This window comes from Vipera ursinii, assembly GCF_947247035.1.
Source record: "Vipera ursinii genome assembly, chromosome: 1".
NCBI lineage: Eukaryota > Metazoa > Chordata > Lepidosauria > Squamata > Viperidae > Vipera > Vipera ursinii.
This window is the reverse complement of record NC_139512.1, coordinates 174,987,334-175,131,512: the sequence shown is the minus strand read 5'-3', so window position 1 is coordinate 175,131,512 and position 144,179 is coordinate 174,987,334. Positions and strand designations below refer to the sequence as shown.

At 39.7% G+C, this 144,179-nt stretch overlaps 4 protein-coding genes across 10 annotated transcripts in view; 1 reads left to right on the top strand and 3 right to left on the bottom strand.

Annotated features, from left to right (window-relative positions):
• Positions 1 to 15,849, bottom strand: part of CASP10 (caspase 10) — a 44,163-nt gene extending 28,314 nt beyond the window's left edge. The window contains exon 1 of the mRNA XM_083353544.1: positions 15,767 to 15,849. The gene's annotated coding sequence lies outside the window, so the exon portion shown is untranslated. The remainder of the gene's footprint in view (positions 1 to 15,766) is intronic.
• Positions 15,850 to 31,672: 15,823 nt separating this feature from the next.
• On the bottom strand, positions 31,673 to 60,443 carry CFLAR (CASP8 and FADD like apoptosis regulator). 5 transcript variants are annotated; one of them, XM_083353579.1, is made up of 12 exons: positions 60,375 to 60,443; positions 51,929 to 52,392; positions 51,279 to 51,378; positions 50,136 to 50,271; positions 47,347 to 47,420; positions 45,777 to 45,822; positions 45,198 to 45,238; positions 43,702 to 43,777; positions 41,745 to 42,222; positions 40,939 to 41,016; positions 34,897 to 34,964; positions 31,673 to 34,785 (listed from the first exon to the last, which is right to left on the bottom strand). In XM_083353579.1, exons 2-12 carry the CDS (start codon positions 52,222 to 52,224, stop codon positions 34,706 to 34,708), a joined length of 1,473 nt encoding a protein of 490 aa, XP_083209705.1. In that variant the 5' UTR covers positions 52,225 to 52,392; positions 60,375 to 60,443; the 3' UTR covers positions 31,673 to 34,705. The 5 variants fall into 5 exon arrangements, with proteins under 5 accessions (XP_083209705.1, XP_083209706.1, XP_083209709.1 ...); XM_083353580.1 differs by having other exon boundaries at positions 45,198 to 45,235; XM_083353583.1 differs by having other exon boundaries at positions 31,673 to 35,719.
• A 6,002-nt stretch (positions 60,444 to 66,445) lies between these two features.
• NDUFB3 (NADH:ubiquinone oxidoreductase subunit B3) lies at positions 66,446 to 75,300 on the bottom strand. 2 transcript variants are annotated; one of them, XM_083358973.1, is made up of 3 exons: positions 72,948 to 72,985; positions 69,426 to 69,551; positions 66,446 to 66,701 (listed from the first exon to the last, which is right to left on the bottom strand). In XM_083358973.1, the coding sequence occupies exons 1-3, from the start codon at positions 72,968 to 72,970 to the stop codon at positions 66,545 to 66,547; spliced, it is 306 nt and encodes a 101-aa protein (XP_083215099.1). In that variant the 5' UTR covers positions 72,971 to 72,985; the 3' UTR covers positions 66,446 to 66,544. The 2 variants fall into 2 exon arrangements, with proteins under 2 accessions (XP_083215099.1, XP_083215100.1); XM_083358974.1 differs by lacking the exon at positions 72,948 to 72,985 and adding an exon at positions 75,167 to 75,300 and having other exon boundaries at positions 66,448 to 66,701.
• A 251-nt stretch (positions 75,301 to 75,551) lies between these two features.
• HYCC2 (hyccin PI4KA lipid kinase complex subunit 2) lies at positions 75,552 to 132,092 on the top strand. Of its 2 annotated transcripts, XM_083350745.1 has the most exons (14): positions 75,552 to 75,648; positions 100,929 to 101,091; positions 101,882 to 101,981; positions 104,626 to 104,704; positions 105,057 to 105,158; positions 110,742 to 110,921; positions 111,588 to 111,668; positions 111,868 to 111,983; positions 115,378 to 115,473; positions 120,280 to 120,396; positions 121,800 to 121,887; positions 124,967 to 125,126; positions 126,616 to 126,783; positions 131,319 to 132,092. In XM_083350745.1, the coding sequence occupies exons 4-14, from the start codon at positions 104,648 to 104,650 to the stop codon at positions 131,915 to 131,917; spliced, it is 1,764 nt and encodes a 587-aa protein (XP_083206871.1). In that variant the 5' UTR covers positions 75,552 to 75,648; positions 100,929 to 101,091; positions 101,882 to 101,981; positions 104,626 to 104,647; the 3' UTR covers positions 131,918 to 132,092. The 2 variants fall into 2 exon arrangements, with proteins under 2 accessions (XP_083206871.1, XP_083206872.1); XM_083350746.1 differs by lacking the exons at positions 75,552 to 75,648; positions 100,929 to 101,091; positions 126,616 to 126,783 and having other exon boundaries at positions 101,641 to 101,981.
• Positions 132,093 to 144,179: the final 12,087 nt, after the last annotated feature.

Here is a 144,179-nt window from a genome sequence, read left to right as displayed (position 1 = left end):
CACCCAAACTCAAAGGACAGGAAACATAATATGATTAACCCGCCACTACCAAAAGGGCACAAGTACGTGACACAGGAAACACAAAACCTCAAACAGGAAACAACCTCAAGAGCCCCAGAAGGTATAAAAAACCCAGCCACATGTGGTCAGCTGCCCCAGAGCCTCATGTTCAATAAACTCCAACCTTTTTTCTAAAACAGTCGCCATTTTGTTATTCCCGGCAAAAATCTGATGAAGATTTTTCTTTCAACAATCATTCACAAGGAGTGCAGCTTCACTTAAGATCAGTTGTAAACCTCCATTCACAACAAACAGCTGCTCTCTACCTTTTTTTTTTTTTTTGGTTAAATTTCTATTTTTCCCCCCACCCTGATCCATTCTCAAATTTCCTGCAGGTCCTGATACAAGAGTTTGGGACAAGTAGAGGGATATAAAAATAAGAACTGAATCACATCACACTTTAATCCAAATTCTAAATGGCACTGCTTCAGGTGGGGGAGAGGGGATAATAATAGGACATGTTCTGGAACACAGTAAATTACAAGCTAAGTATCATCTAAGATTAGTCCTTCAGGAGGATTTTACACCAATGTATTTCCAAAGGTCTATCCCACCTTATCTCCCGAGAGAAGGAGAAAGAAAGGGAGAAAAATAGAGGGAGAGAGAGAAAGGGAGAGGGAAAGAGAAGGAGAGAAAGAAAGAAAGAAAGGGAGAGAGAGACAAGGAGAAAGGAAGAGGGAGGGAAATAGAGGGAGAGAGAGAAAGGGAGAAATAGAGGGAAAGAAAAATAGGGAGAGAAAGGGAGAGAGCGAAGGAGAAAGAAAGGGAGGGAAATGGAGATAGAAAGAGAGAGAGAGGGAAAGAGAAAAATAGGGAGAGAGAGAAAAAGAGGGACAGAGAGGAGAGAGAAAGAAAGAGGGAGGGGGAGAGAGGGAGAGAAAGAGAAGGGGAGAGAGAGAAATTAAATTAGTAACATGATTGTTAAGTGAATCTGGTTTCCCCACTAACTTTGCTTGTCAGAAGGTTGCAAAAGGCAATCACATGACCCTGGAACAATGTGACCATCATAAATATGAATCGATTGCCAAGCATCCGAATGTAAATCACATGAACCTGAGGATGCTGCAACGGTCGTAAGTGTGAAAAATGGTCATAAGTCACTTTTTTCAGTGCCGTCGTAACTGAACAGTCACTGGGCGACTGGTGGTACTCAGACATTGCCTTGTCCTAAAAGTGGTGCAATGGATGAAAAGGTTGAAAAGCCCTGTTTGGTTCAGAATATTTTTTTTCTTGTTTTCCTGCTCTAAAAACTGGGTGTGTCTTATGGTCAGGTGCGTCTTATGGTCCGAAAAATAGGGTAGTTCTTGCCTTGCTCAGCAGTGCAGGTTGATCCCTTTGCATCGTCCCACCCTTCCTTTCCTCACACAGCCTGTTACTTGACCACAAAGAGCTGCTGCCCAGCACATTAGATTACAATAAATTACTGGTTGACCTCTACCTTCTGGAGTGTTCAGTTTCTAATTTTATGGCCTGTATCAATCAGATTATTGAATGGTGTCTGAAATGCAGCCATCTAACACAGAAATCCAAGCCACATGGAGTGGAGCCTTAAGAGCCAGACTAGAGTTTACAGATGCTCATTTTTCATAAACTAAATCCTTGGCCAGGAGGCAGAATCATGCATCTCCTTCCTTGTGATCAGAGTTACTGATAAAACACACTATGCAAATACACAGATCTGGGTCAGTAAAGAATCCATATAGATAGTCTGACAGTATTTCTTATTTCTTTGAATCCACAGGTGTTATGTATTCACATATTAATAATGTTGTATATATGTTAAACAGGGCTGAGGTAAAAGCCGCGGCAGCTTTTGACAGCTGTCAAAAGCTGCCGGACAGAACTACCAGGCGCCAACCGACTGACAGCTCTCGGCTGTCAAAATCACCTGGTAACAGCACGCGCTACCGATGACAGCTCCAAGCTGTCAAAACCAGCCGACTCCGATTGGTGGAAGCAAACGGCGTGGGAACCCGGCTCAGCCCTGATTGGTTAACCTATTGACAGCTGCCAGTATAAATAGGAGCCATGTTCTTCTGTTGTTTTGCCTGGTTCGTAAATAAAGTTAAGTTGCTCAACTTGCTGTCTCGCCTGCTTCTTCGCTAAAGCACTGGCGACGAAGGTGGGATGCCTGCTTGCATAGCTGAAGTCACCGCCTAAGGGGAAAAGAGATTTTTCCCTTTAGCCTGAGCTAGTCACTTGCTGAAGTCACTCGGGAGCCTAACTCCCATACAACGCAAGCAGCTGCACCCACGACTAGACAGACAGCATGACGAACCACGGCCACATTCGAGAGTTCAACACCCGCCACCCAGAATGCTGGGAATCTCATCTGGGCCAGGTAGAAGGATACCTGGTGGTAAAGAAGATTACGGACGACCGGGCGAGGGCAGCCACCCTCCTCTGGCTCAGCGGGCCCGCTGTCTACGATGCCGCTGTGGGACTCTTCAGTCCAGAACCAATCGCCACAATCTCCTACGCTGATCTCACCGAGGGGCTGAGTAAACACTTCATGCCCACCAAGTCAGAGCTCTTCTGGAGGGTAAATTTCGCCCGAAGAGTACAGCTCCCTGACGAGCCCGCCAATGACTTTATAACCCGGGTCAGACACGCCGCACGGCGATGTCGGTTCCCGGACTTAGAGGACCGAATCCGGGACCAAATCGTCATAGGGCTTAAAGATGAGCGGCTGAGGAGGAAGCTGATCGCCAAGCCCGAACTGACACTGGCTGAAGTGGCGAGGGAAGTCATTGCCTACGAGGATAGCCACGGTGACAACCAACGTTCCCCTGACAGCGGGCCCAGCGGGTCCGTGCACCAGGAGGACGGTGGTTTCAGCGGTCCAGAAGATGATGACGTCTCCATGGACATCGATGCTGTACAGCGGTGGTTCGAAAAGCTCAGGCTGCAACGCAACAACAGAGGGGGCCCTGCCAACAACCAGAGGGGCGCTAACTACCAGCCAAACAGGGCTAAATGTGCCAGCTGCGGCGGAAGCCACCCGAGAGCAGCGTGCCGGTTCCGCAGTGCCAAGTGCCATGGATGCGGAAAGACAGGTCACCTCAAAGCCGTGTGCCGCAGCCGGAGCCGAGAAAATCTGCATGAACTGGAGGTGACGTCCGCAGGTATGAACCAACACACACCCAGGGTCAGGCACAATTCCAAACCCCTAGTGCTAAACGTGAAGGGAAGGGCGAGGGAACACACAGTCCACAGCACCCTTAAGCCCAAAGTCAAGGTGGACGTACTGATTCATGGAATTCCCTGTGAGATGGAAGTGGACTCTGGGTCCTCCGTCTCACTCATTTCTTGGCAAACTTACAGGGACATTTGTAACCGCAGTAGAAAACGGCCCGCCCTTCGCCCCACCAAACTCCGCCTAGCGGATTTTCAAAAAACGCCCATTAAACTCCGGGGAAAGGCTTCCGTCCCAGCGGAGTTCAAACAATTTAAAGGACCCCTCACTATACTAGTGACCCAGGAAAACAGGACCAGCCTGCTAGGACTGGACTGGTTTGAGGAGCTAGGGATAGCGTTGACAGGCGTCAACGCCATTCAGCTGTCAAACTTAGAATCCGTCTGCCTTCAATTCGCGGACGTCTTTGACAGCTCGCTAGGAAAATACACAGGGCCGCCTGTATCATTAAAACTAAACCCAAATGTAATGCCTGTCAGAATCAAGGCAAGAAGAGTTCCCTTCACCTTAAGAGAAAAAATAGAAACTGAACTAGACCAATTAACTAACTTAGGAGTCCTAGAACCAGTAGAAGGGGCAGAGTAGGAGACACCCATAGTGACCCCAATTAAGCCAAATGGCCAAATAAGATTATGTGCTGATTATAAAGCGACACTAAACCGCGCATTAAATGCCCATGCCTACCCGGTCCCGGCTGTCAAAGACATCCTCGCGGCCATTAAGTCAGGCGCCATTTTTGCTAAGTTAGACTTGGCGCAGGCGTATTTACAGCTGCCTGTCACCCCTGACACCGTATTAGCTCAGACAATCGGCACCCACAAAGGAGCATTTAAAATTAACCGCCTTCAATTCGGCATCTCTGCAGCCCCAGGGATCTTCCAAGAAATCATGGAAAAAACACTTAAAGGGATCCCTGGGGTCTGTCCATATTTCGACGACATCCTAATTGCAGGGAAATCAGAAAACGACTTAGCTGACAAATTAACAAAGGTGCTCCTTAGATTCAGGGAGGCTGGCCTTAAATTAAAACGAGACAAATGCTCCATTGGGGTGCCCTCAACAGAGTTTTTAGGATTTAAAATTGACGCAAAGGGAATTCACCCCACTGAAACAAAAATTAAAGCCATTAAAACAGCACCAACCCCTAAAAATAAACAGGAACTACAAGCCTTCCTAGGGTTAGTTAATTTTTATCATACCTTCCTGCCTCATAAAGCCTCCATCGCTGAACCCCTCCACAGGCTATTAGATAAAGGCAAACCCTGGAACTGGTCACCTCAGCACGATAAAAGTTTTAATCTACTAAAAAAATTACTGACTAGCAATGCTACGGTGGCACTGTTCAACGAACAGTTACCCCTATGTCTGGCTTGCGATGCCTCTCCCTACGGCATTGGAGCAGTCCTAAGCCACCTAACTAAGGAAGGTACGCAAACCCCTGTAGCGTTCTATTCCAGAACACTGTCAAAACCTGAGCGAAATTACGCTCAAATTGATAAAGAGGCTTTAGCTATAGTTGCTAGCGTAAAAAAGTTTCATGACTACCTATATGGCCGTCCATTTACCATTTTTACGGACCATAAGCCCCTATTAGGAATCTTTACAGTAAACAAACTAACGCCCCAAATATTATCTCCCCGCATCCTGAGATGGTCTACCTTTTTGTCAGCCTATTCATTCACCTTAGAATATAAACCAGGGAAAAATATGGGCCATGCTGACGGGCTTAGCAGACTGCCCCAACCAATCATCGACCCAGACCCAGCACCAGCTGGAAAGATACTGGCTATCTCAGAACTCCCTGAATGCCCATTATCGGTTAAAGACATCTCTGCAGCCACTGCTGCAGACAAAACACTAGGCAGAGTTTTAGGCTATGTCACGGCTGGCTGGCAATCCACACCGCCAGACCCAGAATTCCAACCTTATATTTTGAAACAAAAAGAATTATCCACCCATCAGGGATGTTTATTATGGGGCAGCAGGGTAATCATACCTGAGAAGCACAGACTAAAGGTGTTAGAAAGCCTCCATGAAGGTCACCCAGGAACCGTCAAAATGAAGGCTCTGGCCAGAAGCTACGTCTGGTGGCCAGGATTAGACAAACAGATAGAAGCGCATGTAGCCGGCTGCTATCCCTGTCAACTTGTCAGAGCAGCCCAGCCCCAGGCTCTCATACACAGATGGGAAACTACAAAAACACCCTGGTCACGTATCCACATAGACTATGCAGGTCCATTCCAAGGACAAACATTCTTAATAGTCGTGGATAGCTATTCGAGATGGCTCGAGGTGGCCCCAGTGACAAGCTCAACTTCGGCAGCCACAATACAGGTTTTAAGGGGGTTGTTTGCCACACATGGGCTTCCGGATGTAATAGTCTCTGATAACGGCCCCCAATTTACTTCCTACGAATTCCAGAGTTTCACAACGGCGAACTCTATTAGGCACACCACCACGGCTCCGTTTCACCCATCCACCAACGGCTTGGCAGAGGTGATGGTGAAGTCAACTAAAGAGGCACTGCGGAAAATCATCACCGGCAACTGGCACCGCAGACTTGCTCAATTCCTTTTGGCACAACACACCACCCCCTGCACAACTACAGGGAAGTCTCCAGCAGAACTCCGCTGGGGCAAGAGACTAACTACTAGATTGGACCGTTTACATCCCGACAGATCCCCTCCAAACCCAGAACTTCCCCTACAGTACAGAACTCTCAGCAGAGGGCAAGCTGTCTGGGCAAGGAACTATGGAGGGGGCAACAAATGGACACAGGGGGTTGTCATTGAACAAACAGGTCCCCTATCATACGTCATAGACACAGGGCACAATTCCCACATCCGCAGACACATCGACCAACTTCAGCGTCGCAGCCCACAAAATACAGGGGAAAGGGGGAACGACGAAATGCAGGCAGAAGCCCCGCCGCAAACATTATCACACCAACCCCCCCCCGATCAAATTGCACCACAAGACCCCGCACAAAACGACTCTGAAACGACGGAGCCATGCCCCATGCCCCCCGAGCCAGATCCCGATACGCCTGGGGAAAAGGAACGACCAGCTGAGACAACCCCCGGCACTCCGAAAGAATAAAAAGACCCCCCGCCTACTTGGAAGACTTCGAATGGGGAAACCCAAAAAAGAAACAGTTGGGGAAACATCAACTCAATCAGAGGGAGGGGTAAGGGGTGTTATGTATTCACATATTAATAATGTTGTATATATGTTAAACAGGGCTGAGGTAAAAGCCGCGGCAGCTTTTGACAGCTGTCAAAAGCTGCCGGACAGAACTACGCAGGCGCCAACCGACTGACAGCTCTCGGCTGTCAAAATCACCTGGTAACAGCACGCGCTACCGATGACAGCTCCGAGCTGTCAAAACCAGCCGACTCCGATTGGCGGAAGCAAACGGCGCGGGAACCCGGCTCAGCCCTGATTGGTTAACCTATTGACAGCTGCCAGTATAAATAGGAGCCATGTTCTTCTGTTGTTTTGCCTGGTTCGTAAATAAAGTTAAGTTGCTCAACTTGCTGTCTCGCCTGCTTCTTCGCTAAAGCAACAACTAATCTTTGAATTGGACAGCATATCACATACCTGTGTCTGTTATTATTACAGAGTTATAAAATAGACTGCTGTCACTAAATAATTATAGGAGATTCTAGATCTATCAGCCCAGTTCATCGCAGGTCTGAACTCCCATGCAGTGAAAAGGAGAGGGGTTGCAACTTCTGTTTGTAGTTATCCACGTTTCTGCACACTGAGATAATCGGCCATCGTACAAATACAGAGCCTATCATGCTTTTATATTTATATATGGAACAAAATGTATGTTAAGAATTGAATATATAATTGTTTAATTATATAAATAAATATATAAATAAAATTATATAAATAAATAACAAGATGAGAGTTTTTAGAAAAAAAGCCCTGGACAGAATGATTGTAAAGGACAAGCCAACGCACTCCTGAGAAACGACAGTTATATGTTAAACTTTCAGGGAACATAAAAAGATTGGCAGTACAAAGATGAAGTGAGGACAGCTAAGGCTCAAAATGAACTAAGGCTTGCAACAAAAGTCAAAAATAACAAAAAAAGCTTCTTTCAACATGTAAAAAACAAGAAAAAGTTAAGGAAATGATTGGTTCATTAGTGGGAGAAAGTGGCAAGAAGGTGACAAGCAACAGGGAGAAAGCAAAACTACTCAACTCCTTTTTTGCATCCACATTTTACACAAAGGGAAAAAAACTGTCCAACCTATCAAAAACAGTACTGTAAAAAACAGATTAGAAACACAAGTTAAAATAGGCAAGAAAATGGTAAGTGAGCACATTTCCACCCCAGACAAATTCAAATCACCAGGACCACCCCAAGGTTCTGAAGGAACTGGCAGATGTGATCTCAGAACCACTGAACTATATATCTTTCAAACATCCTGGAGCACTGGGGAACTACCAGAGGACTGGAAAAGAGCTGTAGTTGTTCCCATCTTCAAAAAAGGAGAAAAAAAAGGTTCCAGGAAACTACAGACCTATCAGCCTGACCTCAATACCTGAGAAGACCTTGAAAAAGATAATCAAGCAACAAATCAGCGAACACCTATAGGCAAACCAAGTAATTACCAAAAGCCAACATGGGTTTGTCAAAAACAGATCATGCCAGACAAATCTTATTGTATTCTTTGATCAGGTGACAAAATTAGTGGACCAGAGGAATCCTGTGGATTTAATTTACTTGTACTTCAGTAAGGCATTTAATAGACCACAACCTACTACTTGATAAGATAGAAAAATGTGGGTTGGATAGCATCACCATCAGATGGATTCGTAGCTGGCTGACTGGCCGTACTCAGCGTGTGGTCCTCAATGGAACTGAATCTACATGGAGGGAAGTGTGTAGTGGGGTGCCCCAGGGCTCTGTTCTGGGCCCAGTGCTCTTCAACTTCATCAATTATTTGGATGAGGGAATATATGGGGAATTCATCAAATTTGCAGACACCAAGCTGGCAGGAATAGCCAACACTCCAGAAGGAACCTTGGTGGAGCAGTAGGCTAATGCCTCCTTAAGTAACACCAGCTGCCTGCAATTAGTGTAGGTTCGCATCCCACCAGGCTCAAGGTTGACTCAACCTTCCATCCTTCCGAGGTAGGTAAAATGAGGACCCAGATTGTTGAGGGCAATAAGCTGACTTTGTAATAATGCCACTGGGGGGGGCAGCGAAAGCCCTAATAAGCAGGGATATACATAGAATGAAGGCTATTGCTAAGCACATTGGTTTGTGCTTAAAATTGTAAGCCGCCCTGAGCGGGATATAAATGGGATTAAAAAAAATAAGATAGGTTTAAGATACAGAAGGATTTTGACAGACTTAAACATTGGGCACTATCTAACAAAATGAAATTCAAAATAAGGTTCTACATTTAGGCAAGAAAAACCAAATGCGCAGGTATAGTATAGGTCAGGGCTTTTGAACCTTTTCCCCCAATGTACCACTTTTAGGATATGGCAACACCTGAGGACCACCAGTTGCCTAGCGAGGTCTCAAAAACTTGATGACCAAAAAAAGGAAAAAAGTGATGACATACAGGTAGTCCTCGACAGTTTGCTTAATGATTGTTTGAAGTTACAATGGCATTGAAAAAAGTGCCCCCCAAGCCACAGCTGAGCAAGACACCTGCCTGCCTGGCAGCACTCTTCCTCCTGTCTGAGGTTTTCATTGTCATGAGCATTTCTGTTGAGGATTGGCAGCAGGGGTGGGGTGGGGGGTGTTTGGTTTTTATTCCCCCCATCTGCTGGGTGGTTCCAGCAGGTTTTGGTCACTTAAACACGACCCTGTGACACTGTGACCGTCATACATATGAATCAGTTGCCAAGCATCTGAATGTAAATCACGAGACTCTGGGGATGCTGCAACATTCCAGCTGATGTTGTGCATATCTTAGAAACAGAAACCAATGGAAATAAACTAATATAGAGGGGTATGTTTTTCAAAAGAAACAATGCTCTTCAATTTAGCTCACCTGTATTTTGACAACATCTGAGGGTGCTTGGCCAAACTGGCTTCCATGGCTGCTCTTCCAGTCCCCAGGAACTTCCTTAACAAATAAAATCTTTTCAGCCTGTATAATACCGTATTTTCCGGCGTATAAGACGACCCCCGACTTTTAAGATGATTTTCAAGGTTTTTCGTCTTATACGCTGGAAAATACTTACATGCCAGTTGCCAAGTGTCCGACACAAGCCCGATTCAGCCCCGTCTGATGCAGATGGTGCAAAGCCTCCCTTTTGAAGCCCAAAGGGGCTTTTCCTTCCACCCACCCATTTGAGAGCACATTTGCAGACGGAGCAGCCGCGTGTCTGGAGCCAAGCCCCGCCCAGGAGGCGGTCAGCCAGGTGGGCTCGGAAGACGCGCTGGAGAGCCGGGCTTGGGGCGGCCATGCCAAGGCCGGCTGGCGAGGGCCGCTGCGTGGTCTGCGGGCGAGAGGGGCGCCAGGCCCGCCAGAAGTCCCCAGAAGTTCCTGGAACGGGCTGGCAGGCACGCTCTTCCCCGGCCCGCCGGAAGTCCCCGGAAGTTCCCCAAACTTGGAACGGCCTGGCAGCGGGCGGGCGCTCCCTCCCCAGGGGGGATGCAGGGGAGAATGTAGTTTCCTCCCCTCATTTTTGGAGGTTTTCTTGCTTTAGGGATCTTTCCCAGGGACTTAGTTGCAAAATAAAGGAGAGAAGATCAAATACTCTCACCAATTCCAAGCACATTGTTCACCATTGTTCTGGCTAGTACTCTTGGACTTTGGCTGCAAGTAGCTTGGGCTACACCCTGGCATGCGGCTACCTTTCTCCTGTCAAATCAGAGGGCTTCCCCCGAATCGAAACAGAACAACCGCTGACGTTCTGTGATCAATAGGGTGCCCTTCTTCCTTTGCCGCCTCTCAGGGGCAACATCAGATCCATTTAGGGTCCCCTGGCAGGACGAAAACAGCCATGGGATGTGGAGCTTCGCAAGCCCATGACCATGCAAAAACCGGAAGTCTGGAAAATACATGTTTGCATATAAACAGGCTATCTGAGCAATCTTTGGGCATTTCCACAGAGAACTGGAAGTGTCACCTGAAGTTCTGGGGAACCGACATTGTGAACATTACTGAAAAGGATGGGCTGACTTAGTTCTTATACAGCAGCTTCCTCTGTTCCTAACTTCATTGCAACCTTCATATATATATGAGTCAATTGCCAAGTGTCTGAATTTTGATCAGGTGACCATGAAGATACTACACTGGTTGTCAGTGTGAAAAATGCTCATAACTCACTTTTTCAGTGCTGTTGTAATTTCAAATGGTATGCCTCTAGCAGTCACACAGATACTTCTTACACAGAAACACTACAGAAGACCAAATACATACATTCCCCTCCTTCCTTCTAGCAGAAACCGGGACAGAGAATCTATCAGACTGGAGATAGTGTTCTGAGGAGCTCAGAAGGCAAAAGAGGGCAATCAGGAAGACAGGAAGGAAGGAAAGAAGGAAGGAAGGAAGGAAGGAAGGAAGGAAGGAAGGAAGGAAGGAAGGAAGGAAGGGAGTCAAGATAAGTCCTTATATGAGTTTAAAAAATCACCAAACAGCCACTCGCCAAGAGCTTCTCAACAGAATGCCCACTAGTAATTTCTACCTGCTGATCATTTATTTACAACATCATCTTCTATGCCTTTTCTTATCAAATGTAAGGTCAACTACTTGGGGGTAAAGGAAGTGAGAGAAGATGGTCTCTAACCTTGGTATTTTCAAAATATAAATTTCTAGCCATTTCAATTATTCAAACTACTCCACATTCATTACATCATTTTGCTTCAGCCCACTCTTGTAACTAACTAAAATCCACTACTTAGCCCAAAATTTGCACTGCTAAGCAAGTCAGTTGTTTGCCCAATTTTATGAGCTTTCTTGCCAACAATCCCTGAGGTTAAGCTAGAAACATGCTTGTTAAATGAATCTGGCTTTCACATTGTCCTTGCTTGTCACAACAGGTCATGGCACACACCATGCCAGGCACAGCAACCATCATAAATACATGCCAGTTGCCAGATCAGGATTTTACAAATTTAGAATAGCAACGTCATGGTTTCGATAGATGAAACCAATTAAAATAACTTCAAGGCAAAAATTTCTTCCTTAAAAAACATTTTATTCAGGAAACAAAGTATCAGCACTTACATAGTTGAACCCAAGACTAAAATTCCCTCCCCCTTGCTACAAAGTAACAAGTTGCCATTCCCATCCCAAAAAGGCTGTCATAAATCACATTCACCAATTATTCTAAAACACAGGCTCTCCTCCCAACTTTTCAACCCACCAAAACTTTTTCTAACATTGACCTTGATTTTCACACAGTTGCAATTGTTATGGCTAACTGAAGTAGCTGAACCATTATTTCCCTCCTCTCTTCTCTATCTGAAAATACTAAACAACAGTAAAAAGCATAATGAAAGCAAAAGGTAAAATGGCTACGGTTTCTCAGTTGTCAGAGTGATGACAAGCAACTTAAATCACTGACATAACTAGACAATTGTTTTAGACAAATTCTTAATGATCTCTGAATAAAATGTTGTGAGGAATTCTCCTGTTCCGGCTCTTCCAGCCGCAGCGCAGAGAACAAATAGAACATGAAGAGAGGTTTAATCACGGAGATTAAAGTTGAATGACAATTCAGCACAAATCCCTGGCTAGCTAGGCAGAATGGTCCTCAAGCATGAGTTCTTATACCTTTTCATGGTTTCCAAAATTGTCATTTCTGATTGGTGAGTTTAAATTTGTCTTTTCTGATTTGTTGGTCAGTGTCTATTGTTGGGTTAATGTATTTCTCAATTGTCTAAGTTGTTAACATTTGCTGCAGGAGGGATCCCAAGTGTTAATTATTTTATTGTTCTGTACCTTTTGGTGTTTCTATTTTAATTCTATCAATCCTAATTGCTGTTAATGTTAATGTTAATGTTCTGCATTCCCTGTAGCCATGTGTGTTAAGTGTTTGTTTATTTAGCCTCAGGCTGCCGCTGAGTCAGACTAGTTCAGCATTTCCCAACCTTAGGAACTTGAAGATGCATGGACTTCAACTCCCAGAATTCCCCAGCCAGCATAGCTGGCTGGGGAATTCTGGGAGTTGAAGTCCACGCATCTTCAAGTTCCTAAGGTTGGGAAATGCTGAACTAGTTTGTATTGGGTTCTTCCTGTATTTGCCAAGATATTTTTTCTTTGAGGTGAGGAGGGGGGTGTCCTGCTTTTATCAAAAAAGGACACATACCTCATTAAATATCACCTCTGTAAGATTCCACAGTACTTCATCAATCAAGCAATCATTTATTTTTATTCCACGTTTATCATTTTTACAAATAACTGAAGGCAGCAAGCATATATAATACTCTTTCCTCCTCCCATTTTCTCCATAACAACCACCCTGTGAGGTGGGTTGGCTGAGGGAGAGAGTAAACTGGCCCAAAGTCACCCAGCTGGCTTTCATGCCTGAGGCAGGATGAAAAATCCCATGAGTAACATTTCTAAATGTCATAATCAATAATAAACTGACTTATGTACATAGTACTATTTGAGCTTGGAAAAGAGGAAGAAGCCTCATTTTTATAGGAAAAGATTCATAATCAAGATCTGAAAGAAATCAACAAAGATACCAAGATTGCAATTCTATGCTTCCAAGCATGGAAACAAACCCACCAACTTTAGAGTAAAAGTGCATAGGATTACACTGCCAGGATTTAAACATCACAACGTCTGCAATCTGATACTGAAAATAGTAAAATATATTCACCAATCACCAAAACCATATTATTCCAATAAATATTAAGACTGATTTAAACATACCCAGAGACTAAGGTTGCTTTTTTATAATCCATAATCACTGTTTATCTTTGTTCAGATTTAGTTTTCAAGGCTGGAATGAATCCCTGTGAAATCAAGAATATACATAAAAGAGAGAAAACATAAAACTAGGCTTCTACCCCTTGCAGCCACATAGGAAATTCCAGTTTGCACTGAGGAGGGACTGAAGGGACTGAAGCCTTGACAGTCAGTACAGGAATTCCAAGCAAACCAGATAGGGCAGTTTTATCCTTTCATAATTTTTGCAAATCAATGATTAGCTACAAAATCTGCATTCTTTTAAATAACAATAAATTTCTAATAATGAGTACTCTAGAAAGATTCAGAAAGTATGCATGCTGTGTGGAATCATGTGTAAAGCAGCCAACTGGAAGGAAGATAAGAGTGCACGGGGTTGAGAAAGAAACATATAAAGCAAGGACTGAAAATTGTGGTCTCCATATTGTGCAGTTAATTGTGCGCATGTTTTATCCTTTCATAGGGATTTAGTGAAAATAAAAAATAAGTTTACTATTTCAGCAGCTACAGGTTGAACCAGCAATATGACATAAAGTACAATCGGTGACTAATTTCAAATCCCGTACATGCCATATCCTATTTTGTCCCAAATAGGTCAACATTATGCAGTCACTGAGCATAATTATACTGTATCTCTCTCAGTATTTTCAGTTTCCTTTCTAAAAAAAAATGACTAAACTTTTATAAACTGGGGAATTTCCGGAGTTTCAGCTGACAGCTGCAGTGTGCAGGAAGGACTCAGTTCTGTGTATTGCAACAGAAAGAGAGCATAAGGCTATTTTTTAGTTCGGGATCCAGAAAACACATGGGGTCTCCATTTTTACAATATTTTACAATTCTTCTTAATACATTCCGTTTAAATTCAACTTAAAATATATACTTTTAGAACCTAGCTGTGGTTGTTTCCCTTTTAAAGTAAGGTGGTTCTGGAAGAAGATTGACTTTCCATTTCTTGCAAGGTACATCCGCAAATAAAAAGGGATGTATTTCCTGCATTAACTCTGTAAATTAGGTATTCTCAAAGTGGGGGGTGGGGGGTGGGTCAAAGGATGGGAAGAGTTGCCAGGAGGCTACTTTCTGTGAGCAGGTTTACCAGTTTAACACAAAATCACAGAGGCCTTTTTATTTTTGTATGCCACCTTTCCTTTCAGAGGGAACAATCAAGGTTGGAGAGTTCAAAAATTTAAGGAAAAACTGATCTTCACTTTGCAGACAGAATTACAAATGGGAAGGATAGAGATTATTGGGGAGAGATCATCAAAAGCAGCCAATTTCAAGAGAAATTGACTTAAGGCAAAGAAATACCCTTTTACTTCCCCTCTGACTAGTGAAAGAAAGTGGCTGTCTTCAAAATGAAATTCAGATTTCAGAAGGATACAAAAATTAGCAGGTTCATCCTTCCATTAAAATGTGATTTTACACTTTTTCTTCAATTTCCAATTATTGCTTTTTCTTCAATTTCCAATGGTGGTTTTATTTTATAAAGCCCTGATAATGTGAGGTGTTCAGGCAATAAGTCTTGTCCGACTCTTTGTGACCCTATGGACATAGCATGCCAGGCCTCTTCACCCCGTTACCCAAAGATTGCCCAAATTCATCTTCATTGCATTGATGACACTATCTAATCAGAGGGGGTGGGTACTGTAACAGAAATTCAGGTTATCATTTAAAAAGATTACGGTATTTGCAGAGTTTGAGAAATCTTCCATTCCTTGAATTTATCACTGAACATCACACTTTTTAAGAGGTTTTCTCAAGGAAATCCACAAATTCCAGTAAATAAAAAGAACTACTTCCTTTTTAAGAGTCACAAAGAAATAATGGAACATAACAATGGCTAAAAGAGAAGGCTTCAGATGACACGTGTCAGGAAAGTCCAGGACTAGAGCTCCAAATTATTAGGCTAACAAGAACACCTTGTTATTAAAGTGAAAGTTATTATTTTAATCATAGTGGATAACTTAATCAAGGATGCCATCAGAAGCAGAAAAACGGAACAGAAACGGAGTCTCATCTTGAGGTCAAACAAAACAAGTCACCGGACCCTGCATTATTCTCTCTGCCTTCTGAAGACTAAGTCAGAATCCACGCCTAGCATTTCTGCAACAAAAGCGCCCCGCGCGTTCGTCTAAACGCCTCTCCGCCACTACGGATTAACGCGGCCATAACTTTTGTTTAAGCGCGTGGAGAAAGAAGGCTGTCTTTTTTCCGCCGCTTCTCGCAAGCAAAGGCAATCTTGGGAACTTTACTCCATTAGTAAGCTCCCTGCCTTCAGCGGGGCCCGCTCGGCCAACCGCGGACGGCTAGCCTGAACGCGACTCTCACGCGTGGCTCGCTCGGGATGGCCTTCTGATTGAATTCAGCGGCGCTTACTTCGCAGAAACCGGCACTGCATTGGGAAGGTCAAGCGCCCCTTTCCTTTGCAGACCCGGATGATTCGTGACACGGGTCTCCTGAAGCAGAGTCGGAACTAGCCCGGGTTTTTGTTGCACAGGCGCCTCGGGAGAACATGGCCGCCTCTTCGGCTTCTCTTCTCCGAAAACTATAGCCAACGCCTCGGTCCACGGACGCCCCGTTCCCCAACTCGGCTTCTCAGCCGGCTCTACTCACAGCTCGAGCGCCCTCTTCGCCCCGCTCTGCGTCTCCTCGATACGGCAGGCGCCCTTTGGGAAACCAAGCGGCCTTTGAGTAACCAAACGTCACTTACTGAAGGTGACGTTAAGCTTGGGAGCCGCCCAGCCCCCAGATAACTCGGCGTGCATTCGAGGGACGAGAGAAAGACCAGCAAAACATTACTCTTTTTTTTTTTTGGAACGGGAGGAGATATACTGAAATTATATTTGTAATTACAATTCGTGTTGATGTATGTTGCTGGTAGTTTATCTGAGTTCTATAACCAGAATACATGAATATGCTCCTTTTTACCTCTGATAGTTTTAGTACTTTCATTTTTGGAGGGGGGTGGATAAGACTAAGCGGAAGTTATCATTACAGCTCCCCTTGGCTGTGATGCCCTAAAGCAGGGGTCGGCAACCTCGGCTCTTTTATGACTCGTGGACTTCAACTCCCAGAATTCCTGAGCCAGCATAGCTGGCTCAGGAATTCTGGGAGTTGAAGTCCACGAGTCATAAAAGAGCCGAGGTTGCCGATCCCTGCTCTAAAGGAAAGCTTTTTCTCCACAAGATGTATCTCCTTGCTTGCGCGGATGTCCTGCTTTTTCTATCATGCATCCATGGAAGTTAACAACCTACAGTACTCTGAACTTGTATCACAAACAAACTTAATTTAAAAAGACAAATATTTAAAAGAAACAAAAATAAAAGTCATAACTTAAACGTTCTCTGGTCATACTGGTAGAGATAGGTCCCATTTAATTCTGTGATTAATTTTTTATTCATTTGTAAGGTTTTACGCTTAGCCTCACAATTTCCCCAGCATTACTCAGGAATTTAAAAGAGCCAAAAGAAACTCCTGAGCCGAGGTTTCAGCAAGCAAACAACTTTTATTTTGATCAAAATAGAGTTGGGTGGCCATATCTCTCTTTGTGGCTGGTAGAGAGATGAAGGCAACAACCAGGAAAGATGTCTTCCACCTTTTATACCTTTCCAGAACAAAGAGATCCGGTCTTGGTACTAGGAACCAAAAGGTACAGAAAAATAATTCCTAGATGATGATTTATACACAACAACCCAGGCTCCACCATAACTCCTTTTCCCCCTCCCCTCACCATGCTCTTTTCATGTAAGCAATCACCTGTACCTAAAGCATGAAACATTTGCTTTTATACAACTAATTTCCCAATATAAAGCACCTACAAGGCTGCTTGCACATAAACAAAGATGATTACAAAGTGTCACTACTAATATCAATATTACTAACATCAACCTTAAGCATAATAAAATCCCTTCACATTTTAGGTATTTTGTTATAAAATATTTGCATTTACATTACATTATAGACCACGGTACTTTTTACATTAAGCAGTCTTCTAACTTTCCTTTATGTAATAATGAGTACACATTTTCTCAGTTATAAAATTGGCATAAAATTCTGCCAATTCCATAAAATAACAGTTCCCCAACTTCTTTTTTTAAAACATTTTAATTTTTAGACTTTTATTAGGGAGAATGGTGACCAAATGTGACCTTGTAGAATTATCCTGAAGTGAAAAAAAAGAGACAAGACACAAAAAACTGTATGAAACATGAATAAATGCAGTTAGAATATATTCCATAATGTAGGCAGATTTATACCTGGAATTACTGTATATAAAATACAGTAGTGTATCATGTAGTACTATCAAGTTATTTTTCAAGAAAAAGATTATACACTTCCATTGTTATTTTTTGTGATAATTATTTCGGATGGCGTAGCTTTTGATGCATGGTAAACTGAAGAGGACAGAAAGGCCTGGAGGAACGTTGTCCGTGGTGTCACGATGGGTCAGAAACGACTTCACAACTAACAACAACAAACTGAAGCAAAAGATTGTGAACTCTCTGAAAAAGTTTGTTTTTTGATTATAATATACAACATATTTCAGAAAAAAGCTAGCATAAGTACAGGTCTTCGACTTACAATATTTCATTTAGTGACTGTTACAACAGCACTGACAAAAAGTGATTTATGACCGTTTTTCACACAACTGTTCAGCATCCTCTTGGTCACATGATCAAATTTTGAATGCTTGGCAACTGGTTCATATTTATGACAGTTGCAGTGTCCAGGAGTCATGTGATCACTTTCTGACATGCAAAGCCAATGGGGAAGCCAAATTCACTTAATAACCCTGTTACTAACTTAACAATTGTGGCAAGTAGATTGTAAAATGTTTCATTTAGCAACATACATTTTGGGCTCAACTGTAGTTGTAAATCGAGGACTGCCTGTAGGAATTCTGATTAAAAAAGGAAAACGAAAAACTAGCTTCCACCTGTTTTATTTTGCTTCTCTTTAGCAGTTTTAAAGGTGAAAGCCTTGTTATTATTTCAATATTGTTCAAAAACAGGTTTGGGTTTAAAAAGGTAAAGGTAAAGGTTCCCCCGCACATGCGTGCTAGTCGTTTCCGACTCTAGGGGCCGGTGCTCATCTCCGTTTCATAGCCGAAGAGCCAGCGCTTGTCCGAGGACGTCTCCGTGGTCATGTGGCCGGCATGACTAGACGCCAAAGGCGCACAGAACGCTGTTACCTTCCCACCGTAGTGGTCCCTATTTTTCTACTTGCATTTTTACGTGCTTTCGAACTGCTAGGTGGGCAGAAGCTGGGACGAGTAACAGGCGCTCACTCTGCTACGCGGCACTCGGGATTCGACCCACCAAACTGCCGACCTTCCGATCGACAAGCTCAGCGTCCTAACCCACTGAGCCACCGCGTTTGGGTTTATGTTCACCCAATTCTCACCACTATGCTACTGTTCACACAAATTGGAAATCCTTACAGAAGCAAGTTATAAGACTTGGTAAGGGAATCCTACTGTGGAAGTACTGTGGTAAATTTTAATACTTTATATCTTTGCTTGTAAAGAAAAAAACAGATTGTTGAGAAAAGTTAAGAAAATCAACTCCTGTTCTTATGTTCTGGATTTATAAATATATATAGAAGTTTTGATGATTGTGTGTGTGTGTGTTTTTTAAAAAATGCCATTGACTTCAAGATGGCAGTTCTTTAGTATGGCTAATTTATTTTTCTTCAAGGCTTTAACAAATGCCAAGATAATATACACTATGCTTATTATCAACTACCACTACCTGAAATAGCCAACAACTAGACAAAGCATTAAATACAGAATTACAAAATATATCTCTTTCTATCATACAAAACATTATTTTGTGATTTGCACTAAATAATAATTTCAGTTACCTGTGTGCAGCTAGTTCTTGCTTGTTATTTTGCATTTTTCTTTGGGCTGTGGAGAAGACTGCGCCAACAATGGCAAACATTTATTCTTGAGAAAGGTAAGTATTAATGAGATTAAGTTGGCTAATGTCGTTTCCTCAGAAGAAGATGGCAGATCACCCATGTGTTTGAGGAAAGCAGATTTGATCTCAGATGACAGCACATACTTCTGCTAATTAATACAATCCTGCAATACTATCAACCAGTCTGGTAGTGATGATGCCAAATGCCAAGTCTTAAAACTTGGAAGGAATTTGAAAAGAACTGAACAAAGATGATCCCTATGTTTTTTAGAAAGAGATATTAGGACAAGGAATTTGAAAGGAATGAAACACATCCGCTTTAATGCTACCAGAGGTTCTGATTCTTTGTCAAACATCTAGCTTCTCTTGAATTCTTGGACCCCTGGACTTATTAGATAGCTTATCTTGTAATCATGTCCAGCTCTCACTTCTAAGATTGCCCTTTCTGATTCACTAGTTTTAACTTTATATCAGCTTACCTTGTAGCTATGGTTATCTATTTCCTTGCCTCTCTATTGAATTTGACTTTTAATAGGAGATTGACTTTCACAAGAAATCACTTAGTCTTGCCAGAACAGCATGTATGAACACACCCTTACCGAAGCCATGTTAGTTCCTTTTCAAAACATTTTTTTCTTTATTATCCAATTGTTGTATGTTTCATAATACTTTTACTATTTTATGCAGAACAATTAATAAAGCTGACTGGCCTATATCCTGTGTCCTCTCTTAAAGCTCTTTTTTTTAAAGTGAAATTGTTTTGGTTATTTTCAGACTCTGAGGGATAGATGTTAACCTTAAAAAATCAGTATTTTTATTAAGTTTGGCATATTTCATCAATTTATCTCTAGTTTCAGCATTTGGCAACAGTAACTCTAGCAACTAATGGGATTTTTTTTCCAAAATAACAATTGCATATAGTACCATAGTAAAAATCTATAGAAATAGTTTTGATAAGATCAGGTTAATCAATAAAGAGTTACAAAATGGCTTTAAGAAGCTTATCAATCAGGTCAGTTTAGATATTTGGGACTTTAAACTTTAGTTCAGAAAATATTATCTGCCATAAATTAGAATGGATACTGTACAGGAAGTCCTTGACTTACGAGCACAACTGAGCCCAAAATTTCCATTGCTAAGCAAAGTAGCGGTTAAGTGAGTCTTGTCCCATTTATAAACTTTTTGCCACAGTTGTTAAGTGAATCATGTGATTGTTAAGCAAGTCTGGCTTCCCCCTTTGGCTTTGCTTGTCAAAAGCCATCTGGAAAGGTTACAGATGTTGATCACCTGTAACAGTTACAAATATATGCTAGTTGCCAAGTGCCCAAACTTTTATTATGTGACCATGGGGCAAGTGTGAAAACCAGTCATAAAGTCATTTGTTTTAGTGCTATTGTAACCTTGAATGGTCACTAAACAAGTGGTTGCAAGTCAAGAATTACCTGTGCTATATAATGGCAACACCTAATATAAATCTGCTTAAAATAATCTTGATCCAGGTGCCTGATAGATCTGGGTGCTGTTCTGAATATGCCTGATTTGTTGTCCTTTTTCCTGTTTGCCTTCAGTGGCTCCATTTTGCCAATGCCCCAATAAGGGTAATCCCATCAGGGTGAGCAGCTCTGTCACTAAGCATCAGAGTCATAAAATGAAGTCACATGACTGTGCCTAACCTATGGTGTCATTTGTTCAGTTTCTGCTGTGATTATTAAGCCTCTTCTATCCTATCCCCTAAGGGACGCGGTGGCTCAGTGGGTTAGGACGCTGAGCTTGTCAATCAGAAGGTCGGCAGTTTGGCGGATCAAATCCCGAGTGCCGTGTAACAGAGTGAGCGCCTGTTACTCGTCCCAGCTTCTGCCAACCTAGCAGTTCAAAAGCACGTAAAAATGCAAGTAGAAAAATAGGGACCACTACGGTGGGAAGGTAACAGCGTTCTGTGCGCCTTTGGCGTCTAGTCATGCCGACCATATGACCACAGAGACGTCCTCGGACAAACGCTGGCTCTTCGGCTTTGAAATGAGCACCGGCCCCTAGAGTTGGAAATGACTAGCATGCATGTGTGGGGGAACCTTTACCTTTACCTTTATCCTATCCCTTTCTCTCCCTCAGGCTTACCTCCTAAAAGCCTCTCCCATTCTCCTCTATTATCTCCTTTCCCAGGCTTATCTTCTCCAACCTAGGCCTCAGCAGACTCCAGTCCTCCCTGCCCTCTCCTGATTCCTCCCCCAGGCATCTCCCCTACTGTCTCTTCAGCTCACCCTTTCTAACCTTAAATGAGCCCCTTTAACATTTCTTTCTACATTGATTGCTTCCTGGGAGTTGTTGTCTTATAATTGCTATAATAAGATGAAGAATATAGTAGAATAGATATATGAAGCTACATTGCTTATACAAATATTCCTTTAATAAATTGACTCTTGGGTAAGCAAATGACCACCTACATGTAAAAACACCCTTCCCACAATATTTATTACTTCTGCTTCAATTTCACAACTTATACAGTGTCTTTGTCTTCTTAATCTTCTATGTGGGGGCCTCCAATCTTCCTGGATTATTTACATCTGCATTTCTACAGAGCTGGTTTCTGCTTGGGGGAGGGAGACTTGGGACTATTAAGAAAAACTGGGCATGCTTTTCTGCCTCTTTAAGATCCTTTGGGGAAATATAATATTCAGCCCTTTTAATATTTCCTTCTCTGGGGGGGCTGACTTCCCACAAATCCCCCTTGTGCCATAAGTGTGAAAGGAATAAAAGTATTATTCAGAAATTTCTAATAAGTCTAAAGGTTGAAGCAGAAGCCAACTGAAGATCAGAAATAATATTTTATCTAAGTATTGACAAGTACAAATGTGAAAAGCAGAAGTTACAAATTGTAAAGGGAAATATCAAAACAACTATAGGAGACGGACTGTGGTAACAAAAAATTAAATGGTGAAAGATAGGATATGAAATGAAATGAACCTTTATTGTCAAAGTACAACTATGTGTACATTTATTTATTTTTATTTATTTCAATCCCATTTATATCCCGCCCTTCTCCGAAGACTCAGGGCGGCTTACAATTTAAGCACAAACCAATGTGCTTAGCAATAGCCTTCATTCTATGTATATGCCTGCTTATAAGGGCTTTCGCCCCCCCCCAAGCGGAATTATTACAAAGTCAGCTTATTGCCCCCAACAATCTGGGTCCTCATTTTACCTACCTCGGAAGGATGGAAGGCTGAGTCAACCTTGAGCCTGGTGGGATGCGAACCTGCACTAATTGCAGGCAGCTGGTGTTACTTAAGGAGGCATTAGCCCACTGCTCCACCAAGCTATGAGATTAGCTGAGCCTCCCTTTGTGCTCCCACCCCCCAACACACAGTGACAACAAACCCTCCATCTTACTACACCATTTGAACCAACTACACCACACACCGGCCTCCCAAGTCAATTCTACATAAAATTCACAAAAGTTATTTCTCATTCAAAAGCCTAACAGCCCACGGATAAAAGCTGTTTTTCAGCCTGTTGGTGCAGCTGGCTATACTCCTATATCTCCTACCCGATGGTAGGAGAGTAAAGAGATACCGTCCAGGGTGTGAGTCATCCCTGAGAATTTTCCTCACTCTTCCAAGGCAACGAGCCCTGGCGATGTCATCCAGTGGTGTCAGGGGACAGCCCACAATGTCTTGTGCTGTACTCACCACCCTCTGTAATACTTTCCTATCCGTGGCTGTCAGACCAGCATACCAAACCACAATACCATACGAGAGGACACTCTCTATAGTAGACTGGTAAAAGAGGGTCATTAGCCATTGTTCTACCCTGTTCTTCTGCAAGACCCTGAGAAAGTGAAGCCTCTGTTGGGCCTTTCTAGCCACCTGGGTTGTATTAACTTTCCAGGTCAGATCTTCACAGAGGTAGACTCCCAGAAATTTAAAGGAGGAAACTCTCTCCACACAGTCCTCCCCGATGTAAAGTGGGGCAGGTTCCTCCTTTTTTCTCCAGAAGTCTAGCACCATCTCTTTCGTCTTGCCGATGCTCAGGTGCAAGTTGTTGTTACTACACCATATGGATAGTTTTTGTACCTCCGCCCTGTATGTTGTCTCATCCCCACCTGTAATGAGACCCACCACAGTTGTATCATCTGCGAACTTAATTATTGCAGTGGATGGGTCAGAAGATACACAGTCATATGTGTATAAAGAGTACAGGTAGGGGCTAAGCATACAGCCCTGTGGTGAGCCGGTGCAAAGCTTCAGGGGGGTGGACAAAGCAAACCCAACCCTCACTGTTTGTAACCGGTCCCTAAGAAAGTCTTGAATCCAATCTCAGATGGCGGGGGAGAATTTCAAGTCAGTCAGCTTCTCGATGAGAATGCTCGGCAAAATGGTGTTGAAAGCCAAGCTATAGTCAACAAAAAGCATCCTGACATAACTTCCAGGTTTCTCAAGATGACTTGCTACAGAGTGTAAAGCAGTAGCTATGGAATCGTCTGTCGACTTATTTCCCCTATAGGCAAATTGATGTTTATCAAAATCCAGTGGGAGGCGTGTCCTGAGATGTTGGAGAACCAATCTTTTGAAGCATTTCATGACTACAGACATTAATGCAATAGGTCTGTAGTCGTTCAGGTACTCAACTGCGGTTTTCTTGGGGACCGGGACAATGGTAACTGCTTTCAAGCATGATGGTACACATGCCGTTTGCAAGGAGATGTTAAAAATCCTTGTCAGGATTCCTGCTAATTGGTCGGCACAATTCCTAACCACTGTCCCCAGCACCCCATCTCGGCCTGTGGCTTTGCTGGGATTCACAGCCTTCAATACAGCTCTCACTTTGTGTTCACACAGGGTGAGTGGCTGATAATCAGAAGGCCAGCCAGCAGAGATTACGGGATCTGGTCTTTTAACCTCGTAGCGAGCGAAGAAGATATTCAGCTCTTCAGCCAACGAGGCATCGGTGTTAACCATGCTCCTCGTACTACCCTTGTAGTTGGTTAAGTGCTGCAGTCCCTGCCATACTTGCCTCGGATCGTTGTCTGCTAAGTGGTTCTCCACCTTATGTTTATATTGTTGTTTCGCCATCCTAATGCCTCTTCTGAGATTTGCCCTGGCCTCTCTGTATGTGTCCCTGTCCCCTGCCTTAAAGGCAGAATCCCGGGCTCTCAGGAGTGTTCATATCTCTGCAGTCATCCAGGGTTTACAGTTCCCGTAAACTCTAATGCACTTATCTGTTGTTACACTATCAGTGCATGTTCTAATATAAGAGAGTACGGCATCTGTATATGCATTCAGATCTTGTTCTTCGAATACACTCCAGTCAGTGGTTTCAAAGCAGTCCTGCAACTGGCTGAGAGCACCCACTGGCCAGGTTTTGACCCTTTTTGTTACTGCCTGAGTTCTTTTCCTGAGAGGGACATACTTTGGGCACAACAGGAGTGAAAGATGGTCAGATGTACCCAGGTGGGGGAGAGGGAAAGCTCTGTATGCCTGTTTCAGATTGGAATACACGTGGTCTAAAGTGTTCTTCCCTCTGGTGGAAACTTGCACATATTGTACAAACTTGGGAAGAACTGTCTTCAGACAAGCTTGATTGAAGTCCCCAGCCATGACAAGAGCGCCCTCTGGGTGAGTTTGCTGCTGCCTGGTGATGACGTCATACAGCTTGGAAAGTGCCATGCTGACATTGGCATTAGGTGGAACATAAACAGCTGTAATAATTATATGAACAAAGGGGCTTCCTGGAACATGGGAAGGACAGTGGTTTTAGGTGGTCCGGAAAGTTTATCAGATGATTAGGGAAGGGGTGTTGAGTGCAATAGGGGAGGGGGGGAATCTGCACACTCCCTGGTCTAGAATTCACATAGACTACACTGGGCCCTTTCAGGGACAGCATTTCCTCATAGTGGTGGACAGCCACTCCAAATGTCTGGAAGTAATTCCAGTAGCTAACATGACTACTGCTAGGACCATCCAAGTGCTGAGAAAACTCTTTACCAGATGTCTTAGTTTCGGACATCTGAAACTAAGACATCTTAGTTTCACTGCTGCTGAATTTCAGGCCTTTCTCAGAGCAAATCTTATCAGACATGCAAGGTCTGCCCCTTTTCACCCGTCCACTAATGGTCAAGCTGAACGTATGGTGAGGACAATGAAGGAATCACTCAAGCACATTGTAACAGGTGACTGGCATCACACATTGGCAGATTTTCTACTCTGCCAGCATTCTACGCCCTGCACTGCTACAGGCAAAAGTCCTGCAGAACTACGTTGGGGGAGGTGACTGATCACTAAACTGGACAGGTTGCATCCAGATAGAGTGGCAGCAGAGGCCTCTCGACCAAACCCCCCTAGGGGGCTGCAAATGGGTGATTGCGTATGGGCCAGAAACTATGGACATGGGAATCTGTGGGTTCCTGGTAAAATTACCAAATCACCTGGGCCCCTGTCTTATGAAGTGGGGCTGGAGGGAGGGCGAGTTGTCAGACACCACATTGATCAACTCAGAAAACGGTTTCCAGAACGGCCACTAAGCGAGGACTGCATCATAAGTCTCCTTCTTATCTTGCTGATTACATTGTAAAATAAAGAACTATAATGTTGTATGTACTGTAACTTGTCACTGTACTGAAAAAAAACTGGAGCTATGATGTTAATTGACTAGTGTACTGTCAATGAAAGCCTATTCATTCAGATGCTATGAAGTTTAACTGTCTAGTGTGCTGTCAATGAAAGCTTATTCATTCAGATGCTATAATGTTAACCCTTGTAACTTGTATTGTTTTTATTTAAGGTTGCTATGATGTTTAATCTTGTTAATTGTATTAAGGCCAACTATTGCTATGATGTTGTCTGATCTAAGAGGGGAGGGGTGTTATGTATTGGGCTCAATTGTAATACCATGAGGTTAGCTGGAGCAGCTAACGGCTCTCCAGCAACCCAGACTCCAGGTCTCCAGTGCTGCTATTGGCTGTCCCTAGGCGGCAATGGTTGTTTTAAACCTATTGGCTGCTGCCTAGTGGCTAGGCTATAAATGGCTGCTAGTTGCAGCCCAATTCTCAGTTCAGATTTTGCAAGCAATAAACCATGAGCTTTCCTGAACTCACTTGCCTTGTCTTCTTTCCTGCGTGAAGAACCCACGACATAACACTAACAGTCCTGACGTTTTGCGGATTCTACATCACCATTACCAGATCCTCATGCCAAATAGCAAATCATGTCTTCAGGTCCTTTCAGAAGGCCAGTAAAGTTGGGATCAGTCTGACATAAGATGACTAATCCATATGTTTATGCATCTTGTTGAAAATTAGATTAATAATTACAGTTATACAAGAAAAAAAATTTTTTCCATCATTTTTGTGTTAAAACGTTCAGAAGAATCTCAATTAACGTATTTTAATAAATTTCAGAAATGGGAGGTTTATGATAATTAAAGAAAGAATAGAAAAACAGCAAGATTATATTATACCATTTAGTTTTATTTTATTTTTTTCATATTTGATTGCTTCTTTAAAATAAGATTTGACTTATGGTTGATCTTTTCATTTCCTGGGATATGGTAAAAAGCTTGATGAGAGTAAAATTGTTTTTGCTCTCTAGACTTCCTTTCACATAAAATGAAAAGCCAATCAGTAGCATTTCCATGGACAAAAGGGGAGTTTCAGATATAAGGTATTTCATTGAGCTTATTTATCTGTCATACATATGGTGTTAGACATACAATTTAATGTTACTGCTACATGTACATACCATTTGCCCCCATTTCAGAAAAACGTTAGTTCTGCTTGGTAATAACTGATTTTAAAGGTTTTTTTGTTGTCCCCAAAACTGGGTCTTAGCTTGGTGTTGAACGCAATTGATCACCAAACCCAAGATATAGACAGACTTTTATTTTGGTACCAAGAGATAAAAGTGGCCTTGGCTTTGAAAGCTACTAGGGCCCCCGATTACAGTTTTACAGCAGTTTTTATATTCAAAGGTATTCATATACAACCTTTGCCCTCCCCCCAATAATACGTGCATAACATATAATATTGATTGGAGCCTTGGTGGAGCAGTGGGCTAATGCCTCCTTAAGTAACACCAGCTGCCTGCAATTAGTACAGGTTCGCATCCCACCAGGCTCAAGGTTGACTCAGCCTTCCATCCTTCCGAGGTAGGTAAAATGAGGACCCAGATTGTTGGGGGCAATTAAGCTGACTTTGTAATAATGCCGCTTGGGTGTGTGTGTGAAAGCCCTAATAAGCAGGCATATACATAGAATGAAGGCTACTGCTAAGCTTGTAAGCCGCCCTGAGTCTTCGGAGAAGGGCGGGATATAAATGGAATTAAAATAAAAATAATAATAAAAAAAGATTCGTTACCTGGATTGCAGCCCCCAAAACTCTCTAGCTTGCTATGCAAAATAGCTAAATGTCATGCCACCTATTGCCCTCCTCAGGTCATGGGTATCTTGCAAAGCTTCTAGCTTCCTGTCCCAGCTATGCGGTTTTAGGTTTTCTTGTGAGACTCAACATCCTGGCTAAGTGGTTGAACTTGTGAATTTGTCTTGCTTCATTGTCCCTGCAGTCCCCTCACCCCCGCAGCCTTCCTCACACTGTTCAACTGTTAGCAAGCTTGTGCTGCAAATCCCTCGGTGAGCAGAAAGGAAAAAAGTGGTTAAAGAAAAAGTTGTTTAAGCCTGTGCGCAGCACAGCAGTTGAGGGGTTCTGGACTCCGTGCCCTCCAGCTCAGTTTCTTCCTGTTAGGGGACCCTAAATGGGCAAGAAGCTGCCCTGGAGAGGCGGCAATGAAGGAAGGAAGTACTGTGGACCGCAGAGAGATGGCAGTTGACCCCGTCGGTCCATGAGAAGCCTTCCAGAAACCAACAGGAGAAAGGCTAGCTTAACTTCAGAGTCTAACTCAAGCTGCAAGCAACCTAAGTCAAAAGCACCATTTTAAGTTGATCGTAAACAGCATGCTTGAATCTGGGTAAGAACATCATTTTTCTCTATCCTACCTATCAATCTTCCTAAAGGGGAGGGGGGAAAAACTCCCAAGAAGCAAAAAAACCTCCGAAGGAGGGGTTTTTTGCCCCACCCTTTTGCTAACAGAAGTGGGGAATTGAACCTTTTATGGAGGACTAGAATTTGAAAAATGAACCAGTGTTGACACCTACTGGTGGATGAGGGTTATGACAGCTATGGTTTGCATGTAAGACTTGGTAAAATCTGGAAAAAAACTAATCTCTACTTGTGATCTTCAAAGCTTTAACAACAGAGAACAGCTGTGACAAAAAAGAAAATAATCTGGCCTGTAGATAAAGTGAGACTTACAAACTCTAATAGCTAATAATGCTATAAAAATTATCAAAATTAAGTGTTATAAAGAAGTGTCTACTGTGATGAGCAGCTTGCTGGGTAAGTGACTGTGCCTTATAAGCTAGTGCTAGTGCATAACGTCTGCTAGACCTGCCTTTTGCCTGTCCATATTTAGGCACCCACAACTTTTGACAGCAAGCTGTTCCACTGGTTGATTATTCTCACTGTCAAGGAAATTTCTCCTTAGTTCTAGTTGGATCTTTCTTTGACTAGTTTCCATTCATTGTTTCTTTTCTTGCCTTTGGGTGCTTTGGAAAATAGGTTGACCCCCTCTTCTTTGTAGCAGACTTTTGGATATTGGAACACTGCTATCATGTCACCCAGGTCCTGTTTTTCAATAAACTAGCCATTCCTAATTCCTGCAACTGTTCTTCATATGTTTTAGTCTTCAGGCCCCTAATCATCGTTGTTGCTGTTCTCTGCACTTTTTTCAAAGTCTCCACATCTTTTTTATAAGGTGGTGACCAAAATTGGATGCAATTAGATTCAGCATAAAACTAACATAGAAAGGTTATAAATCTTCCTATGTTAGATTTCAGTACCCCACCTGATATCTAGTTCAACATATTGGCAGGTAATTTAATGGTGCATGTTTTTTTCATTTAGGCATCATTGTGGTAAGAAATAAAGTGAACTATATCAGACACTGGTAGCTATATACAGGTAGTCATTGACAACTGAGCCCAAAATTTGTGTTGCTAAGTGAGAAATTTGTGAGCTTTGCCCAATTTTACAACTTTTCTTGCCACATTTGTTAAGTGAAAAACAGCTGTAGTTAAATGAATCTGGCTTCCCCATTGTCTTTGCTTGTCAGAAGGTTGCAAAAGGTGATCACATGCAACCATCATAAATATGAACCAGTTGTCAAGCATCCAAATGTAAATCATGTGACCATGGGGATGCTGCAATGGTCGTAAGTGTGAAAAATGGTCATAAGTCATTTTTCAATGCCGTTGTAATTTTAGTCACTAAATGAACTGTTATAGGTCGAGGAGTACCTGTATATACATATATAGCCACACACATATGGGTGAGGGGAAAAATTGATAGGATGTATGAATCCATTATTTGCTGGTTGGAGTTGGTGGGGTTTCTTAAAAGTAAAATAGATGTATTAAGCCTACTAAAGGCTTAACATACTGTATGTTTGTTAAGTATTGGTCATAAAGTGTTAAGAGTTAACACTTTGTTAAGTGTTGGTCATACTTCTTTTGTGAGGACTCTGACTAATTTCTAAAGGGCCAAGATAGGAGCACCAAAAGCAGATGATGATATTTTCCATTTACCTTAGTGTTAAATTAATTTAGAGCCTGTTTTCAACGATTGTTCCACTTGTAATCTTTTAGACTCATTCTAAGTGTAAGTTTATCTAACACTTACTTCTGCAAAAAGTCAGAGCACTTACATAGCAAAACTTTATAATTTGCTTCAGTTTAAATATTGGATTGACTGGTGGTTAAGTATAAAAGTAAAATAAACAATAGATTTGAGAAGTCAATATTAACAGAACATTCTTTTATTGTTTAATTTCCTTTCTAGTCTTTCTCCATGTATATTTTTCATACTTGTAATTTATTTAATAGATGATTTATAACTGCTCACCTGCAAATAAAGGTTCTTGAATTTAAATTCAAACTATATTTATGAAACCTTTGTACCATCTTTTGTATGAATCCATTACACCATTCCCAGATTTACTATTAGAAGATTTTTTTCCCATGATACAATTCAGTTTTGTCTGACCAACTTTTCTTGGTACCGCATTTGGAAAGAGACTATGGACTGCACTGTGAATATGTCAATACAGGCACTCTTTTGCTGTTCCCCCTTTCTGCCCCAGGACCATTTAAAAATGTAACGCCAGCTAATATGTTGGGCAGCAGGATATGGACTTTCAGAGATAAAATTACATAACTGAGACACTAAAGTTGTTCCCTTTTAATATACTATTTCAAAGGTAATAAAAGAAGTCTTTTATGAAAATGCTTGGATCAGAACGTGGTGTGGTAGAGGAATGGCTATCAGAATTCAAGGTGAGAATTTTAAAAGGTGAATATGTTTTAATAACTTCTATGTTTGGCTGCTAGATCTGAAGAAATTTTGTGTGATGTCACTGTCAGTGACTCTCCCCCCACTTCTTCCTTTGCGATAGCTTGCTGAGGATTTATAGATATGTTTTCTTTCCTAGCTTGCAGTGGTGGTCCAGAGTACATATAACACTAAGCCAAAATATGGATTGCTTTGTTTTTGCTTTTTGCTTAGTGTGATGTATGAATCTCATTGATGTAATTTGGGTCACTGCAGCTTGCTCAATGAACCATGATAAGAAAATTCAAACCAATCTTGATATGAAACATGTTCTTCTTGCTTCTTTTTTTTCCTTAGGCATTACCTGAAATGCAGATTTCCAATTATGCAGCAATGCTTCATCGGAAGAAAATATTAGTGCCAGCTCTTTATAAAGTTGTTCAAGATCCAAATAATAATAATTATTATTATTTAGATTTATATACCGCCCTTTCCCGAAGGACTCAGGGCGGTTTACAGGATATTTAAAAGAAAATCAATACAAAAGTTAAAACAATTAAAAAGATTAAATGAAACCCTGAGAGAAAATAAAAACCCCAGTTAAAATTAAAAATTAAATGAACGGAGATTGGGGGCAGTCCTAAGCTCCGCGGGCAGCTGGTTCCACAGGGCAGGCGCACCCACTGAGAAGGCCCTACCCCTGGGTGTTACCCGCTGGCAATCTTTAACCAGCGGCACCCTGAGAAGACCCTCCCTGTGGGAGCGCACTGGACGAAGGGAGCTTGATGCTGGCAGGTGTTACCTCAGATATCCTGGACCCTCGCCATTTAGGGCTTTATAGGTCATCACCAGCACCTTGTATCTCACCCGAAGGGCAACCGGAAGCCAATGCAGCTCGCGGAGTAGAGGTGTTACATGGGAGTATTGGGAGACCCCCATCACGACTCGTGCAGCCGCATTCTGCACCAGCTGAAGCCTCCGAGTGGTCCTCAAGGGCAGCCCCATGTAGAGACCGTTGCAGTAGTCTAAATGGGAGGTCACGAGCGCATGAGTGACTGTGCGTAGGGCATCTCGGTCCAGGTAGGGTCGCAACTGGCGCACCAGGCGAACCTGGGCAAAAGCCCCCCTGGTCACGGCTCCTATATGATCTTCAAAATTGAGCCGTGAATCCACGAGGACGCCCAAGTTGCGAGCCCTATCAACGGGGGGTAATAATGAGGTATGAAACAAATCAAATCACTGTTTAAAAAGGCAACAATATGTACATTAATACAGTTCATATAGGAACTCCTTGTTTCTTTAACAAATTAGTGTGAATAACAGTTTGCTTCCATCCATTCTCTGTTGTTCTATTTCACTTGTCTTCACTAGGAGAATGTCTTCCCGTTAAACACTACATATTTGAAATATTTAGTTGCACTCAAATTTGCTGCTTGAATAAGATGGAGTAAAATATTAAACTTTGCATTGTAGAAAGTTTGTTGCAGATGGGACTATTGTGCTGGAGCTGATTATTAAATATTCTGGATCTTTGAGAGCAGAGCTGAGCAACAAATGCTGGCATGCTGATCAGCCGTTTGACAGCTAGCTGCATGACAGTTGCAATGGAGCCATCAGAGTTACTTGTTGTTAAACATTTACCAGTTTACTGCTGTCTGGAACAAAGACTTTATGTCAATGCTGCTAACATCAGATGTTTTTGCATTGACAACAGATAAAAATGTAGCCATTTTTTCCCTTTCGCTTTTAGAGTTAGATGGTGCTGGGAGGGGGTGTGTGAATGAGAGTCCAGCTAGACATAACTAAACTTAGCGTGAGAATCAAAGTTATTGAGCCAGAGCTGATAAAGAATTGGCGGGCTTCAAGCTAATTGGGGAATGTGATTTATGACTGTTAATTGCAGGAGGGAATTGTGCTTTGATACTATGTGCCTAGGGGAGGGGAATTCAGTTTTTGGCTTCCATTATGTAAATGCTGATATCATGCTACTTGAATAAAAGATCCTTTAAGGTAAGCAGTGCCTCGAAGTTCTTTTGAAGAGTTTCATCTGTCGGAACCACGACACTTTACTTGTATGTTCAGGATAAATAAGAATGATTTATCTTTGGTTTCTTTGTTGGTTATTTGAAAGAGAGCCTATGGGGTAAAGAGTTTAGGGTGGTGAAGTAGGATCAGAAAGTTCCAGATTTCTAGTCCATGCTAAGCCACGGAAACTCACTGCATGTTTAGCTAGTTGTGTTTGTAAGTGTTAAATAGAATATGAAGCAAGAGTTTAAATATTCTTTCCAAGGGATGTTTGGAAATAAGAAAGAAAAATGATGTGATTGGATGGAAATTTGTCATTAGATTATGGAGCCTGCAAGAATATTATTTCAGAATAGCAGTGGAAAATATGCTCATGGTCTTTGGCCTGTTTTTAAGGGCAAAATGCAACTTCCTAAGCATGTTTTCCCGATGCTTGGAAAAATGAAGTGTAATTCTCTTGATCAAGGATTCTCAAAGAGTCAAGCATGACCTCTTGGGTGTTGTATGCAACCTGGGAAGAGGGAGGGTATCATTCCTATCCTGCCTGGATACATGTGGTCCTGACTGAGCTTCTGGCCCCGGACCAGTGCTTAAAATATTATCAGCAACATATTGTCTGGGTTTCAATGTCTAGTTTACTAATACATATTAAATTCCTTTCTCTCTACCTCGTTTTTCTAGCCAATTATAAAAAGTATCCCATGTTCTAAAATAAACTGAATCTTCTTTCTTTTTCATTTTCAATGTCAATCTATCCATTTCTGCACATTCTAAGATTTTTTTTAAATTAACACTTCCTCCGATGGTAGATTTCCATTTTTCCAATATTGAGCAAATACAATTCTTGCTGCAGTTATTATGTGTAAAATTAAATCTATATACTCTTTCTCATAATTACCTACAATTATACCTAACAAAAATAATTCTGGCTTAAAATCTATATGTTTTTTCATCATTTTCTCCAACCATGTATGTATTCTTAATCAAAATCTTTTAGCTTTAGAGCATGTCCACCAAAGATGGTAATAGGTGCCTATTTTTGTTTACATTTCCAACAATTATTTGATACATCTTTAAACATTTTTTTGCTAATCTCACATCTATAAAACATTTTATATAAATTTTCTTGGTACGCTACCACTTTTGTTATTTTCAAATTTCTTTCCCACAGGCTTTGCCATTTTTCTAGTTCGATGACTATGGCATTTTCCCTTGTAATACCACAGAAGATAGAGAATTAACCCAGGAAAAACCTCTTTAATCAGAATCGCTTGAATGTTCAGTTTTCTGCACATCCCAGAAAACTTGAAGCTTGTCCAGATAAGAGCAGTCAATAGGGTGAAAGAATTGAAAATCAAGTCCTTAGAATAGTGGTTCCCAACCTTTTCTATACCCCGCATCCCTGGAACACTTCTGATATATTCTTGCACCCCTTATAAAAATACCTGGTTTGAAGATGATGAAAGCGAATATATACTCAATTTGAGCAACAAACTTATTTAAACAAATTTTGAATGACGTGAACTGAAAAAATAAGAAAAAGTTATATAAATTCAAATACATGCAGTCAATTTGAATTTAATGACTTTTTTTTTGCTCCTGTTTCTTTATGATTTTGTCAAAACGTGGTACTTTGTTGCTGATGGTGATCTGCAGGTCTGCTTGTGAGTTCTGGCGATTTCTCGATTTGGTTTTGATTGACAAAAGAGAACTGAATCCTGCCTCACATAAATATGTTGTCCAAAATGGGATAAGGACACCCAGTGCCTTTTCACAAAGTCTTGAAAACCTATCTATTGCTGAACACCAATACTCCTCCAAAGTGTTGCTTTCAAATTTCATTTTAAGATCTGACTTGTCCGCAAATCAAGATCTTCCTTCAGGTTATCATCATCTTGACATTTTCTCCAAATTGTAGGAATATGGATCATTCTTCAGAAATCTTCGAGTCTCCAGCAGCAAAATATCCAACAAACGATTCTGACAGCATTTCCAAATGAGCCACGATTTCTTTATGCACAATTGGAGTCATAGATCCATGATCATCGACCATTTTTTCAAGTGATGGAAAATTTGAAAAATTACTTCTTTCCACCTGTTGATGGCAAAGAAGATTTTCTTTGAAATCATTCAACTTTTCGTAACATGTCAATCTAAATTCTAAATGGCACTGATTCAACTGTGTGTGGGGCAGGATAATGGAACATCTTCTGGAACACAGTAAATCATCTGAGATTAGTCCTTCAGGAGGATTTGATACTGATGTGCTTCCAAAGCTCTATCCCACCTTCTCAAAAACAGGGCCTGGAGAGTTCTTAAGTGGGATAAATTCATCATTTTCTATATAAACATTCATCAAACATGAAGTTTGTAATTTATAATTGAAGGTAGATCATGGCAAAGGTTGGCCAACAATGTCCCTTATCCATTTCCTTTGGGGATTTCCAGACTTCCCTTTGTAACTTGTTTGGCTTTTGCCTGGGCGGAGTCAAGGCTGGAAAAGGAAGGACGCAAACAGTGAGATCCAGGAAAATGGAGCCTCTTCTCTGGCTTACTAAGACACCAACTCACTTGCTACCTCAATTCTGGCTCCCAAAAAATTCACTGGAATTGCAAAGTTTAAAATGCACCAAAACTTCCGAATTCATTCATTAGAAGTAGCCACAATACTAAAACATGCAGGGAATGCTCAGAACCGATGGATCTTCTGCGATCAAGTGCTCGGAGAACTCCTGTCTGGGCACAATAGAGCAACTTTCTCTTTAAAAAGCTCACAAAATTCTGGTGCTGAGTTTACATTTTGAATTTCCGGCTTGGAGCCCTCCAGGCTTGACACAGCTTTGATCCTCTCCTCACAGCGACTTGGCGGGAAATGAGCTCCTTGGTGGCCGGGAATGCACCCCTGTGAATGTTTTATCCCCGACTTGGTAACTAGGTTTAAAATAGTTATAGTGAGGCTAGACGTCGTTCCCTGCCCTTCCCTCTTTCACAGCAGGTACGTTTTTAAAGAGGGTGTAAATATAAAGGAGGAAGCTGCCTGATGTCTTTTTTTTTCATCTTCCGGATAGTTGCATCAGATACATTAAATGGCTAAAGGAGTCCACTTGCGGTCTTAAGAGGTGAGGGGCGTGGAAAAGAGATAGTTGGGTGACCCAAGGGGGGGGAGGGAGAGACCCTCATGTGGCCGAGAGCTGCTACTGCTGGGCGGGGGGAGGGCAGCAACGTCGATCCTCTCATTTTGCTTGCAAACTGGAAAAGATGGGGGGGCAGGGCAGAAATCAAGACATCATAGTGTGGGGGCCCTACTCCCACTCCTGATTTCTGAGTGCTTTTTTTTTTGAAAAATTCCCCAGAGAGCCGTTTTCCCTCCCCAATATACAACTGATTAAACATAAAAGTCACATGTAAAATCCGTGTGACTTTTCCAAATTAAAATATTTTATACAATTTAGCCCGAGATTAGATCCTGATGCAATTTTTATGGTACTGAATTAGGAACAAATATGACCGAGGTGATAATTAGGTGCTAACCCATTAGGTGCCAAAACTAAACTTTCTTTCTGCTCTCGAATCTCTATCCCTTTTAAAAACCTTACCTTGACTCCAGGCTGAAGAGTTGAGGAATGAAGGGAGCAAAAAATTAATATCTTTCTGCAGCTTTCCCCCCTGAACTAAAGGGGGGGGGAAGTCATCTCTAAGTTGTGCAACAAAATGAAGGAACCTGAGTCTTTGCAAGCTTTAGCTCTCCTGAGCACCCTGTAGAGTCCAGGTAGAACTTAAAAGGCTAGATTGTAGATTGTCCTCTACAGGCAGTCAGCGAGACAGCTAAAGCCTGCCAAGAGTTTTCTCCATTTTGCTGAACAACTTTTAGACATGCCTTTTTTTTTAAAAGGGACGCGGTGGCTCAGTGGGTTAGGACGCTGAGCTTGTCGATCAGAAGGTTGACAGTTTGGCAGGTCAAATCCCAAGTGCCGCGTAGCAGAGTGAGCGCCTGTTACTCGTCCCAGCTTCTGCCAACCTAGCAGTTCGAAAGCACGTAAAAATGCAAGTAGAAAAATAGGGACCACTACGGCCGGAAGGTAACAGAGTTCCGTGTACCTTTGGTGTCATGCCGGCCACATGACCACAGAGACATCCTCAGATAAACGCTGGCTCTTCGGCTTTGAAAAAGAGATGAGCACCGGCATCTAGAGTCAGAAACGACTAGCACGCATGTGCGGGGGAACCTTTACCTTTTTTTTTTTAAAGAGATGACTTTTTTTGAAGTTGTTGGCGAAACGAAGGAAAAAAAAGTCACCTGAACCAGACAAAAGATGTTGGGCCTAAGCACATGAAATCCTGGAGGATAAAAAGGGTCCCGAAGTCTGTCCACTCTTTGCAGTCATTAGATGCAGACTTGGATTGCTCTAGCTGGTACCTGGCAGCCTAGTTGAGAAGGATGTGGATAAGTGTGTGTGTGTGTGTGGGGGGGGGGAAAGCAGGTAGTCCTCAACTTATAACAGTTCATTTAGTGACCCTTTGACATTACAGTGGCACTGAAAAAAGTGACTTACGGCCATTTTTTACACTTATGACTGTTGTAAGATCCCCATGGTCACATGATCAAAATGCGACTGCTTGCCAACTGGCTCATATTTATGACAGTTGCAGTGTTCCAGTGTCCCTTGATCATCTTTTGCGACTTTCTGACAAGGTGAATGGGGAGGCCAGATTCACTTAACAACTGTGTTGCTAACTTAACTGCAGTAATTCATTTACCAACTGTGGCAATAAATGTCATAAAATGGGGCAAAATTCACTTTACAACTGTCTCATCTAGCAACAGAAAATTTAGGCTCAACTGCGGTCATAAATTGAGGACTACTTGTAGCTCCCCGAAGGAGACAGACAAGATCCCTGACCTTTGTCCAAGCTGCTTATGTGCCTGTTTCTTCTTTAGCTATAAGCTGCTTCAGCCTGGTCCTACAGTAACGTTTCCAGCAACAAATAAATCACTCCTTCTCACTAGATCCTCTCTCCATCCAGTGGCGTAGCATGGGGGGTGCAGGGGGGGCCGGCCGCACCGGGCGCAACATCTGGGGGGGCGCGCTCGGCGACAAATTCCTAATTTGCATTTAGAGGTGCAGATTGGCACACGCAACTTTCCTTTTCAATCTGGATCCTAGTTTTTGGTCTTGGGGCTTTGCATGAAGGGTGACGGTCCTTTGCTGTTCCCGCTTGGAGCACTTTAGCATTGCTCGGCGGCGCCCCAGTCGCCCCCTCCCCGCAGCGCTTCAGCGGAGGAGTTAAGCGCAGAGTTTTTGCGCCTAGAGAGGAGAAAGGGGGGCTGGGAATCCAGCTTCCTGCCCCTCCATCTCCCCTTCCTGGTCTCTCAACGCCTCTTACGCCAGGGCTGCGGAGGTTCCCCTGGCGGGGGAGGGGCGCCAGGTGGGCAAGGAGGCTCCGAGAGGGGGAGGGCAATCAGGAGGGGGGAATCCCCGGGGGGGAAGGGGAGGAGGGATTCCTGTGGCGGGGGAGGGGCGCTAGGTGGGCAAGGACGCCGCGAGAGGGGGAGGGAATAGGAGGGGTGGGAAGGGGAGGAGGGATTCCTGGGAGAGCCAGGTGGGTTTCCCCCAGTTGCGCCCCCTCCCCTTCCGAGTCTCCGCCTTTCCTCGCGAGTTTTTCTGCTCCGTGGGAAGCGTTGCGCCTTCGCTTCTCCTCCTCCTGGGTTGCGGCTTCCACGAACGGCTCTCCGATCCCCTTCAGATCCTTCCCCCAAGACCCCCTCCTGCCCCGCAGCCCCACCTCTTGGCGCAGCCCGGCTCCCCGCCTGGGAGATCCTGGTGTTTCCCGGAAGGTTGGGCACCCCCGTTCCCATGTTCGGAGGAAATAAAATAATTTTAGGTCAAGTGACAGGTCTGGGAGCTCTAATTGCCTCCACTTCTCTGAGATCGTTCTCAAAACAACTCAAATGCAACTGATTGATGTTGAAAGGACAGTGGGAGATCCAGGGAAGAAAGGAGGAATTTGTTTTATGACTTTTACAAGCAAAATGTTAGAACTGGATTTCCCACTTCTGTACCCACATGGCTTTTCAGTACCGTATTCTCTTGGAGGAAAAAATAAACCCAGGAGTTTCTCTTGTTGACTATCAGAGTGGGGCAGTTGACAGATACAGAAATGAGCAGGCACTGTGTAACTTACTGTAAATAAGAAGCTGTTTGAGGCTTTATAGAAGTAAAATAGAATATAGATTATTAACAAAGTGCTTTGACATTTTAACTTTGCTGTTGGTTCACCTGTTAACTACTTTGCCTCTCTATCTACCAAGTAGATTAAGGTCAAATTGGTTGTAAATAGAAGTAGAACTTCATAAATTTTGGGCCTATTTCGTAAGGGAAGGAAAGTAATATTGCTCCAATATATTTATGAATATTCAAGTGGAGGGGAATAATATATGTAAATCTGGTTTTGTCTTATTGATGCACATATTTTCCTATTTGAATGTTCTGTATATCCTCTGCTGCGCCGCCCGCCTCCTGGCACGGCCTCGGGTCCCGGCGCTTCTGCCACACGTGAGGGAGGGGATGCCGGACCTTCCCCCTTTTCCCGGGGGAGGCGTGGGTGGGGGGTGCGGCGGACGCCCAGGATGCGGGGCTCCCTGCGGCAGACTCGAGTGCTAAAATCCACAGGTTAGGGGGCGCAAATTACTTGCCTTGCCCCGGGTGCTGACAACCCACGCTACGCCACTGTCTCCATCCACCAAATTATTCCCTAGTACTTTAAAACAGATTCTGAGGTATTTAGAGTGAAACTGAAGATTGGCAAACTTATCTGAAGCAATATTAGAAATCAGTTTTGTTAGAAAAGCATGGTACAAGGTCTAAAACTAATTACTGAAATAATATCAAACAATTAACAAAATAATTTAGATTTAAAAAGAGAAGATTTCCCCAAGAATATCTATAAATATATAAGATTCTGGTAGTCTGTCCAGCTTAAATAGAGAGTGGAATAAACAGACTGGGGAAGCCAGACTCCCCTTAAGATTCTTGAACGGTCTATCTGACTGTTCTCAAAAGAATGCAGTTAGTCTGGTGAGATTCTTGTAAATAGGTAAGCAACAATAAAGTCCTTTGATCAGTTCACTTTGTCATTCTGGTTCTTTGCACCTGACAAAGACTAAAATGTTCCTGACTAGCTTCCACAGAAAGAAAAAGTATTAACCAGCACCAAAATATGCAAAATAACTTAAACAATTTTTAAAGTACAAATGTACAATACACATATCTCAAGACATAGAGACGAAATACATACCTACTTGTATTTTAGGCAAAATTACTAGTATAGTATTACTAATTATTATAAAGCCCTAAAATACTCTCCAGGTTAATATTTAGTTTAGTGACAATCCAAATTCAATTTCTAACAAGACTATGTTCAGTTCCACTTATATACCTTCCTTCCCATTCTTTTTTTCTCCCTGTCAAATCTCTAGGCGTTTGCTTAAAGCATCAAGCTCCACGTTAGTTACATCCCTATGTTAACCAAGTTCTACTGGTTGTCTTGAAACAACAAGCTGGAAACAAGCTTCTGTTCCCCTATATTTCTGCGTTCATGGGATTTTTTGGTGCAGTGGATCTCAGTATTTTATATATATATATATATATATATATATATATATATATATATATATATATATATATATATATATATATATATATATGTAGTCATTGATGAGCTAACCACTAAAATAATTCCACTGTCCCGCTAGCCCCCCTTGTTCTCAGACACTCTTAGCCACTAGGTGTGCTTTTATACAGATGGTGGGACTAAGAAATGCACACGTAGATGGCTGAGATTAGGGAAGACCTTCAAAACCTATAACAAGATAATAAAGCCAAGTACTGTATATATACAGGAGCAGAGCTCAGAAGCTCACCCAATTCCTAGCTTCCTTTTTCAATGCAATTTCTGCAAGAAGATTCTTCCAACCAAGCACTGATAATTCTTTACTTGTGGCTCAAAACATTTACACTGTACTTTATTCATAGTATTACTTATTATTTTTGATTATACTTGCATGCTGAGACAATTATGTTGTCTTCCAAAAATCCAGCTTGGATTTTGTTTGAACCTATATTCATAAACAAGGCAGAAAGTAATATACTTTTCTGAGGGAAGCTCTGAGAAAGATCATGACAAGTTATTTAAATAAGGCACGTATTCAGTGATATCTATGGTGTACAATAAGATCTTAAGTAATACTTTGTAAGAATAGCTACTTAATCTTACTAGTTCTTCTCCAAGATCAGCAATTCTCTGAATTACTTAAGTTTTAAAGTACAAAATGTTCCTGAATACTATCCCGATGCTGTGCTTGACTCTCCAAGAGAAGCTGATAAATCTTAGAAAGGCTTCACAAAGGCCTTCACTTGTCAGTCAGGAAAAGTTTTTTCCTCAGGGTGTGCTTCAATAAGAGTAAGTACCGTTCTGCAGGATTAATCCTATTCCATTCATAAACTCTGTTGTTCAGCTCCAGAAAAATATCCAGCAGGGGCAGCTTTCTGCATAGAAAAAGGGGAAACAAGGGAGAAAAAAAACTTAAACATAAGATTATATAACTTTTATAAATAAGTAAAAGCTGCAAGTGAACAGCTCCATATTTTGCAAAAGTGCCTAGTTCTATTCTTTAGCTAAAGGTTATTCAACTACCCTAAGGCACACTTGGACTGTGCAGTATTTGGGGTGTTTGAGCATGCACAGATGCAAACAGGGACTTTACTTCCAAGTAAATATCTTTAAGAGGCTTTGTGTTATGTTTTACATGGCTTCTCTCAAGTAAGCACCACTCCTTGTATTACCTGGAGGATGCAACAGGGTAATATTTATTTTTTGAGGAATTCTTCAAGACGTTTTCCTTGTTCCCAGACATGGGACAAGAAAGATGTGTTTGTATCAATGTTTCCATCACTTGTCTGGAACAGAGGCCTTATGTGTTTATGGCAAGCAGTGCCTCCAAATCCTCCAGTTCCCTTCTATAAAGTAACATATATGGAGGACATTGTTCAGTTACAGGGAAACCACTATATTTCTATAGTGTACTTTTGACACGTATCAAAATTGTCCCACTTCTGTCACTTTCTCTTTCTGCAGCGACCAATATCAATGCTGTACCCTTATTGCTGTAAACAAGCATTGGCAGAATGCTGTTTTCAAACTCTTTATCTATTTCCCATTCTCCCATAGAATAGCATGAACTCCTGTGTGGCTAGTATCTAATATAAACACCTACCTTTTCTGAGGATCCATCAGAAGGTCAGCCAAAGTGGAGAGATAATAGGATGATGAGCATGTGGATCTCTCCAATGCAGAGGCATCCAATGTGCAGTAGCTCCAGAGAATGTCTGCTACTTGTGGAATTGTGCATAGATCTCCATCTGCTTCTGTCAGGCTGGCATTTCCTTGCCAATTTGGGGGCTCAATATAGTTCTGGATAAAAAAGAGCTTTGGTTTCCCTAAGAGATCAGGGCACCTCTCACCGGTAAAGAAATCCTTCAGCCTTTCCAGTTGAAATCCTGGAACACTATGGTCTGTGCAGAATATATGTTGGTGGTCCCCTCGACTGACAAGCACACAAACAAAACAATCTGCATCTTTGTGAGCTCTTAGCCTTGCTACTTCATACAAATCATGCATCACTGCATCCATATTCAGAAACAATCGACAGTGAACTTCAAAATGTAGTGATTTAAAGGTTTTCGTCAACAAACCTAGAGAGAAAGAAGCAGGAGCAAGAATACCAGGCTGGTCAGTAGGTTAGAGTCCAGGCTGAAGAAGGGCAACTGTTTTAAAATCCAGTTGTTGGCATTTATTGGGCTCCTGCCTGTCTTAATTACAAGCTGGAAGACATTTTTAGCTGTAGTCACTTGCTAAATTTATGTCATCATCTTCCCCATATATATATTCTTGATATGGTTCTATCCTGAGGGCTCACTATCTCCTACATTGCCCTTAATTACACCTCAACCTGCTCATATTACATTTTCTTACTTTATATTCTGCTTTTTCCTTAGAGTACCTCTACAAAAAACTTTGAGAGGGAAGATTGTAATTTCAATGCATGAGAGACAGCTTGGTCTAGTTGTTAAGGCCTATGGCTAGAAACTAGGAGACTGTGAGTTCTTTTTTTCTATTAGGTAAGAAAACCGGCTGGGTGACTTTAGGCCAGTCATTCTCTCTCAGCACAACCCACCTCAAGGGTTACACTAGGAGGAGGAAAGGAGAGTGTTAGGTATGTTCGCTTTTTAAAAATAAAATAAAATAAGTGCAGGATAAAAATAAATAAATATCTATATCTATATCTATATCTATATATACACACACACACACACACACATATATATATATATATATATATATACATAATCCCATATATATATATATATATATATATATATATATATATATATATATATATATATATATATATATATATATATATAAAATCCCATTTATATCCCGCCCTTCTCCGAAGACTGAGAGCGGCTTACAATCTAAAGCACAAATCAATGTGCTTAGCAATAGCCTTCATTCTATGTATATGCCTGCTTATTAGGGCTTTCGCCCCCCCCCCCACCAAGCAGCATTATTGTGGTATGGTAATTTATATTGTGTGAATAACTCTAAAGTTCAGATTTTTTAAAAAAATTATCTTCCCATCCCCATATATATATTTTTTCTCCTTCTCCTCTCATGCCAAAATTTTCTCTAACTTAACCTCTCAGGAAAAGCCCATATTACTCAGTGTAAGATTGTGTTAATACCCATAATTGAGGGCTGTAGACGTTAGTCTGGCAATAAAGTTTAGGAAGACTGGTGAGATCATTCTTATAATCAATGTCCCTAATTTATACCTTTTATCATTAATTTGACTTTCATAGAGATTAACTGGTCTACATATTCAGGAGAAAGGGCAAGACTACAGAATTCTTCCATATCGATTTGATACCAATGAGACTGACAGCTGTCTGTCAGCAGCAGAGGATCAAGACCTAAAAGGAAAACCAAATGTTCCCACGTTCCCCCAAAAAGTATATTTCGTGCATACTACTACTTATTTTTAGACAGCATGCTTTTGTGAGAAATTATGCATACCAAAATAATATGAGAGTAAATGCCTGCCCAAATGAACGTAGTGTACTAAATTAATGTCTGGCAGGAAGGAGCAACTTGATTTCCATTGCACTTACCTGCATCATTGCCAATGCAGTCAATAATCAGGCAGATTCCTAAAGGTTTGCTTTGCATTCTGTACTTGTTACAACCCTGCAAAAACAGTATCATGAATGAAGCCTCTTACTCTAAAATCATGAGCACAGTACACTTCCCATCTTTGCATCGTCTATTTAGTTTTGCCTTGGTGCGGCAGAAAAAGGTAAACAATAATGGCTTCTCAGAGTCCTTTCTAAAACATGGGCCTTGGGAGAGCTGTGCAGTGCTTCAGATTCAAAGGTGAAAAAGACACAAAGGGTCTTTTTCTGTAGGGGTGTCTGCCAAACTTTAAACCAAATAAAGATTTTTCCAGAATTACACTGCAGCTGTAGTGAGCGGACAGAAACAATACAGTGGCAGTCAAGAAGTTGCAGGGAGGTACTTGCACATTATTCACACTAACCAAAAAGCAATTTTCTGCCTTTGCATTTGAAGCACTGCACAATTCTTAACATTTTGCCTTGAACTAGGGTATTCTACGCAGGCTGCTTCCTTTGTGTAACTCTACCTGGGCTCAATTCTATACTAATAAATATACTAGGGCTTTCTAGAAATGTTACATGTACAAATAGACACATATTTTTGCATGTGTGTAAATACATAACTAGGGAGGTGGTGGCTCAGTGGGTTAGGATGCTGAGCTTGTCGATCAGAAGGTCGGCAGTTTGGTGGGTTGAATCCCGAGTGCCACATAACAGAGTGAGCGCCTGTTACTCGTCCCAGCTTCTGCCAACCTAGCAGTTCGAAAGCACGTAAAAATGCAAGTAGAAAAATAGGGACCACTATGGTGGGAAGGTAACAGCGTTCCGTGCGCCTTTGGCGTCTAGTCATGCCGGCCACATGACCACGGAGATGTCCTCGGACAAGCGCTGGCTCTTCAGCTTTGAAACGGAGATGAGCACTGGCCCCTAGAGTTGGAAACGACTAGCACGCATGTGCGGGGGAACCTTTACCTTTACCTTTTTAAATACATAACTATAATTTGAGTCAGAAATTTTCTCACTGGGAGTAATTTGGGAAGTGCCACAGGCCACACCCAAGTATGGTATGAAGCGTATGCAAACTTGGAATGAAGGGTTATAGATTGGACCCCAGCCGCCAAATACTCATAGACTGATATAAAAATAAATTGTCATGCAAAGCAAAAAGCCAATTGCAGTAGGGAGGATAGAGAAACTTAAGGAGGCTGGATTTCTTATAATTGGCTTTCACCTTCTTCTGTGTTCACTGCTGCTTACAGAATTCTACTTTGCATGCCAGTTTGTTTTTGCTTTCATTTTCCATAGTGGGGAACACGTTGTAATGCATTCCATTGTTTAAAAAGGCAAAGGAAATACAAGTTAATTGTAATAAACCAAACAAGGCAGATATTGAAAGTCCAATCGGTTATTGCCTAATGCTATATCACTCTTTTAATTCCTAAAAAGCTTCTATATTACACAGAAAGATACGTTATCGTAATTTTGCACAATACCTGTACTTCTACTTCTGGAACGGATATGTGAATCTGTTCTGCTGTAGATATAACAAAAAAGTGTGTTAGTTGCATTCTGCCTACAATCTTCAGAGTATGAAAACTAGTGAAAACTCACGCAAGTTTATATAAAGTAACACTCCTCTCCAACCTGTGAGTCTGCCTAAGTGCTAACTACAATGCCTTTCACGCTGGGATCTATTGGCCCTGCTAAATAGGAACAGGAATCGAAGTTCACATATTTAAAGGACAGTAGGTTAGCAGCAAAGCTTTAGGGTGACAACATTTTTAACTAGCCAAATTATCTTGCCAACTCTATCTTTGTCAGATGGAAATAAAACACCCAGGACTGAAAGAGAGTTCATGACCTATGGCTCTTAAATGAGATTTTTAAACCACATTGAGCATACAGTGGAAAAAGGTACTGTGATGAATGAGTGTGTAACGGGGGATAATAAGAATTTATCCAAAAAAAGATGGGCAGTGAGTAGAGTGTTGGTTTTGAAAAAAAGAACACCAGTTCAAATAATTGTGTTGTTTTTTTTTTACAAATGGCTATAAAGATACAACTGGGCTTACCCTGGACAGCACCGGCTCCGTTCATTACTCTTCCCATGTTCACATTCTGTAAAAATTAAATATCAAATCACATTTTGTTTCTCTTGGCAAACTTTTATATTTGCCTGTTTGTGATAGCAGAAAAATCAAATTCTAGACAGGTAATTAGGAGAAAAGATACAAAACATAAACTGCTTAATAATAATTTTGGCTTTCAAATATGACTATACAAATCCATTCAGAGTAAATCAATCAATGGCTAATAGCTCTAAGAACTAGTGGAGCAGTCTTTTTCCCAGTTATCATATGGCATTATCTTAATATCAGTTTTTACAGCCTTCATAAGCTGCTTGAAACATTTGACTAATCAGATTAAAAATAGAAGGCTAGACTGAATAGACCTTTCTCTAATCTGGCTGATCATTTTTTTGTTTCTTATCCTGCACATGTTTCTCCAAGGAAGATATATACCGGTAGACGTATCTGCTTGCTCTTTTGTAATGGGAATATCATATGGCCTGCACTTGAAGCACTCTCAGATTTAATCTCACCAAGTACCACTGCAGCTTTCAGATGATTGATTATCAATCACATCAATTTAAATACAGTAGTTGCCCATCTTACAATGGCATTTTTTTTACTATGGTAACTAAAAGCATGCCACAAATACAGTCTGAAAAAAGAAGAAATGCTACTACGGGGCATTTTGACATCTGTCCTGGCCACTCTTCTAAAGAATTTTTGTTTTCAGCATGGCAAGAAGCAGGCTTTTGGAGAGGCAGCTGAGAATGGAAGGATGTACGTGCATCCCAAAGGACTGCCTGATTTTACACAGACCAAGAATCCTTTCAAGTCCACTGGTTGTATGTGGAATTCTGAGAGACAAACATGGGTGATCTCCCAAAATGGTCACTATTGGGAAGGTGGATGTATATATCCCTTATTAAAATAGCTGTCCTAACAGGTAAAGGAATTCTCAAACTGGCCATTTAACAAAAGACGCCATAACTCACCCCCTGGATTCTCTCGATCAGATGGGGAAAATTCAAAACAAAACACAGTATCAAAACACTTTCTGAGAAACAAAGATAATGACGGGAATCTGACTTTGGCTTTAACTGCCTGTTCCCTCTTTTAAAATTCCTGTTTGTTTGAAACATCTCCAATGGACTACACAAAAAGATACAAAGGGGGAGCAGAGTTCTCTGCTGCTCTCATCAACACAGGTTCTTTGGTGCTGAAAACAAGAAAGCACAGCTGCACAACGGATGATTGCCAGAGTTTTAGGCGAACTCACTGAGGCCACAGATGATATTAGAAAATGATCAATCCCATGCAATAGACTCCTCCTTTTCAACACTTAATGGTTGCAATTTGTCTATAATCTTGACTCAAAAGTCAGAGTTTGACTAGAATACTCATAAGCTAGATCTTGCCAACTCCACTTAGAAAGGACCAAACACTGCCATCACATCAGTTCCCAATATTTAGACAAGTTTTTTACAGCTTCTTGGCACTGCATACTTCAGAAAACCCTTTCTCCCCAAATTGAGGAAACTATCTAATTACAATTCACTTACAATTCACTTACCTCTGGAGGGTCAGCTAGAGATAACTTAGGTAAGGATGTCTGAAGGGTGTTTGTATTCATAGGTGGAAAGCGCACTAGAGCCAAAAATGGAACAGAGGTCTCAGAAATTACACCAACAGTGATATTATTCCGCAAAACAACTATCCTGCTCAATTCTCTTCCATCTCTATATGCTAAATATAGTTTTACTTAAAAGTCCGTAGGTGATTCCAGAGCCTTCCCTAAGAAGGAAATCCTACCTTTTGATCAGGGAATGCTTATGTTTCTAGCATTGATAAGAAAAAGTTCCTTATGGGCACTGTTAAATCTGTCTATGTGGGTGCTAAGAGTCATCATCTCACTGGCATAAATCAATGCATTTAATAGCCTGTAAGAAGATGAAAGTAGAAGAAATACAGGTAGACCTTGATTTACAACCACAATTAGAATCAGAATCTTGACTGTTGAGCATTCTGTGAGACATCCACATGACCGCTTCATTCAGTAACTGCAATCTCTCGGCTCTCCCGCTTGTGGTATTAAAGCAACCGTGTGAACTGTTAAGCGGATAGAGCAAAAGTGCTGCCTGGAGAAGAAGGCCAGAACAGCTCCCCTCCATGTGTGGAAAGATCCTGCCTTTATTAGTTTCACAAATAACGCAAGGAGGTGAACGGATCCAACATGCCCTCCTCCTCTTCCTATTTTCCCCACAACTACACCCCTGTGAGGTGAGTTGGGCTGAGAAGGAATGACTGGCCCAAGGTCACCCAGCTGGCTTTTATGTCTGAGGCAGGACTTGAACTCAGTTCTTGCTTGCTAGCCTGGTGCCTTAACCAAACTGACTCTCAAGGTCAAACTGTCGCCCTACTTCCTACTCCCTACCTGCTGCCGGCATCAACCTCCCTCCGTCCAGTGCGCTCCCACAGAGTGGGCCTCCTCAGGGTGCCTCCGATCAAAGAATGTTGATTGGTGGCCCCCAGGGGGAGAGCGTTCTCTGTGGGCGCGCCAGACCTGTGGAACCGCTTGCCGGTTGAGCTCCGGATGGCCCCCGACCTTCGCTCCTTCTGGCGCGATCTCAAAACCTTCCTTTTTGAACAATCCGGCCTGGCCTGATGGGATGGGGTTGGGTTTTATAAATCGGTTTTAACTCTTAATGTGTATTATTATTTACAGGCATTGCTGTTTAATTACTTTTTAATTTTTGTATCCTGTTTTTATTATGTATTGCCCTGTTCACCGCCCTCAGTCCTTCGGGAGAAGGGTGGTATACAAATTAAATTATTATTATTATTATTATTTCTTAACTCCATGAAGAAAAGTATGAAGCCATGAAAGTAGCTTCTAGGTCACCATGCTTTAAACACTTTGGTCAATTCACTTAGCCTGAGCTCTGCAATTGTGGCTATTCCCTCCACCAGTAAAAATTTCAGTGAGGACTTCAGTTTCAGACTGATAAATAATGGAATAACACAAGAAAAAATGTTTTTTATATATACTCAGAGAGGCTTCCTAGAGCCATTATAGAATCAAAATAGATTTGAAATTCAAAATGCCCAAATAAGGATGTCTGGCCTTTTGAAGGATTCAGCCTTCTACAGGCAGCTCAACCTGAATTGAGAGCAGTTTCAATGTTGGTGGAAGGTTGAAAATTACTTTAAGTCAAATCCAGAAAAGGAAATGATGGGGAAGAGAGGCAATTAATCGACTTGAGCCTTAAAAAAAAGTGAAATGACACATGCTTTAAAGTAGGAAAAGAGCTTGGGTGATCAGGACCAAATCTTTCTGAAGTTACTTTCAACTCTCATTTATTTATCTTCTTGTTTATTCAACACCGTATATACGTACATTTTTCATTTCTGCTATGAGAATGGTCATCACATCCATAATAAAAAAGGAAAGCTTGCATACCTTATCATAAAAATATATTTTTGTTCCCAGCCACTTCAATTGTTTTGCAAATTATTTTTAAAATGTTAACTTTACGTTTTCATGTAAAGATGCCAAGCATTTTCCTTTCTATTTTTTTCAAATTCACAAGGTAGCAAAATTCATGTATGAAAAAAAATAGCACCATCCTTTTTTTTCCTTTTAATTTACTTGGCAATTGTAAATTTACTCTTTACAAAAGAGTAAGAAGGAGGAAGAATAGATACACAACATCCTTTGAGAATTGTGATTACCTTCTACATCAAAGCTATCCACTATTTCACTGCTGTGCATGTGGTAAGCTGGTAACCCCATACAGAAACAGATTGCTGCCCATATACGTGAGGAGAAGCAGAGAGGATAAATAAACTCAAGATCTTCTAACATATACTCATTATATGCTATATTGCAAAGGCCCATGCTTGGAAGGATAGGTAGTACGTGTCCTATATGTTTGTAGACACCCAGGATTTAGAATTAGGGGAAATCATGGCATAGAATATTAGAATGCAAAGCTCTAACCTCTACTTGATGTCTGGAGGATTGTAGAAATAAACCTTTTATACATTATTGTACTGCTAACATTACCATTTCCAACTAAGACTTAAATGGGTTGATGGCAAGATGAAATTATGGATTTCGTATTGTTTCAAAATCATGAAACCCAAATTTCTGGACTCAGCAACTGTGTTCAGATACTTACTACTACCAGCATTCCTGTGTATGTTTACGTATTAATAAACCTCACTGAATTCAGTACAATTTTGGCCCAGGTAGCCCGAGGTTCCTCCAGGTAGGCAGGGAATGCAGAACTCTATCAGTGAAGACAGCAAACTGTGAGAATTAGCCTCTAAAGCTGAATGGCAAGACATAGGAAATCTTACCTTCTAGTTTGTACTTTTGAATCTTTTTTGCCAAGTCTCTCCTATGAATAGTCAGGAAGCACTTTTCTATTAAATCCAAATGCATGGGAGATACCAGATCTAGCTTCTCCAGGTCAGTAATAATTGCCAGAAAACTCTAGAAAAACCAGACAGAACAATTGTGAAGGACAAGCCAACGCATCCTGAGAAACGAGAGTTATATGTTAAACTTTCAGGGAATATAACATTATCTGTCTCCCCTGTTTAGGAAAATATATTACTTCACAATTAGCATTTACCCTATACTAATCTTGCAAGCTAGAGTTTTGGAATTTCCAGTTTTACTAATGAGGAAGGGATTACACAACATAGTAGCCTGAACTATGTAAGTTCCTTTTAGTGAGCAAGCTGGAACCAGGATCTTTCACTCCAATCCATCCCATTGCCTCTCTATATTTTTAGAGTACCAGACCAGACTCGTGGTTAGGATGACAGTGGTTTGTGTCCAAATCACCCGGAGGGCCCAGAATTGAATTCTATTCTTATTACAAATCATTCTAAGAAACACATAATCTGCAAAAGAGACTGTTGAGCAGTTGTCAGTATCAAGTAAAATTAAATAAAAAACATTCTAAATTAAATTTTAATCTGTCAGCTAAGAATTCTGCTTCATGTAAGTCAACGTGACAATAAAGAGCTTCCTCAACTGAAAGTTATTACTAGCACTGGTAATTTGCAAATGAACTTGTTTGGAGTTTCAGTATTTTATTATCACTGACCACCTAGGTAGAAATCAATACTTTCAGTATCCTAATGCAGGAATAACTATACTATTAATAAGATCTTATGGAAAGAGAAAAGGCTATTATGCTGTACCTAACCCTGAGAAGCTATTTATTCATCCTTTCATTTATAATTGGAAGTGGCCTGGTTACATCAGAAGCTAGCTTTCTATCCCATTAAGTTTATTGCTTTCTATCCCACCTGTTGATTTAGTGCTATCTTTCCAAGTTTGATTTATAAAGCGTACATCATAGCTGCATCCTACAGGGAGACAAAGCCAACAGACATAAACCAGGACATCCTTGTTCCTTCCTCTGTGTTCAATCACTGTAACACAGAAAGAACTGAGATGAACTACCATCATGTTCATGTTAAGTGTACCTTCTCCTTGTGCGATGTACCAAGGTGATTTTTCAGAAGGAAAGAGAGAGATCTCAAGTCTTCTTTCTCCAGATCTTCATTGATTTCAGTCATCAACAACCTGCACACAAACCCAATTTGCAATTAATTTAAAATTAAATTAATTTTTAAAAGGCTTTGCTCTCCTACCTAGGGCCCCCGTGCTACATATACTTACACTATACTCCTTTTTAAAACTATATTTTAACCATATGTGTATTTTTCAACCACCAAGTATTAATAGTTAGGAGCAAGACCAAATAAAAACTCAGTACAGTTGAAAATAAGAGGAACCCTATCTAAACAAAAATGCAAGAAGAGTAAAAATGGAGAATACAGATGGCTTAATAAAATCAGGAAAAGGTACTCAGGAACAAATTGATCTTTGAAAGCTATTATAGTTGTTTTGGACTATAACTCTTATCAATTCTACACAGAATGGCCAACGATGAGGTATGCACTTCACTTTGCCCTTTGCTATCCATGGAGATTATTAGTGTGGGTAATATTGAATTAATTGGACCAATATTATAACAGCGTACAGCAGCTTCCCATAATGGTACCCTATCAGTTTTCTGTTATGCATCCTCTGTACACCATAAAATATATCCATTGCCTTCAATTTAGCTCACCTGTATTTTGACAACATCTGAGGGTGCTTGGCCAAACTGGCTTCCACGGCTGCTCTTCCAGTCCCCAGGAACTTCCTTAACAAATCAAATCTTTTCAGCCTGTATAATAGTTCAGACAAGCTGATGGTGGTCAGCATCTCCTTCTCATTCAAAGCTGTTAAGAGTTGTAGGACACCAGGTGTAGATACGTCAGACATGAGATCACTGCACAAGAAGACCATGATTTCCTTTTCATCTGTATCCAGTTCCTGTTCAAGCTGGTATAGGAGGGATGCTGGGACACTGAAAAATGTCATCACAGGCCACTGCCCCTTTACAGTTCTCTGTGTGTATTTTAAACAAGAAAAGCCACGTCATGAGGCTTGCTTCTAAATGCAGAATCTGCCTTCATTGTTGATCTTCAATATCCGGGCTTCGCTTTATGCCTTTTAGATATCAAAAGGCCATTGACAAGAAGAGAAGATCTAGACAAAACCCAAATCATTTTAATCACACACAATGATTAAAGTTTCACTGCCATCTCACCCGCTCCTACATTTGTTCAGGCTGGGAACAGTACGAACTTTTTCAAATTAAGTGATGCTTAGGATGAATCAAAAGGGAATGTCCAGTTTTCAAGAAAGCTCCCACTATCACATAATTTAGAATGCCCAGAGGAATTGAAACTAAAATTAAGCAAAAGGCACAGACTGAAAATGGGAAGTTAAAAATATGCCACTGATAACCATAAAATGTCTCTTTCACTAAAATTACGCTTTCTGAAAGGAGAGATTTAGCTCTTCAGGAAAATACACGTTTTGCATACAAACAGGCTATCTGAGCAATCTTTGGGCATTTCCACAGAGAACTGGAAGTGTCACCTGATGTTCTGGGGAACCGACATTGTGAACATTACTGAAAAGGATGGGCTGACTTAGTTCTTATACAGCAGCTTCCTCTGTTCCTAACTTCATTGCAACCTTCATATATATGACTCAATTGCCAAGTGTCTGAATTTTGATCAGGTGACCATGAAGATACTACAATGATTGTCAGTATGAAAAATGCTCATAACTCACTTTTTCAGTGCTTTTGTAGTTTCAAATGGTCATTAAATGAACTGTTGTAAGTCAAGGACTACCTGCACTGTAACTGCCCCTGTTTATAACTGATTCCCTCTCTACTGTTATATAGAGGGAGGGTTATTGTTTAAGAATTAACTTTTTAAATTGTAATGGCACAGATACTTGTTCATACAGTAGTGTTTGACTCCAGCAGCCACACAGATACTTCTTGCAGAAACACTACACAAGAACACAAATACACACATTCCCTCCTTCCTTCTAGCACAGACATGTCAAACACAAGGCCTGGGGGCCAGATCCGGCCCGCGAAGTGGTTTCATGTGGCCCGCAAAGCCATCCTGGAAACAGTGAGGGAACGGCCCCCACTGCCTTGGCCCAGAGACCCTGACAGAGACCCTGACAGAGACCCTCAGATCTGTCCCACTCCTGCCCAGGCCCCCAAAGGCACCCTTGATGCCAATGATGTAGAGCTGGCCATGCCCACCAAGTAGGCCATACGCACTCTAGCCATGCCCACCCAGTAGGCCATGCCCACCCTGGCCATTCCCACCCGGCCCCTCAAGGGCAACCGCAATGCTGATGCGGCCCTCAATGAAATTGAGTTTGACACCCCTGTTCTAGCAGAAACAGGGACAGAGAATCTATCAGACTGGAGATAGTGTTCTGAGCAGCTCAGAAGGCAAGAGAGGGCAATCAGGAAGACATAATGAAGGAAGGAAGGAAGGAAGGAAGGAAGGAAGGAAGGAAGGAAGGAAGGAAGGAAGGAGAGTCAAGATTAGTCCTTATATGAGTTAAAAAATCACCAAACAGCCACTAGCCAAGAGCTTCTCAAAAGAATGCCCACTAGTAATTTCTACCTGCTGATCATTTATTTACAACATCATCTTCTATGCCTTTTCTTATCAAATGTAAGGTCAACTACTTGGGAGTAAAGGAAGATGGTCTCTAACCTTGGTATTTTCAAAATATAAATTTCTAGCCGTTTCAATTATTCAATCTACTCCACGTTCAATACATTGTTTTGCTTCAGCCCACTCTTGTAACTAACTAAAATCCACCACTTAGCCCAAAATTTCCACTGCTAAGCAAGTCAGTTGTTTGCCCAATTTTATGAGCTTTCTTGCCAACAATCTGTGAGGTTAAGTTAGTAACTTGCTTGTTAAGTGAATCTGGCTTTCACATTGTCTTTGCTTGTCAGAAAGTCACAACAGTCATCACACCATACCAGGCACGGTAACCATCATAAATACATGCCAGTTGCCAAGCATCTGCATTCTGGTCACATTAAATAGGAAATGTATTAAAAGTCATTGTGTCAGCAAACGTAGTCTTGTCCTTAAGGCAGATGTTGATCAAGGTAGCCATAATCCTGTTAGCGTAACTACATGTACTCCCCGGTAATTGTCTTCTGCAATTTTCTTCTGTAAACTGTCTTCTGATAAGAATGTGTAGAATATTAACCACATAAGTAACAATGTATAACAATGTATAACTAGGAATTAGGCGACAAGAAGCTCTCATTCGGGAGTATAGTAAGATCCTGCTAAACTCCTCTCTACCCATTCATGCCTATACCTCTGATCTCTTAAGACGTCGATTAAAGTCAAGAAATCCACCACTCCTCACAGTGCTTAAGCTGCTGGCCGAACATCAGAGCACTATACAAAAGTGGATGGAAGCATCGAGTAGCTATACCTCCCAAGATATTTCTGAGCATATTAATCCTAATAGTATACCTCCAGGATTTAATCTACCCCGACAGATATGGGTGACATACAATAGAATTAGAACGATTCATGGGGTGTGTGCCGATTCTCTGTATAAATGGGGAAAGACACCTTCAGCACAATGTGATTGCGGGGCTCCCCGACAGACTATCCAACATAGTGAGGGAATGCACTAATAGAAGATACCCAGGAGATTTTAAGGACTTCCTCTGCATAACAACGGCACTACTGACTGGATCTCCAAACTCGACATTAAACTCTGAAATGTTATTTCTGTTTTCCTCTTAGGTTTTATAATTGCTTCTTTTTTTAAAAAAATTGTTTTAACTGTTCTAACTTGAAAATATGAAGTGCTTTTAATTCTGTGTGTGACCAGCCATACACTAAATAAATAAATAAAATAATAAATAAATAAGAGGTGTATAAATATGTCTGTTCATGAGCCCTTTGGGGTTCAGAACTTTTGCTTTGTTTAAGCCTTCTGAACCTGCGCAATAAACCTTTCCTTTCCTGAAGAGCTTGCGTGAGTCTCTTCTTTCTACAACAACATGACCATGAGGATGCTGCTATGGTCGTTAAGTGTAAAAACAGTCATATGCCACTGTAACTTCTAATGTCACTAAGCAAATGGTTGTAACTTGAAGACTACCTGTAGTTTCTTTTCATTCTCATACAGGCTGGAAGACAATGGTTTGGGTCAGGTCACTGAAGGATTAGTTAGAGCAGAAGCACATCAGATCAGGATTTTACAAATTTACAATAGCAATTTAAATCACTAAGACATAACTAGACAATTGTTTTAGACAAATTCTTAATGATTTCTGAATAAAAAGGACATATACTTCATTAAATATCACCTCTGTAAGATTCCACAGTACTTCATCAATCAAGCAATCATTTATTTTTATTCCACGTTTATCATTTTTACAAATAACTGAAGGCAGCAAGCATATATAATACTCTTTCCTCCTCCCATTTTCTCCGTAACAACCACCCTGTGAGGTGGGTTGGCTGAGGGAGAGAGTAACTGGCCCAAAGTCACCCAGCAGGCTTTCATGCCTGAGGCAGGACGAAAAATCCCATGAGTAACATTTCTAAATGTCATAATCAATAATAAACTGACTTATGTACATAGTACTATTTGAGCTTGGAAAAGAGGAAGAAGCCTCATTTTTATAGGAAAAGATTCATAATCAAGATCTGAAAGAAATCAACAAAGATACCAAGATTGCAATTCTATGCTTCCAAGCATGGAAACAAATCCATCAACTTTAGAGTAAAAGTGCATAGGATTACACTGCCAGAATTTAAACATCACAATGTCTGCAATCTGATACTGAAAATAGTAAAATATATTCACCAATCACCAAAAGCATATTATTCCAATAAATATTAAGACTGATTTAAACATACCCAGAGACTAAGGTTGCTTTTTTATAATCCATAATCACTGTTTATCTTTGTTCAGATTTAGTTTTCAAGGCTGGAATGAATCCCTGTGAAATCAAGAATATACATAAAAAGGAGAGAATATAAAACTAGGCTTCTCTCCCTTGCAGCCACACAGGAAATTCCAGTTTGAACAAAGGAGGGACTGAAAGAATGAAGGATGAATCACATTCCAGGAATTGCAAGCATACCAGATAAGGCAGTTATATCCTTTCATAATTTTCGCAAGCCAAGGATTAGCTACAAAATCTGCATTCTTCTAAATAACAATAAATTTCTAATTACTCTAGAAAGATGCAGAAAGTATGCATGCTGTGTGGAAACATTTCCAGGCCCATTTGGACTACAACTGGATACACAATTAAATTTCACTTACTTCACTGAGTTGTATGCATACTGACAAAAGCTGCTGTCAGGAGGACCCCAAAACCCTCCTCCCTTTCCTTGGCCATACATTCTGCTTTTGGGGCCTGCCATTCTGGTGGGGGGGGGGGAGCTTGCATGTACTTGGGATAACTTTCGCTTTCTATATTCCCCTCCTCCCTCCATCCCCTTGAGGTAGGAATGTGTCTCCCTTTATCAGGGAGAAGGTTGCAGAGAAACGAAACTGGAGAAGACCTTGAGATGCCCCCCAACTGTGCCCGTTACCCGCTCATCAGACCACTTGTCGATTGGCTGGATTTCAAATGGACTTTATGTCTTTGGTGAGAGGAGGAATATTGCTTGCTTAACTATAGCGTCTTGGCGGGCTTTTCCCCAGATCTCGCCTTGACTTCCCTACTGTCACTGACCCCTAATAAAAGTATCCTTTTGAGACAATGCCTGTTTCAAGTGTTCTGCTTTCTTGGATGGTTAGTTGAAGTGGGACCTTACACCTGCCTTCTATCTGCCAGATTTGCATACTATCCATTGATAATATGATTTGATTTTGACTCTGCCTTTTGTAAATTCAGCCAGTTGTGCTTACACAGTAGATCATAATTTAGAAATAACTACTGGACATATTCACATGATATACTCCATTAAAAGAATCTTAAATAGCTTGTGCATACTATCATATCCTACATCCAATCATGTTCTGTATTTGGAGGCTCACTATTTGGCTTACAAACCACTATGGGTGAGTTAACACAATCCAGTTGTAAGTCAAAACTAAGCAAACTACATTACAGCCACAGTTAAATGAACAAAGTCTTTGGATTAGGCCTGTTCCTTATTTTTAAACTGGATGAAACCAGGAATCATACGTAAAGCAGCCAACTGAAAGGAAGATAAGAGTGCACGGGGTTGAGAAAGAAACATATAAAACAAGGACTGAAAATTGTGGTCTCCATATTGTGCAGTTAATTGTGCGCATGTTTTATCCTTTCATAGGGATTTAGTGAAAATAAAAAATAAGTTTACTATTTCAGAAGCTACAAGTTGAACCAGCAATATGACACAAAGTACAATCGGTGACTAATTTCAAATCACGTACATGCCATATCCTATTTTGACCCAAATAGGTCAACATTATGCAGTCACTGAGCATAATTATACTGTATCTCTCTCAGTATTTTCAGTTTCCTTTCTAAAAAAAAATGACTAAACTTTTATAAACTGGGGAATTTCCGGAGTTTCAGCTGACAGCGTGCAGTGTGCAGGAAGGTCTCAGTTCTGTGTATTGCAACAGAAAGAGAGCATAAGGCTATTTCTTAGTTCGGGATCCAGAAAACACATGGGGTCTCCATTTTTACAATATTTATAATATTTTACAATTCTTCTTAATACATTCCATTTAAATTCAACTTAAAATATATACTTTTAGAACCTAGCTGTGGTTGTTTCCCTTTTCTTCTGGAAGAAGAAAAGATTGACTTTCCATTTCTTGCAAGGTACATCCGCAAATAAAAAGTGATGTATTTCCTGCATTAACTCTGTAAATTAGATATTCTCAAAGTGGGGGGTGGGGGGTCAAAGAGTTGCCAGGAGGCTACTTTCTGTGAGCAGGTTTACCAGTTTAACACAAAATCACAGAGGCCTTTTTATTTTTGTATGCCACCTTTCCTTTCAGAGGGAACAATCAAGGTTGGAGAGCTCAAAAATTTAAGGAAAAACTGATCTTCACTTTGCAGACAGAATTACAAATGGGAAGGGAAGGATAGAGATTATTGGGGAGAGATCATCAAAAGCAGCCAATTTCAAGAGAAATTGATTTAAGGCAAAGAAATACCCTTTTACTTCCCCTCTGACTAGTGAAAGAAAGTGACTGTTTTCAAAATGAAATTCAGATTTCAGAAGGATACAAAAATAAGCAGGTTCATCCTTCCATTAAAATGTGATTTTAAACTTTTTCTTCAGTTTCCAATGGTAAGGTTTTATTTTGTAAAGCCCTGATAATGTGAGGTGTTCAGTCAATAAGTCTTGTCCGACTCTTTGTGACCCTTTGTTACAGGCCTCTTCTCCCCCAGTTACCCAGATTGCCCAAATTCATCTTCATTGCATTGATGACACTATCTAATCAGAGGGGGTGGGTATTGTAACAGAAATTAATGCTATCATTTTAAAAGATTACGGTATTTGCAGCGTTTGAGAAATCTTGCTTTCCTTGAATTTATCACTGAACATCATACTTTTTAAGAGGTTTTCTCAAGGCAATTCACAAATTCTAGTAAAGAAATAATGGAACATAACAATGGCTAAAAGAGAGGGTTTCAGATGACATGTGTCAGGAAAGTCCACTAGAGCTCCAAATTATTAGGCTAACAAGAACACCTTGTTATTAAAGTGAAAGATATTATTTTTAATCAAGGATGCCATTAGAAGCAGAAAAAACGGAAGAGAAACTGAGTTTGAGCAACCTTCCTTTCCTTGAATTTATCACTGAACATCACTTTTTAAGAGGCTTTCTTAAGGAAATTCACAAATTCTAGTAAATAAAAAGAACTACTTCCTTTTTAAGAGTCACAGACATAATGGAACATAACAATGGCTAAAATAGGTGGTTTCAGATGACGTGTTCAGTCTGATGGTTGCTTAAGGAAAATCCAGACTAGAGCTCCAAGTTATTAGGATTTTCCGTAAAATACCAGCAAAAACACCTTGTTATTAAAGTGAAAGCTATCTTTCTAATCATACTGGATAATTTAATCAAGGATGCCATCAGAAGCAGAGGATACAATCCTACTCCAATTTACTTTTTTAGAATAATCAAGTATCTCATGCAGTTGTATTTAAAATCTTTTCTGCCAAAAAATAAAAATTGAAATGAAGACGCCAGGAATTCATATGACGGAAAACTCAGCAGGATCTAACTTAATATTCTGATTAGAGCACCAGAAATCCCCCAAAACTATTGGGGAAAAAAACCCCTCACAAACATTTCCTATATTATTGCCAAGAAAACTTCCGGGAGTTGTCGGTGAAGTCCCCAGCAAAGCTCTGCTCCACCAATTTTTGTTTTCCTTTTATAATCTTAAATAGGCGCTTGTAATAAATGAATATAGTCTATTAAATTTATCAGCAATTTCTGAGTAAACATACGAATAAAATGGGACTGTTACGCAGATCCATAAAAAAATGGAAAATGCTCCCCTCGGCCGTCGGGAAGGAGAAACGGAGTCTCATCTTGAGGTCAAACAAAACAAGTCACCGGGCCCTGCATTATTCTCTCTGCCTTCTGAAGACTAAGTCAGAATCCACGCCTAGCATTCCCGCAACAAAAGCGCCCCGCGCGTTCGTCTAAACGCCTCTCCGCCACTACGGATTAACGCGGCCATAACTTTTGTTTAAGCGCGTGGAGAAAGAAGGCTGTCTTTTTTTCCCGCCGCTTCTCGCAAGCAAAGGCAATCTTGGGAACTTTACTCCATTAGTAAGCTCCCTGCCTTCAGCGAGGCCCGCTCGGCCAAGCGCGGACGGCCAGCCTGAACGCGACTCTCAAGCGTGGCTCGCTCGGGATGGCCTTCTGATTGAATTCAGCGGCGCTTACTTCGCAGAAACCGGCACTGCATTGGGAAGGTCAAGCGCCCCTTTCCTTTGCAGACCCGGATGATTCGTGACACGGGTCTCCTGAAGCAGAGTCGGAACTAGCCCGGGTTTTTGTCGCACAGGCGCCTCGGGAGAACATGGCCGCCTCTTCGGCTTCTCTTCTCCGAAAACTATATAGCCAACGCCTCGGTCCACGGACGCCCCGTTCCCCAACTCGGCTTCTCAGCCGGCTCTACTCACAGCTCGAGCGCCCTCTTCGCCCCGCTCTGCGTCTCCTCGATACGGCAGGCGCCCTTTGGGGAACCAAGCGGCCTTTGAGTAACCAAACGTCACTTACTGAAGGTGACGTTAAGCTTGGGAGCCGCCCAGCCCCCAGATAACTCGGCGTGCATTCGAGGGACGAGAGAAAGACCAGCAAAACATTACTCTTTTTTTTTTTGGAACGGGAGGAGATATACTGAAATTATATTTGTAATTACAATTCGTGTTGAAGTTGCTAAAAAGATTATACACTTCCATTGTTATTTTTTGTGATAATTCTGATGGCATAGCTTTAATACATGTTAAAATGAAGCAAAAGATTGTAAACTGAAAAAGGTTTGGTTTTTGATTATAATATACAACGTCTTTCAGAAAAAAACCTAGCATAAGTACAGGTCTTTGACTTACAATAGTTCAAAGTTACAACAACACTGAAAAAAAGTGATTTATGATCGTTTTTCACACAACTGTTCCGCGTCCTCTTGGTCACATGATCAAATTTTGAATGCTTGGCAACTGGTTTGTATTTATGGCAGTTGCGGTGTCCAGGAGGCATGTGATCACTTTCTGACATGCAAAGTCAATGGGGAAGCCAGATTCACTTAACAACCCTGTTACTAAACAACTGTGGCAAGCAGTTTGGAAAATGGGGCAAAACCTCACTTAACAAATGTTTCATTTAGCAACATACATTTTGGGCTCAATTGTGGTCAAAAGTTGACTGCCTGTAGGAATTCTGATTAAAAAAGGAAAACCAGAAGTAGCCTTCAGCAGTTATATTTTGCTCTACTTTAGCAGTTTTAAAGGTGAAAGTCTTGTTATTCAATATTGTTCAAAAACAGGTTTGGGTTTATGTTCACTCAAATTCTCACCACTATGCTACTGTTCACACAAATTGGAAATTCTTACAGAAGCAAGTTATAAGAACTGGCAAGGGAATCCTACTGCGGAAGTACTGTGGTAAATTTTAATACTTCATATCTTTGTAAAGAAAAAAAATCATTGTTGAGAAAATTTAAGAAAATCAACTCCTGTTCTTATGTTGTGCATTTATAAATAGATAAGATGTTTTGACGAATGTGTGTTGTTGTTCTTTTTTAAAAATGCCATTGGCTTCAAGTTGGCAGTTCTTTAGTATGGCTAATTTATTTTTCTTCAAGGCTTTAACAAAGGCCAAGGTAATATACACTATGCTTATTAATCAACTACCACTACCTGAAATAGCCAACAACTAGACAAAGCATTGAATACAGAATTACAAAATATATCTTTATCATAGAAAACATTATTTTGTGATTTGCACTAAATAATTTCAGTAACCCATGTGCAGCTAAAAGGTAAAGGTAAAGGTTCCTCCACACTTGGAAGGAATTTGAAAAGAACTGAACAAAGATGATCCCTATGTTTTTAGAAAGAGATATTAGAACAAGGAATTTGAAAGGAATGAAACACATCCGCTTTGATGCTACCAGAGATTCTGATTCTTTGTCAGACATCTAGCTTCTCTTGAATTCTTGGACCCCTGGACTTATTAGATAGCTTATCTTGTAATCATGTCCAGCTCTCACTTCTAAGATTGCCCTTTCTGATTCACTAGTTTTAACTTTATATCAGCTTACCTTGTAGTTATGGTTATCTATTTCCTTGCCTCTCTATTCAATTTGACTTTTAATAGGAGATTGACTTTCACAAGAAATCACTTAGTCTTGCCAGAACAGCATGGATGAACACACCCTTACCGAAGCCATGTTAGTTCCTTTTCAAAACATTTTTTTCTTTATTATCCAATTGTTGTATTTTTCATAATACTTTTACTATTTTATGCAGAACAATTAATAAAGCTGACTGGCCTATATCCTGTGTCCTCTCTTAAAGCTCTTTTTTTTAAAGTGAAATTGTTTTGGTTATTTTCAGACTCTGAGGGATAGATGTTAACCTTAAAAAAAATCAGCATTTTTATTAAGTTGGGCATATTTCATCAATTTATCTCTAGTCTCAGCATTTGGCAACAGTAACTCTAGCAACTAATGGGATTTTGTTTTCAAAATAACAATTGCATATAGTACCATAGTAAAAATCTATAGAAATAGTTTTGATAAGATCAGGTTAATCAATAGTTACAAAAGAAGCTTATCAATCAGGTCAATTTAGATATTTAGGACTTTAAACTTTAGTTCAGAAAAGATTATCTGCCATAAATTAGAATGGATACTGTACAGGAAGTCCTTGACTTACGAGCACAACTGAGCCCAAAATTTCCATTGCTAAGCAAAGTAGCTGTTAAGTGAGTCTTGTCCCATTTATAAACTTTTTGCCACTGTTGTTAAGTGAATCATGTGATTGTTAAGCAAATCTGGCTTCCCCCTTTGGCTTTGCTTGTCAAAAGCCATCTGGAAAGGTTACAAATGTTGATCACCTGTAACAGTTACAAATATATGCTAGTTGCCAAGTGCCCAAACTTTTATTATGTGACCATGGGGCAAGTGTGAAAACCAGTCATAAAGTCATTTGTTTTAGTGCTATTGTAACTTTGAATGGTCACTAAACAAGTGGTTGCAAGTCAAGAATTACCTGTGCTATATAATGGCAACACCTAATATAAATCTGCTTAAAATAATCTTGATCCAGGTGCCTGATAGATCTGGGTGCTGTTCTGAATATGCCTGATTTGTTGTCCTTTTTCCTGTTTGCCTTCAGTGGCTCCATTTTGCCAATGCCCCAATAAGGGTAATCCCATCAGGGTGAGCAGCTCTGTCACTAAGCATCAGAGTCATAAAATGAAGTCACATGACTGTGCCTAACTTATGATGTCATTCAGTTTATGCTGCAGTTAAGCAAATCACTACCGGCCGTTAAGTGTGATATGTGGTCATAACATCCTGTTGGCTTTCTTGTTGACTTCCCAGAAGCTGACTATGAAGGTTGCAAATAGTACTTACATGACTGTGGGATGCTATAACCATTATATATATGCACCAGTTGATAAGTACCCAAATTGAAATCAAGATTGTGGGGTCCCTATAACAGCTGCAACTGGGACATAAGTCTCCTTTTCAGTGTTTTCGGTAAGTGGGGACTATCTGTATTTTGGTCAAGGCTGGGAGGCCAAAGCTAAAGACTTAAGAATGATTTTTTTCAATAAAGTTGCTCCAACATTATTTCACCTTAAGAGTGTGAATTTTAGCGAGATAACGACACTTCTAAGGGAAGGCTGTTTGCATTAAATGATAATTCCTTCTGACAAATAAGCAAATATTTTTAGTAATCTCCTTCAGTCTTACTTGGAGGAAAAGCCATTAATCTTAGCCATGAACAGTATTATGGATAGTCCCGCATCCAACTTTATACTTTTCTTTGTCATTCTTCAAATGACTCAAAATGCTTTACAGAGTAATAGGAACAAAACTATCAAATAATTACAAAAGCACCAAAGGCCCTTGGAAACATTTGTTCAAATGGTTTTGCAAAAGGCAAGCAAGTTGCAGAGTCCAACTATTTATGCTTTTCTTTTTAAAATATTTTTGTATTTAATTTCATACTAAAATTTCCCCCCTTAACTACACATTTTCTTTACTCTTGCCATGTTTCCTATTTGTCCTGTCTCCTCATCCTTGATCCTTCTATATTAGTAAAATATTCAAGCATTGGAAATTGATCACGATCAAATATTAATCACAGTATGGCTCAAGTAAAAAAACAAGTGATGCTTTTCAGTGGAAAATATTCTGGGCAGCAGCTTGACTTTCTAGGTTGCAATTACCCCGTTGTAATCCTAGTTAGCCATACTGTATAAATGAATGATAATAGGATGGGACAACTTGGACCTAAAGGGTTTTACTGCATGATGCCCGTGTCTTAGCAACCAAGGTAAAAGTTGATACTTTTCACATATGTTGAGTAAAATAAGCCTAGGTTTGAAAGGAAAGCTATATGTCGGTTTGGCAAAAACGCTGGAAAATCTCTTTCATGTTTAAAACTAGAGCAAGGAACTCCTGCAAGAAATGTGGACTTCTGTCAGCATTTTCCCCATCCCCCATCATGATCCCATTTTCTAATTAATACTCTTAAATCAGCAGACATGGCTTGAAGGCAAATAGTCCTCAAGTAAGATCAATGCTGGTTTGAATCTTCTTTTTTAAGCCAAAAGGAAAGGATAGTTTAGCATACTATCCAAAAATACAATCAGAGACAATTTCTCCAATGAAAAACTGGAATTACCAGTTCATGTTTGTCCTGTTACTGTTGAGGAACCCAGTCAAATGTTGGAATAATCTAATGTTTGTGTGCTATGTTGCAAACTCTTGTTGCTGCATATGTGATGCAAATATAATGGAGACATTGTGGTATCACAACATATTTCATTATATTTGTGTCACTGTAGGGCTATTGGAATACCTGTGTTAGTAACAATCATGCTAAAGAATCTCACTTTTTGCCCCCTCCTCATCCTAAGACGACAAAATGAAAAGTACGTGTTTTCCCTGTCTGATATAATATTGATGATTTCCCAAATTCTGAACTGAGCATTTGTTTTTGATTTCTTTACAGCAATTTATGCATCACTTTAATAGTGAGATTGGTAGTATATAAATTCAATAAATAATTAATTTCCTAAATCCCTTACTCACTCAAATTATAAAAATGCTCGTGTACTACTCAGTTAAGTCAGAAGAGAAGAAAATCAATTCCTGCTCATTTGGGCAAATGTTGTGTCTCTTCCCATTTTCCCATTCCCAAAAGAAGCAAAGCCATCTTTTATTATACCAACCCAACAAATACTTTTTCTCCCACTCAATTTCTCTCCTCAATCAAATATCTGAGCTGCATTCATTATTTTATTTTCCAAAAATAAGCTGAATCTCACAACTTGTTCAAGTACTCCATCTAACATATCTGACAATATGCACATTACATTTCTTCTTAATTGCAATTTCTCTGTAGTTGCAAGACTGAACACTTGTCCTTTGCTATGGCAGATTTGAATTTGCATCTTTTAATTCTATTTTTCTGCTCTTTCCATAGCTATACCATTCAATCCATTGCTTCCCCTGTACTTTGAACTGTTCTATCTCTGCCATTGGGAATATTACAATTTCCCATAGTTAACTCCGTGTAACTACTGAATATCAAGGCAGTGTTTGATTACCTTGAATGCCATAACTGTTGACTATTATTTAAAAGCTATTAGTATATTATTTTGGACTTACCAAAAACCTAAGCCTATTTGATAACCTATAGCATTGATGGTTTTGGCAGAATTGGTTCTGAAGGTGGCCATGGTTCTTAACAGGCAATTATCTCACATCATTGGTTGGTAAATTTGTCAATGTCCAACTAAATTGTTGAGCAGTTGGCTCTGTTGCACCAAATCGGGCTGTTGGTTTCCATGAGACAGAGTGATGATGGATGTCAACTGGAATACATGTAGGTTTGGAAAGATATTATAATACAGCAATGTCCATTTGAAATTTGATGCAGAGCAGGGATTCATCCTATGCAGTCAAGATGCTGGAGGGAGCGAGCTAAAAATATAACCCTGAGAGGCTCACTGTGAGAATTTTCATTCCTTTCAAACCAATCAATTGGATCCATTCTGACTGTACTCCACCTACCTGGCGCATATCTATAGAGGTTGCTTAGCTACAGGTAGATTTTATTATGCTGGATTTGTGATTAAATCATAATTCTGGTTTAGATCAAAAGGCCCTCTCTCAATCTAACTTACTTCATAGCGGTATTTATGGGATAAAACTGAGAGAAGATGGATTTAGCCACATCCACATATTTCACTCTAAATATGTGAATAAAAAAAGATATGATACAAATGCAAATTTTAATAATAGTTACCATGTCCATTTGGAAAAAGGGATGAGAGGCATAATGCTTGGAAATCATGTTAGGCCTATAGGTGTTCTCCTAGATGTCCTAACAGAACAGAAAGATATTTAGACAAAAATAAACAAATGGCAGCCCTTCCATTTTGTTTAGTAATAATGGGCTGATTTGATATATATCTACATTTTTTTCTCATAACTGTAGTGGAAAGAGAGACTACACATACATTCTTCTTCGAGAAGCTTTAATGTGCTCCACTCCATGAGAAGTCAGACTGTACAACGGACTCAAAGTTAAAAGACACAAACAAGTCTTCAGTGATGTCCCTTATTTTTTTCTGGAGGGAAAAATGTATATTCAACCGCAAGTGCCACGACAAAGGCGGCAAACCCCCATTTGAATCCTTTGGTCATTGCATCCAGGAAAGTGGCTGGTTTTGCAAAACCACCTGAGAATCTCCATGCTTCATTGCTAGAGAAAAAAACAGACAAAAGATTAAAAATTACACAATTTTGCAACTTTACCTTTTAGCCCACAGTTTTAACTTACAATACTGAATTTTCAATACAGAATTAAGGATCCCTAAAAATTAAATCAGTTATTGGAATTTGATATACCCTTCTTGTATCTGGATTGACCATCACTTAGTCAAAAGGCCTCTCCAGATGTTTATTGTTTCCTAGGAAAACATGGGATAGATTATATGCTGATATATGAGAGAGGAAGAATTGCCCCAAATAGACTTCCATTTTAGAATAAAGTATATTCAAAGAAAAACTATATTCCTATTTTTCCTCTAAGAACAATTACCTGTTATTTACTTTATATTCTATCTTTATTATTTTCAATGAATAACTCAAGGCACAAGCATACTTAATACTCCCTCCTCCTATTTTCCTCCCAATAAGAACCCTGTGAGGTGAGTTGGGCTGAAAAAGAGTGACTGGCCCAGACATCTAGCCAATATTTCATGTCTAAGGCAGGACTAGAATTCATCCTCTCCCAGTTTCTAGCCTGATGTCTTCATCCCTTAACCACATGTTCTCTAACACCTGATGCTATTATTTATAGCTTGGGGCCGCTAATCAGTTTTCTCAAAGCTGTATTCACAAGCCTTCATATAATTTTCCATTACATCATGCTGTAATCACCAATCCACTTAATAGAGCTGTTTAATGAGGCAGCTGGGGGGAGGGGAGGAACATGTTTTGAAGCTGCAATGATTACCTTGCAATTTACTCCTTTACTAGAATTTACTCCAAATGTTTTCAGTTGGAAATTAATTTTCACAGAACAGAGTTGCATAAGAAATGGGATTTATGAAACCACCACTTATATAATTAGACAATAACTAAAATTCTTATATTCCAACTACTATTACCTTCTTTCAAATGAGTACGGTACTTCATCAATTATGAAAATTATACAGACAGTACATGACTTATAGCCATTTGTTTAGTCATTGTTCCAAGTTACAACGGCCCTGAAAAAAAAATGACTTACAACCATTGCAGCAACCCTATGATCATGTGATCAAAATTTGGGTGCTGGCGTCTGGCATCTATTTATGATGGTTGCACTATCAGGGTAATGTGATCCTCATAAACAACCTTCCCAGCCAGCTTCTGACAAGCAAAGACAATGCCTCCGGTCAGAGAATGTCGGCTGGTGGCCCCCAGGGGGAGGGCCTTCTCTGTGGGCGCCCCGGCTTTGTGGAATCAGCTGCCGGTGGAGCTCCGGATGGCACCGGATCTCCGCTCCTTCCGGCGCGGGTTAAAGACCCACCTATTTGAACAAGCTGGCCTGGCCTGATGGGGAATTAATTTGGGTTTTAAATATTGCTATATTTTATTGTTTTATCGTGGGCATTAATTTAATTCTATTTTAACTTTTGTAGTTTTGTATTTTTATTATATGCCCTGTACACCGCCCTGAGTCCCTTGGGAGAAGGGCGGTATAAAAATTTAATTAAATAAATAAAATAAATAAAATAAATGCAGGAAGCCAGATTCACTGAACAACTGCACAAGTCACTTAATACCTGCAGTGATTTGTTTAACCACAATGGTAAATAAGGTCATAAATATTGGGCATGACTCACTTTGTTGTCACTGTGTGTTGGGGGGAGAGAGCAGGGGGGGGAGGCTCAGCTAATCTCAATGTACACGTTGTACTTTGACAATAAAGGTTTATTATTATTATTATTATTAACAACCCCCTTGGTTAGCGATGGAAATTCTGGTCCCAACTCTGTTTGTAAGTTGAGGACTATCTGTCCTGTCCTGAAAGATCATGTGGATAGGTAAAAGTATCTACATTCAAAAACAAATGCTTTTCAAGAGCACCCGGTGTCATCTGCACCTGAGTTGCATTTCATAAAGATAACAATGAAAAAAAAATCTGAAAGCTAGAGTTCCAACTGACAAAATCTAATATTAGTATTAACAAGTACAAAAGATTGCAAAATAACGTGCAGTGTATATGTCAGAAAACCATTTAAAGGATAAATATCTTCTTAGCAAAAACAAAATTTATGTTTAATTCAAATTGGATATTATTCAAAGTATGCACTACATTTACAGGGGTGTCAAACTGCCGGCCTGTGGGCCGGATGCATCATGTGGAAACCGCGCCCACCACATTGCCGGCAAGGGCAAAACCATCCCGATATGTTGTGCGACATCATGTGACATCGCGAGTTTGACATGTCTGCATTACAATTTTAAAGAAACACTTTTTAAATTTAAGGATGCAAATTTTCTGAAGAACTGAATCGGCTTCATATATGGCAGGCTTGTTAAACCTGCGACGTCATGTGACTTTTTCTCCATTGCCGGCAATGTGGGTGCGGTTTTGGTGTGACGCATCCAGCCTGTGGGCCGGCAGTTTGACATGCCTGATATAGGGAAATCTAGTTCTCTTGTGCAAGAATAGCCTCAAAAATCTTAATTATCAATCAGCTTTTACATTTCTATTTTAAAATTTCAGAGTCAATTGACTTTGTATTTTCTAATAAAGGACAAAAATGATTGAAAAACAAAATGCTTAATGACCTATCTAGAATGGGAACTTTATTTTTTGTTTTGTCTCATAAAATGTGTTTATGAAACAAAACAAAAATAAAGTTCCCATTCTAGAGAGGTGTTTTGTGGTTGACTTGAACAAATGAAGGATTACATATATGCCAACTCTTACCGAAGCCATGGATCCTTGAGACCAAGTTTAGCTAACCTTTCCTGGACATTTTGCAAGGGGGTGCCTTCTATTTTCCATTGCCTGTAATCAGGAAGCTCACCGTTACCATTACCATGGCCCATAATCCTGAGAAAAGATTTGTAAAAATAAAACTTACAAAATATATCATGCTTGTTCATCTGGAATATTGCAAAATCAATATTGTGGAGTCCTTGATGCTCTTTCAGCTGTTTCCTTTTTCTAATTTTCTAAATGTCTTATCTTAACAGTGTTCTTACATAGCTTCTTTTGTGAGAGCTTGAGTTGTTACTTTGGTAATGGAGTACTTGTTTAGTGTGGGTTGCTTCTAATTTGCTATTTATTTGCTTTGTTGATGAGGATACCCAGGAAGGGTAGTGTCTTGTTTCCTTCTTCCCCGTAAATATCATTCCTTTGAAGATGATTATTTTATGTGACTTCTCTGGTTGTTCCTTTTCTTTATGATAAAGATGTCATCTACATATTAGATCCTTATTTTTGGTTGAATGTGTAGGAATGCTATAATTTCTAGATGATGCTTTACAGCCTCTGCTATGATTATGATAATCTGATGGATGTTCTTCTGGTTTGTTAGTATATCTGTCCATCAAACTGAAAGTAGGTAGTGTGGAAGGGGTTGATGAGGTCCATGATTCTGGGCATTTTGTTCTTAAGTATATTTGGCATATTTACACACATTCAATGGATGTGTGTAAATGTTGTAAGCCACCCAGAGATGGGGGGTAAATACATTTAATAGATGATAAACAAAAATGGCAATAAAAAAGCAAGGAATAAACAAAAAGACCACAATATATCCTCTCCACCAGCCAACACCCAGATAAGCAGGGATTAACACCAGACAAACTATCAAGCAGAAAATAACACTCTTATCAAGGAACTCCAAGGACAAAACTATACCTCTACCAACACTGGCAGAGCAAGCTACTATATATAAAGGAGGAGCAACCCCCACAGTCACTAGTACTGATAATAAAATGTATGCAAGCAAACAACCAAGCTCAGAGAGCACCAAGGACTCCACAGTTCAAACCTGAACTACATATATTCTCTTCTATTGAAAGTCAAAATTTTCTATCATGTCCATGCCTAACTTCCTATGGCCCAGAAAAACTGCTGTGCCACATTAAAAGAATCATAATTATCTGTTGTAGTTATAACAATATCTAACAGCATTTCAGAAAGATTGACAATTGATATATTATTTTATTTTACCCTAAGGAGTAAAAGTAGTGTTCTATACGCAATAATTTAATTCACTTAAAAGTCTCCAAGAAGTGGCAGGCAAGGTAATGTTTCTGTTTCTATCTTTTTTTGAGGCATAAGTGTTTTTATTTAAATCATCTGATTAATTTGTCTGAGGTCCAACTGTCTTTTTCACTGGAAAAAAAATGCATCAATTAGTTGTTTGGGGGAATTACTTTCCTCCAAAGCAATCAATCAAAATCTTGTTACAGTTACTGATCAGAATTTTATTCAATTTTATGATAAGAATCACCAGACTTAAGAAGTGAAATAAAAATTATTAAACGAATTCTACATTAAGATAAAACTAGCAAAATAAAAAAAATTGGTGCAACTACCGTAAGATTAAATATAAGAGGAATCTAAAATGGCTGATGAAACATTCAGATTGTAAAGGTGATTTTAAATCATTCATTGTTATATTATAAGCAATAAAGTTCAACTTTTTAGCTGAACAGAATCTTCTCCATGTGCCACTATGTAAGGGATTTTATTGTCTCAGTTTTATAGATGAAAAACCAGCATGTGAAATTAGCATATATTTTTAAAAGAGCAATTTAATATGCTTGCAATGTTTTATCTTCAAAATGTGGCATATGTCAAAACTGAGTAGTTCAACCAGGATTCATCTCAGGAACTCTAGAAAGATAAAAAAATTGCTTTTCATTATTTCCCCTCTTCGCTCTCTTCATAACTCCAAGATTCTGAAGGAACCGATAGATAGATATGATCTTAGAACTGCTAACTTTCAAAGTTCCCAGAGCACCAAGGAACTACCAAAGGACTGGAAAAGGGCTGATGTAGTTCCCATCCTCAAAAAAGAAAAAAAATGGATCTAGAAAACTACAGACCTATCACCCTGACATGAATTTCTGGAAAGATTCTGGAAAAGATAATCTGTGAACACCTAGAGGCAAATAAAGTCAAAACCAAAAGCCAAATGGGTTTGTCAAAAAAAGATCATGCCAGACAAATCTTATTGAATTCATTGACAATATGACAAAATCAGTGAACCAGAGAAATACTGTGAATATAATTTACTTGGACTTCAGTAAAGGTATTTGATAAAGTAGACCACAACCTACTACTTTATAAAAAAATAATTAGACAGCATCACTGCCAGATGGATTTGTAACTGGCTGACCAATCACATTCAACATGTAGTCCTTAATGGAACTGCATCTACATGAAGGGAAGTATGCAGCTGGGAAGTATGCTCTTAGGCCCAATGCTCTTCAATATCTACATCAATGATTCAGACAAGGGAATAGAGGGGAACTCATCAAATTTGCAGATGACACCAAGCTGACAGGAATAGCCAGCACTCCAGAAAACAGGCTTAAGATACAGAAGGATTTTGACAGACTTGAGCACTGGGCTCTATCTAACACAATGAAATTCAATGGTAAGGTAAGTACAGTTCTACATTTAGGCAAGAAAAACCAAATGAACAGGTATAGAATAGGTGGTACATGGCACAATAGTAGTAACTGTGAGAGGGATCTTGGAGTCTAGAAGACAATTACTTAAATATGAGCCAGCAGTCTGCTGCAGCTGACAAAAAAGGCGATACAGTCCTAGGCTGCATTAACAGAGGGATAGAATCAAGATCACTCAAAGTGTTAATACTGCTTTATAATGTAACACTACATTTGAAATACTGCATCCAATTTTGGTCACCATGACATAAAAAAGATGTTGAGACTTTAGAAGAAGTGCAGAGAAGAGCAACAAACATTAGAGGACTGGAGGCTAAAACATATGAAGAACAGCTGCAGGAATTGGGTATGTTTAGTTTAACGAAGGACTAGGCTGACATGACAGCAGTGTTCCAATATCTTAAGGGGCTGCCACAAAGAAGAGGGAGTCAAGCTATTCTCCAAAGCACCTGAAAGCAGGACAAGAAGCAATGGATGGAAACTAGTCAAGGAGAGAACAAATCTAAAACTAAAGAGAAATTTCCTGACAGAATAATTTAATCAGTGGAATGACTTGCCTCAAGAAGTTGTGGATGATTCAACACTGAAGGTTTTTAAGAAGAGATTGGATAACCGTTTGTCTGAAATGTTATAGTTTTTCCTGCTTGAGCAAGGGGTTGGACTAGAAGACCTCCAAGTCCCTTCCAACTATTATTCTGTTTGTCACAATTTTCTTTGACACGCGAGTTGTTTTTAAAGCGGCTACTGAGGAAGGAGATAGAAAACTAAACATTCCTCCCATGCCCTTTCACTGAATCACCTTTGGATCCAACTTTTCTCCATTTTTCCTCTTCTCTTATATGGTAACAAATGTCATGCCACCCATTCCTCCACCATGGATGTTGAGAGCACTTGCACAGTGTTTTTGTCTGGTCTCAGGCTCTTGGCTTGTCATCTTCAGCTATTGTTGCATCAAAATGGTTGAACCACTGTCATTAATATGCAAAGCTTATGAAGTATCACAGCAGTGTAATTTCTTCTCACCAATTTTGTGATTAAAAAAAAAGCATTCCTGTAGCTTTGAATTCATTAATGGATGTTCCTGTAAGCATACTTGTTTCCAGTGCCAATTAAAGTATATATTTTCATTGCCATTTAACAGATATTAAGTAAACAAATCCTGCATTAAAAACAGCATTTTAAAAAACTGTGGGAAGTCAACCCCCCAGACAAGGAAATATTAAAAGGGCAGAAAAACATATTTCCCTAAACGATTTTAAAAAGGCAGAAAAGCATGCTGTTTTTTCTTAATAGCCTCAGGTCTCCCTCCCCCAAAGCAGAAACCAGCTCTGTAGAAATGCAGATGGAGGCCCCCAGCTAGAAGATTAAGAAAACAAAGACATCTAAAATCTACATACCCCATCCAAACTCTAAGACAGGACATAATAGGATTAACCCACAGATGCCAAAGGGCACACCCAGACTCAGGTCACAATACATTAAATTTGCAGACGACACCAAGCTGGCAGGAATAGCCAATACTCCAGAAGATAGGCTTAAGATACAGGAGGATCTGGACAGACTCGAACACTGGGCACTATCTAACAAAATGAAATTCAGTGGTGAAAAAAGTAAGGTTCTACATTTAGGCAGGAAAAATCAAATGCACAGGTATAGTATAGGTGGTACCTTGCTCAACAGTAGTAACTGTGACAGAGATCTCGGAGTCCTAGTGGACAATCACTTCAATATGAGCCAGCAGTGTGCTGCAGCTGCCAAAAAATCCAACACAGTGCTAGGCTGCATTAACAGAGGGATAGAATCAAGATCATGTGAAGTACTAATCCCACTTTACAATGCCTTGGTAAGGCCACACCTGGAATACTGCATCCAGTTTTGGTCACCACCACCATGTAAAAAAGATGTCGAGACTCTAGAAAGAGTACAGAGAAGAGCAACAAAGATGATTGGGGGACTGGAGGCTAAAACATATAGGGAACGGTTGCTGGAATTGGGTATGTGTAGTTTAATGAAGAGAAAGGTGAAGGGTGACATGATAGCAGTGTTCCAATATCTCATGGGCTGCCACAAAGAAGAGGGAGTCAAGCTATTCTCCAAAGCACCTGAAAGCAGGACAAGAAGCAACGGATGGAAACTAGTCAAGGAGAGAAGCAACCTAGAACTAAGGAGAAACTTCCTGACAGTTAGAACAACTAACCAGTGGAACAACCTGCCTCCAAAGGTGGTGAATGCTCCAACACTGGAAGTTTCTAAGAAGAGACTGGCCAGCCATTTGTCTGAAATGGTATAGGGTTTCCTGCCTGAGCAGGGGGTTGGACTAGATGACCTCCAAGGTCCCTTCTAACTTCTTATTATTATTACATGACTCAGGAAATAGCCTCAAACAGGAACAGGAAAGAGGGTATAAAAACCCACTCTGTACATGTGCTCAGCCCTTTTTTCTCTTTTCTGCCAGAGCCATCTTTCTGTCTGGCTCTCCTCTTCCAAAAACTGCAACCTTCTTCCTAAAGCAGTCGCCATGTTTATTCCCAGCTTGGACTGAACCACGATGAAGACTTTTCTTTCAACAAAGCAATTCAGTAACCACTGCTACATTTGTCACTATATATTTATCTTAGATGCATACTTATATACGATTTCTAAACCTTTAAAAGGCAGGCTAAATGTCAATATGTACCGGTGTAACTTTATGCCCCAGTACACTTATTACAGAGCCCTATTACCTTGCCTTTCTTGCAAGGGTTAATCATGGCCTTATCAATCTGTCTGATCATTCTGGAAAATCGGTTTATTAAAAGCGCAAAAGGCCTATCGTAATCTATTTGCCTTCAGCGAATACAGTCAGCAGCTATTCAAGAAGAGAGGAAATTACTTCAGAGACCTCACGCATTATATCCACGACTCTCGCCTCCTTGATGAAACTTTTTTTTTTCTAACGGAAGCAGACGTTTATGGAAAGAAAAGATGGAAATTTGGGATTGAAAACGGAAAGGGACCTGCATCCAAAATAGCCCGTACCTGGTATTCAGCGAGCCGCCTTCCCAATGTCAAGAAAGCAAGGCGGAAACGGAAACTGGTACGGTTCGACGCCGCTAATCTACCCGGAAAAAGCGAAGCCACTTACGGAGGTTCCGTAGGAAAGTTCTTTCCGCCTTTTACTGACTCCGCCCCCTTCGCGCGGACTCCGACCGGCGAAGCGATTCCCCGCCGGCCATCAAGAGCTCTTTCCGTCCTTCCCCCTCCCCCACGTGTTTTCCCACGGGCGCGCGCAGTCGGCGGGGGAGGGGGGGAGGGAAGGAAGCCAATGAAGGCTGTCATTGTTAGGGGCGGGCTGCTGTCCAATGGGCGGGCTCCTTCTTTCGTTGCCGTGCTTGCTGACGGGCCGGAGGCGGCTAGAAGGGGAGGGATCGGCGGTAGCGCCGGTACCAATGGTGGCGAGTGCTGCGGCGAAGAGAGGCTCCTGAGTTAGCAGCGCCCGGCTTTCTGCCATCGTGACGTTGGTAGGTAGTCGCCTCCCGCCCTCGGTAGAAAAGACGGGGCAGCAGCTCCCAGGCGCCTGGAACTCCGCCGCTTCTTCGCCGGACTCGCTGCGAGCTGCAGTGACACCTGCCCTTTGCACCCTGCAAGCCCCCGATGGGCACTTGTCGCTTTTCCCGGGCCGGTTCGGGTTCCCCTCCTCGCCCTTCCTGCTTCCCCGATCCTCCTGAGCGGTCATTGCGCTGCCTTCCTTCCTTCCTTCCTTCTTTCCTTCCTTCTTTCCTTCCTTCCTTCCTTCCTTCCTTCCTTCCTTCCTTCCTTCCTTCCTTCCTTCCTTCCTTCCTTCCTTCCTTCCTTCCTTCCTTCCTTCCTTCCTTCCTTCCTTCCTTCCTTCCTTCCTTCCTCCCTCGCCAGAGCCAGCAGATTGCCACTATCCTCTCCGTCCCCTTCACGCGCTCCTTGGATGTGACGAAGCTTTTCGCCCTCTTTCTCCTCCTCCTCCTCCTCCTCGGTCTTCTGCCGATGCCGGTTGCCTTCCTCTTTTCCGTATAGACCGGTAGCAAAGTCCCGGTCCGGCTCCCGCCGCCGATCCTGCCCTTTTTTTTCCTCGGAGGTTTCGTTTCCGGATAAATTACGACCATCTCGTAACCGTTTTCTGTTTATAAAGTGACGTTAGATTTTCCTGAGAGGAGGAGGCCTCTTTGCTTCTTTGCAATCACAGCTTTTGCCGAGGAGTAGCCATGCACTTTTTTTCTTACTTCTCAAGATAAAACGTAAGCCACCTTTTCCAGCTGCAGTTTGCTTTCATCTGGTCTGAACTCGTCCCTGAATTATTTAGTAGTCCGTCCCCCTTTCTAACCTTAAATGAGTCCCTTTAACTAACATTTCTTTCTACACTGATTGCTTCCTGGGAGTTGTTGTCTTATAACTGTTATAATAAGATGAAGAATATAGTAGAAGAGATATATATGAATAAATAGAATAGAATATGAATAAATCTGACGAAGATGTTATGCAACATCTTAGCTACATTGCTGATACAAATATTCCCTTAGTAAATTGACTCTTAGGTAAGCAAGTGAATACCTACATGTAAAAACACCCTCCCCACAATATTTATTACTGCTGCTTCAATTTCACTACTTATATAGGTAAAGCAGAAAAAGTATATATCCACATTACTGTAGTTTCCATTAAATCTTTGGCTTGATTGGTGGACTTTAAAAATGTCAATTTCTTTTTTCATGAGGAGCAGAAACTTCCATTCTGTAAATCAGCAGGGGAAGTTAAGTGAATATCAGTGTTTAAGAAAGGGCATTAATTTATTAGTTATGCTTTTATTTCCTCAAGTTATTACATACAGCATTCAGAGTGTCTGTTAAGGAACATAGGATTTACAAGTCAAATTTGTAATGGCATTAAGCTGTCATCGTTATTGATGTATCTCCAATATTTTGTGGATTTATTATCTATATCATTTTGGTGGAAGCTACAAACATTTGCTTCCTGGTTCAGTTGAAACTAGTAAACATTGTTTTACTTATTTATGTTATATTCGTTTGATTGATTTATATAACTCCCTGTATCACATGTGATTTTGGGTGACTTACAGAGCTAAACACACACACACACACACACACACACACACACACACACACACAGAGAGAGAGAGAGAGAGAGAGAGAGAGAGAGAGAGAGAATCAAAATAATAACAAAAGACTGTTAAAATTATTTTAAAAAGAATAGTGTGGGGGAGAGTGCAGTCAGTCACACTAACAGTCCTGACGTTTTGTAGATTCTACATCACCATTACCAGATACTCATGCCAAATAGCAAATCATGTCTTCAGGTCCTTTCTGATCAGTCTGACTTAAGGTGACTAATCCATATCTTTATGCATCTTGTTGAAAATTAGATTAATAATTACAGCTATACGAGAAAAAAATTTTCTCCCATCATTTTTGTGTTAAAACGTACAGAAGAATCTCAATTATGGTATTTTAATAAATTCTTACAAATGGGAGGTTTATGATAATTAGAGATTACAGCAAGATTAAATTATACCATTTAGTTTTATTTTATTTTTTTCATATTTGATAAGATGAAAAGCCAATCAGTAGTATTTTCATGGACAAAAGGGGAGTTTCAGATAGTATATAACATTTCATTGAGCTTATTTATCTGTCATACATATGGTGTTAGACATACAATTTAATGTCACTGTTAACATGTACATACCATTTGCCCCCATTTCAGAAAAACTTTAGTTCTGCTTGGTAATAACTGATTTTAAGAGTTCTATTATTTAGTGTTTATTTTGATTTTAGTACTTCATCAATAGAAGATCAGTTGTTCTTGGGGAATGCAAGTTATTTTTACTTCTTGAAATTGGACTGATGGTAATTAAGATATTGTATCACCTCCTGCGGATGGTCTTCCGTTTTGCCATCCCCCGCCGTGGGGATACGGAACCAATTAGATGGTACCGCCCCAGACGCTTAATGGATCCTGATAGATTCCAAGCGGCGCTGGGGTCCCCACCTGCCTCCATTGCTCACAGCTCGGCGGATGCCTTAGTGGAAACCTGGGGAAGGGCAGCCACTGAGGCACTTGACCGGGTTGTACCCTTGCGGCCCCTGACCCGGCGCAGATCCCAGCGAGCTCCATGGTTCTCCGCGGAGCTCCGGGAGATGAAGCGTCGGAAACGGGGCCTAGAGAGCTGTTGGAGGTCGAGCCGATCCGAACCCGACCGGTTGCGGTTAAGAACCTATATTAGGTCTTATCTCGCAGCGATGAGGGTGGCGAGGTGTAATTACTTCTCTACCCTCATTGCGTCCGCAGATAATCGCCCGGCCGCCCTGTTTAGGGTGACTCGCTCACTTCTTAATCAGGAGGTGAGGGAGGATCCCTTGCAGTGTCGTGCCGAGGAATTTAGTCAACATCTGTCGGATAAAATCGCTCGGATTCGGACCGGTTTGGACTCCAGCTGGGCAGAGTCAGGCGATCAGGACACGGGCGGTCTTGTCAATGTTATCTGGGAAGAGTTTGATTCTGTGACCCCTGATGAAGTGGACAGGATTATGGGGAGGCTGAGCTCCTCCACATGTTTGTTGTATCCGTGCCCTTCCTGGCTGGTTTATGCAGCTAGGGAGAGGACACGAGGCTGGCTCCAGGCGGTTATATCTGCTTCTTTGAGTGAGGGTTATTTCCCCACCGTCTTGAAGGAGGCGGTGGTGAGACCTCTCCTCAAGAAGCCTGCCTTGGACCCAGCTGTATTGAACAACTTTCGTCCAGTCTCCAACCTTCGCTTTCTTGCGAAGGTTGTTGAGAGTGTGGTGGCGCATCAGCTCCCTCTGGTCCTGGATGAAGCGGATTATCTGGACCCTTACCAAACGGGTTTCAGGCCCAGGTACAGCACGGAGACGGCATTGGTCGCTCTGGTGAATGATCTCTGGAGGGCTCGGGACAGGGGATATTCCTCTGTCCTAGTCCTATTAGACCTCTCGGCGGCTTTGGATACCATCGACCATGGTATCTTGCTGTGGCGTCTCAGGGGATTGGGAGTGGGAGGCACAGTTCTTCGGTGGTTCTCCTATCTCCTGGGACGTTCGCAGTCGGTGTTGGCAGGGGGGCAGAGATCGGCCCCTAGGTCTCTCGTTTGTGGAGTTCCTCAGGGGTCGGTTCTCTCGCCTCTCCTGTTCAACATCTACATGAAACCGCTGGGTGAGATCATTCGTGGCTTTGGAGTTGGGTATCATCAATATGCCGATGATACCCAACTTTTCTTTTCGACCCCAAACCACCCCAGTGATGCCCTCGCTGTGATGTCCCGTTGCCTGGAGGCGGTTCGGGTCTGGATGGGGAGGAACAGACTTCAGCTCAACCCTGACAAGACTGAGTGGCTGTGCATTCCGGCATCCCGGGACATTCAAAATGTTCCATCTCTTTCTATGGGGGGTGAGCTCTTACCCCCCGTGGATAGGGCTCGCAACTTGGGAGTCCTCCTAGATTCACGGCTTACCCTAGAAGATCATGTAGTGGCCGTGACTAGGGGGGCTTTTGCCCAGGTTCGCCTGGTGCGCCAGTTGCGGCCCTATCTGGACCGGGATGCCCTGTGCACGGTCACTCATGCGCTCGTGACCTCTCGCCTTGACTACTGTAATGCTCTCTACATGGGGCTTCCCTTGAAGACCACTCGGAGGCTCCAACTGGTACAGAATGCGGCCGCGAGAGTTGTCTTGGGAGTTTCCCGGTACTCCCATGTTACACCTTTGCTCCGCGAGCTGCATTGGCTACCAGTTGTCTTCCGGGTGAGGTTCAAGGTCTTGGTTATGATCTTCAAGTCCTTACATGGCATGGGTCCGGGGTACCTCGGGGACCACCTGCTGCCGGCTTCAACTCCCCTCCGCCCTGTGCGTTCCCACAGAGAGGGCCTCCTCAGGGTGCCTCCGGTCAGGGAATGCCGACTGGCGGCCCCCAGGGGGAGAGCCTTCTCTGTGGGTGCCCCGGCTTTGTGGAACCAACTGCCGGTGGAGCTCCGGACGGCATCGGACCTCCGAACTTTCTGTCGTGGTCTGAAGACCCATTTGTTTGAATTGGCCGGTCTGGCCTGATGGGGGAGCTGGGTTTTAAATTGTCATTTTAGATTGCATTATTGTTTTTAATTGGGCATTGATTTAATCTTTGTTTTAACTTTTGTATAGTACTGTATTTTTATTTATATGCCCTGTGAACCGCCCTGAGTCCCCAGGGAGAAGGGCGGTATATAAATTAAATAAAACGTAAACGTAAACGTATTTCAGTTTGATTTGTCTCTGGACTCTAGTAAGATTGAGCAAAAGTATAGTTTTCTTAGCATGATAATCCTAAAGGCTACATTAATTTTTTTATAAAGAAGATTTTACTATAAATTCCACTTGAATTTGTTTAAGTATAAAGGTTTTGAGTGGAAAAGAAGCTACAATTCACTGGCATTTTGATTTATTTTTTTAACATGTAAAGTCATATCATAAGCTTTTTAGCTCCTTGCCTCTCTTTCCTGAGAACAATGCTTCAGACAAATGGACCTTGCACCCTCCAAAAACATTGTAAATAATGGACAATATTAAATAAAAAAGTTATGATAGATATAGAAAGCTCGCTGTGTGAGTCAGTCACTCTCTCTTAGCCCAGTCCACCTCACAGGGTGGTGGTTCTGGGAAAAATAGGAGGCAGGAGTATTACTGTAGGTATGTTTCCTGCCAAAAATATATTTTAAAGGAGGGATTAAAATAATAACATCAACAACACTGGCAGAGTTTAAGTGCCTTGAAATGCTGTTTCTCTCATATTTTCCTTTGTTTTTGTATTCCAAATTATTTTTGCTGATAATGCTATCAAAATTATCAAAATTAAGCGTTATAAAGAAGTGTCTACTGTGATAGATAAGCAGCTTGCTGGGCAAGTGACTCTGCCTTATAAGCTAGTGCATAACCTCTGCTAGATCTATCTTTTGCCTGTCCATATTTTGGTAGCGATTGGGGGTTGCATGTAAAAATTAGCATGGCGTATGCATTGAGAAGCTTGGATATAGGAGAAAATCCACAAAACATAGTTGTACATGTATATTTGCATGTATCCTTTTGGATTATGAACTTTAGTCTAAAAACAATGAACTCTGTGTGCCCAAAGAGGCTTTAAACTTACTTGTCCTCAGATGCTGCCCCTGCATATCACAAGACCATTTGTGAAATTCCTTCCAAGCCTGCAAATTAGATTGATTCTGTTCCATATGCATAGTTGAAGCAGAATGTTTCGTAACATGCTTTCTGCTCTTACGCCATGTGTTCACCATTTTAGTGTTCATATTTGTATATGTCAATAAACCTCAGATTAAGCTATATTTTTTACAAGAGATAGCTCAGATATTTGCATTTTGCATTGTCCTGTGCTTTGGTGCACACTGACTTCCAAAATAAATTATTAACACTTACTTTGCACAAATAACAAAAATATATTTTGCCTAACTTCCAAATAGTGGTACAGTTATGAATATCCAGTAATTATAGTTAGTTAATTCTAAAGTTGTAGTTTTATGCATACTCATTATAGAAAATATTATGATTTCCTGGGAGAAAAAAGTGGATATAATTGGACATCGTGATTATCTGGAGAAAACAGAAATACGCAATTGGTACTTTTCAGATATTTTAGTCTAAAGATTTCACAACCCTTTCCCATATCTTATATACATGTGTGCATTGTCAAAGCAGAACTGCAAAAGGATGGAGATTGTGTTGTAATTTAATGGTGCATGTTTTTTTTCATTTAGGCATCATTGTGGTTAGAAATAAAGTGAACTATATCAGACACTGGTAGCTACAGTCATGGCCGAAATTGTTGGCACCCCAGAACTTTTTCCAGAAAATCAAGTATTTCTCACAGAAAAGTATTGCAGTAACACATGTTTTGCTATACACAGGTTTATTCCCTTTGTGTGTGTTGGAACACAACAAAAAAGGGAGGAAAAAAAGCAAATTAGACATAATGTCAAACAAAACTCCAAAAATGGACCGGACAAAATTATTGGCACCCTTTCAAAATTGTGGGTAAACAAGATTGTTTCAAGCACGTGATGCTCCTTTAAACTCACCTAGGGCAAGTAACAGGTGTGGGCAATATAAAAATCGCACCTGAAAGCAGATAAAAAGGAGAGAAGTTCACTTAGTCTTTGCATTGTGTGTCTGTGTGTGCCACGCTAAGCATGGACAACAGAAAGAGGAGAAGAGAACTGTCTAAGGACTTGAGAACCAAAATTGTGGACAAATATCAACAATCTCAAGGTTACAAGTCCATCTCCAGAGATCTAGATTTGCCTTTGTCCACAGTGCGCAACATTATCAAGAAGTTTGCAACCCATGGCACTGTAGCGAATCTCCCTGGTCATGGACAGAAGAGAAAAATTGATGAAAGGTTGCAACGCAGGATAGTCTGGATGGTGGATAAGCAGCCCCAAACAAGTTCCAAAGGAATGCAAGCTGTCCTGCAGGCTCAGGGAGCATCAGTGTCGGTGTGAACTATCCGTCGACATTTAAATGAAATGAAACGCTATGGCAGGAGACCCAGGAGGACCCCACTGCTGACACAGAGACATAAAAAAGCAAGATTACAGTTTGCCAAAATGTACTTGAGTAAGCCAAAATCCTTCTGGGAAAGCATCTTGTGGACAGATGAGACCAAGATAGAGCTTTTTGCTAAAGCACATCATTCTACTGTTTACCGAAAACAAAATGAGGCCTACAGAGAAAAGAACACAGTACCTACAGTGAAATATGGTGGAGGTTCAATGATGTTTTGGGGTTGTTTTGCTGCCTCTGGCACTGGGTGTCTTGAATGTGTGCAAGGCATCATGAAATCTGAGGATTACCGAAGGATTTTGGGTCGCACTGTAGAGCCCAGTGTCAGAAAGCTGGGTTTACATCCAAGATCTTGGGTCTTCCAGCAGGACAATGACCCCAAACATACATCAAAAAGCACCCAGAAATGGATGGCAAGAAAGCGCTGGAGAGTTCTGAAGTGGCCAGCAATGAGTCCAGATCTGAATCCCATTGAACACCTGTGGAGAGATCTTAAAATTGCTGTTGGGAAAAGGCGCCCTTCCAATAAGAGAGACCTGGAGCAGTTTGCAAAGGAAGAGTAGTCCAAAATTCTGGGTGAGAGGTATAAGAAGCTTATTGATGGTTATAGGAAGTGACTGATTTCAGTTATTTTTCCCAAAGGGTGTGCAACCAAATATTAAGTTAAGGGTGCCAATAATTTTGTCCAGCATGTTTTTGGAGTTTTGTTTGACATTATGTCCAATTTGCTTTTTTTCCTCCCTTTTTGTTGTGTTCCAATACACACAAAGGGAATAAACCTGTGTATAGCAAAACATGTGTTCCTGCAATACTTTTCTGTGAGAAATACTTGATTTTCTGGAAAAATTTCTGGGGTGCCAACAATTTTGGCCATGACTGTATATACAGGTAGTCCTTGACAACTGAGCCCAAAATTTATGTTGCTAAGTGAGAAATTTGTGAGCTTTGCCCCATTTTACAACTTTTCTTGCCACATTTGTTAAATGAAACACAGCCGTTGTTAAATGAATCTGGCTTCCCCATTGTCTTTGCCTGTCAGAAGGTTGCAAGAGGTGATAACATGCAACCGTCATAAATATGAGCCAGTTGTCAAGCATCCAAATCACATGACCATGGGGATGCTGCAGTGGTCATAAGTGTGAAAAATGGTCATAAGTCGCTTTTTCCAATGCCGTTGTAACTTCGAACAGTCACTAAAAGAACTGTTATAGGTCGAGGTGTCTTGTCGGCTGTGGCTTGGGGGGCACTTTTTTCAGTGCCATTGTAACTTCGAACAGTCACTAAGCGAACTGTTGTAAGTCGAGGACTACCTGTACATCACTTTTTTCCTTTTTTTTTTTTGGGTCATCAAGTTTTTGACACCTTGCTAGGCGACTGGTGGTACTCGGATGTTGCCATATCCTAAAAGTGGTACAATGGGTGAAAAGGTTGAAAAGCCCTGTACTAAAGGCTTAACATACTGTATATTTTACTTTTTGGGTTTTTTTAAAGAATCTCATTTGTATTATAAATTTGGTCACTTTTGCAAAATGTTGGTGATGCCATTTGGGACCCCAGAAAAAGTACTGGAGGGCCACAACTGACTTGCAGTGATGGTTTGGAGACAGTCTTCCTGCTCTGGCACAGTTGGAAGTGGAACCTGGAGTTCAAACTGAATTCTGTCCCCTGTGCTGACTCCTGGCCTGCCATATCTGGAGGTCCATCACAGCTTTCTATATTCTTTAATTGCCGGGGAATAATTATTTAATTTTGGCAATAGAAGTAGTAGTTATTGTTTTCTATGCAGATGCTACACAAATCCCTACTGTGGCAGAACCTACTTGAATTTATTTCTGGAGGTGGAATGTTCCTGCAATCAACTCCCAATGTTTCTCAGCCCGTAATATCTGCACCACTCATAATATGCAGGAATAGTTTATGTGAGGTTCAACTCCTCTCCCTAAATTAGGAAGCAGCTCATGAGAGAAAGAAGCAAGAATGACAAGCAGAGCAAAATTTCTGGGTTCCAGTCAGTTGAACAAGAAATTGAACAAGATGGACGTCTTAATAAATAAAGTAACATGTTCATTAGTTGTCTCTTATTCTCATTATTTGTTACTGCTGCTGGAAGTTAGATAAGGACTGCTCTTCCTATAGTAGATGTTACTTCAGCCCTAGTTAATTCCACTCATCATTTGGATATATTTCTTGATTTGGGCTTAGTGGCAAAAACTGCATCAGCCCCAGTTAGCTTTCTTATTCTTTTACTCTGATACAGTATTGTCAACAGTATTATCGAAGTTGTTGTGTTCTTTAAAATTACCACAGCTGGTAGGTGTAATTATCAGACACTGTATTGCCAAACATGTGTACCTTCCTCAAAAAAGATGCTTCGTTGCTTCGATTTTAATTGGGCTCTGGTTCTTTGACAGAGTAGTTGCTAGGAATTAAGATATAACAAGTCAAGAGATACCGCATTAAATGTACCGTTTAGGTTCTGTTTGAATAAATATTATGATAAAACTGAACCAGTTTTCTCTGCTCAGTCTAAGTGTAACTGCAGAATTAAGTTACATGACATACTTTGTTTTTGCATCCTTTGCTAATAAGCCTTCCTGAGTTTACCATTTTTCCTCTTTACAGCTAGTCCTCACTTTATGATTGGTTGCTTAATGACCAGTCAGAGTTATGATGGACCCCCACCAAGAGGTACTTATGACTCAATTCTGGAGCTCCGATAGCAACAGTAACAAAAAAAACCCCTCCCAGTCACATGACTGCATTTTTGGGTGCTTAGCAACTGGTTCACTTTCATAGCCTGTTGCAGCATTCTGTGATCATGAGACTTCAATTTACAATGTTTTTATATCACCCATAGGAATGAATAGACTGACTTTAGTACCACCACATTTCCTTTAAAACTGTGGTGTTGGCTTTATGACTGCTTCCCCCCCCAAAAAAAAATTTCCGTGAAATCGGGTCGGTCACCTGTGTGCCTTGATGATAGCAATTCCAGGCTCCATTACTGTTATAAGTCAGGAACAACCTGTACTCTTTTGCTATCCTCTACCATCCTGTTTATATTTTATAGGGAAACTCTACCCTTGTATTTGCTTTCGTCTTTTATGGTAAATTATTTCAGTATCTTTGTTGCTAGATGTAGGGGTGTATTCAATCTCGATTGAATTTAACGTGATGCAATCTTTATCTTATATAAGTTGGTAAGAGCAAATTTGGCAGGGAGGTATCGTAGTCAATCAAATTAATTTTTCAGATATGCTTTCAGCTAAACTAACCTTATGGCTGTACCTAGGCATCACTCTAACATAATTTTTACTAATTGCAAGAAAGTGCTTTTATAGAAGATTCTTGGAACTCTAATTTATTACTTGCCAAAATGTGACTCAACGGTATGATGTGGTTTTAAGAAAGGGCTGTATGTATTAGGTTGTATCAGTAAAAACATATTTTCTAGGGCACAGGAAGTATTTATTGCATTGTAACAGTGCTCTGATTAATCCTACTTTTGAGTTTTCTGCCCAAATCTAGAAATCATACTTTTAGGAGGATTTACACAAACTGGAACAGGTTAAGAGAACTTGTTTAGACTAGAGGACTTAAAACTGATCTGTGGATTGAGGGAACTGAATGGGCTTCACGTTACGATGGGGATGTGATAGCACTAATCAGATGCATGCACCAACAGCTCATACATTAAGACAGCGGTGTCAAACTCAATTTCATTGAGGGCCACATCAGCATTGCAGTTGCCCTCGGGGCCGGGTGGGTATGGCCAGGGTGGGTGTGGCCTACTGGGTGGGCATGGCTAGAGTGCGTATGGCCTACTGGGTGGGCGTGGCCAGCTCTACATCGTTCGCATCAAGGGTGCCTATGGGGGCCTGGGCAGGAGTGGGACAGATCTGAGGGTCTCTGGCAGAAGGAGGGTCTCTGGGCCAGGGCCAAGGCAGTGGGGGCCGTTCCCTCACTGTTTCCAGGATGGCTTCGTGGGCCGCATGAAACCACTTCGCGGGCCGGATCCGGCCCCCGGGCCTTGTGTTTGACATGTCTGCATTAAGACTTGGTCAGCACAGTAGATACATTGAAACAGTGGCTGATTCTTAAACTGAACGAGAGTTGGATTCAGTGGCCTGAATCCCCTCTTTCTACTTTTCCTTTATGTATTTTTAGGTCCTATACTACATTTTTGTGTTTCTTTTCTAAAACTGACAGGAATTCCACTGCTAGTTTATAGCCCTTGTTGAAATTCAGTAAGAGCTCTGAAAATGATAAAAAAAGAGGGGGGAGGGGGGAAAGAGAGTTATAAAATGCCTACCTATCTTTCGTCATAGAAGAAATCTGTTCCATACTACTTTTACAAGCGGCAGGCCTACAAGTTTTAGCACCCTTCTTGATTAGAGTAAATATCTGACTGCAAATGTTTAATCAAGCCTAGTATTTAAACCTCAGGATGTTATCTATATCCTTGTAAGACTGAATTTGCGTGAAGCTGACATTCTTAGATTGGGAGACTACTTTTTAACATACATTTGCCTGGATTTATGTAATGGTTGTATGTACCTGTAGACAGTGAAGGGGAATGTCAGAGAGCTTCACATAATTTTTAACAACTTCAGTTGGCAGGGCAACACATTTGTGCTGTTATTTAATTAAGAACAAAAAGTTACAAGGTTTGGAAATCTAAAGTTATTTGTCAGCTTGCCATAGTGATTGCGCAACAATGTTGAAAGTGATTGGTAAAGGGGGTTCACCATATCCACCTGCAACATCTACCTGATAAATATTAGAGGGCAGCAAAGAGGTTGAACATTATGGCTCTTTACTGCCATTTGGTGGGATTATCTGGGTTTTTGCAGCTCATGCATGACAAAGTTTTCTTTAATTGTGACATGACTGATGTTGTAAGGATGAAATATATGCAATACCTACTGCTGCACCGTGACCTTTTTGAGTTCAGATCTTTATTCTTTTTCCATACAAAAATTCTAAGTTCCCTTTTCTCTAAAAAAGAATAAAGCAAGACAATATGCACAGAAATCAGTTAGTTGACACAGGGGGCAGGTGTATTTACTCCTCCCCTGTTCCATTGGTGATTTCATTTTAGTGACACATCATTGCTCCTATCCATTTGCTGCTTCCCGTCTCCTTGGTTCTTGTCTACTCCGCTTAGTTGCAGTGGTTGTGGTTGAACAAAAAAAATGATTACTTGCAGGGTGCAATAGTACAGAGGTCTCCAACCTTTTGGGCACCAGGGAGAGAGGTTTTTCCACGGACCGAAGGGTGCGTGGTTTTGTGTGCTGCCTGTATCTCATGGGTGGGGCTTTGCTTGTTTGTGCAGACAGGCTGCTGGCGTGCCGCAGCCCGGTACCGGGGGTTGGGGACCCCTGCAATAGTATACCCTATTCAATTTTTCTTCTGCATTTGTCCTTTTGAAGGAACTGTACCAAACCAATTGCTTTGGGATATTTTGAAGCTAGAGGTAAAGTCTACTGAGGTGACCGGATTTTCAAATGATAGTGTAATTGTTTTTATAAGTCCTTTTTAAAAAAATAAAATAAAATTCAAAGTATGCGATTGAAAAGAAGAAAAAATCAAACTGAAATTCTTAGAAAATTGTAACATATTTTTTTCTTTCTGGAGCAGTAATTAAAATATTTTGCAGTCTGTGGAGAATAGCGTTAAATAACAATGAGCTCTGTATGAATATATCAGATAATTTAATATTAAATCTATAATTTTAATTACAAGAGAAATGCCTGTTTACTTACTGCTTGTGCTAGAGGGCTGATATGAGTACTGGAATACCCTACCAGCTTATTTATGTATGATATGTTTACATAAGTGCAAAGATGGTATTGATTTTTTATTTTTATTTTTATTTTTGTACTTCAAGTCAATCTTGACTCCTGAACAAGTCCCTGCAGTTTTCTTGGCAAGGTTTCAGAAGTGATTTGCCAATGCCTGCTTCCTAGGGTGGAGACAGAGTGACTGATCCAAGATCACCCAGCTGGCCTTGTGTCTAAGGCAGAACTAGAACTCAGAGACTGCTGGGTAGCAACCAGGAGCCTTAACATTAATGTTAAAAATTAAAAAAAATGTAATTTTTTTCAGATTAGCTAATAGAAGAAAAATTATTGTGAAGCAGGTCAGAAATTCTACTCTATAAAGGACTTTTTTGAAATAAGCAGCTTTGTTAAGTGTTGGCCATACTTCTTTTGTGAGGATCCTGTCTGATATCTAAAGGACCAAGATAGGAGCACCAAAAGCAGTTGATGATGATGACGACGACAACTGCAACAACAATAATAAAAACTAATCTCTGATTAGTTTCCATCCATTGCATCCTGCCTTCGGGTTCTTTGGAGAATAGCTTGACTCCCTCTTCTTTGTGGCAACGGTTTTGTTAAACAGTTTTCTTGTCACACTTTCAACTGGGATGGGAAGGGATCACCAACTCTTCCTAGTTGAATTATCACCTACATCTTTATTCATTAGAGAGAAAAATACCCTGGCATACCAGGTTTTGGGAGGCTCTGTGTATAAGCCAAGGCATTTGATCTTAGTGATGGGTATTTTTTCAGGGCTTCCAGGTCTGGGCTGCAGAAATCCAAGGAAGCATTAGATAGATGGCAGCCAAAAAGATACAGAAAATTCTAACTCATTTTTGCTACATAGTGGTTGTCCAAAGCCCTAATCTGTTCCATGCAATTGTTCCAAGTTCAGTCCCTGGCAGCTTTAATTAATGAAAAGTTGGATAGCGTAAGTGGCAAATAAGGCCCTGAGCAAATGTTACTAGTCAAGTAACAATACTTAATGTGATAGATAACAGAATGGCTTGATATAAGGGAATTTTATACATTTCATCAGTTTCCCCAAACTCATGTCCTTCATGTGATGATTTGCAACTGCCATCACTTGAAATAACAAGTTAGTAAGACTATGACAAGCATTCTTACTTCCTTTATGTGCTGGGTAAGATAAAATTTTCTTTCAGGTAGCTCTGTTCTTATAGCAGCAGAAAGGAAGAGGTTTAAAATGCATTACGAACTAATTCTTTTATGATGACGTGTTTGCTGGTTACAATCAAATGCTACTCCAAAAATGAGACTCTTGTGTGACGGGGAAAGCAAATTGAATAGAAATGATCACCTGTCTGCTTTGGGAGCAGGTGTGGTTTATAATGTCTGCATATAATTATTTAGTTTTCTTGGACTTCACTATTTACAGTTCCTCTTTTCCAAATTATATATTCAGATATATCTGAGAACTGGACTGTGATCTTATGCTATACAGCAGGGCTTTTCAACCAGTGGTACGGGTACCACCTGTGGTACATTGGCACCTGGCAGGGGGTATGCGACCATCCTAGAAAAATGATAGTGGGGGAGGGGAATGAACTGAACCATTGGCAGCACCACACAAGCCTGAGTGAGAGACGGCTGGACCTGCAAGGCTGTCAGGGCTCAGTGGAAGCGCCATGATCAGCGCCAGGCTCCAGCTGGAACTCGGCGCTGATCCTGGCACTTCTGCTGAGCCCAGAAGAAGCGCCAATCAGCTGGAATGTTGCAACATCTCCAGGGTCTTGTGATTTACATTCAGATGCTTGGCAACTGATTCATATTTATGATGGTCACAGTGTCCCAGGGTCATGTGAAGTGACCAAACCTTGCTGCAACCACCCAGCAAATGGGGGGGACAATAAAAACCAAACACCCCACCCCACCCCCACTGCCAATCCTCAACAGAAATGCTCACAACAATAACCTCGGACAGGAGGAAGAGGGCCGCTGAGCGGGCAGGCAGGTGTCTTGCTGTGGCTTTGGGGGGGAGGGGAATTCTTTCAGTGCCACTGTAACTTCAAACAGTCATTAAGGGAACTGTTGTAAGTCAAGGACTACCTGTACTTTATCACTTTTTTTACTTTTTTTTTTGGTCATCAAGTTTTTGACACCTTACTTGGCGACTGGTGGTACTCTGATGTTTCCATATCCAAAAAGTGGTACAATGGGTGAAAAGGTTGAAAAGCCCTGCTATACAGAACTATATTAAAGGTAAAGGTTCCCCCACACATGCGTGCTAGTCGTTTCCGACTCTAGGGGCCGGTGCTCATCTCTGTTTCAAAGCCGAAGAGCCAGTGCTTGTCCAAGGACGTCTCCGTGGTCATGTGGCCGGCATGACTAGACGCCAAAGGTGCACAGAATGCTGTTACCTTCCCACCGGAGTGCTCCCTGTTTTTCTACTTGCATTTTTACGTGCTTTCGAACTGCTAGGTTGGCAGAAGCTGGGATGAGTAACAGGCGCTTACTCTGTTACGCGGCATTCGGGATTCGACCCACCAAACTGCCGACCCTCTGATCGACAAGCTCAGCGTACTAACCCACTGAGCCACCGTGTCCCTTAGAACTATATAGAACTATATTAGTTCACCTTTAAAATAGCACAAACCTCTATGTTGGAGGCTACACTATTACTTAGTTTTAGATCTCTCATAGGTATTTGCATTGTTGGTTTCAATTATGAAGATTACTATAATAATAGTATATAAATATTACGTAGTATTGTAGTTAGTTACTTTGGCCACCTAATGAGAAGGAAGGACTCACTGGAGAAGAGCCTAATGCTGGGAAAGATTGAGGGCAAGAGAAGAAGGGGACGACAGAGAATGAGGTGGCTGGATGGAGTGACTGAAGCAGTAGGCATGAGCTTAAATGGACTCAAGAAGATGGTAGGGGACAGGAAGGCCTGGAGGAACGTTGTCCATAGGGTCGTGATGGGTGGGACATGACTTCGCAACTAACAACAATTGTAGTTAGCTCTTCAGTAATTCAGTAGATTTTTAATATTAAAGACAGAAGTTCATCCTTTAACAAGAAAAGTTTGCTTTTTTGCCCTCTGCAGGAAGTACTGAAAATATTTTCCTAGCTGTGGATCTTCAGGAATGAATGCAGTCTCTGTCCAATGCTTATGGTGCTTAGCGGTGATGTAGTCCAGCAATAATTCAAAGCCAAATGTGGGAAGGACTTCTGTAAAAGATTCTCAGTTGATGTAAGGACAGACATTACAACAAAGTTAAAAGTGTTTGTCTAGCACAGCGGCTCCCAACCTTTTCTATACCCCGCACCCCTAGAACGCTTCTGATATATTCTTGCACCCCTTACAAAAGTTTGAAATAGTGGCAACAAATTATGCATATACACTATAATTTTCAAAACCCAAGTTTTCGCATCCCCTGGAATCTCTTCTCACACCTCCAGGGGATGCGAGCACCCCTGGTCTTGCATTTGATAGTCTTTTGTTATTTCTTTATGTTTTGATCAGTTTTTGCTATTAGTTTAGGCTCCTTTAAAAATTGAGCAGGTAATAAGAATTCCTTTATGGTGGAAAGGGTCCATAATTTGATTGCAGAATAACAATGGCAAACATGCATTCGTAAAATTGACTCCTGAAGATATTATGACTTTGAAGTTATTTTAAAAAAAGGAAGACATTTTTAAAGAGATTGATACTTTTGATTAAGTTTATTTTATGCCAGTATTTTAAAATAAATGTACTCATTTTAAAACTTTTTAAAAAACTACTGTAGAACAGAGCTCCCCATCCTTTCCAGCTTAGTGGCCCAGAAGGAAAGGGAGGAGCAGGGAAATGTGCACGTGCACATGATGGTGGTGTACATTGTGTGCATGTGCAAGCACACCACATGCACATGTGGCAGTGCACTGGTGCACATGTGCGTGCACAAACAGGCCACTGGTGCCCATGTAAATGGGCTGCTGGTCCCCGCACGCATGCGCACATGGGTCACTAGTACCCACGTGATGTTTGTGGCGATGTGCTATGTGCTATGCCACCCAGCCCCCCAGCCTGCCTGGTTTCAGCAGGCAGCAGGGCAATCTCCTCAGTGTGCCAAGAGGCTGAGCCAAGCAGTGCAAATCCAAAAAGAAGCGCGACGCCACCCAGCCCCCAGCCTGCCCGATTTCGGCAGGCAGCAGGGCAATCTCCTCAATGTGCCAAGAGGCTGAGCCGGGCGGTGCAAATCCCAAAAGAAGCACGCTGTTGCCCAGCCTGCCCGATTTTGGCAGGCAGCAGGGCGCTTTCCTCATACAGCCAAGAGGCTGAGCTGGGCGGCGTGAATCCAAAAAGAAGCACGACGCTGCCCAGCCCCCAGCCTGCCCGGTTTCGGCAGGCATCAGGGCGCTTTCCTCACTGCGCCAAGAGGCTGAGCCGGGTGGTGCGAAGCTCTCCAGCTTTGAACCTTGTTGCCTGCCGAAACTGGGCAGGCTGGGGGCTAGGCAGCATTGCACTTCTTATCAGATTCACGCCACCCGGCTCAGCTCTTGGCGCTGTGAGGAGAGCGCCTCGCTGCCTGCTGAAACCAGGCAGGCTGGGAGCTCGGCAGTGTCATGCTTGTTTTTGGATTCACGCTGCCTGGCTCAGCCTCTCGGGGCTGTGATGAGAGTGCCCCGCTGCCTGCAGAAACCCCTCCCCCAGAGCCCATCAAGCCAGATATGTGAACTAGGCGAGTGGCATTTGTTGGCCACTTCCAAGCGATGGTGCATTTATTCATTCCTCACAAAGGGTGACCCCTGCCCAGCACGCGCCCAGGGAGCCGGGCTTACGTGGCAGGGGCTGGTCCCTCACTGTTTCCAGACAGCCTTGTAGAGCTAAGACTGAATGCGTTTCAGCATAGATGGCCACCACAAAATTGTACATTGGCTGCTGGTCAGCCAGGGTCAAGGCAGCGGGGGTCGTTCCCTCACTGTTTCCAGGATGGCTTCGCGGGCCGGATCCAGCCCACGGGCCTTGCATTTGACATGTCTGCTTTACAGGGAGAGGCTACAAAAGGATAGTGAGGATTCAATAGGAAGAATACCATGGCCTCTCTTTTTCCACATCCGCAGCTCTATGAAGCTTTAGGAGACCAACAAAGTACGGTATATGCTTTTAAGATATGAAACTGTACATATCAATATACATATCTGAAAAAGAAACTGATGGGAAAATTGGAGAAAAATTATTTTTAGGTCCTGTTTTAAAGTATCATCTCAACAGGCTTGATGTAACTGAGTAAATGAACTTGGGTGGGTAAAAATCCTTCTATCTGCAAATAAGAATAAATCTTGGAAAATGTTAAGTATGAGAATCATAAAGCCTGCTGAGGCAACATTCAGTTTAATGTAACCAGAGCTGATTCTGTTCTAGGAGCTGACGAAAGATGGATTGGTAATTTGTCTTGTTTTGCGTTGGTTGAGTTATCGCTTAGTAGATGAGAGTGCTTCAGGTTTAATGTAGGGTGACTACATAATGTTGTTTCTAGGGAAACTGGTGGTGAGAACATCTAAAAAGGTAAAGAAATCTGTTCTGAAGACAAAACACCTAAAATGATTCTTGGATTGCACTGAGTTGATCTGTGAGTTGTTTCTTTTCTTTTGTATATTGTAATGCCATTGTACCTTATTTATTTTGTTCTGCTTCCCAGCATTACTATGCTTGTCAACACTGCTTGTATTAAACCTGGATATTCAGTTTATATTCATTTTTCTGTACCATAACGATGGAAATAGTGCTTCATTTGAACTTAATGTAGCTATACTAGTTCACCTTGCGTAGTGTTGAGGATAAGTAAATGGATTCATAACATAGAATTATAAAAGTATGTGTATATCACCGGTGAATTCCAATTGTGAAAGAAGAGTACCTCAAAATAAAGTAGTGGCTTGCTATTTTGATATCAACATAGTATGATTAATCATGGGTTCATCAGAGATACAGTCCCATTTTATACAGTATATATATATAAAGCATGAGATATTTAGATGTTGTTGTATTTAATGTGCAATATGCTGTTGCAAGTCAGTAAATAGGATTTCCCTCCCTCCCATGCACTTTTTTTTGTATAGAACAGGTTTCTCCAACTTGGAGCCTTCCAAATGTTTTAGGTTGCAACTCCCATCATCCCTAGCAATAGGGTGGAGTTCAAGTTAGGGAAAACTGAAATAGATAATAATCAAACTGAAGCTCCTGTAATATTTATTATCTTATATGAATAATGCATGATAGAATAGATATGCTAATTATGGACCTCTGTAGCTATTTTAATTTCAGTTACATTGTGGCACTTCCCTTCTGTCCAGTAGCTATTCAGATAGTTTTGATTTCTTAAAAACAAAAATTTCTTGTTTTTAAAAATGTTTTTCAATATAAACTTCTGCAGCTATTGGGATGTTGCTTACAATTACCATTAGCTTTTATCATGTATTTTTATAAGATAGTGTTCTTCTATGTCTTAGCTGCATTTTGAATATACTTGCTAAAATAATAGTGACTGATGACATGACAGGCCCTATCATATTCAGACATCTTTTCCTGTACATATTTTATGACAATATTTAAATGACAAGGTAAGAAGGCCAATGACGACTATTTTAGCTGGACTTACAGAGCTATATATACATTGTTCTATATAGCTGCTGGCATAAATGAGAATGATGCTTTATCATATAGCTGTTCCTAAAATAGGATGTATTAGTTTAACCTTCTCCAATTTAGTATCTTCCAGATGTTTTAAAACTTTCATAATCTCCTGATGAACATGTTGCCTGCTGTGTTGTATGAAGATGATAGAAGTTGGAGTCCAACACAATCTGGTTAGTTCTGATTGAGGAAATTGGCATTTTTTTCAATCTGTAGGACAAGGGTCACCAACCCCCGGTCCGTGGACCAGTACTGGGCTGCAGCATGCCAGCAACCAGGCAGCACAAACAAGCAAAGCCCCATCCATAAGATGCAGGCAGCACACAAAACTACGCACCCTCTGGTCCACAGAAAAACCTCTCCATGGAAGCAGTCCCTTGTGCCCAAAAGGTTGGGGACCTCTGCTGTAGGATACCAATAAAAATCAATAGATAACGAGAAGAAAAAGTCAACAGACCAGTTTTAATTTTAAAGCTTAACCTATGCATTCATATCTTGAATTATTGGTGGGAGCCTGGTATAAGAGAAAAATTGGCATTCATGTACAACATGTATCCACATTGCTTTGGGCAGAACCCAGTAAATGAATGACTTATTATCTAGTTATAGTATATTATTAGCTAAATGTTTTATGCACATTTTTGATAAAGGTGGAAAATGGATGGGAACAATTTTAAACAGGTTCGGGCTTCCAAATTCATTGAAATTGTTCTCCATGCCACTGGCTCATGGAACCCCCAATTTTAATCACTGGGAAGAGAAGGTCAAAAAAAGAGTAGCCCCATCCTAAGTCTTTTAAAAGATATAAGGTAATCATATATCTGGTAGAGTAAAAGTATTTGAGACTAGAGTAATAGTACAGCTGTCTTACGGCTTCTAAATATGTGCATATAAGAATTTAGAATCATGAGAACCTTGAGAAGTCAAACTTCTCAAGGAACTTGTTTTGGTTCCTTACTCTGTCTCTTAATTAAAGTTAGAATGGTCCCAATTAAAATTCATGCTTAGGTAGCCTATGTTTTTTACTGGCTCAGACTAATGCAAACTATCTTGTGTTTTTTGATTCTTCAAAATAAATTCCAGACCTTTTGATGGAAACTACATGGTGATCAATAAACCAGACATGTCAAACTCGCAACATCACGTGATGTTGTGCAATGTATCAGAGCTTTTTCGCCATTTCTGGCAATGGGTTGCGTGTGGTTTCCCGATGATGCATCCGGCCCATGGGCCGGCAGTTTGACACCCCTGCCATAAACCATTCTGGCTTTCAATGGAATTTGATCAGACCTAAGTATCTTCAAGCAACGTACCTTACAAATTATCTCAGCGAGGTGTGATTGTAGCTTATCCTAGTGAAGTCAGGAAAAAGTATTATACCTGCTGATTACCTATATAATATTGCCCCTAAAAACACTAGGAAAGCTTTTACATTTGCCCATTGTAATGCCCCCTGTTCTATTTTTTGATACAAGTTTTATTAATTTTTTAATTTTACATCCAGGTATTTATGAAGCAATACGGTGGTTGGGTAGTTAAAAGTAAACAATAGCAAATAACAAAATCATTTGTAGATAGCTCAAGTTAGATCAACGAGAATTCCCTCTCTGATTCCCTTAGTTATAACATAATCAAATTAATCAAATTAACACATTTCTAATTGTGACACAATCAATTAGAACAATTTTCAATATATTTTCACTAATACATATCCATGTCCTGTTTTTGAATTTTACCTAATTGCAATAGAATATTTCAAAGTAGCCTGTAATATATAGAAGAAAACTTAAATTTCAGGTAACCCCCATTTCCCCCATTTCATTATATAGTAATTATCCTGTCTAAAATACATACATTGTTCATTTCAGTGCATTCTTATTTTATAAATTCTGTTTATCATCTTAATAGTTCACCAATTATTGAAAAAATATCTTTTGTTGTATCTTTCCAGATTCTATAATATAAATCAATTCTAATAGCTAACTTTCCTTTCCCTTAGAAGTCTAGAAGTTAAATATATAAACAGTTTATCTTTTAAAGGTTCCCCTTAGCCCATTAAGATAAATTTTAAGCTCAATCATTACAACAAATATATTCTATTTATCATCTTAATAGTTCATCAATTATTAAAATGTTTTTATTATATCATTCCAAATTCTATAATATAATTCAAAGTATGTTCTGATAGCTAATTTTGCTTTCCCTTAAAAATCTGAAACCTAAGTATAGAATCAGTTTATATCTTTTAAAGGTTCCCCTTAGCCCATTAAAAGAAATTGTAAGCTCTGTCATTACAAGTCCCAACAGAAAGACAAATCCAATTTTTTAAATTTAACTCTCGCCTTCTTTTTGTGCCAATCAGGCTTCCGTATCAGTGTTTTGTAGATTCTCAAATGCGTCTCCCTTTCTTCCTACACACATTGTTTGAATCCAGGGAGATGATCCAATTGTCAGTTTTGCAAAGAAAGTGTCCCCTTTGCAATCAATGATGTTGCTTTAATAGATCAATTCTCGATGTTTGGTGTGGTATAGTTGTCATTAGTTCAGTCTGGTCTTCTTCTTCTTCCAATTCCATCTGGCTTAGGTAAGAGGTGATGACAGGTGTTATAGTTATTATTTGGTTGGCTAGGTTCTCAACGTACTGTATTTGAGAGGCGACTTTCGACCCTTTTCAGAGTCTTCCAAGGAAGAAAGATCGGATGGCGGGGAGAGGGCTCTTCTTGCACGTCCACTAGTGCTGTGTGTGCAAACAGGAAGCCCCCTCTGTTCTATTTTTTGGAAGGGATTCTGTAAGGTATCTGAAGAACTATTATGTCTTCGTGATGAGACGGAAATTGAAACTTGTGGTTTTTTTTATAGGGACCTGCAAGACACTTATATTTCCCCATTGATAACATAATATCCAAACAGGTTTATCATACTGCCATCATGATGGCATTTCCTTTTGTAACTGTTTATATATCAACAGTAGAAACAGCTTCATTAATGTTATCTTCAGTTTAAAAAACTATTATTCTTTAAGTGGGTAACCTGTGAATAGGGACATATTAGATTAAAGAGATCTTCATTTTTTCTCCAATAAAGAATATGTTGGACATTTTAAAAATTAAACTATTTCAAGTAAATAAAATGTATTGAGCTTTAAGACAGTGATTATCAATGCTCCACACTTCTATGAAGCTATGATATGTCCTGAGATATATTATTCTACCTTGAATATTTCATGAAAACCTGCATATAGCCTATAGGCGCAAATAATGCACATTGAACACAGTAGAATTTATAACGAACATAGATTAAGCTTAAGTTTGCTTTACATCAGTTTACCTAAATGTATCCTGGCATCATACTAAAACAGGGATCCCCAACCTATGGCCAGCTGGTGCGCGCACGCATGGGCGTGCATTCCCCCTACTTGCGGTAGTGTCCCCGTTTGCGCGTGTGCCGCAAGCCCAGGTGGTTTGCACAACCCGTTCGCACCTCCACGAACAACCCACTAGCCGCCACAGTGCCAGCACATGCTGCATGTGTGAACGGGACTGCTAATGCTGCGCCAATGTGCGTGGTCCCGTGCGCGCATGCGTGTGCACCAATTTTGAAGCCATTTTCCTTCCCTCCGGTCTGCGAGACCGGAAAGGTTGGAGACCTGTGTACTAAAAGATCACTTGTTTGTATGCAGTTGTATTATGTTCCATTGACAATCAGAAAGTATTTATGATGGTGGCAGTGTCCTGGGATCGTGCGATCGTGCCCGACTTTCCCAGACAGCTTCCAACAAGCAAAGTCGATGGGGTGGGGGAGGTCAGATTCACTTAACAACTCTAGTAAATTTGCTTAATAACCATGGCAGAAGAGGTCGTAAAATTGGTCTTGACTCATTTAACCGTCTTGTTAGACAAAGACATTCTAGTCTCAATTGTGATCATAAGTTGAGAACTGTCTGCACATGCCAACTGGTATCCGGTTGTACTTTTATACAAACATAGAAAAATGTAAATGACAATCATGTTAGATTAGGGAGTCTAAAGGTTCAAATGCTCATATCTGGAATAAATTGCAAGTATATTGTTGTGGAGCATTATTTGTAGTGTCTAAGACACCAGGTTAGAAACCAGGAGACTGTGAGTTCTAGTCCCACCTTAGGCATGAAAGCCAGCTGGGTGGCCTTGGGCCAGTCACTGTCTCTCAGCCCAACCCACCTCACAGGGTTGTTGTGGGGAAAAATAGGAGGAAGAAAGAGCATTAGGTATGTTCACCAATTAGGTATAACTACGCCAAATGTTAATTTGTATAAAAGTTTTTTGATTGTCGAAAGTTGCATAAGCTCCTTACAATTGATTGTAAAATGTCTTTTTTCCTCTGTGCTTGCAACAGGAAATTAAAATTTATTTCTTAGCTTTATGACAAATCAATGTTCTCTGTAATCTTAGAAGTTCAGTAAAGGGGCTTCAGTCTCTAATACATGCTATATACCAGGGTGGGGAGAACAACTGCCTTGGGCCTCTTGGCTCCCCTTGGATCAATGTCTCTTGCCCTTCACAAAACCTAAATTTGTAGAGGAGGCCCAAACAGAGGCTGTAGAAAAGGAGTGGTGCAGAAAGAGGGAGCATGGGAGAAATAGGAATTGCTGTCCCATTACATACTTTGTCCTCCACTCCAAAGTCAGATGTTATTGCAACTAGTGACAGTACCACCACTATTTCTGCCAGTTACCTCTTCCTCTTCAAATCGGTCCAATGACCTGGAAGATGGGCAGAGAGTGGGTGAAACACACAAGGTAGGTAGGTAGGTAGGTAGGTAGGTAGATAGATAGATAGATAAGGTAAAGTAAAGGTAAAGGTTCCCCTGCACATGCGTGCTAGTCGTTTCCAACTCTAGGGGCCGGTGCTCATCTCTGTTTCAAAGCCGAAAATCCAGCGCTTGTCCGAGGACGTCTCTGTGGTCATGTGGCTGGCATGACTAGACGCCAAAGGTGCACAGAATGCTGTTATCTTCCCACCGTAGGGGGTCCCTATTTTCCTACTTGCATTTTTACGTGCTTTCGAACTGCTAGGTTGGCAGAAGCTGGGACGAGTAACAGGCGCTCACTCTGCTACACGGCACTCGGGATTCGACCCGCCAAACCGCCGACCTTCTGATCGACAAGCTCAGCGTCTTAACCCACTGAGCCACCGCGTCCCTGAGATAGATAGATAGATAACCTTTATTGTTATTTTTTTACTATGGGCACAATGGCACATTAAAAATGAAATTTAGTTGCTTGCTCTCAAAGTGTACACATACATAACAGACATTTAAACATACTATATACAACAAATGTATAGATCTACACCCTTACATATAAGCAACATATACATATTAATCACTGTCCATCTTGAATACATAACGGAAGGAAGAAGCTTTAGAGTTCACAAGGTTAATACTGTATGGAAGATAACTGTGACAATCTGGATGTTCTGCTGTGGATACCACGGAGCCTCCTCCCAGAAGGTAACAAGGAAAACAGGTTGTGAAGAGGATGTGTAGTGTCCCAGATAATCTTACGGACCCTGCTCAAGCAACGCTTCTGTGCTATGTCCTGGATGGGAAGGAGGGAACTGCTAATGATCTTTTTGGCCATCCTCACCACTCTCTGCATCGCTTTCCCATCTGAAGCAGTGATGCTTCCAAACCAGACTGTGATGCTGTATGACAGGATGCTCTCGATTGTCCCCCTTTAGAAAGTGGTCAGGACAGGGGAAGGAAGATGTGCTTTTCTCATGCGACACAGAAAGTGCAGGCACTGCTGTGCCCGCTTCACCAGTCACTCACTATTGAGCGACCAAGCCAGCCTACTCGTTAGCTGCACACCCAGGAATTTGATGCTGGTAACCATCCCCACAGGTGAATCATTAATGCACAGAGAAGTGTGGCTGTGCCTGCCTTTTCTGAAATCGACAATGATTTCTTTGGTTTTACCGGTATTTAAAACTAGGCTGTTTTCCTAGGTCTCTTCTCCAGTGCTTGGTATTGACCTTCTTTTTCTCTTTGTTGGACCAGCAGCAGGGAACAAGTAGATATGTGACCCTCTTCTTTTTCTCTGCCTAATGCACTATTGGGAGATGCCATATGAGTGATTTGCCTTTGGGCTAGAGCAGGTATGTTCAACCCGCAGCCCATAGGCTGCATGTGGTACAGGATAGCTAGTAATGTGACCCCAGAGCATCATAAACTTTCAACATTATTATATAATTTATATACATTAATTATATATTTTGTATGTAGTACAAGACAATTCCTTTTCACTCAATGCAGCCCAGGCAAGCTAAAAAGTTGGACACCTATGGGCTAGAGCAGTGTTTCTCAACCTGTGGTCTGGGGACCCCTGGGGCTCTGCAATGTCACAGGGGGTCCACAAAGGCTTGAAGAAATGATATGATTTAAATCTTGAGTTAGGTGGTCCATGGCCACAAAAAGGTATTTAAAGAGGGGTCCATGGTGAAGAAAAGGTTGAGAACCACTACACTAGAGAGTTCTATTTATCCCTGTCTTTTTTTAAAAAAAATAATGTTATGGTATTATATATGCTTGAACTTCAAGTCTGTAGAATTTGAAAGCCAAAAGTAGCATAGTTTTCTTTAACTTTTGCTCATTTTTAAAAATGTGTTTGTTTTCATGTTTTTGTTTCTGACAGTTTCCATGATTTGATGAAGCACTATCAAATGTATTCCAGACTGGGAAATGGCAGCATTCATCCACCAGTTCAATTAGAAAACTAATTTATCCAAATAGAGGTAGACTGTAACATTTTTTTAAATTGTTAAAATGTATTTTAAAGAGGAGCTAAACAATGACAACTTAGTACCAATAGAAGAGAATATATATAGCTCAAGGCTGAATTGTGATCTCCTTGGTGCTCTCTGAGCTTGGGTTTTTTTTTTTTACCTGCAGACGTTTCATTTCCTAACTAGGCAACATCTTCACTGCTAGAAGGAAGTAAAGTTTGTTCTCTGTTAATGTATAGCAGATTGCCCTTTCAGTGTTAATGGGAAAATTGTTTTCTTCTTGGTAGTTCCTTGATTAGGCTATTGTTCATTGATTGATTGTCTAATTTGGTAGGTCCTTGATTAAGGAATTGTTAATCCTGAGTATTAACACCAGGCAAATAATCAGTCACTAAACAATATCCTAAATAACCAAGCTCAAGGAACATCAAGGACTCCACAATGGCAATCTCTTTGTGATAAGGCAAATACCCTACAGCTTTCTTTTCTTAAAAAGTATTCAAAACTAGGTGATCAAATACTATTTGATTCCTCTTTACTGGATTTGTCCTACCAATGCCATTAGATGATTTAATTGATAGTATTTATGTGTTGCGCGTAATTTATGTTGTTGCCAAACAATGAGAGGTATGCATAAACATTTATGGATTTAGGAAATTTGAGGGTAAGTTGGATTAGGGAAGTTTAGGAGAATGGGAAATTTTTCAATAACATAAACTGCCATCAGCATATAACAGATCTTCCTGTTACTCCCCACAGCCAACAATATAGTCCAAACAACAAGGAAAATGCCATGCACTCTCCCAGTTATTACCAACTGAGAAGCTTATTTAATATTGAGATAGGTTTACCCTATTTTGCTAAAACTTTTATCTACTTGTGCAGCCTACTCCCTTAAAACTATCATTGTTTGATACTCTGGTAAGCAGAATCAGTATGAAAACTGTTATTTTAAAAAGAAGAAGATTTAAGATAAAGATTAAATAGAATGTAAATACAGTAGTTTTATCAGGACAAAGTTGAGCAGCCTTTTCCAATCACATTTATAGATACACGAACAGAATACTCAGCTAGGACAGCAGTCTTTTGAGAACTGGTTCACATATCTGGAATTTGGCTGGATAGCAAACAGTATGTTCAGATTAACATGTTTTTTCTTCCACATATCAAGAAGCTGAAGAAATGGAATGATTCAGTACTAAATGTTGAATAAACCAGTAACCTGTAAAGTTGGAGAATTTACAGAATTTTTTCCTCTTAAATATATGTATTGTACTGTAATTTTACATGAATGTACATATATGTTAAAGGCTAAGCCTTCACTTGAAGGATTTATGGTTGCGGGCAAACATAATTTAATGGATCTTAACCCAAGGTTGTTTAAATCAGAATAATGTGCCATGAAAATAATTTTATCTTAGCTAATTCTATATTCTTGGTATATTATTTCCTTTTGTTAAATTGTTTTTTATTAAATTAGTAGATGTATCAGAATAGCATAAACAAATATAAACACAATATTATATCTCCTTCAGCTGTAGTTGAAAAATAAATCAGGCTCTTGTAAATGTCATTTGTATTATAAAACAATTATACCACAAAAACAATAGGTTTAGCAATAATCTTGCTAAATTGAAGGTTTGTAAATTATTGAAGCTTTTTCTGAATTATTGATCTTTGGATTTCCAATTAATTAACCTCTGTTTCTACTTTTAGTGCATATATATTATAAAGTCATTTCTCCATTAACAACTTATGGCATCTTTAAGAGTCATCCAACTACTATTTTGTTGAAATAATAGTATTGAGATTAGACTTGATCCCATTTAGTGATGGCTGGATATAAAGATGCTATAAACCATTAGTGAGAAAATGGCCAAAAATGTTCTCTGTTGTTAGTGCACTAATATTAGTCTTTAGCACTGCACTCATTCTATTTTAACCTCTAGCAATTATTTCCATTTACCTTAGTGTTGAATTAATTTCCACAATTGTTCCACTTGTAATCTTTTAGACTCTAGGTGTAAGCTTACCTAACACTTACTTCTCCCAAAAAGTCAGAACACTTAGATAGCATAATTGCAAAACTTTATAATTTGCTTCAGTTTAAATATTGGATTGACTGGTGGTTAAGTATAAAAATAAAATAAACAATGGATTTGAGAAGTCAATATTATGACAGAACATTCTTTTATTGTTTAATTTCCTTTCTAGTCTTTCTAAATGTATATTTTTCATACTCGTAATTTATTTAATAGATGTTTTATAACTGCTCACCTGCAAATAAAGGTTCTTGAATTCAAATTCAAACTATATTTATGAAGCCTTTGTACCATCTTTTGTATGAATCCATTATACCCAGATTTATTATAAGATTTACTGTTAGAAGATTTTTTTTCCATGATACAGTTCAGTTTTGTCTGACCAACTTTTCTTGGTACCGCATTTGGAAAGAGACTATGGACTGCACTGTGAATATCTGTTGATACAGGCACTCTTTTGCTGTTCCCCCTTTCTGCCCCAGGACCATTTAAAAGTGTAACACCAGCTAAAATGTTGAGCAATGGGATGATGAATATATGAACTTTCAGAGATAAAATTACATAACTGAGACACTAAAGTTGTTCCCTTTTAATATACCTCCTCTTCAAAGGTAATAAAACAATAGAAGTCTTATGAAAATGCTTGGATCAGAACGTGGTGTGGTAGAGGAATGGCTATCAGAATTCAAGGTGAGAATTTTAAAAGGTGAATATGTTTTAATAACTTCTATGTTTGGCTGCCAGATCTGAAGAAATTTTGTGTGATGTCACTGTCAATGACTCTGCCCCCATTTCTTTCTTTGCAATAGCTTGCTGAGGATTTATAGATATGTTTTCTTTCTTAGCTTGCAGTGGTGGTCCAGAGTACATATAACACTAAGCCAAAATATGGATTGCTTTTGTTTTGCTTTTTGCTTAGTGTGATGTATGAATCTCATCGATGTAATTTGGGTCACTGCAGCTTGCTCAATGAACCATGATAAGAAAATTCAAACCAATCTTGATATGAAACATGTTCTTCTTGCTTCTTTTTTTTCCTTAGGCATTACCTGAAATGCAGATTTCCAATTATGCAGCAACGCTTCATCGGAAGAAAATATTAGTGCCAGCTCTTTATAAAGTTGTTCAAGATCCAAATAATGAGGTATGAAACAATGTGATTGGATGGAAATTTGTCATTAGATTATGGAACCTGCAAGGAGCCTTGGTGGAGCAATGGGCTAATGCCTCCTTAAGTAACACCAGCTGCCTGCAATTAGTGCAGGTTCGCATCCCACCAGGCTCAAGGTTGACTCAGCCTTCCATCCTTCCGAGGTAGGTAAAATGAGGACCCAGATTGTTGGGGGCAATTAAGCTGACTTTGTAATAATGCCGCTTGGGGGTGTGTGAAAGCCCTAATAAGCAGGCATATACATAGAATGAAGGCTACTGCTAAGATTGTAAGCCGCCCTGAGTCTTCGGAGAAGGGCGGGATATAAATGGAATTAAAATAAATAAATAAATAAATAAAAATATTTCAGAATAGCCGTGGAAAATATGCTCATGGTCTTTGGCCTGTTTTTAAAGGAAAAATGCAACTTCCCCTTCCTAAGCATGTTTTTTCAATGCTTGGAAAAATGAAGTGTAATTCTCTTGGTCAAGGATTCTCAAAGAGTCAAGCATGACCTCTTGGGTGTTGTGTGCAACCTGGGAAGAGGGAGGGTCTCATTCCTATCCTGCCTGGATACACGTGGTCCTGATTGAGCTTCTGGCCCCAGGACCAGGCCATGTGCAGGATTCAGGTCCTGGGGCTCTGCTTTTGCTCTTAGCAGACCTAACCATCTATATGAAGTGTCCAAGGCAATCTGGCAATGATTGTCTAGCCTCTTCTTGCTGTTGTATTTTTAAGGTTGTTTCTTTCTGGATTTCTTCCTGGTGGGCATCATTGGCTCATTAGTATCCCAGATATCCTATCGGCACATTGGCCTGTCTCCTTTCATAAAGCATGATCTTCCTGTGAGAAATAGAAGAAGTGGAGAACCCAAGCTGCCTGGAGTAGGCATATAAATTACAAAATTACATGAGCCAAGTTCTTAAGAATTCATGTGTTGCTTGTAGGAATCTTTTACTCTAAGGCAGGCATGTCAAACTCGCGACGTCATGTGACGTTGTGTGACGTATCGGAGCTTTCTCCCCATTGCCGGCAATGGGGTGGGCGCAGTTTCGTTATGATGCGTCCGGCCCGTGGGCTGGCAGTTTGACACACCTGCTCTAATGAGTCAAACTTTTCTACAGCAATCTTATGCCAATCTGCTCTTTGTTCCATTGCTTTTTGGTTGGATGGTTGACCCGACTTCTATGTTAAAACACTCTTCAACATGCGACTTTGAAAGCAGACTTTTAAAATCCCGTTTAGTTTTTAAAATGAACTTAGCATTGTATTGTTCTGTTTTATTGTATCTCTTAAGAAGTTAAATGTGATGGTTGTAATCTGCTAGAATCTTTATAAGGTTGTAAGAAAGATATACAATGTAAGTACAGTCGGAAATAAAAATAGATGTATTAGAAAAGATAATTTTATTTCAAGTGTATTTACTGACCTGAGTTACTTTTGCTTCTTGTAAGACTTGGTAGATTTTAGTTTTCAGTCTATTTCCTTTTTTATCAGGCTTTTTAAAGTGATTTTATAAAATAGCCTGGTAAAAGCAATTTAATGAACAATTTATTTGATACAAAACAAAATGTTAACAAGTAATAAAGGGTCAAAATCTTTTCTGACAAATCTGTAGGCTGTATAAGAGTAGGACAAAGGGATACAATTGCACCTTGAGGCTGGTAATAAAATGATCAGGAAATACAGTACTGTATCCATTTTGAATGAGTCGGATAAATTGCATCCCAGAGTATAAAAGAAACTTGGTAGTGTTCCAGCCGAGTACTGTATATCGTCTTTTGAGAAATCCTGGCGTATCAGTAAAGTGCCAGTTCTTACAAACTAGTTAAAACAGACATTGATAGTTCGGAATATTCTGTAGTACATCATAAAGCAATATATCTCTAAATCAGGGCTTCTCATCCAATGGTATGAGTGCCGTTGGTGGTACTTTGGCAGCTGGTATGCGACCATCCTATACAAGTGTAGTGGGGGAGGGGAACGAGCTGAAGCGGCGGCACTACCGCACAAGCCTGAGGGAGAGTCAGCTGCAGTGCACGGCTGTCGGGGCTCTACGGAAGCCGCAGGATTGGCGCCCGCGGCCACATGCTGATTGGTACTTCCAGCAGCCCCAGAAGAGAAAAGGAGGAGGAGGAGGAGGTCAGAGAGAGGAGAGGATATAAAAGGAGGAGGTTTTTGGCGGGAAAGGGATAGAAAAAAAGACAACAGGGAAAGAGAAGGGGATGGAGAAAGGAAGACGGAGCAGAGTACAGAAGAGGAGTCAGCTGGAGCTGCATCAAAGAGAAGAGGAGGAGGAGGAGGGAACAGAGGAGAAGATATAAAAAGAGGAGATATTGGTGGGAAAGGGAAAGAAAAAAAAAGATGACAGAGAAAGAGACGGAGAAGAGGAGAGGCTTCTTTGAGAAAAGCAAAGGGAGAGAAGGGGATAGAACAGTGCAAAGGTTAATGTCAGAGAAACAGGCACAGGTTTCCCATTAAAAGTGTGGTAAGTGGGTGTACAATAGTCCTCAACCTACGACCACAATTGAGCCCAAAATTTATGTTGGTAAGCGAGAAATTTGTTAAATGAGTTTTGTCTCATTTTATGATTTTTCTTGCCACACTTGTTAAGTGAATCACTGCAGGTGTTAAATTAGTAGCAAGCTTGTTAAGTGAATATTTGCTTCACTGACTTTGCTTGTCAGAAGGATGCAAAAGGAGATCACGTGACCCTGAAACACTGAAACCATCATAAATATGAATCAGTTGCCAAGCATCCGAATATAAATCATGTGACCCTGGGGATGCTGCAATGGTCATAAGTGTGCAAAATGGTCATAAATCACTTTTTTCAGTGCCATTGTAACTTCAAGCAGTCACCAAGCAACCTATACTTTATCACTTTTTACTTTTTTCTTTTTTCTTTTTTTTGGTCATTAAGTTTTCAAAACCTTGCTAGGCGACTGGTGGTACTCGAATATTGCCATATCTTAAAAGTGGTACAATCTGTGAAAAGGTTGAAAAGCACTGCTCTAAATACTTTGAAAACAATGCAAGTTTTAATTGGAAGTCAGCAGAAATTTTTCCCCAAAAAGTTCTATTAAATTAATGCCTCATTTTTATTGGATAACGTCTTTACTAAATGGTGGGAATACGTGGATATCTTAATTGCAGGTAATAATAATATGTTAAAGTATCCCTTAACATTCAGATCAATAATCTTAATTAAATTTAGGTTAAACATGGCACAACAGTAAGCTAGCTCAAGAACATAACATAACTAGTTCAAAAAGTGTATCCAAAAATATTGATCAACACTTCTTCAGCAAACTAGATGGGAAATATTAAATGAGATTCCTCAAAGTTTATTTGCTGGATTTGACACACTTCTTATTTTTTAACTTGATTAAAGAGGTGGAAAGAATGCTTATCAGGTTGGTTGATGACACAAAATTGGATGAGTTAGCTGAAAACAGGAACTTTTGTTTAGTTTTTTTATTATATAATCATTGACAGTGTACCAGAAATAAAATTCAGAATACTTGTGATGGTTCAGACAAGTAATCTGAAGAGACTGAAATTTAACATAGACAGATGCAGAATTCTTTAATTAATGGGGATACCTGGCTTGATAATGATATTCTGAAGTCTTAGCATTATAGTTTACTATAAACTATATTGGCAGAAGCAAACTATATAAACGGTATAATCAGAGTCAGTCAGGTCCAAAGCCAAAAATGACAGTAAAATCCAGTCGAGTCAATCCTTTATTGCATACATCTAATGGACAGAGTCTTGCCAAACTAAAGCTATAACCTGCTAACCTACTAGATTTATGCTGAGAGATTCTAAGGCAGACATGTCAAACACAAGGCCCGGGGGCCAGATCCGGCCCGCGAAGTGGTTTCATGTGGCCCCTGAAGCCATCCTGGAAACAGTGAGGGAACGGTCCCTGCTGCCTTGGCCCTGGCCCAGAGACCCTCCTTCTGCCAGAGATCCCCAGATCTGTCTCACTCCTGCCCAGGCCCCCATAGGCACCCTTGATGCCAATGATGTAGAGCTGGCCATGCCCACCCAGTAGGCCACACCCACCCTGGCCATACCCACCCGGCCCCCCGAGGGCAACCACAATGATTATGCGGCCCTCAATGAAATTGAGTTTGACACCCCTGTTCTAAGGCATGGTTAACCTGAAATTCTCCCCTCCTTCCCCATCCAATGGGGAATATGCAGTCTCTAATCTGGTCCTCTCTTTAGTGATATTTACTCCCTTTTTCCTGGGAAAGCTCTCTGTTGCCAAAACTCCTATTCACTGATCCTCCGTGTGCACATTGCATCTCAGAGTCATAGACTACAATGTGGCATAGCTGTAAAAGAAGGGAAAATACAACCAACAAAAGTATTAATTTCCAAAGCACCGAAAACATCTTGCTTTGATACTGTGATCAGTCCCATCTACACATTTAGGCATACTGGAAGAGGTCAGAAAAAGGGATGATGATGATGATGGACCAGAAATTAAGTCTTGTAAGTGAGATTGAGGGAAATGCTGTGTGTTAACTTTGAGAAGTCAAGACATGAGGTTATAGGATGTATTAGAATAGTTCAGATACCTGAAAGAATGCAGTGCAGTAGTTGGTCAGAATCTGTCATTTCATACTTGAAGACATCAAATGAAAGACTTCTTAAAAGTTCATTTGATGTGAAGGTTTGGCAAAAAACATGCTCAGTATAAGAGCAGTTTGTTCTGTACCAGCCTGCTACCGGCCCTGCAGCAAAAGCAGGGATGACCCCTTTACAAACGGCAAGAAGCTGGAATAAAGCCTGCCAAATTTATTCACATAAAACAAGAGCAAGACAAGACACCAACCATAAAACACGAGCTAAGAAGCAGGAACAATCCAAGCGGTTGCCTTCAGCAAACCAGCCCTCCCACACATTCCCCTTAAATACAGTTCAGGGCGTGGCCTCTCTGAGCCTCCTTCCGAGGTGCCCCATTGCCTCCCTCTGTTTACTCCTGACTGACTGCCTCCTGCGTCGGGCGTCCTTGAACAGGGCCAGCTGTGGGTCATCTTCATCCACGCTGTCAGGCTCACACAGCTGGGTCTGCATCGTGACCAGATGAGAGGGGCCTTGCTGGGGGCTCTCATCAAGCTGTCCAATCCCCTCACCAAGCTCTTCAACACCCTCCTCCTCTGAGTCATCCAACCCAACTGCCGAACCCACAGGCTGACCCTGAATCACAACACAGTTCATCAGTGGAATCGCTTACTAAGACAATTGGTAGACCATCTTTCATTAGATATGTTCAGGAGAAAACTACATGGCTCTCTGTGTGGGATGCTTTAATTTAGATTTCTACACTTACTGATGGTTGAATTTTTAATTTTAATTTAATTTAATAATATTTATATACCGCCCTTCTCCCTGAGGACTCAGGGCAGTTCACAGGGCAGAATAAAATACTACTACTACTACTATTTGATGTCCTAAATGATCCTTTCCATCTCTAATGATTCTTTTGGTAATGTGCCATTATTAACATTGATCGACATCCGTGATTAAACCACAACAAATATTATTTGTCTCCTCCAGTTTCTGGAACCTGTCTGCCACCAACTGTTTGAACTTTACCGTAGTTCTGAGGTTCGTCTCAAAAGGTTCACATTACAGTTCTTGCCAGAACTCATCTGGGTTTATTTGCGTCTTACTGCCAGCAAAGATAGGCAGAGCAATGGTTGCATCGAAGCCCTACTTCTAGGAATTTACAACTTGGTAAGTAGCACTACAATGAAAATGCACTGACCTTCTGAATCGATGCAGCTCAAAACATGGACAAGCCATAGGCTAGTCACCATAAATAAAATCACATGCTCACTATTTGACAGCAGCCCTTAAAATACAGAGTATAAATTCTTGTTGATTTTCAGTATTAAGCAAAACAGGAAAATGATCAGGCTAGGCTTCAGACTTTTCAGGAGTAAAATAAAACTGAACCCTTCCTTCTGAGCATTACTCCCTGAAAATCCCAGGCCTTTCTTTGCACGATGTCTTCTTCAGAAAGGCCTATTTGTCTCTCTCTGATCATTTTTGATATCTCACGGACAGTTACCTTTTCTGAGTTGCCAGACTGGTTGTTCTGATGAGGTTTCAAAGAATATTACTCTGCTGGTTAACTTACCAATTTTTGTATGTGATTTGTATGTTAATGTTTCCTGTAAGTCACCGTATGTTTTTAAACATAACGACAAAATAAAATGGAATAAAGTTGTGGAAAGCCCGCTGCTCTACAAATTGTATCCTGGTCTGTTGTTAAAACAAAGTCTTCATCTTCCATTAAAAGATTATTCTCTTAGTTTGTGAATGTTTATTTTGCTGGCTTTAAGATGACTTAATTATATGTATTAACTTACCTTTCCAAATGTTTTTATATTACTGTAGGAAATTGCTGACAAAGATGGGAATAATAAAATTTTATCTTTTACTATCCCTTCCTTATCAAAACCTTCAATTTACCACGAGGTAAGAATACAGTCGTATTCTTAGGCTTCTGATAAGAAAGTAGTTTGAGCGTAACAGTTATTTCTAAGAGAAAGCTGTCAAATTAAATTGGACTTTCTAAACTGTGTACAATAATTAGACCTTCCTTCTTGTTAGACTTTATTTGTGGTATCTTGAAATTATGCCTAAATAACATTGTCACCATTTTATAATCCCTAAGCCCTCTACCATTGGATCCATGGCTTTGACTGAGGGAGCCCTGTGTCAGCATGACCTCATCAGAGTAGTTTATAGTGACCTTCATCCTCAAAGAGAAACATTCACTGCACAAAACAGGTAAGCAACTGATGTAGTATATCTTACCATAACAGTCCAAATATCTTTAAAAGATAAATGTTTCTTGACTTTGAAGTGTGAGGTAGTTGAATAGAGCAGGAAATATTAGAGTTGTCTATTAGGGAGAGTCTAATGGGTACCTTCCAAACTCTTTAATAATCTGGATTTATAGGCACCTTTGAAATACAGGTAGTCCTCGACATACGATGGCAGTTGAGCCCAACATTTCTGTTGTTCAGTAAGACATTTGTTAAATGCGTTTGCCCCGTTTTACGACCTTTCTTGTTGCAGTTGTTAAGTGAATCACTGCAGTTGTTAAGTTAGTAGCAAGATTAAGTTAATCTGGCTTCTTCATTGACTTTGCTCGTCAGGTGGTCACAAAAGGTGATCACATGACCCTGGGACACTGCGACCGTCATAGATATGAACCAGTTGCCAAGCGCCTGAATTTTGATCACGGGATAAGAGTGATGCTGCAAAGGTTGTAAGTGTGAAAAATGGTCGTAAGTCACTTTTTTCAGTGTCATTGTAACTTTGAACGGTCACTAAGCGAACTGTTGTAGGTTGAGAACTACTTGTGGTCCTGATCTTGCCAAACTCAGGTTTCCATTTTGTACATCATTGTGAATTCATTAACTGAACTCAAATTGTATTATTTTTGTTTATATTTTGTATAAAGAAATTGGAGGCTATTTGTGTTTTTACTTTAATTTTTTTTTGCAATTTTAGTTATTGCCACAGACAAATAACAGGAAAATATGGATTACACATGGTAAGGCAAGACAGAGAAATAAAAAAGATAATGAAGTAAAATAAATCAACAAAAGATAAGCTGACATTTAGTATGTGGTACCTGAGAATTCTAAACCAGGAATCTCCTGATAGCACTAGTAGTTGCAAGAACCTGAATACCGTGTTAATTACTTCAGGAGACACATGAACTAAATGAAAACAAGTTCTCTCTTCACTCGTCTCTTCTCCTTCAGTCAGAACAATTTATATAGCAGGGGGATTATTACATGTGTGCACCAAACAATGTAAAAAGGGCAGGGTAAATAAATGTTAGTAATGGACTCAATATCCCTCATTTGATAGGGGCATTTTCCCCTGTAATACCGCAGAAGATAGAGAATTAACCCAGGAAAAACCTCTTTAATCAGAATCACTTGAATGTTCAGTTCTGCACATCCCAGTGTAAAAAGGACGATGATAAACTGAAGCTTGTCCAGAGAAGAACAGTCAAGAAGGTGAAAGAATTGAAAATCAAGTCCTTAGAAAAACAATTAAAAGACTTAGGTGCATGTTTACAGTAGGTTGCAGAAGAGACGTTGAGAGGAAATGTGATAGCTGTCTTCAGATATCTGAATATTCAAATATTGTACAGGGTTTTGACTTGTTCTCAGTTGTTTCAGAAAATAAGAGTATACTTAATGGCATGGAACTTTAAGGATGTGGATTCAGATTAGACATTTTGAGAGTGAGAAGCTGTAAGTCAGTGGAATAGGTTAAAAATGGAATGGTTTCTTCTCCTTCACTGGAGGTTTTCAGATGGAGGTGGATGATGTAGGGATGATGCAGTGAAACCTGCAATATACAGGGATAGACTTGATGCCATCTTAGGTATCTTCCAATTCTATGGTTCTGCGTTAATAAAATAATTAGCTGGGAAACATGGTCTTCCACCTGAGCCAACTCCATAACTGAAAGTATCTAATCAATTTAAAGATTGATATAAAAAGCACACCGTTTTAATTTTGAATTGGCCCTAATGAGTTTAGATTAAAAAACAAACCCTGTGAGGTTATGCTTTCTCTGGTCTACCTCAGTGCTTTACTTCCAAGCTGAGAGAAAGTCATCCAAGTTTTTTTTGGTCTTAAGAGTAAGTGATGGTAAGTCTTTCCTCTCCACCAGATACCATCTGGGCCATGCATCTATCACTTGAGCTGTAGAGAGAGTAGGTATTTCATCAGCATAGGCGAACTGAGGTTAAATTATGCCCATTTGGGGCATAAGAAATTCAGTGGAGAAGTATACAGCTGTGCTTCCTTCCTTTTTGACACAGAGACAATTGAAGCGCATCTGACTTCCATTAATGTTTTCATGTAATTTCATGATCAGAAGCAGTAATCTCTGATCAGTGAAGAAGTTTGTAAGGTTCACCCAAAGTCAATCCCCAGAGATTGAATCAAATGAAGAAAGATGGTGTATAGGGCCCTTTTCTGGCTGACTCATTATTTTGTCATTAAGTGCTGCCACAGTATACAGTGATTGAATATGGATTGTCCTAAACAATGTCCTGCTTATTTATCAGCCAAAGTCTAATTCTGGAACAACCAATCCAGCAAGTTCCAAGTCCTGGTGTCTTGTGTACAGTTTGCTAACTATACCTAAGAGACTAAATGACTGACAGTTACTAGTTGTAATCCTGATCTTTTGGGGTTTCACAAGCATGATTGATAAGACTGAATAAGGCAGTGTCAAGATTTATCTTTGATATGCACCTGTTCTAGACCAAGCAAACCAATAGAGATTAAGTTTCTGTAGTTGACTTCATAAAATTAATTAATTAATTAATTAATTAATTAATTATTATTGGGACTTATATGCCGCCCTATCTCCTGAAGGTCTCAGGGCAGCTAACAACAATAACATACAATAATACAGAAGTTAAAAGAAAATTAAATTAATGGCCCCTGCAGAATAAATTAAAATTAAAATTAAAATAAGTTTAAAATTAAAGTTAAAAATTAAAAGCAGCACGGCAGTCTGCATACTTCGGAGCACACTTACCATCAAAGTCCACAAGCACACAGAAGCTTGCCTGCAATCATTGAATCTGCAATGATTCCAACTCCCAGATAGTGAGCAAATCACACTCTGCTATGTTCACAGGGAAGGTCTGAGGTCAAAATATTAGCATTTCAGAATGCAAGACTTTTGAGGCATAAGCACAAGCAGCCCAGGTTGGATTTGTTGCTCCCAACAGAGGTTTGCTACCTAGCGATCACTCTTATGTAACTTGGAATCCTCATTTTCTAATCATTACACAGTTGTTCCTGATGAGTGCTGGCAGAGCCTCAGATGTTTGTTTTGACAGTTCTCAGTGATAACATTTATTTGGCACATCTGGAGCAGACACCTTGCCGGTCTTCCAAGCCTGAGTCTGCTATGACTCTCAGTAGAGCTCCAATTCCATCCCGCTGCCTTCCTCGGTTGAAAATATTTTTGTGTTTGGATATTTAATTGTTCTATTGTATCTTCCAAGACTACTATATCAAATCCAAATGAAGTGAACTCAAAAGAGAACTATTTTGTACTTTTTTAAACCCGTCAATAAGAATGATTTTGCAATAGTATATTAACTGTTTCAATCTGTTCCATTTTGTCTCTCTAGGTTTGAAGTGCTGAGCTTTCTTATGCTGTGCTATAATTCTGCTATTGTCTATATGCCTGCCTCTTCCTATCAGTCACTTTGCAAGATGGGTTCTAGGTAAGAATGATGCACTTTATGGTTGAGGGGAATGTTTTTCATTGGCTTTTTCAAATGTTATGAAAAGAAAAAAGGCTTTATACACCCGTGAGACAATATTTGAATATTGACTATTTGCCATAATTTGTCCTATATATGTGTGTGTGTGTTATATGGAGATTCAGGCTGGTTGCAGATGTACAGTGAAATATGGTTAATGAGATGTAGTAGTGGAGGGTAACATATAAAACATACTTTTCAAAACATGATGCCAAATAACAAAACATGGATCATAATGATCATGATGCAAGCTGTGTCCTTTTATATTAGTGCCACAACATTGCAGATACATATGTACAAGATAGAGTTTGTACTGCAACATCAAGATGCAGGTTTCATCAGTTAATCTTCCATTAGGGAAGGATTGAACCAACTTCCCTTATGGAAATTGAATCATATATGTTGTTCCATATCCCTTTTATTGTTATTGTTGTTTTCTGTGTGATGAATTAAGATAAACAGGAGAAAAGTCTGTGTCCCATTCTGAAAACTCAGTTTTAATGAAGATTATCCAAAACAGATCTTAAGGAGCATCCTTTTTTTAAAACCTGGTTAGCAATAGAAATAGGTAATATGTAGTCTACTTTCTAAGCCAACCTGTAATGCAGGGGTCCCCAACCCCCAAGCCGTGCACCATTACCGCTCCATGGCCTGTTGGGAACCGGGCTGCTCAAGCAGTGGGCGAACCTGGCAGAGCTTTATTTGCATATGTGTTAGATTTTTTTGCATGCACAAAACCATCTCCTCCCCCACCGCTGGTCCGTGTAGCCAAAAAGGTTATGGACCATTGCTTTAAAGGATCTAAATAATGACAAAAACAGAAGCAATATGAAAAGGGCCTATACACTCTTGATTGTCATTAGTTTATTTCCTGTTTCATTTCATTTTTTATATGTCTTTTCCCACAAAGATGAATCAATAATTATTTTCTAGTTCTGCAATATTTGTGCCAAGCATATACTGGATCCATGCCTTTAATGAATCCATTCTAAAAATCCAATGATCAGCTTGGGTTACAGGTGGAATATCCTTAGAGGAAAAAGACACTTCAGCGCCATGGTGCTGAAAATCTTTTCAGAGGAAAATTGATATTTGAGTCTAAAGTGTGCGCTCTTACAGCTTTTCTCCCTTTAGAATCCTTTTGGTGGCCAAATTTTAATTTGTTTATTGTTAAAAGGATATTCTTGACTTAGGCTTTGGCTGGATTTCCAATTTTTTTCTTGCTGCAGGTAAATGTTAGGTGGACATTGAAGATTGTTACTTGGATACTTTCCATAATTGTGATTAGATGTAATTTGATTGAGACTGACACTGAACTGCAGAAATAATTGCTGAGAGATTTCAGTGGGAATAGATTGGCAGCTTCTACAAAAATCAAGTTTGTGATGGTAGGATGTTTTCAGGCAAAATTTCATAAGGTAGAAAATATTGTGAACGATAATAGTCACTTTCTACTATGTCATCCCGTGATATTGTAACCATCTTTCATTGTAGTTTTATACAGAGACAGGATTATTTTAGTGGCATGTCTTAATGGTTTATGTAGATATTACAAAATTAAATATATTAACAACCAGAATATCTGTTGTTAAACAAGATGGTTGTTGTTGAATTGTGCTCAATTTTATGAACTTTTTGCCACAGTTGTTAAGCAAATTACTGCAGTTATTAAGTGAATCGTGCAATCGTTAAGTGAATTTGGCTTTTCGCATTGACTTTGCTTATCAGAAGCTGGCTGGAAAGATTGCAAAAAGCAGTTATGTGACCCTGTGATGCTGCAGCCATCATAAATACATGCCACTTGCCGAACACCCAAATTTTGATCACCTGACTGTGGGAAGGCTGCATTGGTTGTCAATGTGAGGACTGTTGTAAGTCACCGTCTAACAGTGAACGGTTGCTAAACAAGGGCTACCCATACTTTGTTGCATCTATCTTCAAATACTTTGGTTTCTAATTTAAGTGAGTAGGTTTCTCACAATAGTATATACCACGGGTCGGCAACCCGCGGCAATGGAGCCGCATGCGGCTCTTTCAGCCTTCTGCAGCTCCCAGCCATCCTCCGCCATTTGCAGAGAGAGGGAGAGAGAGAGAGAGAGAGAGAGACAGAGACAGAGACAGGCAGACAGAAACTTGTGCTTCCCTTCTCTCTCTCTCTCTCTCTCTCTCTCTCTCTCTCTCTCTCTCTGTGTGTGTGTGTGTGTGTGTGTGTGTGTGTGTGTAAAAAAGAGTGGCCTTATGCTGTTCTCCGAGAAGCTGACAAGCTTATCGGGCGGGGCTCCTGCCTTTGCTGCGTCTCCACAGGAAACAGGAAGCAGCAGAAAACAGGGCAGGAGAGCCATCCCAATAAGAATGTGTGTCCGCTTGTCCAAGAACAGCGTGAAGCCAGCTTGCCAGGTGAGCAGAAGATCAGAGAGAGGGAGAGAGGGAGAGAGAGAGAGAGAGAGAACTCATGCACAGCAGCCTTTATTTCTTTTTAATTAAACTCTTCAATCAAGCTCCTCTCCTTGTGTGTGTGCACACGCCCACGAGGGTTTTACAGCTCCTAGTGTTTTTTTCCTGTGGGAAATGGGTCCAAGTGGCTCTTTGAGTGCTTAAAGTTGCCGACCCCTGGTATATACCACTCAGGAAACACATACAGTTGCAAGAAAAAGTATGTGAACCCTTTGGGATTACGTGGAGTTTTGCATGAATTGGCCATAAAATGCGCTCTAAACGTCATGTAAGTCACAACAATAGAAAAACACAGTCTGTTTAAAATAAAGTATGTGAACCATTGGACTTAATAACTGGTTGACCCTCCTTTGGCAGCAATAACCTCAACCAAACGTTTCCTGTAGTTGCAGATCAGACCTGCACAATGATCTGGAGTAATTTTGGACCACTCCTCTGCACAAAACTGTTTCAGTGTAGCAATATTCTTGGGATGTCTGAGGGAACACTTGCTGCCGGCATCAAGTTCCCTTCGTCCTGTGCGCTCCCACAGGGAGGGCCTTCTCAGGGTGCCGCCAGCAAAGGATTGCCGGCCGGCAACACCCAGGGAGAGCCCTTCTCTGTGGGCGCGCGTGCCCTCTGGAACCAGTTACCCGTAGACCTTAGGACTGCCCCTGATTTTCATTCGTTCCGCCGGGACGTGAAGACCTGGCTCTTTGAGCTTTCCGGCCAGGACTGAGGATTTTTTAATTTTTTAACTTATTGTAATTGGGGTTTTAATCAGAGTTATAGGGGTTTTAGATTTTAATTAAGGATAATTTAATTATTTTAATTGTTATTAATTTTTGTATTGTGATGTTGTTTAATTGCCTTGTGAACCGCCCTGGGTCCTGCGGGAGAAGGGCGGTATATAATTTTAATAAATAATAATAATAATAATGTTTGGTGTGAATCGCTCTCTTAAGGTCATGCCACAGCATTTCAATCGGGTTGAGGTCAGGACTGTGACTGGGCCACTCCAGAAGGCGTATTCTGTTCTGTTGAAGCCATTGTTTTGTTGAATTACTTGTATGCTTTGGGTCATTGTCCTGTTGCATCACCCATCCTCTGCGGAGCTTCAGTTGGCAGACAGATGGTCGTACATTTTCCTGCAAAATGTCCTGATAAACTCTGGAATTCATTTTCCCATCAATGACAACAATCCGTCCAGGCCCTGAGGCAGCAAAGCAGCCCCAAACCATGATGCTCCCTCCGCCATGTTTTACAGTGGGGATGAGGTTTTGATGTTGGTGTGCTGTGCCTTTTTTTCTCCACACAGTGTTGTGTGTTTTTCCCAAACAACTCAATTTTGGTTTCATCTGTCCACAGTATATTTTGCCAGTAGTGCTGTGGAACATCCAGGTGCTCTTTTGCAAACTTCAAACGTGCTGCAATATTTTTTTTGGACGGCAATGGCTTCCTCCGTGGTGTCCTCCCATGTACTCCATTCTTATTTAATGTTTTCCTTATTGTAGATGTGTCAACAAAAATGTTAGCATGTGCCAGAGATTTCTGTAGGTCTTTAGCTGACACTCTAGGATTCTTCTTTACCTCATTAAGCATTATGCGCTGTGCTCTTGCAGTCATTTTTACAGGACGACCACGCCTAGGGAGAGTAGCAACAGTGCTAAACTTTCTCCATTTGTAGACAGTCTGTCTTACCGTGGACACATGAACATCAAGGCTTTTGGAGATACTTTTGTAACCCTTTCCAGCTTCATGCAAGTCAACAATTCTTGGTCGTAAGTCTTCTGAGAGCTCTTTTCTGCGAGGCATGGTTCACATCAGACAGTGCTTCTTGAGACCAGTAAACCCAAAACAGGTGTGTGTTTTTAAAGGGCAGGACAGCTGTCAGCAACACATCCAATATCATCACACTGATTGGAGTCAAGGTTGGCTCACTCCTGGCTCCAGTTAGCTCTTGGAGAAGTCATTAGGCTAGGGATTCACATACTTTTTCCACCCTGCACTGTGAATGTTTACATGTTATATTCAATTAAAACATGACAACGGCTAATGTTTGTGTAGTATTATTTTAAGCTGACTGTGTTTTTTCTATTGTTGTGACTTACATGACGTTTAGAGCGCATTTTATGGCCAATTCATGCAAAACTCCACGTAATCCCAAAGGGTTCACATACTTTTTCTTGCAACTGTACATATAAAAAACACATAAACAAAAAAAAATGAATATTATAATTGAAATAACTTGGTTTGTATACAAAATTTGAAATATGAAAATGTACTTACTCAAAAGATAGATTTAATTTTTAGAACTGCTTTTATGTTTTTCAGGCTCTGTGTGAGTGGATTTCCACGGCAAAATGAAAAATGCTGGAAGGAAGATGGCTGCAGAGTGGTATTGGATCCTGACTTCATGGTTCAGTTACTCACTGGAATCTATTATGCTGTGTATGTATCTAAATTTTGGATAAGTAACTGTTCTTTTTTTGGGAGCAAATTATTCATATTTTTACAGGAATAAAACGTAACAAATGTTTATTAAAGTATTAACAGTGGAGTTCTGTCAGGCAATTTTTCTGCCTTATTAGTTAGCTGCCCTTTGAAAATATTTCATTGGTCTAAATGCAAGTGAATATCCATACATTTTGTCTGGTTTAAAATACAGCAGTGGATGGAAGGGAACCACCTGAGTAACCCACTAGCAGAGTACTTAACACCTTTTTTTCATTTTTTTTCTTTCTTATTATAATGGCAAAATAAAGCCTAGAACTGTATAGGTTGGAAACATGCGGATGAGGCCTTCATCCTGCGATGGATAGACAATGGCTAAAATGATGATGATAACGATGATTATAATATTTGTGCTATGTTTTGCTGTGAAAAATAGTAACATATTTGTTATGAAGTTGATGTTTAACTCTGGAAAACTTCTACTTGATTATTACCAGTCGCACCTTTCCTAGATTGAGGGGTCCTACTCATAGTAATTCCTGCCTTGGTCAACTCACAGCTGAACTACTGTAATGCACTCTACGTAAGGTTGCCCTTGAAGAATATCCAGAAACTTCAGCTGGTGCAAAATGCAGCGAACGCACATTATATCTCTGCTTCACAAGCCACTTTAGTTACAAGTTTATTTCTAGGTCCAATTCAAGGTGCTCACGTTAATCTTTAAAGCTTTTGTGGCATGGGTATTTGTGGGATCGCAATAGTACTTAGACTTGTATACCCCTTCACAGTGCTTCACAGCCCTCTCTAAGCGGTTTACAGAGTCAGCATGTTGCCCCCAACAATTTGGGTCCTCATTTTACCGACCTCGGAAAGATGGAAGGCTGAGTCCACCTTGAGCTGTCGGCAGAATTCACCTACAGTACTGCATTCTAACTGCTGTGCTACCACGGCATGTTATGGGTTTCGTCATCTAGGGAGCTGCATTTGGTAGGCCCTAGGCATCAGGTCTTTTTTGTTGTGTGCTTATGTTGTGGAATATTCTCCCCCTGAGGTGACGTTGGCCACATCATTTCTGAACTTTGGAAGTCCCTTAAGATCTGGTTATGCCTACAGAACTGGGGACTCTGGGGGATGGGTGAACTGGTGAAGTGGCTCAGCTATTATTAACATCCCTTTGTTTCCTATGTCAAAAATGTTAGTAATGAAATTATCCTGATTGAAATGTACAGATAGAGCAAGGAAGAATTGTACCCAGGAGCAGCTTTTTACATAAGACCTAGCAAAACCAAAGCAGCAGAAAAGGGTCTATTTGGAAGTTAACTGATCATAAAACTGATCACGATCACGATCACAATCATAAAAATAATGCACTGTGTTATTTCCTTTGCATCCATATATAGCTACAATGGACAATGGGAACTTGGTCAGGAAGCGCTGGATGATATAATATATCGAGCTCAGCTTGAACTCTATTCTCAGCCACTGCTGGTAAGGGGATAGGCTGTAAACTGTTCATGAGGTTTAAATAGTGCATATAATTGTAATGTTAATAGTGAACTCTGAATGATTTACATACTATTCTAAAATCTTCCAAAGGAACCTTCAGCAGAACACTTTGTGCACCACTGTAACAAAATGTCACGATAAATTGTAAACTTTGCTTTCATCCACTTGGCTATAATCCAGAGTTCCCCACTCTCTTATAAGGCAAAGATTAGCAGAATGTCAGTTAACAAGAGGAATAATTAGAGCTATATTACTTGCAACCATTGTTTGACTGCTACTTGCAGTGTGCTCATTGAAAGTGCTCTTTTATGAACCGTGCAGATGTGCGCTTGTGTATTGTTCAGATATGCAGTAGTCCTGAACTTACAAACATTTCATTTAGGATGCTTTGAAGTCAGCGGCAATGAAAAAAGTGACTTATGACTAGTTTCTACACTTACAGTTGTTGCAGCATCCTCATGGTCATGTGATCAAAATTCGGATTCTTAGCAACTGGTTCGTATTATGACGGTTGCAGTGTCCCAGGGTTACGTGATCTCCTTTTGCGACCTTCTGACAAGCAAAGTCAATGAGGAAGCCAATTCGATTAACAACTGTGTTACTAACTTAACAGCTGCAGTGATTCACTTAACAACTGGGGCAAGAAAGGTTGTTAAATGGCGCAGAACTCACTTAACAACTGTCTCGCTTAGCAGCAGAAATCTTGGGCTGAATTGTGGTTGTAAGTTGAGGACTACCTGAATGCTTGTTGATCTGCATTTTGCATATCTATGGGAAGACTTACAGAATTACTTGACAAGCGTATGTTTAGATGCTAACAGTCTAGTAATCATGGTACAACTTGAATTGGACCTCTCTCTGAACTTGAACAGCATAAGTATTTTAAGAAGTGGCATAATCTTCCTTTTCCCCTCCAGCTTTTACGAACGCAGGTCGATTGCACTGGCCTTTTGCTAGATACATAAACAAGATCTTGAAAAAGGAAAATGGCTGCTTTCCTATGTCATTTGTTTTTCTTTACTTACAGTCATGCCCAGCAGATTGGTTTCTCCCTGTTTAAAGAGACACTGAAAGGGCTAAAGTCTTCTCCTGGCAAGCCACATTGCCCCAGTAACCATCCTCTCTAGGAACCCTCAATATATAGCTTTCCCCTCTAGAATGGTGGTGGGTAGAGTAATTTGTCTTGAAATTACTAAGAACTGATCTTTGTCAGATAAAAAACAAGCCACGTTCTGAACATACTTCACAAAAAGAAAACATAGGGGTATGGATTTTTGGAAGAAAATGCGTGTGTGCTTTGCCCAGATTTAATTAAATGTTAACTTTTTTGCAAGGGTATCGCCTTACCAAATGGGATTGAATTTTTTAAAATCTTTCCTTTAGATTAAGTTAAATGCTTGCTTGGTGAACTGCTGGCTAGCTTATAATATACTTCCAAAGACAACAATTTGAATGCTTATTTTGTTACTAAATGTTCTTTTAGTAAATAAATAAATGTACTACAAAATTGATTTTTAATAAAAAAAATCAATTCTGCTGATAAGCTTCCTGTAATATATTAAAAAGCCTAAAGATAGATTGAATTTATTTGAATTCAGCTTTTTGTTTTTGACCAAAATTGAAAAAGCGAGGCAAACACTAATCTGATGAAAAGTCTTTTTTTGTTTGCTCTTATTGTAATAATATAATAAGTATATTAATAATAATAATAATAATAATAATAATAATAATAATAATAATAATAATAATTCCATCTTTTTACAAAGGTTTATACTTTCTTGGCCTCTTTTTTATTAAAAAAGAAAACTAAGGTGCTTGCCTCCTTATACTTCAGTCTATATCCTAGCCTTAGTCGTAAAACAAAGGGTGTCTATCAGTGACCTTCATCCTTCTGGATTTTTTTTTTTTTTAGTAAAGCAAATTTCGTACATTTTAAACTGCATATGACTGAAAAGAATTCTACATGATTTTAAGGTTGTATGCATGCTCTGGAGCTGAGAAGCTCCCGCTTCCCCCATATGGCTCCCAGAAAATCAAAAGCATTCCCTTTCATTTTTAATGAACCCTGCATACTTTATTATGATGGACAAAGGGTTGTTGGTTTGCTTAGCCAGATTCTATAAAGAAGCCTTCCCCATTTAATGCCCCTGGAAACAGCACCACCTAGCATGGCCATGAGATGTGCCTTTAACCAGTAAAAAAACAAACAAACAACCTTTTGTGAGCATTTGTGCTGGAACTGGTATAAAATTGTTTTTCAGTTAGCATCTCTAGACAAAGCATACTTAAGATTTTTTTCTACTCATTTGATTTGACCGATGGGAATGGGAGAGTAAAGAAAACAATATCCTGTTGCGAGGTTAACAAATCATGATTGACAGCAAGAAGGGTGCATGTAGAGGAAGTCTGGGGAAGTCTCCATGTCTAATTCTTGAGTTGTGGCACCGTAAGATTTTCCCAAATAGTGAGAAAACTATTCTGTTGATTTTCGGCAGTTATAACACTGAAAGTACAATCCAAGGAGACAGTGGCTTCACATACATATCCTCATCTAGAATTTCACAGTAGCACAAAGATTAGTTAAATATGTTATAGCAAAATTAAAATGGTACATTATTTGTCAACTCTATAGGTAAAATTTGACAGAAGATAGAAGAGAGTGCATATCCTGATATGGAACTGTAAAACTTAAAAAATGCAAAGATTTCTGTTTAAATAATTACAAAGATAGTAGTTATTTAACATAAATCCTAAAATTTGCTTTTTTTTCTCTAGTCCTTCTTTAATTTCTTTTTTGATGGCCAACTTATTGTAGCAAAAAGAGTAGCAGAACCTGGGGGTGGAGTTCAAAGAGGGTTCAGCCTAGAATCTGTACATAGCCCCAAGTGAACTAACTTTGAATTCTGTTGACCTTATCTAACTCCTAGTAGGTGCTAACTGTTAGCTGAAAATATTCCTGTGCATAGGCAGGAGCAGCAATAAATCAGTTTAATTGGACCTTCACGTATGGACCTGATCTTATGTTCCTGACACTTACAGAGCATTTTACTGTTGTAAATAGGTTGCAAATGCAATGAAGAATTCATTACCTTTTGATGCTCCTGATGCATCACAAGGAGGACAGAAGGTTTTGAAAGTAGAGGTTACTCCAACAGTGCCAAGAATTTCTCGGACAGCTATTACAACAGCTTCAATCCGCCGACATCGCTGGAGAAGAGAAGGTAATTTATAATGCAAAGTGAAGATGGTAATATGGTATCGTTCCTCTCCACTGACAAATATTAGCTTCTAAGCCTGAGTTTGATCATTAGTTTCAGGTAAATAGACATACAGAAAATAATTATCTACATGGAGCAGTGGGCTAATGCCTCCTTAAGTAACACCAGCTGCCTGCAATTAGTGCAGGTCCGCATCCCACCAGGCTCAAGGTTGAGCCTTCCATCCTTCCGAGGTAGGTAAAATGAGGACCCAGATTGTTGGGGGCAATAAGCTGACTTTGTAATAATGCTGCTTGGGGTTTGTGTGAAAGCCCTAATAAGCAGGCATATACATAGAATGAAGGCTACTGCTAAGCTTGTAAGCCGCCCTGAGTCTTCGGAGAAGGGCGGGATATAAATGGAATTAAAATAAAATAATAAATAAATATGTACAAATATGTAATCGTGACTGCATACTATAATGAAGTAAGAATTCTTCCTATTTTATGTTTTGGGAAATCTAGAAAAGCTTAAGTAATTTAAGTGGTATATGATATGAAAATTGAATGGCACTTTAAAATTTTTGTAATTTCTACTTTCAGTGGGTTGGATTTTTCTGCTTTTTAAAAAATTGTTGGAAGGTAATTATTTTGATGGTGTGACTATATTTACAAATCCAGCTAGATAATATCTCTAAAAATTTAGATTTTTTTTCTTTTTCAAACTATTTCAGAATGTACAATCTATATCTGACCTGGGGATGTTTATTGCTGTTTTTTTTTGAAAAAATAATGGTATAGAGGTGTGTGTATGTATAAAATTCCAAAATAGCAACAGAAGCTAGACAATATTGAAAATGTTATCTTTGTTTTTTCATTGGTAAAATGGTAACTGCTATGTTAATATTAATTCCTTCTAATGTTTTCAGGAACTGTGCTCTGCAAACCTAATGATAAATCTTAAGTATTTTGTGTGAGGGATAATTTAAGAATCTTTTAGTTTCCATAGGCAACAACTTCAAATCTTTTAGTCACTCCTGCCAGCAAAAAGAAAAACAAATGTTAAAATTGGAAACATACCAATTTCTGTTAGAAGAGTTTGTCCTTTGTATGGTTTGATTATTTTTTATCAATTATATTGGTAAATATATACTAGACTGCAAAAGCATAAAAATTGACCTTTTATTGAATGGTAAATTCCTTGTTAGATATTTATGTACAGTACTTGCTGATTCTGTTCTTTGTTTTCATTTTGAATTCTTGATAGTAAAAACAGTCAATCCCATTTTTACAAATCCTTCATCATGTACAGCCTTACTGCAGAAGTGTTGCATCTATGTCTTCTTGCACGTGGTACATCGTATCCACTTATTTTTATGATGCTGTTCGACTTTCTTTGAGAAAAGTGCAGGTGTGGTTTTGTGTGTTCTGTGTACACCTTCATTTCCCTTCCTGGGTTGTAATGATTAGGGAAAGAGTAGAAAGACACTAAAATATTATATGTTGAATCCCAGATGGCTTTGACTTCTCAAATGATGCTGACATGAGCATTCCCGGATCTCCGATCCTGCACGGCTCCACAGACCTAGGGATCAAACGCAAGCAAGAGGGGGACCTACTGGTGCTCAGGAGCCCTGAGCATGGCTCACCGGAGCCCAACTTGACACCAGCCACAAAAGAGGGTAGGACAGAGATAAGGTGGTGGCATAAGTCAGTAAAGCCATTTCTTGGGGAGGATCCTGGCTCTTTCTTCCCAAGCAGAATTCCCTTTTGCTTTAGAGCATGTTCCATTGACCACAGGTATATTTTCTTCTCTTTCTTTCTTTCTGCACATATCCCTTTATGCCTAGCTTTAGGGCCAGAACTATTTATTCTAACATTTTGGACTCTTGACTGTCTGTATAATATCTAGCTTAGCGTGGTAAATAACCTGATAACTTTGGGATGGCTTTGTAATGGAATATGTGGAGGATCTGGTGGGATGAGGGAAAGATACAGCTTAGAGAACAATCACACAAGAGAGGGGGGAGACCGCAGTCGCTTAATGCTCAGAGGAAAAGAAAAAACTTAGGAAAGACCCTAAGGCAGGAATTTTGTACCCTTCAGATTTCAAGATGGCTGTCAGTCCTTCTGAGTAAACCAGACAGGAAATCTGACTAGATGAGCAAAATCTACTTTATTTTAAGGCTATTTTAACAGAATCTTGTCAGTGTGAAAGTACAGACTTTCTGCTGCTACTTTTAACCATCTGATCAATTAGGGCAGGTCTTCCTAAGTTTCTTCCTCAGACAGTCAAGCTCCCCTTGTCTCCTCTTGTTCCATAGGCAATCTCTTTCTCTCATCCTCCAAGGTCATCTACTCATTCTGGAACACCCTTTCAGTGAGCATGTTAAGTCTGCTAAATGTATACATATATACATTTGTATACACACAAATGTATATATATACAATAAAAAAGTTTCAGATTAAAACTATTGATGCTGTTTTCACCGCCTGGAAAGCTTTACAGCATATACAATGATTTAACTATAATTTAGTATTAGAAGGGAAGGGGGAACATTTCTCTTGCTATTTTATACACCGAACTTCCGGTTCATGGAAGTGCTTAAATCACCTGTTCAGTGGATTGAAGTGGAATTAAATTGCCATTGTGCTATTTATAGGATTGTGTCTCAAGGTAGCATAGTATAAACTTGAAGAGAGAAAAAAAATCTTATAGCCCTGTATAGTGGTATTCTTCATATTAACTCTTTACTAAGAGTTTCTCATTTTATTCAGTGCACGTCCTTAACCTCCTGTCCCCTTAACCTCCTGTCCTGGTGCAGAGGTATTCAGATAGCAACGCATTCTAAGTTATAATTATAAATTTATACTTTGCTAATCTGCATATCTCCCTGATTTATTTCTACAGTGCTTCTTTTCTGTCTTTAGTGCAGTCTTTTTGGCATTGCTGATATTTTAAGACTTTAATGACATTTGCAAATTATGTGCTGTGCATGCTTCACAGTTACTCCAAGGAAAGCTATGTAGGAGATGACCAAGCTGAGCCCGAGGGAGGGGGTCCAGCACGTCATCATCAGTCTCGAGTCCCTTTGCACCCACAAGAGATCTGAGTCCAGCCCACCTTGAATTCCATTCACTCTTATCTACTGCCAATTTGCTTGGACTATTAGTAGTTCAGAGCCTTGTAGAAAACATGCATTAAACCTGTATTCGTTTGAACCGCCTTGGCTCCTGATTTCTTGTGCCTGACAAGCTGACAGCAAAACAAACAAGCAAACAAACCCTTTAGAGTTAGCGTTAGAATTAGGACTCCTTATTTATTGCATCTGAATCCATCATGTGCAGTCAAAAGGTTCACCGTGTCCAAAGAAGAGAGGTGTTATTTGGAAGCATGAAATACAGAATTTACTCCTAGAACTGAGTGAATCTGAGCATGGTCAGTAAATGAGCCCTAACCACAACTTTTCTCCCACTGGTTTTATTTTGTTGTACTAACTACACATTGCATGTGCATGACCAGAAGAAGGTGCAGAAATTCCCACACAAATTCTCAACTCTTCTTTTGAAAAAGAATTGCTTCGATGCCACAGTACTTTTCTTTAATATGTTAGATATATTTAGATTATGTATTGTTGCCTAATGTTTTCTTGATAAATAAAGTGAACATACACAAAAAAGTATTTTAAAAACCGTATTTTTTGTGAACAAATTTGTTTTTTGTGTGTGATCTGAGATAGGAAAAGATTGGCATTGTCTTAATCATAAAAGGAAATCAGTTTGTTAAATTACTCTCTTTTGGTGATCTTGCTGATTTTGCATGAAATTCATAAATAGTCCTTTTTAAAATTGTGTAAACAAAATGGCATAACCTTATCTTTCTTATTATGCTGCTCTACGATCATAACAGAATTGTTTTCATTTGAACTTTCTTATTTATCCTTGATTTTAAATATTCCAGTCTTTATAGCAAAATGCTTGTAAATATTCTCTGTAAGTTAATAAAAATTAGAATCATAATGCTGACAGGATTAGTGTGCGTATACTCCTCTTACACCGATTATGTAAGAGAAGCTTTGAATATGAATAACAACGTTGGGAGCATTGATGAACTCTGTACCGGTTGAGGGCAGAGCTAACATTGATTTAAAAAATATTTCAGCAGGAGAAAAAAAAATGGTCGAAATATCTTTTTGAGTTTTTATTTCTCTGACAAGCTTTATTGTCTACAAGGACTTTGGTTCAGAGTATACTTGAACTTTTTTGTGTGTGAGAAAAATAAGCTTTCCCCCAAATTACTTTGTTCCCACTGAAGTCAAGGAGTATATTTATAGTCATTAGTAAATCTGCATATTGCCCAAATCGAAGTTCTGAATACGTGATGATGGCTTGTGAGATCCCACCTTGCATGTTGTTTTCCTCCTTTTTCACTTTCCAAGCACTGCTGAGCTGCCTTGGCCTCTGCATGGTGGTGGCATTTGGAAAATTTACGCCCAGCCTCTCTGACTCTTTTCTCTGAATGGAAGGGATAATGTTATTAATTATACTAAATAATAATGTTGCAAGCATCATTGACAAACCACAAGAGTGACAAATATTTCTTCCACTTTATGCTATCTTAGCCTTGCAAAATGATTGCAAGGCTTGGATTGTATCCATGGAAATTTGACTCAGAAACTCCTCTGATGATTGTGTTCTCTCCGTTGAAGTAAGGAGGGGCTAAGAGAGGCGGCAACTGCTGCTGCTGCTCAATCAAAGTCACTTTCACTTAGCTTTGCATGGTGGTCCAATAAGATAGTCTAAAAGGCACGTTTGCTTTTAGGACTTTGTTTTATTTCAAATGGCTTTTTAACTTTTTCTGTGAAGAATACCATATGCAAAGTGGCTAGTTTTTAAAACATAATATTTTACGAGGCACAGGTTGTTGTTTTTTTCTTTTCATCTAAGGGGCCTTATTATTTTACAAGGCACTTTAATGTTTGAAGGGTTAAATTGATGAAGTAAATGAGTCAATATTGCTGAGAAAATAGGAAAAAAAATCATTTCAGTCTGTAAAATGGGCATTCCCTCAGCTGTCAGATTTAATTTTACATGTTTCCATTTGTCAATATAATTACTTTTGCAGAGGAGATTTTTGACATGGAGGAGAAGTGATGTATGTCAGGATAATTGTAAGCTGAGGGTTACTGTACAAAACAGAACAGTATTGCTTAATTAGGTATTTAAGTTAGAAAAATGGTGTCCAAAATGTTAATTGGAAGGTAGAATGATCTAAGAGCACTTGGTTAGCTAAAAATAAATAAAATTTTATAGACACAGCATCAGCTATGGAGACTTACTTTTGCTTTGTAAATAATCTGTTCTCTTGTTTATAATACTTTCATATTGTGCTAATATCCATGATAACGGGTCAGTATTTGTAACTGTCCAGAAATAAAAAAAATAAAAAATGTATATTTAATAAATTTATATGCCACTCATCTTACTATCCAGTGCAACTCTTACAAAACCCCACAGTGACACATGCACACGCTGTTAAATACACACATATATAAACAAATACTCAGATGCTGACATTCAGGAATACTTGCATGCATCAAAATCTCCATTTCATAGAACCCGTACAAATACTGAAGTAGAACTGCCCCTTTGGCATTTAGGATAGGCAGAGGTACAATTTGAGTTGGAGTGGAAAAAAATGAAATCAAACAAACTTAAAAGGTGGCCAAAGAATTGATTATTCTCTATTTAAATGAATTCTGACTTAGTTTTATGTACCAGCATACACATTCTAGGTTGAGCTGTAGCACTGAGAATGGCAGGAAGTAAACATTATACAGTATTTAATATGCTTATTAATAAATGCAGCTAGGATTATAATCATATACAAATTTATTATAATTTACATATTAGTAGATGTATAGTAAAACATGAATGGTTTATGACTTTTTAAGAAAGGTTATTCTTATGGACACAGTCCTAGACACAATTTTTTTTAAGAAAGCTAATCCATTTAAGCATTGTGTAACAAATTCATTCTGTTCCAGACTGCAGTATAAAAACAATTACAATAAAAACACTGGAACTTGAAGTTTCTCCAAAATGTTTGCAACATAATTTTGCTTAAAAGAAAAATCTACGTACAATCCTACCCATTTTTGAAATTGAATCATCATAGTATTGTAATTTCTTAATCTGGGTTTTTTGATATTTTCAGATGGTGAAGGAGTCAGTGGAAGAGAAGAGTCTGTGAACTTCAATGATGCTGATGAAGGGTTTTCCTCTGGGGCATCACTTAGCAGCCAGCCACCTGGGACCAAACCTTCATCCACATCTCAGAGGGCCAGTTTAAGAAAAGGAGTTGCTGGGCTTTTGGCCAAGGATAAGGAGATCATCTTGGCTACCAAATCCACAGACAGCCCTCGAGAATCTGCCCATAAGCAGTACCTGCACCAGTCAGTTGACCTCAGTACAGATGCAATTGAAATTACTCCCACAAAGAAACATTTGAGTTTGCCTGCTGGGCAGGTGGTACCAAAAGCCAGCAGTGTAAGCCTGATACGAACTGCAAGTGCTTCTTCCAGTAAATCGTTTGACTATGTGAATGGTAGTCAGATGGGTTCCAATGTTGGTATTGGCGGTGATGGTGTTACTAACTTAGCAGCTGGCAACTCCAATCGTTTTTCAACCATTAGTCTACAAGAGGACCGGTTAAATCAAGCTGGAAATGGTAAAGATGTCCACTCACCAGGAGCTCCTCTGACTAAGCAGTCCCGATCCCCAAGTTTCAATATGCAACTAATATCTCAAGTTTAACTTGTTTATACCTTCCTATATTTTTTCCATTTATCCAATTCTTTTTTGAGCAACATCCACAATCTTCGTCCTATCATCTGAAAATCCTGGCTTCTGTGATCTTGTTCGATTCATTTAGATACTATACTATATTTTGTACTGAAACAGCAATAAAACCTCATGTTTTCGCCCCCTCTCCCATAAATGTCATTGTGAAACAGTATAAAATATGCTTTATGCCTTTTCCAAGCCTTTGGTTCTCCTTGGGTGATGTGCAATCCATTATAGGCAGATCAGTTCTCATTTCAACACTGTGAGTCTTGAGAAGATTGGAGGAAATGGAGAATATGATCCCTATCAAAATGAAGCTTCGGCTTTCCTGAGAAATAATAAACGGGTTAGTTTTCTCAGTCTAAAGTTCTGCAAAGACTTAAAATGAATTGTTATTTTTTTTGTTTTCTTTCTTGGAACCAAGAGTGCCTCAGAGATTCTAGTAGGACTTTGGACCTCTGAGTTAGTGCAATCAATTCTGTGGGAGAGAAAAATTGTCATTGCTTCTGATGGCGGTTGAAATGCACTTTTGTCATGAACATTAGAGTAGTCTTCCTCTTCCATCCATCCACTCTTGCCCTCCCAACTTAATGTTCAACTATTGAGACATGTGCAGTATATGTGACCAGGAAGTTGCTCCTTCAGAATGAACGGGCTGTAAGTAGACAGTATAGGTTACAATGCAGTTGTAAGGTCTATGGAACCATGTTTACATGTCTTCCCCACCCAGGAAACGGTTGTTTCTCTACATGTTAAAAATTTGAAAGATGAAGTACATTTAAAACAAGATTGAGAAAATGGGACATGGGCTTTTCCAAGTATGACTACTCAACAATGCTCCTTTTAAAGTTACTTTTGTAAGTTGATAATGTTTGGAACCTACAAGAACAATTGAAGCTTAGATGAGGGAGTTTTTCAGGGTGCTTGCTGTGTGGAATGACTAAACTTTGTCACTGAACAGACTCAGAAGCTTCAAAAAAGACAAGTGTTCTCCAGCGGGAAATGCCAGGGACAGAGGCAATGGCTGCTGGAAATACTGAGGCATCAGTTTTTCTTAAAATCATTTCTCAAGCAGTGGGGTTTTTTGGCAGCTTTCTCTTTCCAAAGGAAACAATTTACTGCCTATATTTTGATCAATTCATTGCAGTTATATTTGATATAGTTAATGTAATGCGGGTGTGCGTGGGGGGGAGCTAAAGATATTATCTCCTCCACTTTAATCTGGGAATGCATCCTGTTGAATTTAACCTTGAATGCATGTGGTGTGTCAGCAATACGTGATATCTGTGCTGTAGATCACTGCTTTAAATTGCATTTCTTATTCTAAAGAAAGTGTTCATCATGTTTTGAAGAGTAATGTATACATGAAAAGCAAAAGGGGGCTGTTTTGGCTTCTTATTTTTTTGCTGTACTTTGACCTGGAATTTTGTTGACAGTTAATGAAAGGAACAGATATAAGTTATATTCCTCCCTCCCCGAAGTAACCTTTTGAATTAATTACAGGTTGAAGAGATTCAAACATTATATATTATTTTCAGAAGGGTCAAAGGTTAAAATGTTCAGATTACCAAGTGCCATTATTCTGCTAAAGAAAAATTTAAGTTTAGTTGATAGCTTCCAATTCTTCTACTTTTTTCCTTCCCTGACTTTTACTTTGAATCTGGAGTTTGTTAGAAGAATTGTAGCTAAAATAATCCTCATTTAAAGTATTACTATTACACTAAGTAATAGTTACTTTGTATAGGCACTCTTTAAAGCAAAGCTAATGTCAAATTTAATTCCAATATTACTGAAACTCAGGAATGTTTCCCAGTGATTCACTGTAATTATAGAATAATTTTGAATAATATGTATAATGTAGGTTAGATTTCTTGAGCTCTAAAGCCATCCATTACAGACAACTTCAGAAAGTTTCTTTGCTCTGTAGAAAAAGTGAGAGGGGACCTACCTGTATGTCTTTATTTTTCTAGAGAACTAATGATTCCCATATAATTCAGCAATCTTTTTTAATAATAGAAACTATGACCATTATACAAACTTCACGAATAGTTTTATAACTAGGGATTTTAGGCTTTCAAGTGTTAAAATAGCAGTTCATTGTGCAACATATTAAACTATGTTTGCATCCTTCTGATTTAATGGTGTGAAGATCACAGAAATGATTATGACCAAGGTGACAAGATTTTTTTTTTAAAAAAAACCCCGTATTGGGATGACCAAGCCTGTGGTCACACCTAAGAAGCTTTTCAAGATCCAGATCCATGTATTCTACAGTTGCAAGAAAAAGTATGTGAATCCTTTGGGATTATGTGGAGTTTTGCATGAATTGGCCATAAAATGCACTCTGAACGTCATGTAAGTCACAACAATAGAAAAACACAGTCTGCTTAAAATAATACTACACAAACATTAGCTGTTGTCATGTTTTAATTGAACATAAGATGGAAACATTCACAGTGCAGGGTGGAAAAAGTATGTGAACCTTTGGACTTAGTAACTGGTTGACCCTCCTTTGGCAGCAATAACCTCAACCAAACATTTCCTGTAGTTGCAGATCAGACCTGCACAACGATCTGGAGTAATTTTGGACCACTCTTCTTCACAAAACTGTTTCAGTGTAGCAATATTCTTGGGATGTCTGGTGTGAATCGCTCTCTTAAGGTCATGCCACAGCATTTCAATTGGGTTGAGGTCAGGACTGTGACTGGGCCACTCCAGAAGGCGTATTCTGTTCTGTTGAAGCCATTGTTTTTTGAATTACTTGTATGCTTTGGGTCATTGTCCTGTTGCATCACCCATCCTCTGCGGAGCTTCAGTTGGCGGACAGATGGTCGTACGTTTTCCTGCAAAATGTCCTGATAAACTCTGGAATTCATTTTCACATCAATGACAACAATCTGTCCAGGCCCTGAGGCAGCAAAGCAGCCCCAAACCATGATGCTCCCTCCGCCATGTTTTACAGTGGGGATGAGGTTTTGATGTTGGTGTGCTGTGCCTTTTTTTCTCCACACATAGTGTTGTGTGTTTTTCCCAAACAACTCAATTTTGGTTTCATCTGTCCACAGTATATTTTGCCAGTAGTGCTGTGGAACATCCAGGTGCTCTTTTGCAAACTTCAAACGTGCTGCAATTTTTTTTTGGACAGCAATGGCTTCCTCCATGGTGTCCTCCCATGTACTCCATTCTTATTTAATGTTTTCCTTATTGTAGATGTGTCAACAAAAATGTTAGCATGTGCCAGAGATTTCTGTAGGTCTTTAGCTGACACTCTAGGATTCTTCTTTACCTCATTAAGCATTATGCGCTGTGCTCTTGCAGTCATTTTTACAGGACGACCATGCCTAGGGAGAGTAGCAACAGTGCTAAACTTTCTCCATTTGTAGACAGTCTGTCTTACCGTGGACACATGAACATCAAGGCTTTTGGAGATACTTTTGTAACCCTTTTCAGCTTCATGCAAGTCAACACTTCTTGATCGTAGGTCTTCTGCGAGGCATGGTTCACATCAGACAGTGCTTCTTGAGACCAGTAAACCCAAAACAGGTGTCTGTTTTTAAAGGGCAGGACAGCTGTCAGCAACACATCCAATATCATCACACTGATTGGAGTCAAGGTTGGCTCACTCCTGGCTCCAATTAGCTCTTGGAGAAGTCATTAGGCTAGGGGTTCACATACTTTTTCCACCCTGCACTGTGAATGTTTACATGTTATATTCAATTAAAACATGACAACAGCTAATGTTTGCGTAGTATTATTTTAAGCAGACTATGTTTTTCTATTGTTGTGACTTACATGACGTTTAGAGCGCATTTTATGGCCAATTCTTGCAAAACTCCACGTAATCCCAAAGGGTTCACATACTTTTTCTTGCAACTGTACATAGCAAAAGCCAAAAGTCTTAGTTAAAAAATAAATATTGCTGTACTTCAGACCAATTAATATATTTCGTTTTTGGGAAAGAAATTTAAGTCACATTAAGCTTGTTTTTTTAAAAAAAAATCTGTATGTAGTTGTATGCACATAATATGCAGAAAGTCTAATTTACATACTGATGATTGGTAGCTTGCTATCAAACTGGAATGTGTTTAACTGCAAATCTTCATCTTAAAGAAGTTATAGTTTATTTTTTTAAATATTGAATAAAAATATATTGTATCTTCTCAACATTAAAATTACAATGTACATATGTTGCGGTGATGATTTACATATAATTAGTAAAGTGATTGTTTTCTTCTGTACAGTACAATTTTGTGTATTTAGTTCTTTCGCTTTTAGCATCATTTGACACATAACATGTATATGTTTTCTATTTTAGTTTATCTTTTATTTTTCTTAAAAAGAGTAGGTACATTGTTCAGATTCTATTTCTATTTTAATATGCAATTTTCTCATACTATGGATTCAAGTACGAAGCTTACCTTGTTTTTATGTGTTCATGATGGAGGAAATACTGCTGGATATTTTTTCTTAAATGTCTGTGTCTTACTTGAGAATATTTATTAGTCCTCTTAATAGGTCATGCTAGTACTGCTTCAACATTTGTTGATGTATCTGCTGCTAAGCTGTCCCAAAGTTTCTGCTAAAAGCACTGTGTTGATGTTTTGCATTTGAAGGTTCAGACCCAGTGGGGATGTAACTTCTCTCTTTTTCATAGTTAAGATTGTTCCTTTCCTCTTAGCATTTTGAGTTTGCCTAGTCTTGCCCCCCTTCAGTTATATCTGGATTGAATTGCACACTAGCTTTTATAATGTTGACCATGAAATATCCAGAAACCTGTAAACTTACCATGTATGCTTACCAAATATGGAGAGAGACTCAGTCACTACCTTTCATGTGTTACTCAGAAAATACACTGTGGTTCTGATTTCATTGTAATCTAGAGAGAGAGTTACAGTACTTAATTTTGAAAAGGAAGAAGGGAAAGAATTAAAAAATGGTGGAGCCTGAGTGAAGATACAACTGATCAATGCTCGGAATAGTTTGTAAAATTCATTGACATGGGAATGAAACAGATTGGCACAGAAGTCAGAACTTTCAATTGAACCTTGTAATTTGCCATAACAAACTTTTTACTGGATTGTAGGCAACAGTAATACTCAGAAGAATATTTATTTTTATTTATTTATTTATTATTTAAACTTGTATACCGCCCTATTCCCGTAGGACTCAGGGCGGTTTACAGGGAAAAATTAAAAATACATGCATACAAAGTTAAAATCGATTAAAACTAAAATTAAGTCCCTGAATTTAAACTAAAACCCCATTAATAAATAATTAAAACCCCTCAGTCTGGGCCAGACAGCTCAAAAAGCCAAGTTTTCAAATCCCTGCGAAATGAGCGAAGGTCGGGGGCAGTCCTAAGCTCCGTGGGAAGATGGTTCCAAAGGGCCGGCGCGCCCACAGAGAACGCCCTTCCCCTGGGGATAACCCGCCGGCATTCCTTGACCGGCGGTACCCTAAGAAGGCCCTCCCTGTGGGAGCGCACGGGACGATGGGAAGTTGATGCCGGCAGCAGGTGTTCCCTTAGATAATGACAGATTTTTGCATTTAAATATTGTTATACGTATCTTGTTAAATAACAGCTTCTGTAAGTAGAGACGGCAGTTTACTTACAGTTTGTTCCAGTTGCACAGTGGAAAAGAACAAAGCATCTTCATGTCTTATAGGTATATAGACCAAAATGCCTGTACAAAAAAAAATTGAAAGTATGATTACAAGAAAGATCTATGAACAAAACTGGGTAGGACAATAGTCTGAAATAATATTTTTTACTTGCCTTCCTCACTAGAGGAATACCATATCTAAACATTTACCATATTGTAAAGAATATTCTGCCATTATGTTTGCTCTAGATTTACATATGAGAAGAGGAAAGGTAAGCACAGTTACATGGTTATTACCAAATGTTTCATTATTTTAGATATGCCATTTGACCTGGCTTGCAGTTTTTTCATAATACAGATGATAATATGAGAATAAGATTAATCATCTTATTGATTACAAAACTATTTCAAACATTGCTAATGTGCAATTTATGGGCAGCTCTTTCAATGAATTCTTTCATGTAAAACGATGCATCATTCTATACCAGAATGATGAATTTGTATCACAGTGAGACATTGTTTAAAATATAGTGTTTTTCAAACATATACAGTAGTAGTATCTGATTCATAAACTGGGTGTGTTGTGTCTTGATGCTCTTTGTAGATTTAAAGTAGGCAAGTTCATATATTTTACAACTGAAATAAGGAAATCATAATAATTTCAGACTTTTGATTTGCACTATTTTGTGGAAAGTAGTTTTTTTCTGCTGGGGAATGGATATGTGCATGTATATGTGTGTGTGTGTGTGTGTGTGTGTGTGTGTATACCCCTTCCTCCACACATTTTATACATACATACATACATACATACATACATACATACACACACACACACATATACATACATACATAGACATGTGTATTATTTGTCAGTGGTTGACAATCGCTCTATTTGTAAGATGTAATTATCATAATGTAATATTCTTAAACATATATGTATATTGTATGTATATTTCCAAATGTTGGTTTAATATTTTTTCATTATTATATTTATCTTCAGGGAATAGATTTTCATTATCTTGTTACAAATACATTTTGGAGGAGTAATTTGAGGGCCGATAGTACCACCCAAATGCCACTGATTATTATTTTTTAATTAGTACAAAATTTGCAACTTTTAACAAATGATGAGATGAAATTGACATTTTTTTTAGATTTTAAAGAACATGGGGAAAAAGAAATCTAAATACTATTTGCATAAATTATTTCAAATAATTTGTTTTATATATTATTTCTGGATAATCACATACCATGCACTATAGTTTTATTACTTAAAATTAAACTTCATATTCAACTAATTAAAATTAATAATTGCCAAAGACTAGTAATTTGATTCATTGCTTAATACTAAAAGCAATGCATGAATTCAATATTGGGACATTCGTACAATGGGGTATACATGCAGAACCACTTAGATGAATCAAAAATTGATTCATTCCAGCTGTTTAATTGTTTAACAATTAAACATGTCTATAAGAAAGAAGTATTTAACAACGGTTTTTTCTCATGGTTCATTAGAAATTAAATTCATTTCCAGTTACTAGTGTTTCTGCATTATACCCCATTATAATTATTCACATTCATTTATACTGTTAAATCTTTTTAATATTGCATTTATTGGTTATGATCCAAAGATTCACTGAATCATTTGAATAAAAACCTTTAATTTCTCTTTAAAGGTTTGATTTCTTTCATTTAATTCTCTTTAAATAAATTATCTTTAATTTTTCAAATATGCTTTAATAAAAACATACTTGATACCACTATTACCCTGAGTGTCCATCTAACTTAGTTTTCTGCTAATTAGTACATCAAATAATGTTTTGAATAAAAATAATTCTTCTTGGTTTTTCACAAATATATTTGTATTGTGTTTTTATAAAGAACCCTCACTTTATGTGCAGTAAGATTTTCAAAATAGTTTGCACTTAAAACATACTTAAATTTTGTGGAAAATAATATATTCAAACTCAAATTCCCTCAAAAAGCCAGTGAGAATTTAAAAATTGGTTATTTGTATGTATTCATATACCCATTTCCATTATATGCAAAATTTAAATATAATGAAATATACAAAAGGTACAAGTTACGACATCCTTTCTTAAATTACTGTCAGAATTATCAATGCTGCAGTATGGAATTCCATAAACTACCATGTGATTGGAGCATAACTTTTTTTAAAGCCCTCAAATTGTTTTTGTTAAATATATTCAAGCCTATAGTAAGTATTGTAAATTTGAAACATATATTCAAAACTGGTTTACTGCTCTTCCCAGAAATATGATTCCAAATGTATAGTCATTCCATGATTTTTAATAAGGAGCATCAGTTTTATGTTGAAACAATTAATTTGCAAAGTAGACAAATATTAGTGAGTACAAAAGCATTTCTGTATAATTTTGAATTCTGGTCCTAATTTTAAAAGTTGATATACTGAATATTAGACACTTAAAATTGCAGAATCTGTTGGCACTAGAAAACAGAAACAGAATACTTTTGGTGCTTTACTTCAAATGGGACAAAGATTACTTCTATTCTGGCATTAACAATATAATATCAATTCATGCAGTTAATAGTTTATCATGTTTAACCCAACCCAGTGTCTTTATTTTACATATAAAATACTTGAAATTAGTAGATAATGGGAAAAAAGCCTATTTAGTTTACCCTGGCTTATCAATTTTGATTTTTTTTCCACTTGAATTTTTATTTACGATCAACATATATGGTTACTAATTTGAAATTTTTCTTTTTAAGCAATTATCAGCAATAGGTATTCTGAGGGATATATAAATGAGTTATATTCATGACTGTTTGAAATTTTACACAAGTTAGCTAGCCTTCATTTTGAAATTGCTTTTTACAGTATTCTCATTAGTATTTAATATTAGTATTTCTGAATGTGTTGCTTATGATTGGAAAGTAGAATGTAGAAACTTGAAATTAATCTCTTTATTGCAAGGTCATCTCAAACACAAGATGATTCACTTAACTTGGTCACATGAAAACTTTACTCTTGGATTTTAATGATTTCTAACAAGCTACTGGTTGTGAAGGGAGATGTAAATTTTTAATGTTTATAAACAGATAACCTGACTTATAATGTTTGATTCTAGCTAGTTTGACAAGAGTTACATAAGCTCATCTTTCAAAATCATTTTCTTTTCTCTTCACACCTTCCATCTGACCAATTATTATCTGTTATACAAAGTTTTATTACTAAACCAAGATTTCTGAAGGATTTTTACTATTCTTGGCATTATGCAACCTATTTTACCTCATTTACAAAAACATAGCTAACAAATAGCCCACTTATTTTATAGAACATCTGTTTGACGAAAGGACTTGATTTATGATAATATTCCACCAGCAGGTTGGTATGATATTTGAAACAAATCAAAATCTGGTGCTGGTGAAATGTTAAACAAGATGAGTATGTAATAAATGCAGTCTTTGTGGCATTGGGACCCTAATTTAGAACCTGTGAAAAACTATTAACAGAGCTCAGATGACATGTTTTTGAAGATCATTATACTGGTGCATGTAAGCCATTATCGTAACTGTCTTACTGAATCTGGTTAATGTTGAACTGTGTTAAGTGTTGAATTTGTAAATAACTGCCAGAGATAGATAATATTTTGAATCATTGTAAATACAGGTGTATAAAATTAAAACTAATCTGCAATGCAGAATATACATGTATATATAAAAGTGTTTAAATAAATATTGTGCTGTTTCTGGAAAAATTGTCACATTGTCATATTTTCCCTAATATACTTTTACATGAACAGCATATGTTCCTCTCATAAAACATGCTTCTTTTGGGTGGGTATTTTATATAACAATCCAGAATACTTGTTTTGCACTAAATTTCTAAAAATGATTAAATAATGGGCCTAAGCTTTATTATCACTTGGCACAGAACATTAACAGGTTTACATGTTACAGGCTGCAATATTTTAATCTTTGAAGCGTTGGGAGGTTGTGTATTGGTTCTCTTCCAAATACTCCCGTCTTGGGAATTTAATAGGCAAGAGCATTGTCAGTGCACACTACTGATGTAATTGTTAAAACTTGCACGTTGGCTTCTATTCCATTCCACTCCATTCCATTCCAATATGCAAACTCTTCAAAGGGTATTTAATACAAATATTGAAAGGGTTAAATAGTGGTTGAAATATTTACAGATTTAGAACCATCTAAAATGTCACAATACAGAAAGCCATTATTATTTCAAAAAGTGTAGGGTGAGGAATGAAGATGCTCTATAGATGCCCTGTGATAACTTCTAATCTGCCAGTGATAGTGGCCAGAAATTAACTCCACCCTAAACCATTTAGGAGTAGGAAAATAACCTTTCAGATGTTGACCTACATCTATTTTCTACTGAACAATAGCCATACTGGATCTGAGGTCCAACATAGATGAAATAGCTCAGGTTCCTCATTCTTGATTTTACTCTATTGTACTTTAAAAAGATTTATCTTTTTACTCTTGTATTCTTCAGATACATTTCTTAGAATATTAGAAGGGTTTATTACCATACTAAATAATTACCAGCTTTTCAACTTTTAATAAATTGGTTTTATAGGCCAGACTGAAATTTGTGTTCTTAAGGCAGCCTGATGGAGACAACCTAACCTTATCTATTTGGTTTTGCTAAAGCAATGGAGGTAAATGAAGTCAGCAATAATTTAATGAAAGACAATGTTACTTTTGAAGAAATTCTTATAATTGTCCAACTCTACATTTCCATGCTGCTCTACAAGACATTTTCTATCTGTTATCAATTTAAGATGTGGTACTTCAGATTTGATGCATTGCTATTATCCTTGATTCAAATATTGTATAATTTATCCAAATTAATATTCTTCAGTGACTATAGCTACTTTGATTGGTATTCTTGGGCATTCCCTTGAGGTACGCTCAATTTTGATTTATATACCTTAAAAACTAAGCATAAAATAATGGTTGAACAGAATTTTGTATTACTTTCATAGTGAAAGGAATAAAAGTATTATTCAGAAATTTCTAATGAGTCTAAAGGTTGAAGCAGAAGGCAACTGAAGATCAGAAATAATATTTTATGTAAGTATTGACAAGTACAAATGTGAAAAGCAGAAGCTACAAATTGTAAGAGGAAATATCGAAACAACTATAGGAGACGGACTGTGGTAACAGAAAATTAGATGGTGAAAGATAGGATATGGACAAAGGGGCTTCCTGGAACATGGGAAGGGCAGTGGTTTTAGGCGGTCCGGAAAGTTTATCGGATGATTAGGGAAGAGGGGTTGAGTGCGATAGGGGAGGGGGAATCTGTGTCGGGGATAGGATATAAAAATGTGTCAAACAGCTCTGTAAGGTGTGGCTGAACTCCTGAGTGTGTTTCAGTCCACCAAGCCTTTGCAAACTCTTCTTTTGAAATAAAACTTTGTTGCTGGAATTCCAAGTGAGTTTGTTTATTTTGGATCTTGAGCCACGTTCCAAACAACAGCAATGCTTGTTCATATTGTGTAGGCTAATTTAGTGTTAATCTATATTTTGGCCATGCACAAATAATGTAGTTTTGGATTATTTTTCTCAAATAAATGAACTATAATTTTTCTACTAATTTTCTTAATTAGAATCTTTTTAATCTAGTTTCAGAATTTGTATGGAAAACATATTTTAAGTTATAGTTATGCAGAAACATTGTAAATTCAAAATAGTTCACAAAATTTTAAACACCGCTGTAGCTATCTTTTTTTAAAAAAATTGGCATAATTTGTCCTTCAGGTGATTTGCAGAACTTCAAAAAACCTTCATCTTTTTAAATAATACTGCCATCTTCTGCTAAATCATAAAACTGCAATTTTTCCTATGCCAGGCATCCTCAAAGAGACTCCTGATGACTATAAATATATATCCCTATAATTTCGTTGGTCACAATATGTGTAGTCATTGCCAATTTATTGTTAACGGTGGCCATGGGTTTTCCTAGTGATTTCCCGTATAAGTTTAGGCAGGTTTTGAAATCAGGTAAATTGCAAGCTATATTTATTTGTTCAAGGAGCGTGAAATAAGATAGCTTCAGTGTGCACGATCCAAAGGACACTGAGATGCTGAAGATCTGGATTAATTCCGCTCTCTTTTACATTACAGCAGAGGTCTTCAAACTTGGCCCTTTTATGACTTGTAGACTTCAACTCCCAGAATTCCTCAGCTAGTGTGCCTGGCTGGGGAATTCTGGGAGTTGAAGTCCACAAGTCATAAAAGGGCCAAGTTTGAAGACCCCTGCGACAGGCTTTACCTTTTTACTATCGACATAGCCTCCAGACGCGCAAAAAAGCGGTTAGTTGAATCGTCTTAACTTATCGGGGAGAAGGGGACATTCAATGTATTTTTCTTAAAAAGTTGTTTGGAATCTCGGAAAAAAAAATGGGTCGAAATTCCAGGTAGAAGCCCAAAAAACCACCGGCAGCAAATCGGGGCTTAAATGGAAGGTGATTCAGTGTCTGTTTGTCTCTGGGTTTATTTATAACAGCCCTTGTATCCTACTTCTCTTTCAGGATGGATCTGGGATAAAAGCTAAAGTGACTTGAGAAAGGTGAATAAGATTGCTACATAAGCTGCCCCCAGCTACTTTCACT

Bases quoted from the DNA above. Each gene is read 5' to 3' on its own strand.
- NDUFB3 (XM_083358973.1), bottom strand. From the start codon at position 72,970: ATGGAGAAAAGTTGGATCCAAAG. The intron at 69,552-72,947 runs GTGATTCAGTGA...ATCTTTTCTCAG, and splicing joins GAGAAAAGTTGGATCCAAAG to GATTATGGGCCATGGTAATG. The intron at 66,702-69,425 runs GTAAGAGTTGGC...TTTTTTCTCTAG, and splicing joins CTCAAGGATCCATGGCTTCG to CAATGAAGCATGGAGATTCT.
- HYCC2 (XM_083350745.1), top strand. From the start codon at position 104,648: ATGAAAATGCTTGGATCAGAACGTGGTGTGGTAGAGGAATGGCTATCA. The intron at 104,705-105,056 runs GTGAGAATTTTA...TTTTTTCCTTAG, and splicing joins AATGGCTATCAGAATTCAAG to GCATTACCTGAAATGCAGAT. The intron at 125,127-126,615 runs GTAATTTATAAT...GTTGAATCCCAG, and splicing joins ACATCGCTGGAGAAGAGAAG to ATGGCTTTGACTTCTCAAAT.
- CFLAR (XM_083353579.1), bottom strand. From the start codon at position 52,224: ATGACATTTTTCAGTGTCCCAGCATCCCTCCTATACCAGCTTGAACAG. The intron at 43,778-45,197 runs GTATTGTGCAAA...CTGTTTTTGCAG, and splicing joins TTCCAGAAGTAGAAGTACAG to GGTTGTAACAAGTACAGAAT. The intron at 34,965-40,938 runs GTACTTACTCTT...TTCCTTTTCCAG, and splicing joins AGGATTAATCCTGCAGAACG to CCTTGACTCCGCCCAGGCAA.